Raw genomic sequence first — 144,179 nt, 5'->3', positions numbered from 1 at the left:
CAAAATCATGTTAAGTGTATACCCACATACATACAAATTTATGAGTAATAAAAATTGTTTAATATAGTAAATTTATCTCAGCTACCTTCTGCAACTGTTGAGGTTTTATGTATCTGTGGGAAATTCTTCTCTGGGTAAGAATTTTTCCATTCATATTGACAGGAAGGAGTTGACTAGTATTTATATTGTCTTTTTTTCCTACTTAGGTACTTCTGCCACTTACATCCTCTTCTCACTATTTCCATGTCCAGTGAAGCAGTCAGACACACAATCCACAAACCTTCCTAGCATTTAGATGTAATCACCATTCCTTTTGGAGGACATGGGGCAAAAGATGGTTAGAAGCCATTTCCTGGGGCCCAAAGAGTTGTTAGTTGTGAGAACTGGTGTTTAGTGTTACAGGTCTTATCAGCAGTGAGTGTTAAATTCTGTGAGGCAGAATCCATGTTTTCTTTAATAAATGATATGTATGATATGTGGGAGTCTTAAAAGCCAAAGGACCCAAGCCAAGAATCTCTCTTGCTTAATTCTAATGGCAGTACTGAGGAAAATAATTGATTTTATTTTTTCTGATAGATAGATGAATAAATTGATCTTTTCATTTGCCATTCTATTTCTTTAATAGTTCAATATTAACTGTACCAAAGAGAACATCTTCATACTTTTCAAAACTTATTTTGGAGAAATAGTTTAAAAAGTCATTTCAAAGAGTGTGAAGTTAGGCAGCAATAGGTTGATTATCAAATGTGGTTTTTCCCTCCTCATTTCCAATATCAATTCTTGAAAATTTTGGCAGACATAAAATATTTTAGATATATTTTACTAAGTTCAATTGAATTACTATATTCAATTCGGTTGAATAAATGTTCAATAAAAATTTAGTCAGAAATACTATTCTGGGATGTGATTGTTCTTTTCTGCTTGGTAGTGGTTGTGCAACTGCAAATCAACTTTGACATGAATGGTAATAAAGAAATTCTGTAAAAGCAAAATATTTTTAGTTTTAATTGGAAGCTCTTATTCAAATTGATTGAATAACCTGGCAAGTTGTGTGTATGGAAATTAGACTATATGGAAATATGACTGGCCAAACTATAAAGGGAAGTTTTACTGATTACTTGAATAAAAGATGGTCATTAAAAATTCTTCAAGAAACAGAAGGAAAATATATAGACAAGGGATAATAAGGTAACACTGTAGAAATAAAGATCACATTTAAGAAAATTGTGAGAAAAGAGACCAGGGTCAAGGCTAGTATTGCTGTCAAACTATGAGTATCAAATGATGAGACCACCATTCAATGACCAATACAAAAACACGAAGATGAATTTATTGCGTATCAAGTAAGGGTTGCTATGGGAGGTTGGCACAGTCTTCTCAAGCAGAGCAAGGAATTGATCTTACATATGGTTTTGAGGGAAGCATGGTATTCAGGAATTGGTAAACTTTAGAAGTATGGACACTCCGAAGAGAATGTTGTTAATTGACTGCTTTCAGATTCAGGTTTACTAGAGTATGCCTGCTGCTGATTTGTTAGATGGAGTTAAGATTTAAGATGTGTTCTGATGGTTATTTGTCATCCTAGAAAAAAACTGATTGTTATATACCCGTGTTAACAAATAACTATCAGAAACAGTCTTAAACCTAGTTTATTATTATTTTTTCTTAAGAAATAACTTATCAGTGGCTGGGGAAACTTCTGGGCTAAATAATCTTTTCAGGATAAAGATTTTTGCTTAGAGATGCATTCCAAATATTTTATAATAACAAACAACCAACGTTTTAAGTTTTTGATTAGAGTTGAGTAAATGCAGTAAAAATTCACAGATCTAAGGACTTGTAACATTGAGATGAGACTATGGAAGAAATTAATAAATACACTCTTTGTTGAAATGAGAGGAAAAATTGTGTTGTTTTTTTTTTAATCTGCCCTCAAATGCATTTTTATCACAAAGAAGTGAGTTCATGGAGATATCATTGATTTCCCTTTCAGAACTAAAACTTTCAAGGCTGTTCTAAGAAATAAAAAACAGTTTTAAGAAGTGTAAATTGGGGACATTATTAATGCAAAAACCACAGGATGATGACCTTTATTGCTCTTACAGTATCTTAAGTTCCTTTTTAAAGAAATCTTCTGATGAGATCATTTTGAGTTGAGATTTAGTATACATATAATGATGTATTCAAAACTAGAAGTTTCTCTAGCTATCTGAAAGTAGAACGTTTCTATGAAAACTTCTGTAAGCCAAAATGATTTAAAGCAAAGAAGCAATTACCTTAGGAGACATCTTGCTAACGGATGCAAGATAAAGCACAGATGCTCACAGATACAGTTTGAAGCTACGGTGGCTTGAGGCTGAGATGCTGAGTTCCCAGAGAAGGAGCTGGCGGTGCCACTCTTGCTGCTGGGTGCACACTGCCTCTATCAGGCTCCCTGCAAAACAAATGCTGAATGTTATTTTCACATTTTGCCTTTTTTCTGAAAAATGAAAATCCTACTCAAATTTCTTTTGGTTAGTAAAAACAGGTACTAATGTAGGTCTTTCATAAAAGCAAAGTGGTATAAAGTGAACTTTCAAAAAGCAGGGGATACCTGTATTTATGGAAAGAATATAATGTGTTCCTTCTTAGCCTGCCTTCTGTTTATTCTGTTTGCAGAAATGATTTGTTCTGTTTTATTCTATCTTTATCTTGTGTCTTTTTATTAATGTGTGCCATTCTAAAGTAATTTATGTTAGTATTAATATTTAACCATTTACTAATTTATTTATAAAACCTGGTGAAGTAGGTCAGTATCGTTTTTGCAAGAATTTACCTTAGAATTTACTTAAGGATTCACTTAATCATTTGTTTTGATTTGAGAAATTTGAATACATAATTCAGATAACTTCCCTAAGATGCAAATAAGACAATAAAATGCTTTGACATTTTATTCCTAAGTCCCCAAAAGGTTTTCAAATATAATATACTCTAAAATTTCCTAGTTTACATTTCTTATGTAAAATGAGCTATGAAATTATATCAGAAATTGATCTCTTACAATAAAAAAATTTATTAATATTGTATTTTTTAGTCATTTAACTCAAATTTCTCTTTTTCAGTCATCAAGTCTGTATGATCCACACTTTGCACATTAAAAGTTTGGCCATTGCCCCTGGTTGCTGAAAGGTATCTTCTAAGCCCTTGGAATACCCTGCCTGATAAGAGTGTCTTTATTGAGTTGGGGTCTTGGGCCATGACAGATACTCTGTGTTTACAATGTAATTATTGGGGAGGCTTTGGACCATGCAGTGGTAGATTGACCTCTGGAGGGGCTGAAGACTTAGGACAAACCTATGGGCAGTCATTGATGCCTATATGACAGCCCCCAATAAAATCCCTGGACACCAATGCTCAGGTGAGTTTCTCCAGCTGACAATACTCCATATGTGTTACCACACATCATTGCTGGGAGAAGTAAGCACTGTCCACATGACTCCACTGGGAAAGACAATGGGAAGCTCATGCCTGAAACTCTCTGAGACACTGCCTTATACACCTCTTCTCTTTACTGATTTTGATCTGAATTCTTTCACTGTAACAAACAATAACTATGTGTATAATGGCCTTTCTCAATTCTGTGAGTTTTTCTAGCAAATCAGTGAACCAATGAGGACTCCTAAACTACATGGTCTGTTCCCAGCCTGTGATATTTTTCTTAAGTGAGTTTTCTCCTAAAAGGAGTAACGGTTTAAAAAAAAAGTCCTAAAGCTATCATTATTCATAAAAAACAGTCAGTCAACCAACCAATCAACCAACCAACCAATCACTTCTTTCAAAGATTTTCAGGTTAAAGAGAAACTTATTATTGGAAATTTTATTCCTATTTCTCTGAAATTATAGATCACTGAAACTAGATCTTACATTTCATATGAAATTTACAAGTAACACAAAAATATTTAATACCTTTATTCCATTTCAGAATAGAATTGGAGAAAAATCATCCTAAATATTGATTCCTTGGAAATTTTGGAGCTGGAATTTATGTTTTCTTATAAATATTTTTGCCTTCTATTACATTTTATTTCTCAGGCATGTAAAGTAACTGAAATGTAATAGTTCCAGTTTTACATATATTGAAAGTAATTTTCTTTGTAAAAGATGTCTCTAAAATATCTAATACTTGCAGATTTTTATTTGCTTTTTTAAAAATAGATCTTTATTGGAGTAAAATTGCTTCACAATACTGTTAGTTTCTGTTGTACAACAAAGTGAATCAGCCATATGCATACATATGTCCCCATATCACCTCCCTCTTTAGCCTCCCTCCCATCCTCCCTATCCCACCCCTCTAGGTCATTGCAAAACACTGAGCTGATCTTCCTGTGCTATGCTGCTGCTTCCCACCAGCCAATTATTTTACATTCAGTAGTGTATATATGTCAATGCTACTCTCACTTCGCCCAAGCTTCCCCCTCCCACCCCATGTCCTCAAGTCCATTCTCTATGTCTACATCTTTATTTCTGCCCTGCAACTAGGTTCATAAGTACCATTTTATTTTTTTTTAGATTCCATATATATGTGTTAGCATACAGTATTTGTTTTTCTCTTTCTGACTTCACTCTGTATGACAGATTCTAGGTCCATCCACTTCACTACAAATAACTCAATTTTGTTTCTTTTTATGGCTGAGTAATATTCCATTGTATATATGTGCCACATCTTTATCCATTCATCTGTCGATGGACATTTAGGTTGGTTCCATGTCCTGGCTATTGTAAATAGTGCTCCAATTTTACATTGCAGTACCTGTCTCTTTTTGAATTATACTTTTCTCAGGGTATATGCCCAGTAGTGGGATTGCTGGGTCATATGGTAGTTCTCTTTTTAGTTTTTAAAGTAAGCTCCATACTGTTTTCCACAGTGGTTGTATCAATTTACATTCCCACCAACAGTGCAGGAAGGTACCCTTTTCATCACACCCTTTCCAGCATTTATTGTTTCTAGAATTTTTGATAATGGCCATTCTGATTGGCATGGGGTGATACCTCATTGTAGCTTTGATTTCAATTTCTCTAATAATTAGTGAGGTTGAGCAGCTTTTCATGTGCCTCTTGGCCACCTGTATGTCTTCCTTGGTGAAATGTCTATTTAGGTCTTCCACCCATTTTTTAACTGGATTGTTTGTTTTTTTTTGATATTGAGCTCCATGAGCTGTTTGTATACTTTGGATATTAATATCTTTGTTGTTTCATTTGCAAATATTTTCTCCCATTCCGAGGGTTGTCTTTTTGTCTTGTTTATGGCTTCCTTTGCTATGCAAAAGCTTTTAAGTTTACTTAAAGCCCCATTTGTTTATTTTTATTTCCGTTACTCTAGGAGGTGGGTCAAAAAAGATCTTGCTGTGGTTCATGTCAAAGAGTGTTTTTCCTATGTTTTCCTCTAATAGTTTTATAGTGTCTGGTCTTACATTTAGATCTTTGATCCATTTGGAATTTATTTTTGTATTTGGTGTTAGGTAGTGTTTTAATTTCATTCTTTTACATGTAGCTGTCCAGTTTTCCCAGCACCACTTATTGAAGAGGCTGTCTTTTCTCCATTGTAGGTTCTTGCCTCCTTTGTTGTAAATTAGGTGCCCATATGTGTGTGGGTTTATCTCTGGGCATTCTCTCATGTACCACTGATCGATATTTCTGTTTTTGTGTCAGTACCATACTGTCTTGATTACTGTAGCTTTGTGGTATAGTTTGAGGTCAGGGAGCCTGATTCCTCCAACTCCATTTTTCTTTCTCAAGATTGCTTTGGCTATTCGGGGTCTTTTGTGGTTCCATACAAATTGTAAAATTTTTTGTTCTAATTCTGTGAAGAATGTCATTGGTAGTTTCATAGGGATTACACTGAATCTGTAGATTGCTTTGGGTAGTATAGACATTTTCACAGTATTCTTCCAATCCAAGAACATATATATTGGATTCTTCCAATCTTCTTCTTGGATTGATCCTTTGATCATTATGTAGTGTCCCTCCTTATCTCTTGTAACAGTCTTTATTTGAAAGTCTGTTTTATCTGATACGAGTATTGCTACTCCAGCTTTCTTTTGATTTCCATTTGCATGGAATATCTTTTTCCACCCCTTCACTTTCAGTTCGTATGTGTCCCTAGGTCTGAAATGGGTCTCTTGTAGACAGCATATATATGGGTCTTGTTTTTGTATCCATTCAGCCAGTCTGTGTTTGGTTGAGGCATTTAATCCATTTACATTCAAGGTTGTTATCAATATATATGTTCCTATTATCATTTTCTTAATTGTTCTGGGTTTGTTTTTGTAGGTCTTTTTCTTTTCTTGTGTTTCCTGCCTAGAGAAGTTTCTTTAGCTTGTGTTGTAAAGCTGGTTTGGTGGTGCCAAATTCTTTCAGCTTTTTCTTATCTGGGAAGCTTTTGATTTCTACATTGACTCTGAATGAGCTCCTTGCTGGTAGAGTAATCTTGGTTGTAGGTTTTTCTCTTTCAATACTTTAAGTATATACTCCCACTCCCTTCTGGCCTGCAGAGTTCCTGCTGAAAATTCAGCTGATACCCTATGGGGATTCCTTTGTATGCTATTTTTTGTTTTGCCCTTGCTGCTTTTAATATTTTTTCTTTGAGTTTAATTTTTGTTAGTTTGATTAATACGTGTCTTGGTGTGTTTCTCCTAGAGTTTATCCTGTATGGGACTCTGTGCGCTTCCTGGACTTGATGACTATTATTTCCTTTCCCATGTTAGGGAAGTTTTCCACTATAATCTCTTCAAATATCTTCTCAGACACCTTCTTTTTCTGTTCTTCTTCTGGGACCCCTATAATTTGAATGTTGGTGCATTTAGTGTTGTCCCAAGGGTCTCTGAGATTGTCTTCAATTCTTTTCATTCTTTTTTCTTTATTCTGCTCCTCGGCAGTTATTTCCACCATTTTGTCCTCCAGCTCACTTATTCGTTCTTCTGCCTCAGTTATTCTGTTATTGATTCCTTCTAGTGTATTTTTCATTTCAGTTATTGCATTGTTCATCTCTGTTTGTTTGTTCTTTAGTTCTTCTAGATGTTTGCTAAACATTTCTTGTATTTTCTCAGTCCATGCCTCCATTCTATTTCTGAGATTCTGGATCATCTTTACTATCATTACTCTGAATGCTTTTTCAGGTAAATGGCCTATTTCCTCTCCATTTATTTGGTCTTGTAGGTTTTTACCTTGCTCCTTCATCTGTGATATATTTTTTTGCCATCTCATTTTTTTTTCTTTCTTTCTTTTTTTGATGAATGGGGTTGTGTACCTGTCTTACTGGTTGTTTGGCCTGAGGCGTCCAACATTGGAGTTGTAGGCTGTTGGGTAGAGCTGGGTCTTGGTGCTGAGATGAGGACCTCCATGAGACCTCACTCCAATGAATATTCCCTGGGGTCTGAGTGGTTCAGTGGTTCAGACTCGGAGCTCCCACCACAGGAGCTTTGGCCCAACCCCTGGCTTGTGAACCAACATCCCATAAGCCACGTGGAGTGGCAAAAAAAAAGAAAAAAAAAGAGAACAATAACAAAGTAAAAAAATAAAATTAGACTAGGAAACTAACAGACATGTAAGAAAGATATAAAAATAAAAATACAGATGAATCAACAACCAGAAGGTACATCAGTACCACAATAGTAAAAAAGAGGAGGAGGGAAAAGAAAAAACAAAGAAGGAATGAAAGAAAAAAAAAGGGTGAAAAGGCCTTAGCTGTGGTAGACAGGGCCTAAGCAAGGGCGAGGTTTGAGCAGTGGGCAGGGCCTATGCTCAGGACTCCAAGGGATGGAAAAGGCCCTGGGGGCTGTGGGGGGTGGGGCTGAGGCTCAAGGAACAGAAGGGGCTCAGGCATGCCCTCCACGCCTGGTCTCAGAGGGCAGGGGACCTCACCTGGGAGCCCAGCAGGCTTCCTAGGCTCGAGTGGGTGGGGCAAATGCCCTCCTCTCCTCACCGGTCCCGGAGGCCCCTCCTGGCCCCTCTCCTGATCTTCCCGGCCTCCCTTCTATGCGACCAGCTGCGGGGGAGAGGGGGGCCTTGGAGGGCACCTGTCTGGGAACTCAGCAGCCTCCCCAGCCTGAGTGGGCCAGCAATCGCCCTCCACTTCTCTCCCACTCTTCCCATCCTGTCTGGCCTCCACTTCCCCCCCCCCCCCCGCATCAGTGCCCCTATGTACTACCGGTTCACTTGGGGGTTCCTCCCATCTCCCTGGGCATCAGGGTCCCCCACCAGCAGCCAGCAGGTGCTCTAGTTGTGGGGAGATGCTAACTCGACATCTTCTCACACTGCCATCTTGACTCCACACCCTCTATTTGCTTTTTAAAAGTACTTTTCTACTATGTTTCTCTAGAAGTTAAGGGTAATATTTTTGTGGAATAAGTATAGAAAGAAACTTACTTTTTCTGATTATTTTGTTAGACTTTAAATCTGACAGAGTTTTTTTCTTAGTCCTTTGACAGATACAGAGCACATGCTGGTATTAAGTTACTCATAGGTGACTGTAAATCCTTCCTGATACAAATTTTAAAACAAAAGGAAAAAAATGTTAATGTCATTAAATTCATGGGTTGTGAATTTAAGACATATAAACCTATAAAGAATAACCCATGTGGGGCTTCCTTGGTGGCACAGTGGTTGAGAGTCCACCTGCCGATGCAGGGGACACGGGTTTGTTCCCCAGTCTGGGAAGATCCCACATGCCGCGGAGCGGCTAGGCCCATGAGCCATGGCCGCTGAGCCTGTGCGTCCGGAGCCTGTGCTCCACAACAGGAGAGGCCACAACAGTGACAGGCCCATGTACCGCAAAAACAGAAAACAAAAAAAAAACAATAACCCATGTGAAAGAAAGATAAGAACTATGTCTCATATTTCTGTTCTGTGAACATTGACATCACTGAGAATGGTTGTAGTTTTTGATGTCACCTACCTTCCTACAAATATGGCTTTCCCTGTGTTTACCAAATTTAGTGGATTAAATAATATCACAAATATCATAATATATTTTGATTGCATTAAATATTTATTTTCTCAAAGAGATAATCTAAGTGTATTTTTGTTTTTGTTTCTTTTTGCTAAATTTCTAACACCTCGAATATTTTACAAAAGAGTGAGCTAGACGGTTTCTGGCTAAGAGTACTTTTGCTGTATTTCTATGATGTAAACAATGAAATAAGGCATGTTTCATATTTTACTTTTTGCAAAATAATTTTAAGTTCAAAACAAAATTTCAGAACTCTAAGTCTTTTCACAAAGTGCAGGAAAATTTAATCTAGTCAATTTAAATTTATCAAATAACATTAGAAAACTCTCTTTGGAGGAGGAGATGAAGAACTGTAAAGAAAACTTTTGATTTGATAAAATACCACGGTAAGGTTTTTATATAGGTCAATACCATCATATTATTATATACTTTCTGTGTTTTTTTCTTTTTTATAAGTAAAGAGAGAGAGAGGGAGAGAGAGAGAGAGAGAGAGAAAGGGGACTTAGAAAGGTAAATAGGTCTTTTTCTCTGAGAAGTAAATAGAGAAAAGTGAATCTGAAATTAAAAGTGAAGGTCCCTGCAATTCTGTGTATCAAAACTACATATCTATCCTATATTAATTTCCTAGGGCTGCCATAATGAAGTATCACAAACAGCTGGCTTAAAACAATAGATATTTATTCCAGTTCTCCAGGCTAGAAGTTCAAAACCACGTTTTCAGTTATTGATTCCTTCTCATGGCTCTGAGGGAGAATCTGTTCCAAGCCTCTCTCCCAGTTTCGGGTGGTTGCTGGCAATCTTGGCATGTCTTCGCTGTAGATGCATTATTCCACTCTGTGGCTCCATCTTCATATAGTGTTCTCCCTCTGTCTGTCTCTGTACCCAAATTTCCCTCTTCTTATTAGAACATAAATCATTGGGTTAGGACCTATCCTAATCCAGTATGATCTCATTTTAACTTGATTATACTATCTGCAAAGCCCCTGTTGCCAAATAAGGTCACATTTACAGGTTTCTGATGGACATGGATTTTTGGAGGTCACTATTCACTCCAGAACCTCTCCCAAAGTCTTGTGATTTCAATAATGAGTTTAGTATGAATTATCTGTGAATAAATCAGTCCTGAAGGAAAGCCACAGTTAAAGCAGCAGTGAGTCACTGGACATTAATGACAGATTTTAGACAGTTACTCAGGTTTATCCTTTTCTTCGTTTTCTCTTTAATTGCCTTAGAAACAGCAAAAAAGTCTAATTCAATGGAAAATATGTTGCTTCTTAACACAGTTCACTACATATTTATAAAGCCCAACTTTTAAATCAGGTGCAAACCTGTTCAGTTTGGAAGAACTTATTTCAATATCAGATATGGCCTAGAAAAGGACTAAAAAAATTGTTTTCAGTGGCAAACTTACAAATCTCAGTTTCTGAAGTTATTACAAATGGTGTGCTAAAACTACATTTGGCATTTACCCCAAATTGTAGAGTGTTACCGTATCTACTTCCAGGGACAATCTATAGTTTGAATAAACTTGAATAGGTGTTTACAACTATTTGAATAATGCTACAATTGTGCATTGATTACTTATTTTCACTGTACTTTTGAGAGTACTTAAAATGCATTTTTCACTGAGCTACTAGAAGATATAGTTATCACTCTAAGGATGAACCTCAGTATTGGTTGGTGGAGAGATATAAATTAAATATAAACTGCCAGTGAAAAAACTGCCAGGGAAAAAAGACCTTTGAAGAGTTGCCTTGGCCTTACCAAAACTGCCTTAGTAGTATTATGTAATATTCCTGGTCCAGTCTGATTCTAAGAAGGAATATTGCTAAGACACATTAGCATAAAAGTATTTTGAAAGTGTAAAACAATTAGAGAAATAATATGAGACATACATCAAAAAAAGAAAGTAAAAAGTAGACCTGAACTGTGCTTTAGACACAAGCCCCTAATGGACTGAGTATTTAAAAACACTTAGAAAAGTAACAATTTTTAAGGTAACAAAATTTTTATATATATCTTTTAATAGTATGGCTTCTTTTCTGTATTGTATTATACATTCATAAACAAACACCATGGCCTATCTCCCTTTCTTGAATTATGCTTGTTCATGAGTCTTAAGTCTTTTAGAAGGGACAGGTTTGATCATTCTGTATATCAACAGATAATTCCCTACATCATAACTATCACCAAGAAAAATTAAATGCAGTATCTTAGAGAGAGATGGAGTTTGCCAGTCCAAATGTCCAAAGAAATGAGTTATACTAAATCTCAACGTGCTCAAAAGCAAACTTTAACTAAATTGAATAGGTTAAGATATGAATGTGGATGTGTTGATTAATATTAATAAAATAGTTATCTTACTTCACCACTTAAATTTTTGTTTGAGGTAAATACTTAACGCTAAGCATACAACCAAATTGAAAGTGTGACCTATTAAAATTCCCAAATAAGAGAAATAGAATTTTAAAAATGGTTATTTATCAAACTTTTACATAATGAATACTAAGGAAGAAGCTGTACTCCAGAGAATTACTTCTCTCATGTTCTCTGTATAGTTTTAAGATTTTTTTCAAATCTTACTTCTCACCACTGTTTCAAAAGATATTAGTTTCATGATGGGGTAACCAGTCCTGAATCCTGAACCCCTGGGTTGTTTCTTGATTTCCCCAGGATGGCTGCCCCAACTTCTGAACTTACCCATCCCAGGAGGTAACAGTGGGAAAGGCAGGTGATCCTAGATATATCACTATTTGCTGTATGAACTTGAGAACTACCTTTGCCCTCTCTGGGCCTAAATCTCCCCAGTGACATTAAGAGGGCAATAAAGGGGCCATACAGTCTGCCTGTTCCAAGCCGTGCTCACTCATGTTCTTCAGAATCCCAAGACACTAGCAACATGTGGCTATTGGAGGAGGTCACTGAGAGGACGTGACCTTCAGTTGACCCATGAGCTGGAACTGGGCAGTTAGAAGATCCTCACCCCCTCCCTGTCCTTGGAATATATGCTTTACCCATAGTGGGAACTATTCCAAGGATGTAGCCTTGATAGAATAAGGTGTCGTTGAGACCAGCTGCATGGTATATATGACTGAACCCAGTTGAGGCTTCTCTATAAACTTTAAGATTCTGATGGGCAAGTGCAGAGATCTACTTGTCTTGTGGCTGCCCAAGACAGGCCTTGTAAGTACTATAGGTTCTCTTACTTATTAAACCTGCCACCTACCAATCTTGAGTGTCCTGCCTCTTTTTTTGGTCTCTCCTTGCTCCCTGTCTACAAGGGGACCAGGTTGCCAACCAACAGTGGCATAGGTGAATGAGCCAACATGTATCTGGTGACCCAGGATCACATTAAAGTGTAGATTTATTTTAAAAATTACACTTGCAGGGCTTCCCTGGTGGCACAGTGGTTGAGAGTCTGCCTGCCGATGCAGGGGACACGGGTTCGTGCCCCGGTCCGCGAAGATCCCACGTGCCATGGAGCGGCTAGGCCCGTGAGCCATGGCCACTGAGCCTGCGCGTCCGGAGCCTGTGCTCCGCAATGGGAGAGGCCACAACAGTGAGAGGCCCGCATACCGCAAAAAAAAAAAAAAAAAATTACACTTTCAGTACAAATTATAAGCAATATTTATAACAGAATATGCTTAAAAATCCTTCTCTCATATTGACTAGCAATTTAGCTTCTAAATGTCTGAAAATCAAGTATTTCTGAGCCCATGATCAATGTTTGGCCAGACAAATTAGATATACTGTTCCTTGCCACTGATTTTCACTATAAGCCTATCATAAAGGTTTATTTTTTTGATGTGCTCTGAGGCTCTGGTTCTACAGGTATGATGCGTTCATATTATTCTATAATGACTGAAACTTAAAATAGGACTCTTAACTTAGATTTGTGGTGTTACAATTCCACATTTGGAATTTTGTAGTTAAAACAAATGATTCAGGTTCACCATAGTTGAAAATGTGTATGATTCTGATATTTGATTCAGGTATTTCCAACTTCTATGAAGAGGGACAATGCCTACTTTCTTATCATATATTGAGTTATTCTCAATACCCACTAGCTTGAAGCCTGGCTTCAGCTATTTATGGATGTCACAGCCTCCAGGAGGAAAAACAAATCTTTTAAGAGAGAGAGAGAAAATATTTTTTCCAGAAAGACCTCCAAAGATGATGGTAAGGGGGATCTTCTGATATTGTATCCCTAAATATGTATGCTCCTTCTATTATGATACTCTTGGAGCTGTGGCACAGTTGTCGTTATATATATCTGGCACATAAATCGTAGTCATAAATTGTGCACATATGCCATATATGTATATGTGTATGCATATATGACATGTGTATGTGTGACATATGTGTATATATGTCACACATATGTGATAACTGAGTCACAGCTCCATGAGTCATATATATACATAATATATACATACAGAACTTTTATTAAGATATAATTTACATAAAATAAATTGCACATATTTAAAGTGTACAAAGTAATAAGTTTTGTCATAGATATTATACCCATGAAACTCACAATCAAGGTGATGAATTCATCCCTAACTTCTAAATGTTTCCTTCTGGCCCTTGGTAATTTCTCCCTTATCCTCCTCTTCACTCCCTTCCTAGGCAACAACAGATATGCTTTCTATCACTATAATTCACTTCCATTTCCTAGAAATTAATAGAATGTTTTGTCTGGCTTTTTTACTCAGTGTAATTATTTTAAGATGCATCATCCACGTTTTAGTGTGTATGAATAGTTCATTCATTATATCGCTGAGTAGGATTCTCTTGTATGACTATACTACAATTTGTTATCCTTTGCTTATTCAAATGTTGACAGACATTTGGATTGTTTCCAGTTTTTGGCTATCAAAAGTAAAGCTTCCGTGAACATTCCTGTAAAAGTCTTTGAATGGCCATATGATGTTTTCATTTCTCTTCTAGGATAAATACTTGGAAGTGGAGTGGCTGAATCATAAGTTAGGTGTATTTTTTTACCTTTTAAAGAAACTGCCATATTGTTTCAAAGTGGGTGTACCATTTTATATTCCTAACATCAGTGTATGAAAGTTCCTGTTGTTCCACATCCTCATAAACAATTAATATACCAGTCTTCCTAATAGATTTATAGTGATATTTCAATGTAGTTTAATTTTACATTTATTTAATTGATGTAAGTCTAGTCAGTTTACCTATATCTTCATTGAGTTTTGTTAATTTTTGTTTTTCAAGGAATTTGTCTGTTTCATCTAAGATGTCAAATTTATTGACATAAAGTTATTCATAATATTTCCTTTATCTCTTTAATCTTTGTGGATTCTGCAGTAATGACAAGTCTCCCATTTCTGGTATTGCTATTCGTGTCCTCTCTTTTTTTCCTAACAAGTCTGGTGAGCGTTTTATCCATTTTATTAAACTTCTCAAAGACCCAGAGTTTGGGATCATTTATTTCGCTATTGTTTTTCTGTTTACTATTTCATTGATTTTTGCTTTAGTCTTTATTATTTCTATTCTTCTGCTTATTTTAAGTTTTATTTGCTCTTCATTTTCTAGTTTCCTAAAGTGGTTGTTGAGGGCATTGATATGTGACCTTTCTTTTCTTCTTATATATCATTAAACTCCCCCTCCCCCAAGTATTGCTTTCATGGCATTTCACATATGTTGTTTTCATTTTCATTCAGTTCAATATACTTTCTAATTCAGCTTTTGATTTTTTATCTACTTATGGTTTATTTATAAGTGTATTATTTAGTTTTCAAATATTTGGGAATTTTCCAGAGATATTTGTGTTATCAACTTAAATTTAATTCCAGTTAATTTAAATTTAATGTAGGATAACATTCTTTGAACCTCTTTAAATTTTTAAGACTAATTTATGGCTCAGAATATGGCCTATCTTGTTAAATGTTCCATATACACTTGAAAAAAATGTATATTCTGTTATAGTTGAATGTCATATTCTATAGACATCATTAGGTTAAGTTTATTGTGAATATTGTTCAAGTCTCCTATAATATTGATTTTCTACTTGTCATTTCAATCATTGAGAAATGGTTACTCACATCTCTGAACACAGTTATGGTTTTATCTATTTTTCCTTGAAATTTTATCAGTGTTTGCTTCATGTATTTTGAAGCATTATTATTAGGCACATAAGTATTTAGAAATATTATCTACTATTGATAAATTGACTCCATGACATCCTTAACTCTGGTAATATTTGTTTCTCTGAATTTGCTCTGATATATAAAGCTAATCCAGCTTTTTTAAATTTGTTTTTTGTAAGGATCATATAGTTGGGTGTTATTTTTTTTTTTCCAATCTGACCATCTCTGCCTGTTATTGGCATGCTTAGACCCCTGATTGTTTACATTTAATAATTATTGAAATTGTTACATTTATGTCTATCATATTGGTATTTCTCTTTCATTCCTCTGACCTGAAGTTTTGTTTCATTTTTCTGACAGTTTTATATTAATTATATATATATATATAATTTATTTATATATATAAATATTATTTATATATATAAAAATAATTTCATTTCATCTGCTTTGTTGAATTGTCAGCTATATATCTTTGCCCTGTTTTAGAGTTTGCTTTTAGGACTTATAGTATACATAATTAACTCATAGCCTCAAATCTCAAGTGATACAGCTATTCACATATGGTCTCTCCCAGGCTTTATGCTCTGGTTGTCATATATTTACTTATCGTGTGTTGCAATCCACATGATACAGTGTCATTATTTTTGTTTAAACAATTATAGTTTAAAAAGATTCTAATGATAAGAAAAAAATCTTATATATTGACTCATTTAGGTACCATTTCTGTTTTTCTTTTTTTTTTTTGTATTTTTGTGTATATAAGCATCTCCATCTTTTACCATTTTCCCATTGCCTGAAGAACTTCCTTAAATATTTCTTGTAGGGAAGGTCTGCTTTCAGATTTTGTGTATCTGGAAAGTATTTATTGAGCTTTTGTCTTAGAAAGACATTTTTATTGAAGAACTCTAGGTTGGCAATATTTTTTTCTTTCAGTACTTTAAAGATGTTACCCTAAAGCCTTCTTGCTTGCATTACTTCTGGTGAGAAATCTGCTGTCAACTTTACTTTTTCTTCTCTCTATGTAGCATGTCTTTTTTTCTCTGTCTGCCTTTGTTTTTCTCTGTCATACTGGTTTTCAGCAATTTGATTATGATATGCCTTGCTTTAGTTTTTTTCCTACTTATTTTCCTTAGGAGTTTATTGAACTTCTTGGATGTGAATTTTTAGTTTAAGCAATTTGGAAAAATATTGTTCATTTCTCCCTTAAAATGTTTTTCATATCCCAGCCCCCTCCCCAATTTTTTGGAGACTTCAATTACACTCATAGTAGGCTTCTTTAAGTTGTCCTACATATCACTGATGCTCTCTGTTCATTTTCTTTGATTCTATTTTTTCCTCTCTAATTCTTTTTAGAAAGTTTCTATTGCTATATAATCAAATTCATTAATTTTTTTCCTTCTACAAAGTCTAATCAGCCATTAATCCCACCCAGTGTATTTTTCACCTCAAACATTATAGTTTCGAATGCTAGATTATATATATTCTAGATTATACACCTGTATATTCTATATTCTATACTTTAGATTTTATATTAATATTCTATGTTCTATCTTCCTTATCTCTATTTTTTGCGACAGATATATAGTTATTATAACTATTTTAATTTTCTTGTATGTTAATTCTAACATCTTTAATTTCTGGGTCAGTTTTGATTGGCTAGATTTCTTTTTTCTCATTATGGATCACATTTTCCTCATACCTGGTAATTTCTGATTGGTTGCTAGACATTATAAATGTTCCCTTTTGAGTGCTAGATATTTTTGTATTTATATGAATATTCTTGAATTATGTGGGAACCCCTCCCCCCAATGGATTTTAAACTGTATTGTCCAATATGGTAGTCACAAGTCACAGATGTGTACTGAGTACTTGAAATTTGAGTAGTCTGAATTTGAAGTGGTGAGTAAAGTATACAATGTATTTCAAAAGTTTATTTTAAAAAATGATGCAAAATATTTTGTTAATAATTTTTCACTGCATGTTGAAGTGATAATATTTTGGATAAATTAGGTTAATTAAAAACATGGATTAAAATTAATTTTACCTGTTTCTTTTTTACTTTTTTAAAATATGGCTACTAGAAAACTTAGAAGTGCATATATGACTCATTTATGGCTCACATCCTATTTCTATTCATGAGCACTTGTTTTTAGAACTTGAGTTGACGGATGTTTTCTGTAAAGCATCAGACAGTAAATATATTAGGTCTGTGGGCCAGAGTCTCTCTCACACTTTTTTTCTTTTACTTTTTAAACAATATTTTAAATACAGTTGATCCTTGGACAACACAGGGGTTAATCTGAATAAAATTTATAGTTGACCCCCTGTATCCACGATTTCTCAGCATCTGCAGATTCAACCAACCACAGATCATGTAGTACTGTAGTATTTACTGTTGAAAAATATCCATATAAGTGGACACACACAATTCAAATCTGCATTGTTCAAGGGTCACATGTACATAAAAACCATTTTAGCTGTGGGCCAGAAACAATAGGCCCCATGGTATAGATGGTTCATGGGTTATAGGTTTCTAGCCTATGGCTTAGAATATTATATCTCTTCTTTCAAAGTCAGGAAAATTGGAAAATCTAATGAGACAAAAACTAACGAGGTTTCATGTTAATCAAAACTATATCATTCAGACTTTTTTTCTGATAAAACTTGAAAGGGGTATTTGCAGCCCATTTACTGAAAGTGATTTTAAATTATAATATGTAACAATTATTATCAGCTGTGCTTCTAAGGACTTCACACACACTAGCTCAAACACCATAACGTGAGGAAGTAATATGATTTTTCAGTTGAGAAAATTGAGGCAGAGAAAATCGTCACTTTCCGAATTCACATAATTAGTGAATGGTGGTCATGGAATTTGAAAACAGGTAATTCCTCTCCAGAGTTCATGCTTCCATCTAATACCATATTCTTTCTGTGGTGGCTTTGTAATGTGGCAAAGTGGCTAAACCAAATTATATTTCTCAGCATTCCCTTTTGTATGTTTCCATTTAAGTGGGTTACAAGGGAGATTCTTGGGAAATTTGGAGGACAAAAGAGAAGCAACAGTCATTTTGTAGCTCACACCCATTGCTGCTGATTTACAGATTCTCTTTGATGGCCATAATCAGCAGCTGGGCTTGCAACTGCTCTACCGTTCCCTGCAACCTCCTTCAACTTCTCTGACAGATATCTGGCTTTGTGAGAAAGGTTCTTAGTTTCTGTAGAATGCCCATGCTACCACTTTTAGGTGAAACAAGAACTCACGTGTGTTTCTGAACTTCCTCAGGGAGTTCCACCTCATGTGTGTAGATTCAGTCTATTCTTAAACTTCCTTGCTTTACATCCACCTTTCTGACTGTCAGCTCTATGGACCAGAATCAATATTCCTCTAAATCAAAGAAAAAGTTATTTTTCCAAACTTATCGTGTTATAAGCCAGTAATATTGCATAGAATGACTGTGATACGATTTATTTAATTATTCTCTAATTGATGGCTTTTCAAGATGTTTATTTATTCTTTTTTTTTTTTGGTCACCACAGAAATGTTTCTAGAAACAGCTTTGGAAATATATTCTTTTTTTTTAATTTTTTTTTTTTTTTAATTTTGGCTGTGTTGGGTCTTCGTTGCCATGCATGGGCTTTCTCTACTTGTGGCGAGTGGGGGCTACTCCTCGTTGTGGTGCACAGTCTTCTCATTGCGGTGGCTTCTCTTGTTGTGGAGCACGGCCTCTAGGCACGTGGGCTTCAGTTGTTGTGGCATGAGGGCTCGGTAGTTGTAGCGAACGGGTTTCTGCGGCATGTGGGATTTTCCTGGACCAGGGATCAAACCCGTGTCCCCTGCATTGGCAGGAGGATTCTTAACTACTGCACCACCAGGGAAGTCCCTGTAAATATATTCTTAAGCATTAATTTATATTTCTGAGTTGTTGATCTAAAGGATAATGTGTATTCTCTAAAAAGTTGTATCAATTCGGAAATCCACAAGTATAAGAAAACAACTTTTGTCCCACTCATTTGTCAGCATTAAATGCAATTGCACTTTTATTTTTCTAAACTGATAACTGAAATATGATGCACATTTGTTTCTTTAATTTGCATTCCCTGAATAATACTGGGTTGAGCATCTTGCCCTATGTTTATTTTTAGTTGTTTGGGTTCCTGTTTCTTGAGTAGCCCTTTCTCTTTATAGATAAATCATAATACCAGTTTAATTTTTTTTTAATATGAGTTTTAAAGACAGTGTTCCTTAATACCTAAGTATTTTGTTAATATTTTTCTATTTTTTCCATCAATGAATGAATGAATGGGAAAAAAACCTGGTCCATCTACATACAATGGAATACTATTCTTTAGATAATAAAATACTCAGAAGTGGAATTGCCAGATCATGTGGTAATTCTATTTCTAATTTTTTGAGGAACTTCCATACTATTTTCCATAATGGCTACACCATTAACATTCCCACTATTAGTATACAGTGGTTCCAATTTCTCCATATTCTTACCAACACCTGTTATTTTATTTATTTATTTATTTATTTTTTAATAATGGCCACTATTGAGAAACCTTGTTTTAAGGCAATCTAGGTGAGAAACTTGGAAAGTCTCCATGTCTGTATTTTTAGGTCTTTTCTCTAAGGTTTGTCTGATTTCCCAGAGAAAAACTTTCTAATTCTCTGTGTGAAAACTAACAGTTTGGCCATCATCTCTCTGAGTGTCAAATTGTAGAAGGGATATGGGGTCCTCAGCATTTAGCATTCAGAATGCATATGTTCACTAATCCCCCTATTTTCAGTATAGAGCCAGATCCTCAACTGTATCTAGCATATTCTGCCACAAAGACTCTTCATTATATCCTCTTTAATGAATATATTTCTAGAAAACAAGTAGTAGCAGTAAAGGAATTGGTGGGGGAGGGCTTTATCCACGACTATAAGATGGCAATCTAAATGCAACTCAGACAACTTTCACCCAATCCTCCTGACATTCCTGCTTCCTTGCCACCCTTATAGAGGTATCTGGTGCTATAGATTCATGAAACGTTTGAGCATTCCGTGGTGTTAACAGGATAACTTCTCAGCTTTGCTTGCTGAATTAAGGCCTAGTTTTCTTGATATTCTGTATCCATCACCTGTTCTTTCCTTTGTCTTCTGTCGTATACTGTATACTTTGCTGTTCTCCCATGCTTATCAGGTTATGTCTTTAAAATCCCTTTACTATAGATTTATTGGATTTTCAGGAGGAAATGACATTATATTGCCATTTAGTGCAAAAATTCAAAGTTCAGTTTAAATGCCAGAGTTTTATCTGAGGAAATCTAGAGAACATTTGTCCCCTCCAATTTACTCTGAAAAATGCCTGCCGCATGTTTCACAGAGTTGACTTTTATCTACATTTATGTATATATAAAGAGTGCTGTCTTTTCATTTGATCTAAGCCCTGGGCCATCCCTGGTTGCTGTCTCTGCATTTTGCCCGTGCTGTGGCCTTAGATAGCATTGTGTTCTACCACCTTGCAGGGAGAATATCTTCTGACTCAGCTTCACAGAGCAGAAGAATCCCTCTTTGAGCTAACATATGGTTGATATCACTCTTCCTCTGTAAGTCTTTAAAATATTCTTCCTGGTCACAGTAGCTTAGGGTGCTCCTAATCAATCATTTCATATTCAATGCACCATGAGCTGTAAAAGCTTAGGACAAATGAATCTAAATGCTCAGACTTCAGACATCAGTTTGAGGGAAATTGTGAGATGAAAGTTATATCAATATCTTTCAACTATGGAATACAACTGACAACTGAATCTCTCTTTTGAGAGAGAATCTCTCTAAGAACATCTGTTTTGTATGTGTGTGTATGTGCGTGTATTTAAATTTTTGCCTAAGTTGAAAACTTTTCTTTCTACTTATATGAACTTTTGGATAACAATACAAATTTGTTGTTTTTTAAAAAAATCTGCTTATGTTGGTCTCATGAGATACCTTGTCTGATACACACACACACACACACACACACACATACACACACACACGCGCATGCACAGAGCTTGTATCATATCATACATATTTATGTAAAATCTGTCTACGCTATTGGAAAAGTGTAAGGGAAATTATAGGTAATTATTAAGATCTATCTTTATCAATAATAAATTGGGAATGTCGTAGTTTCTGTTATTTAGATTTGTCTTCTGACTCAACTCCAGTTGAGTCCTATAAAGTGCAGAGGAATTGTAACTAAAGCTTTCCAAAAATTTTGATGCGTAAGCATGAGTTTTGAGATCCTCTTAGCAGAGTGGAAAACACAAGTCAGAGAGGAGTTCTCCCAAGACTGAGCACATCATCTCCCTGCACACAAAATCTTCTGTGTCTCTGGTGGTATCTGGTGAGCAGCAGCTATCCTTGCAGGATTGTGGCACAACTTGCAAGAGTAATGGAAGCACCTAGCAGGAAACAGCTGTATTGTGTATTAATTGTGAGACTTTTTGGTCACCTGCAGAATAACTGAGCTGGGGGAGGGAATGTGGCATGACCCATTTTCAAGTTGCTGAAATTCTAATAGTATTAGGCAGGGGTAAGAACTAGAGAAATATGAATTATTATTAGAAATGTGCTGTCATTTTTATGAATAGGTTGAGGAAGTCCAGTTATGCTAAAGGAGGATGTTGTTATTAGTTATGAGTATTTTTTCCTTGGTTGTTTAATAATTCTTTCAATAGGGAAACATTTACATGAAAAGTTATTGTTCTATAGGGCTTACAAATACTTTTTTCTTCTATTAGGAGGAGATCTGCTCTTTTACTTAAAATTCACCATTGCTTACGAATATTTATTAGAAGATTCTTTCTAGAATTATAGCAAGAGGAATAAAATATTGGGGTATGTAATCAAATTGAAAGTTGTTTTCCCAGCAAAAAAAAGTTTAAGCATGAAATGTTAAAAGATAGTAACATAAGAAAAATACCAACTGCTTAAGAGGAAACCTAAGGAAATATGTGCAAAAATTTTACAGAGAAAACATTGTTGGTAGAAATTAAAGTCCAACTCCTTATAGCAGAGAATATGAAAGATGTAAAATCAATGCTCTAAGCTTCTCTGTTGGCCAGAAAAAGAGCCAAATAATCCCAAAGTAAGTAGAAGAAAAAAATTAGCAACTAATCCTTCAAGAATTTTCACTGAGCAGCTGCTTTGTGCTGCTATAGTATTTAAATGTTGAGCATATATTTGGATGCGCACAGTATTCATTTCCTTCCCTCTCCTTCCCAAGCAAATATAGAAGTCATGACACACTGGGGAAATCCTACTCCAAGTTTCTAAGTACTATATCAAAATCCAGGTACGTTAAGTTAGAGCAGAAACAGATAATAAAGACAAGAGAGAAGGTATTGTAGCATGACTTATCTTCTGCCCTGTATCTATCCTTTTTAACCTGTGTCAACTGCCATGGCATTCTTGATATACTTTCTCCAGAATGTAACTCAAAAACATTATCACACTTCTTGTGTGTGTACTAACACAGCTGCTTATGCTAGATCCATATTTGCTTGTGATCTTCTTTTTGAAATGGCCAATCTTTTAACTTTTATAAAATATAGTGTAATTTAGAAATGAACAATTTGTAATGATTTATCTACCTAGAGTTCCCTGTTATCAGAAATTATAAACTCTACATCTGACTACTAATTTGTCTGGGAAACTTTGTAGATATTGTCTAATGCTGTATGACAATGCAAATAAGAGGACTTTGTAACCTATGCATTAAAGTTTGATTTTTAATAACCAGACACATTATCTGCTGTCCAACTCAGTTTTTCAGCCTAATAAACATATCCCTTCCCAGCAGTCTCCAAGCTAATCAGCAGTGAGTGCCAGGACAGAGGTGATTAAGCAAGTGTTTTCTGTCTATAAAGGACTATGAATATTTTATTCATTTTTCATTAAAATATTAACAGTTCATTTCTATATGCTTTGTCTCTAAATTTCCAAAGAAGTACATACATTACTTTTGGGATAAGGAAAAAATTATCTAAAAAAGAAACAAAATGATGAAAAATTAGACTGACAAGTTCAAACTCAATTGCTTTGGATACTTAGGATTCCAGAAATTTTATTTATTTCAGGAATACTTTATCAACAATAAAGACAGTGTTATTCAAAAGGTTCTGGTTAATTGCTCAAGCTTGAAAAAGAAAGAACATTAGAGGAAGCAGGAAAAATGTTGTTCAATCATTATATCACTATAAAATTGCACTTAATTTTACTTGGTAAAGCAATACATATTCTTTTTTTTTTTTTTTTTTTTTTTTTTTGTCTGTGGGTTTCTAACTTTTTTGAGATTTTCCATTTCGGGGCACAGGCTCCAGACGCGCAGGCTCAGCGGCCGAGGCTCACGGGCCCAGCCGCTCCGCGGCATGTGGGATCTTCCCGGATCGGGGCACGAACCCGTGTCCCCTGCATCGGCAGGCGGACTCTCAACCACTGCGCCACCAGGGAAGCCCAAGAAATACATATTCTTGTTAGTTCATTTAAATGACTAACCATGCCATACTGTTATGTTATTAGCATCAACGTCTGTGGCCATTGTAAGCCCACCAGACAAATGAAGCACTAGATCTTCCTTCTCTCTCCATCCTAGAATAGGCAAACAGAACTACATGTTTTCATAATAGTTATAGCTTTAACATGTGAAGAATGTCCTATAAAGGCAACAGAATATTAGCATTTAACACCAAGTTTTAGATGCTTTTAGTTTTTTGAGAGATTAATTTGAAGGGGTAGATGCTCTTTGAAGAAAACTATTCTGGAAAGGGAATTGCATATTTTTATTATAGATAGGTGTACTGATTAAAAAAATTTAGGGAGGAACCCCATTTTGTGTGGGTGTAGGACACAGAGCATTCTAAGTACATTGCAAACCTCATGGTTGGTGACAGTGATGAACAAATATTCATTTTAAAAAGTGTGGAATGCTTATATAGAATATATTGTTTTTCAGCCTACTACATAGCTAAATGATCTATCATAGATACAACATTGGTAGAATCATAAGGTTATAATCAATATCTATTAAACCTTCTAACAAAGGTATGCTAAAGCCAGGTTTATGTAGCAGACACCAGAGTACACAACAGTGCATCTTACATTTTTACCCCCTCTTCAGTTCAGGCCAGCATATTCTGAAGGCCTTATTGTTTTAAATTTTTTGACACATCCTAGACGACAATGGTACCGTCTCTGGTGAACTCAAATCCTCTCTTGTGAGAGTCAATCCGATTATCTCCAATCAAAACATGAGGAAGTCATTCATTCCTCAAAGACAGAGACAGGAAGTCTCAGATACTTTGGATTGCTTAGTTTTTGTAAATCTGAGCTACTACAACTATAGATTTTTAGGAGCATATAATTTTGCCCATAAGCAAAGTTGACATAACAACCTGATTGAAAGTATCTAACTGTGAAACTAAATCAAACTATCTACTTGTCCCAACTATTTACACTAAATGAAGCTTTTTCTGTCAAGTTTTTGGCCAGTTATCTATGACCAGTCTGAGTCTATCTCCTTTAAGATCATTCATTAGAACAGTTACCTGTTTCTACCCCTATCTGACACTTCCAACCTCTAATCGCATCCCCCTAGTTATCTGCCTCAGTTATGTCACCAATTTAATTTTCAATTTGCTGCTCTCTCTGGATGTCTCTGCTAAGAGAATCCATTAGGGAATGCAGTTTGGCACTTGTTTATGGTTTGTCCCAATCAACCTGATGTGGCTGGCAGAGAGGCATTTCATCTGTGGTGGCAATGTAGATCATTTGGAAAGCTGTTAAGAATCTTAAACAGACATTTTCTTTTTGGACAGCAAAGCCATACTTCATGGGCAGGGGAGCCTAATCAAACTTCCAATACTTGTTAGGTAAGGTCCTGGGAATGTATTTCTGATTTCCAGGTATTAGGTTGATATTTCTGTGCTCATTTAGTTCCATTTCTTCTTTTCTCATGGAACATTACAGGGTTTTTGTTCTGGTAATTTTCAAGTGAAAAAATTAGAGACACTGCACAAATTTTCCTTGAAAAGAACCAGATAATATATAGAGATAAATGATGTCTGTGACAATTTTATCTCCATGCAAATACAGAAAAACGAGTTTAATTCAACTTCTCAGTTGTGAGTTCTTAGCTAATGGAGACAATGGCAATTTGCAGAGCAATGAATTATTTTGGACTAAAAAGAGCAGATTTGATGAAATTCCATTTTAAGGATTTATCTACAGTGGACTAAATGTAGAGTGAAAGGTTTGATAATCACTGACTTTCAAGATTGGGTCAATAACGATACGCTTTGAGCTCTACTTTATAGATGCGTGAATTCTGCCTTCAACAAAGTAAACAGTCTTCTAGTTTTGTCCTGAGTACCTTCAGCAGAGGGAGAATTGTGAAATATATGCTTTCCATAGAATATTATTCCTGATCTATGTAAAACAATTTCTTTTAAGTGTAATTTTATCATTAGGCACTTTCCTCACAGCTAAAGCCATGGTTCTCAAACTTTACCTTTCAGCGGATCACCTGCAAGGCTTGTTAAACTATATGGACCAGCAGTCCTCAGGTGCGGCTGATAATCTGAATTTCCAACAAGTGCCCAAGTTATGCTGATCTTGCTTGCTCTGGACTACACTTTGAGAACTACTGCTCTAAAAATAACTTCCATATCTGTACTCTTCTAGCATCTCTTATCTGATTAAATCTGCCCCATAAGCAGGCAATTCTATGATATATCTCTTATATTCTAAATATCCACTTTTTTGCATTAATTACACTCTCTACAACTCTCTAGTCCTGTGTTATCCCAATCTCCAACTTTTGAGAATGCTTTATTTCTCAGTTATGTGGCAAATTCATAAAATAACATTTATTCATTTAACAAGTGTTGTGTGTTTGGGCTCCTAGCATGTACCAAACATTGTTTTAGGCACTGAGGGTATGTGCGGGGAAAGATAGACAAAGTATCTACATTCCTGGATTATATAAATTAGTGATGGTGGAGAGATAGGACACAAACAAGTGAATAAACAAGATACTTTTAAATACAGAGTGTAATAAAACAGGGTGATGGAAAGCAGGGAGATGGGGTGATGGGTATGGAAATGTGGTATTTTAGAAGGTGATACTTTAATACTTGAATTATGAGAACACAATTTCTTGTTTGGAGTTAAAAAAAAAACACACACACAACTAAGTTCTGGTTGGTCTCCTCTATTGGAAACATCTCTATTTTAAATTCTCTAAATTTCTCAATCTTTTAATCTTTACACTTTCCTCTTTATCCCTTCCAAATACCCCCCTGTTGTACTTTGTTAAGAATAGGAGACCAGTTCAGATAAATAATCTTATTGCAAATCCTATGTACATTTTTCACCTCTATCTGCTACATGGTAAAGATGACCTATATCTTCCTGCATTGATTTCTGCTTTCCTGCCATTATAGTGGGAGAATAAGCTACCTCCTTTCCACAGCTCAGACAGCCACTAGCGCTGCTGACCTTCTTTCCTGCCTTTTTCAATACTACACCTCATCATGTTTCTCTCCTAATCTTTTCCTTTTCATTCTCTCCTTGTTAGAAACATACTTAATCTCTTGTATCTTCTTTATCTATCTATCATTTCTATCCATCCTGCCCTTGAACTTGCTACATTTAGTTATCATTTTACCACATTTTTTGCCTTTTCCCTAAAACTTTTGGAAAATGAGGGAATGGAAAGTGAAAATTTTGGGGTCAGAAAAACCAGTGTTTAGAATTCTACTTCTGGGACATATTAGCTGTAGGAATTAAGGCAAGTTTCTAGATTAAACTTCCTAAAACACAGAAATGATTATATTTCTATTCTTTTAAAATATTAACTATCACTCCATTTATTATAATAAACGTCCAGTGCACTTAGTTTCAACCTTCACTCTTCATAACCTATTTTTCCAATTTTATTTTCCTTTTTCCCAATCTCAAAAAATGTGATGGGGCTTCCCTGGTGGTGCAGTGGTTAAGAGTCCACCTGCCGATGCAGGGGACACGGGCTCGTGCCCCGGTCCGGGAAGATCCCACATGCCACAGAGCAGCTGGGCCCGTGAGCCATGGCCACTGAGCCTGCTAGTCCGGCGCCTGTGCTCCGCAATGGGAGAGGCCACAACAGTGAGAGGCCCGCGTACCGCACACACACAAAAACACAAAACAAAACAAAACAAAAAACTGTGATGGATCAATCAACTATTCGCTCTATTATATCTTCTTATATTTTTCCATCTTAGTTTAGAATACTCAATAATTCTTTACCCCAAGAATATCTTTCCCATAACATTCTAGTAGAACAAATTCTACCACAGTTTTTTTTGCAAGCACATCAACTTCTCCCCAAATTCCACTTCAGTCCTTCATCTGAAATAATGTATCCATCCATGGCTTGAATACTGGTAGTACTTATTTTGTAACTCCTTTTTTTTTTTTTTTTTTTTTTTTTTGGTTTTTTTTTTTGTTGTTGTACGCGGGCCTCTCACTGTTGTGGCCTCTCCCGTTGCGGAGCACAGGCTCCGGACGCGCAGGTCCAGCGGCCATGGCCCACGGACCCAGCCGCTCCGCGGCATGTGGGATCCTCCCGGACCGGGGCACGAACCCGTGTCCCCTGCATCGGCAGGCGGACTCTCAACCACTGCGCCACCAGGGAAGCCCTGTAACTCCTTTTTGATTACCACTTTCTACCTTACACATTTTTGTGTAGTCACTGTAGCTGCCCAACATGAGTGTAGATTTCTAGAGGAAAGAAATAGTATCTAATGCATTATAATCTTCCAAATACCTAGTACAATGCCTATCATCTTCAAAGTGTAGGCTCTGGACTAGCAGCAACAGCATCACCTGGGTACTTGTTAGACAGGTACTGAGTCAGAAACTCTGGGGGTGGGGCCTAGCAAGTTGCATTTTAACAAGCCCTCCAGGTGATTCTGATGCTAGCAAAATCTGGGACCCAGTCTTATATGCATTCAGCAAATATTTGTTGAATGGATGAATGGATAAACAAAAGATGAATAAATTTAGCTGATTTTTAAATAAAGCATATGGGGACTTCCTTGGCGGCTCAGTGGTTAAGAATCCACCTGCCAATGCAGGAGACATGGGTTCAATCCCTGGTCCCGGAAGATCCCACATGCTGCGGAGCAACTAAGCTTGTGTGCCACAGCTACTGAGCCTGCACTCTAGAGCCCGCGAGCCGCAACTACTGAGCCTCACACTACCCCCACTGAAGCCCATGTGCCTAGAGCCCATGCTCCGCAACAAGAGAAGCCACTGCAGTGAGAAGACTTCGCACCACAACAACGTGTAGCCCCTACTCACTGCAACTAGAGAAAGCCCGCGCACAGCAATGAAGATCCAATGCAGCCAAAAATAAATTAATTAATTTAAAAAAATAAATAAATAAAGTATATGCCTGTTATTTCTGCTGGAAAATGCATACTGTTGAGATTTGGACATTAAATTATGAAACACCTTTGAGTTTAGATTAGAACAAATCTGATGTGCTGTACTTCCTAGCAATGTTCCCTAACATGTTTCTTTCCTCAAGCACTTTCCCTTAGTTTATACATTACTTATACACCTGAAAGTATGACTGCTGAGAACTTCTGTAAATGTTTACAAGTAAGTCACTGATTTTAATTCACTGGCAAGATAAATGATATCCATAAGGGTCTCTTGAATTTTTTTTCAATAAAATAGAGCATTGTGTAGTGCTTTGCGAATTGAAGGTGCATATGATTCATGTGAGGAACTTGTTAAAATGAAAGTTTGATCCAGTAGATCTAATGTGGTATCCAAGATTTACAAGCTCCCTAGTCCTGCTGCTTGGTTCAGGGACCATCTTATGTGGAGAAGGATAATAGTGTAATGTGTTTTCCAATCTAACATGCCAACTAAAATAATTGTGTAGATGGGGAAGGGGTTTGAGGTTTTGGGCAGATGATTTATCTCCTGGAAGTTTCACTTTCTTCATCTGTGAACTATAAATAATGTGTAAACCTTTATTATGATGCCTGACACACAGTAAGTACTCATAAAAGGCAACTATCATTATTCAAATAAAAATTAACAACAAAATGTTAAAGGAGTATCAAAATATTATGGCTCCATCTGGTAGTGGTGTCTACAGATTGGTATGCAATTGGTTAACCCTATTCCTGATGTGCTCACTCTGGAATGTGAGGGCAATAAAATTGATTTCTTCTGTCAACAGTTTTATAGCTTCTACAATTTCAGTTTGAGTATCCACCATTGACCCACAGCAGCTGAAATCACAGGTGCAACTTCCTGAAAATTGAGCCCTTCTTCTGGCATTCTGCTGATTATCAGTTATTCCTGACAGAAACAAAGAAAACTGCAACCCACTGAAAGAAAACATTTTGATTTCTTTATTGTATATGTAAGGGCATCTTTTCATACTGGAATCTATCTATCTGAGATTTAAACAGATCTGTTGTTAGATTTCTCATTAATATCAGGCATTAGCTGAAGAATTTGGTGTACTTATCTTCCATACTAGTTAGCATACTATTGAAAAATGATTATTTTAATTATGTAGCTTAAGACAGACTTTCTTTTCAGTTTATAAAATCAAAAGCAATGAATCCAATAGACTATTTTATTGTTCAGTGCAGGAGAGTTACCACTCATAAAGATGAATTTCTGAGTGACTGTCAAATTAGATCATATCCTAAGGAGTTCTGGGAACTTCTTTTGGGAATTATGGACACTTAAATATTACAGCTAATACTCAGTTTAAGCTACAATGATTCATCAGAAAAGATATGCTTCAGAATCAAGAAAAATAGATTTATCCCCAAAGACTACTTTGAAAGACATGGTATTAAATATTTAAGGAAAGATGCATTGTCTAATGTCATTATATTCCTTTATGAAAATTGAGAAAGAACAGAAAAGCAAATATAGTTTTCTGGATTTGGGGTGGGAGGGGGGTTTAGAAACATTTTTAAAATGATTTTTCAACTTGATATTCATAGTCCAAGACCTACTGATTATTGTGGAATGCTTTCGCTGTGTGTTGAATTTTCCAGAGTTGTATTGTGAGATTTAAATTTTTTAAATTAAAATATATTAGTAATTAAACTCTGGTCTTAGGTTTAATTAAAACATGTTCTCATAAGCGTTTGGTTGAAGTTCAGCAACAATCCATAAATACTCAGTAACTACCATATCTAGATTAACAAGAGCTAATTTATCACACTGATGGCAGATTATTTATCACCTTCATATGTTAGGTCAGCAGATAATGGTTTTCTGATAGTAGGACAATTGGTGACATTTTAAAAAATAGGGCACTTTTCAACCTTTTGTATAACATATTGAAATGAAAAAAAGGAAAATCAAATAAGATAAAGTTTTTTTTTTTAACTTTTAACAGTTCCACTTGACTTTAGGAACATGAGGATCAAAATGGGAATTCAAAGTTTTTCTTTCGTCATTGCCTCTCCTTTACTCCGTGTCACTCATGTTGAGAATATTTTTATTCCTTAGTTTTCCTATCTTTCCAACATGCTTTGAAATTAATTCTTTAAGCTTTTCAGGAAGGGAATACATTTTAAAAGGCAATTAAGTTTTAAATGCCAATTATGATTTCTCTAAGATAAACTTTTTTTTTTTTTTTTTGCGATACGCGGGCCTCTCACTGTTGTGGCCTCTCCCGTTGCGGAGCACAGGCTCCGGACGCGCAGGCTCAGCGGCCATGGCTCACGGGCCCAGCCACTCCGTGGCATGTGGGATCTTCCCAGACCGGGGCACGAACCCATGTCCCCTGCATCGGCAGGTGGACTCTCAACCACTGCGCCACCAGGGAAGCCCTAAGATAAGCTTTATTTTCAGTTCATCCATTGATTTCTCCTTGTAAAAAAAGTTTTACCCCATATCATTTACTTACTTTCAAAATTCTCTCCCTCTCTCCCCCAATCTACCTCCCTATCCTCAACTGGACTTCTCTGACATATACTTCCTATTTAGCTGAAGTGTGACCAGTCTAATGGAAAGAGTATTTGGCCTTGTTGCGAAACAACTTTTAATGGCATCATACGGAGTACACTGTCAATTTCTGGGGCACTGCTTGAAAAACTGGCACTTCTTTTAGCTCTCTGTCACCCATGAGTGAGCCCATCAGCATTTAATGGGGCAAATTTAGCTTAGCCCAGTTAGGAGCTGCACCTGAAGCTACAATCAGGAAATTCCAAGCCCACACTCTTGACAGGGAGTGTGAATATTGCTGTCAGAGACAGAGGTGGATTCAGAAGCTTATACAATTTTGAAGGCCTTCTTTAAGGAAAAAGAATATAATTTATTTTTCCAAAAATATTACAGAAAGCATTTGACTATGGAAACACACTCCCAGGGCTTCTTGTAAGGGAGCCAAGGATCTTTTTGCAGGATGTGGGTAGAACATATAAAAACTCCTGATTCTCAGAGAGAAAGTCCAAATATTTTCTGATGGTCATGGTTAGCTAGCCTGGTTCCATAAACACATTTTATAGTTAGGCATTTACTTATTCACCCATTAGTTCAATGTTCTGTCAATGAGTAGGCAAATGCCTCTCCTAAGATTAGGTTGAATTATTATGGAAATTTTTCACAACCAGTTGCAATTGTGCCCTTTGAAAATGCTCAGCAAAAGCCAGTACAAAGGCATGTGACCAGTGGATTTTGCTTTTCCTCTTTTTCTTATTTCTTAAGACCATATTTACCAGTTAGTTCTCAAAATACACTTTCAGTGGTATTAACGCAAGATAGGAGGTTTAAAGTGGGGGCAAAGGAATATCTACATCCCAACTCTTATGCCAGTCATTTTGGATTAGAGGACCACCCTATTCTGGTACAACATGTTAACTCATGACATCTGCAGTGACTGTATTTCCAAATAAGGTCACATTCTGAGGTACTGAGGGTTAGGACTTCAACATATGAATTAGGGAAGGGGGGCATAATTCAACCTATAAAAGTAAGGCTACATAAAATTCTTTTTGTAAGCTTTACTTATTCAATCTCTTTCATTTAAGCACACTGACTAATTTTGTGGATCTAATGAAAAGATGATATAGATGGTTTATTCATAGACTGGATGGTTTAAACAACAGAAGTTTATTGTCTCACAGTTCTGGAGGTTGGAGGTCTAGGATCAAGGTGCTGGCAGGATTGCTTTCCTCTGAGGCCTCTCTCCTTGGCTTACAGATATGCCCTCTAGCTGCTTTGGCCTCACATGGTTGTCCCTCTGTGAGCACAAATGCCTGGTATCTCCTTCACTTACAAGGACAACAGTCATATTGGATCAGAGTCCACTCATATGACCTCATTTAACCTAATTACCTCTTTAAAGGCCCTTAACAACAAATAAGATTACATTCTGAGGTACGGAGGGTTAGGATTCTGGGGGGGCCACAATTCAGACCATAACAGATGGTCTATTATGTTTTTTTCTTATTAAAACCTGCTCCCTGCCAGTGAAAATTTAATTTGGTTGTTATTGTTTCAGTTACTATTCCTCAATGTCAATTGTGTTAATTATACTAGGCATAAAAGTCTTATTGAGCACCTTTAGTATACAAAGTTTGCTCATTAATATAAGACATACAAAGGTGAGATATGTGATAATCCTTGACCTCAAGGAATTTTCTAATGAAGTTAGGAGAAAAAAATAGAAAAGAAAACTGAATGAGACTGTTGAGTGAATAAGTTTTTATTCCAATGGGGTAGGAATGACATTGTGCTTACTGATAGTGGTTGAGATGGACGTTAGGGTTGGAAACATAGAAAACCTTATGGAAAAGGTAGCTTTTAGATGCACCTTGAAGGGTATGTGGGGTTTAAATAGGCAAAGATCATGTCTCAATGAAGCCAAATATAGAAATACCCATAACATGGCAAACAAAGCTAAAATTCTGCCTGTGATACCAACAGATCATGAAATAATTGCAAATATTTCAATAAAAATCTACGCAGTTGCTTATTTTTATATTAGCATGTGAAAGTTTGGGATCTACTGAATCAACTAATATGCCACTATAAATAACAGCAAACGTTTCTTGAAAAAATTACTGTTTCTGACACTGTTCTGAGCACTTTATATTTTAACATATTTAGTCTTTACAATAAACGTATGAAGTGGTAGTTATTATCCCCATTTTATGTATGCACACACATGTATAGATGCACAATTTCTTCTGGATCACAGTGAACACCTTCCTGCATATACAGTGGTGTGTGTAACTTAACAGGTTGGATAAATAATTCTTAACTGATTTATGAAGAAAATAAATGGTTGTTTGTGGACTGGAATCCAAGATATTTACACAGCTATTTTGTTATAAATTTAAGTATGTTTCCATTAACTTTTCTTTTCTTTCTATATTTATTTTTTATCAATTATATCATTTAGGAAGCATTATAACATGATGTTATTAGTTTACTAATTATGGTGGTAGTTAAAGTCTACTCAGGGGAAAATTCTAATCTATTGAATAAGTTTGTTCTATAGTGTGTTCTAGTTGCAACAGAATATTCTCTGTTCCTTAACCTGAACACTTTCTTGCCTTCAAAATGTTTTCTTAGGTTTTCGCATGGATATGGAATACTCTTTCTCAAATCTGACCATTGCCTTTACCATCACCACAAACGTAATTATCCCATAGCTGCCATGAATGTGCCAGGCACTGTCTTAAAGACCAGTGGGCTAGGCAGTGAGCCAAGCATTCCACAGATATTATTTTATTTAATCCTCAGAATAAGTCTATGATGTAGGTATTATCATCTCCATTTTACAAAACTAAAACTTTAAACATCAAGCATACCACTTCCATCAACCAAAAGCTCCACTGAGTGCCCACTTCCCCATGAAGCTTTCTAAATTCTTCCTTTTTTATGCTTTCATAATCTTTTGATCACAAAATTTTTAAAACCAGATTCACATTTCACTTTTTATTCATGGTATACCTTGACATATGTAATTCCCCAATAACATTTGGGAATAATCAAGAAGAATATTGGATCAAAAAATTTATGCCCTACTTTTTATTAAAATGTCTGTATTTTAACTATTTTGCCCAGATTATCTTGGTAACAAAGTAGTACCAGAGAAGGGTAAATAAAAGGAACTGGAGTGGAGAAGAGGTTGCTATATGGTTGTAGATAAATGATAAGGAATCTTTAGGTTAGAATAAGACTAATGAAAGTTATATTAAAAACAAAGCAAAACAAAACAAAAACCTCTAAGAAGAATAAGCCTAATCTCTAAAGAATAGAATGAATGTGACTTTCAAAGGCAAGTTGACCAACTAAAATGGGAATGCTAATTTGTGGAATGGGTTAATTAGTTTCTATTTTCCTAAAAAAATGAAATAAGGAGAAATAATAAATAGAATTTAAAAGAATATCAATCAAGAGAAATTGGGATATGCACGATCCAAAATGTTGATTTCAGAAAGGAAAACTAGCCAGTCTTCTGTTTCCAACAGTGTTCATAATAATAGCAAGAATATTTTCAATTATGCCTCAGTTATGATGAGAGGTAAAGGTACAAATAATGAATAATGAAAGATCCTTGCTTTCAAGAAAATCATACTCTTGAGGTGGATATATGAGAGCACATCAGTATGACACTTTCTATGTTTTTATAGAAAAATGACATTTATTAGTTATTTTTCCAAAAAATATTGAAAAAATTATAACACAGGTTATCCTGTAATTAGTGTTATTTTAATTGCTTATTTTTGACATCTTCTGAATGCATTCTTGCTATTCTTCAGAGTATTGATTTTCACTGCTATAGCATTATATTCTTAAATATTTTATCATCTTTTAACTGTAACCCTTAATTTAAATGTTTAAACATAATAGTTTAAATTTTACTTTATTCTTTTTAATGATCACTTTAAAAATTTTTCATCTTTGTCCAAAAACAGTTAATAGTTTAGTGCTCTAACTTTTGCTCAGCAACGTAATTCTCAATTCCACGCTCATTTGTTTGCTGAAATTCTAGTTGTGGCAAAATTTCGTTAGAAGGTTTCTGTATTTGTCATCAGGAAGACTTCTGCTAGCATTTTACCTGTCTTTTCTTTCTTTTTCTCTTTATGGTATTGAATATGTTTAGCCTCTTTCCTCCTCATTCTTTGCAGCATAGCATTAGGCTTATTTTCTGTTTTATTTTGTAATATTCAAATATGTTTGTGGTTATCACAGGATTCGATATTTAATAAATAAATGTTTTGTAAGTACACTTTAACTTTTGGAAATGTTAGAGTTTGTTTCATTATAGTCATGTACCAGCATATTTAGTTTAAAATATGTGATATTCATGCTCTGAGATGCAGATGAAATACAAATTTGAGAAGGTTAAATGATCATTCAGAATTAAATGAAATATAAATGTTGTAAGCATGTTCTGGATAGAATTATTTTTATGTTCTATACTTAATATTCAATGTTTACTCACTGTGCTTATTTTCTAGGCCATTGATTAATTTAGCTTTTGTCACATGTCACCTTCTATTATTATTTGGTTAGTATAAATGTGTACCAATTCCCCCAGTAGGTGTCAATCTTCTTGAGAATAAGGCGTGTTTATACGTCTTTTTATTCTCCACAGGGCATAGTAGTCAGCCTTGCAAATAGTAGGTGCTAAAAGTTATCAATTATCTGATTACATTTTTGTGAAGACCATGTTCATTGTATTGATAGACATTGCTAAACAATTAGTTGTTCTCTAGCTATACACAGACAAGTAATGCCTTCTATGTTCTTTTCTCAAATGACTGGCTTCCCTAGGTTTTTGCTTTGATGGGAGTGAATTAGAAGGCACCAAAAAGCAGTCAGTCTGACTCTGAGGTCAACCTGTAGCCACCCTGATAAGGCAGAGAGCAAAATATAACCTCTCCAGTCTCTTTCCCTCAGAGCCTGACAACTACTCACTTCACAGTAGTGACATGATGGGAAAATTAAAAGTATTTTTTACTTGTGGACATTGAACGACAAACATCATGACCTATTTGTATGAAGAAGATGCCACATCTGCATCAATAGTTTCACAACTGATAACTTGTGTGCTATATCCTAAATTCATCTGGTTTTCCTGTAATAAAGAGGAGTAGGCCTTTCTAAATATGTCCTGTAAAAACTCAGTAAGATTCTAGCATCCAAAACGATACCTGATTCTCCCTATACCCCGCCAAGTCCTCAATGCATGACATATCTCCATCAATAAGGCAGTCTTTTGTGGACTATACAATGCCTTTAGGTAGAAGTCCTCCTTTTAATTGTGATTATTCATGGAAAGGATAGCATGGTAAACTCCTAACGTCAAACATACTGAAATGGAGGGAAAGAAAACAAAAACACATAGAGCAAATTCAAACTCCTTTTACAGAATTTTGCTTAAGGGCCAGAGCCATTCAAAATAAAATAAATTTTCTATTCACAAACAGCTGAGAGTTCTTTTTCACTTCAGGCTTTTATCCATGCTGTTTGAATTGCTTGGATGCTTTTCCAGCCTTTCCAACCTCATTTATGAAGTTAATATCCACATATCCACCAGCTCTCAGCTAGAATAGTATTTGAATTGAATAGGCATTGAATTCTATTTATTCTTGTGAAACCAGGTCAATCCACCTCTATATTCACATTGCCAATCACAGTTCCAGGTTTTGGACTAACTGTCTTGAACTTATAGTCTCTCATTGCTCCCAAGAGAGATCAGGGGCATTACTTTATACACTTACTCTCTTCAAACGATTACTTCCTTTCCTGTTCTAATTTCTTGAGAATCCAGCTTTGAAAGAATTCAATCAATTGTTACTTCTCACAAGTTTCTAGCTTTTCCCTGTATGATGACAGCATAGAGTGTATAGGGGCTCTCTCAGAGGATATTATAATGAATATTATAATGATGCCCAGGCAAAGTCTGATTCACTAGAGTAAAAACTTGCTAACTCCCACATCATAGGTAAACATCAAAGTAGAGTGGATTTCCTAGTGTTGAGCAGGTACATAAAGACATCTCTTTGCTTATGGCACAGTTTCCGAGAAGATGCAGATGACTTGAGTGTGTATCCCTGTCTTTGCTGCAGCTTTGCTGTTTGAAGAAAGAAGTGTATGGACTTTCAAGTAGCTGCAGGATTGCAGTATTTCCTCTGAGATGCTTTCACCTTCCTTACCATAGCACAGAGGAAGGTATGCAGTCAGATTTTCTGTGCATTTACCGATAAGAATATGGATTCTTGAATGTATATCATTTTAGACATTTCAACCTACTTCAGGCTTTAGATCCAAAGACATATCATGAGAACACAGAGATGACAAAAAAGGAATGAATATCAACCACAATCAGCATATACAGTCTGTTGTGACCCTGTAATTATTTAAGGGAGGATTTATAATGACCTGAATAAATTATCTCATATTTATGTTACTTAAACCACGATCTTCTCTTTGGTTTATTTTTTTTATGAAGCCTCTTATGCCTAGATTCATGCAGAATATGAAACAAAAGTTATAGCAGAACCTATAGTGTCAGTACAAGAAGCAAATATAATATTAAATCCCCAAAGAGGAAAATACCGCTCATTCAAGAAATCCAAAATATAAATTTGAGGGCAGGTTGCTGGCACTCTACTGTCACTGTTGTCAGCTCACTAAAGTCCATGCAACCACTGCTATTAAAAATAATTATCTGTTCATGAAGGTGCAACATCCAAACAGATTATAGACAGTTCCATGTGATGTATGGACAGATTTTAGAATTACTTATTATCTTGACCCTTTTGAGCCCCCAGGAGTGCTGAGCTACTTGCACTGTGATAGATATTATGTCTGGATATTTAAGACAGGAGTGTTCGAAATCCTTCAATATCAGATGTCTTTCACACCCTTTTTGGTAATTATCTAAAGGTATTAACAATCTTCTGAAAATGCTACATACAGCTAAACTCAAACATAAAGCAACATCTTTGGGGTAGGAAAGATAAATTATTTGATTAATGTTCTGTTTTCCACGGGTATAACAATATCTAAATATAACACAAATGGCCTGTTGTATTTTCAAATGTGTGTGTGTGTGTGTGTGTAGTTTGTATTTTCCTGAGTTTACTTGTAGTTTTATGATGTCTGTACCTCTTCGACCATGACAGATAGGATGTCAATAAAAATTTAATTACATCATGTAAGGTGGTGCCTGTTGGCTCAAACCATCAAATGTTCAGTTTGCTTCACAATACTAGAAAAACAAAAGACACAGGGTAGTAGCAGCTCAAAAATCACATCATATACATGTTTTGTCATTTTCTTGGGGACTACAGACTGGCAAATGACTAACTACTTCCTAATACCATGTTCAATCTAAAACTTTAATTTTACAGCAGAAATCCACACTTGAGACTCAATACCTCAGTTCTCCAATCTCCATCACATTTCACTGACAGTCAAAAAACAAATCAATCAATCAATAAATCAACACAAATGATAACTTTTGGTGTCAAGGAGCAGATAAGACAGGCCTAGGGATATGGTGGGCACAGTCTAAGGAAACAACAGACATGTGCTCAATTTCTTTCAATAGAAAGTCCAAACTATCTTTACCTACTTTATCTTTATCTTTACCTACTTTATCTTTATCTTTACCTACTGCTAGGAATTGAGAGGATCCCTTTTTTACATGGGTCTTATCACTAGGAGGCAAGATCCTCCGTTAATGAAAACTGGTTTCTCTGCCATTTCAGACAACTATAGCCAATTTCATAAGAAGTGTATCTTATATCTGGGACAATCAGTCTCTAAGTACAGAGAAAGGTTAGATCTTAGATTAATTTCAAGTACATAATTCAGATTTTTTCTAGTTAGGATAAAAAACAGAAGTGACTTTTTCATTAAGCTATCTGAAGTTTAGTTTTAAAACTCTCTCTTTGCTAATACTGCCTTATTTACTGTTTGGTGCTAAATAACCTTTTAAAAGGAATTGAAAGTGATAGTAATATTTCTCTTCTAGTTAAACTATATTCTAGCATCTACCACATGTGCATTGTGCCTAAGAAAGAAAGAGTACAACGGAGATATCAGACTTGATTTATTTCTTCATGGAGCTTATTGTTATCAAATAATCTCATGTCCACACATAGACATACTACACTGTGCTAAATGCTGTGGAGGAAAAGTAGATGGTGCTATCAGAACATATAATAAAGGGAGCCTGTCTAATCTGGGCCAGGCTGTCTAGAGTAACTGATATTTTAGCTCTATGAAGAGTGATATTTAAATTGGACTCTAGAGAATGTGGCAAAAGGAGGGAAGAATTTTCATGTGGCAGGTACAGTATGTGCACAGATCTTGAGCAGAAGTGAAGAACAAAGAAGGGTATGGATCATCGAGATGGTCTGGGAAGCCAGCGGGAGGCCAGATTCTGGAGGACCTATGAGGCCATGTTAAGTATATATTTGAGAATTTGTCTTTAGAGCAATGGATGCCAATGAACAGGAGAGTTAAATGACAGATATGCACCCTTACAAAGAAAATATTTTACTTGGAAAAAAGAATTGACAAAAATCTATGCCTGTTCTTCTTTATTTTCTCTTTTTTTTTTATTGTTTTCTTAAAAAAATTATGTATAGTTAATTTACAATGATTCAGGTACACAGCAAAGTGATTCAGTTTATATATATATATATATGTATATATATACATACTCTTTTTCAGATTCTTTTCCATTATAGCGTATTACAAGATATTGACTATAGTTCCCTGTGCCAGTAGGTCCTTGTTGTTTATCTATTTTATATATAGTAGTGTGTATCCGTTAATCCCAAATACCTAATTTATCCCTCCTCCCCTTTCCCACTTGGTAACCGTAAGTTTGTTTCCTATGTCTGTGTGACTCTTTCTAATTCAGTCTTCTACATGCTTGATTTTATGCAAAAGCTGTTAAAAACCTGATCACTGATGCCTACAATCCCAGAGAGGTCAGGGTCCTATTGGGCTGTGGAGAGTGGGAAAACCTAACTCTGAAAGCCCGTGGGCCGTTTGTTCTAAAACCAAACAAGTTGGAAAGATTGTGGTTATTTTTACCCCTAATATGGCACTATTCTGATATTAAAATCAAAGGCTGGTTGTGAATAGCTTAAAACTCCATAAACAAAGTTAAAAGGCAAACAACAGACCAGGAGAAAATATTTGCAAGGTTCAGTTGTAAAGTCGACTATTTTTCCCAGCTCAAGGGAGGTTTATTCTTATATGCTTACTCTTCATATTTTCTCCTCCCAACAATCTGATTTCAAGCCTGTGCAATCCAGAAGTCTTGAACTATATTTCTAGTACTGCAGGATGTTTTCAGAAACAAAGATGCAGTCATTGAGGGTGATCTTACTTTAATGATCTACACACACATACAAGCACTCACTGATGATAGAAAGGTCCCAGTAGGAATCTAATGCTCTCAGTGGGTTGCGTAGATGAGAAGAAGCAAATAATTGTATGACATTCTCTAAAGTTCAGTTTATCAACCTGGTGGTGGCAGAAGCAGTGGAGTGGCTTACAGTGTTACAATACTCAGGGTTATAACAAATAAAAGATGGAGAGGGTTTGTTTGGCTCCTGGGGTTGATGGATGATCATCGATGGATAGCAAATGAGCAATTTTGGCCAAATTGGCAAACGGGAAACCAGGGAATCTCAAGAAAGATGTCTAGACTTGGAAATTGAAGGAATCTGGCCTAGAGTCAGGAGATGATGGGTGACATGAGAAGGAAACCTGGCTACTTTGATGGACCAGGGTAAGAAGACCAATAGATCCTCTTTTATCTATATACCTGCCCTGGCTTGGGTACCTGAGAGCATTATGATTTTTCTGGTGGTTGTGTTTATCTTTCTCTCCTCAAATATGGTTCTCCCTCAAAGATCCTCTACATCTACATTTTCCCTTCCATTTCTCTCTCTTTCCCTCTCTGTCTCTTTAATCTCTCATACTTTGTTTTTAATTTAATCTCCCACTTCTCTTCCCCATTATTCCTTTCCTTATTTTTTTTGCTGTATGCGGGCCTCTCACTGTTGTGGCCTCTCCCGTTGCGGAGCACAGGCTCCGGACGCGCAGGTTTAGCGGCCATGGCTCACGGGCCCAGCCGCTCCGCGGCATGTAGGAGCTTCCCGGACCGGGACACGAACTCTTGTCCCCTGCATCGGCAGGTGGACTCTCAACCACTGCGCCACCAGGGAAGCCCTATTCCTTTCCTTTTCTTTCTTTTTCTTAACTGACCATGATATGGAACAGACATGAGTGATTTAAAATATTTGCTATATTTATTTTTAGAAGTTTTATCATTTCTATACACAATAATTTATCTAAAACTACAAATCACCTAATTGAAATCAATTATAAATTGCTGTATTTGGGTAAGATTTATTTTTATTATTAGTCAGGTTCCTTGATAGGAAAAAATGAAACAGAGTGATATTCTGCTGAAATCTAAACAACAGGAGAGGATCTGTGATATCATATCACAGTAATAAAAACTCAGACTAACACTGTCTCCTATTTAGAGTGGATATCTTTAATCATTATCCAGTTAGTAGGTGAATGATAATATTGATTGATGAATCTTTAAAAGAAACAACTTGACCAAGAATTGTTGGGAATTAATAGTAGTGTATACTTAAAGAAGTGCTGGGTTTAAGGTTTTGCATGGATTACCCTCATGAAATCCTCACAACAATCTTACAAGAGAAGAACTGTCACGTTACAACTTTACAAGCTGTAAAACTGAAATTTAAAAAGGTCAAATGAATTGCCTTCTAAACAGGCAGTTGGAGGGCTGGGATCCAAACCCAGGTAGACTTACTCTAGAACTAAAACCAAACTTCTTTGCTAATCTGGCTCAACTGTCTCTTATTATTCCTATATCTGTAATGTAGCATCACCTCTGCAAAATAGTGTTAGTAATTCACAGATTAAAAAATTCTCAACTTATAAATTAAATTGCACTGTCTTTGGGTAACTACAATATTTATTACTAAAGAATCTTTCCCTATTTCACTTTATTGGCAATAAATAGCATCTCTGTACATTGATATGAAAATTGTAAAATGTAAAATTCTAGCCCAAAACATATTTTTTTAAAACTTAAAGATATAACTTGAGAATAACTAAAATTGCCAAAAGCAAAGCAATGTTAAATTTGATTTTGCATCATCACATTTCCTTTGAATTTTCTAAAATATACAAAGTGGTGGTAAATCTTTCTTTTTACATATTTGTAGTAAGCATAGCACATATTTGCAGTAAGCAGAATCTGCTCTTGGTAATGTATTTGCTCATTTATTTTTTATTGTCCTGCTTTTAGCATAAAGTGTACTGTTAGCTTACACGATTGGTAAGTTGTCGGGAATGAGCCAGTTCTCATTCAGAACTTGCCAAATCATCAAACTGGCAGTGGGGTTTTCAGGTTTCTAAAAGCTTCAATACATTGAGAATTGACTCCTGTCCAAAGCCCCTGAAGAGGCTGAATTAGAATAACCAATATGCCTGAAAAGAAACAAAGGCTCTCTTGTGGAGCAATCTTATGAGCCTGCAGGCTGAGAAAAGGTAGGGGGTCTTTGATATCTTACTCCTAGTCAGCAGGTACACTGGCCTGGGATGGCTCATGCTGCTAGAACAGAGTGAACACTCACTCATCGCCATTTGGTTTTGGGTTCTTTCTCATCTCTAGATAGCATTTTTTTTCCCCTGTGGGTTTTCCCATATCTACCATAATGTGGAAGAAGTATCAAGAGGTAAAGGGAAATCATTAAATTCTAGGTAAGAATATTTTGATCCTGATTCCCTTCAGGAATTTACTAACGTCAATGAGCTAGTCCTATGGTTCCTCTGATTCTGTTACCACATTTATAAAATAGATATTTAAAAATATCTGAGAAATATAATATAAAATAAACATGTAATAGTTCAGGATAGCAATTGACAAATTCATCCTTCAAAAACGGAATGGTTCCTGGATGAGGACCCAATTGAAATGCGAAGTAATCTATACGAGTAAAGCATATCAGAAAGGGGTGCATATGGCTATAGAATAAGAGAAAAGGAAAAGATCATAGAGGAATATTTTGCAAAATTGTGCATTTTTACAGGTGGGTGGAAGAAGTAATTTAAAGTAGATGAATCATTCCCTGTTTTCCTCCCCAAATATATGATTTTAAAGAAGCAATTTGAGCTTAAAAGAGTGTGTATGTAGCTTTGTCCCACATTCTATAGGAGGAGTTACTCTGACAGGCAACAGCAGAAATTTTGGGGTCTACCTGATTGTAAACTTGCCCATCTAGAAAGAACAGTGCTAACAGGCCTGTATAAATGCTTGGTCTTTTACCTCATTTTAAATTACTGATTTAAATTTGGATTTATCCATTGATCTCCAGTTATTTGGGTTAGCCCCAGTCAGCAGCTTGAAGCCAAATGATATATCAGTAAAGTGTTAGAGAGAAGATAATGCCAGGCACATATTAGCAGATGATTTATAAATGTTCATTGAATGAATAAATGAGTTAATCTAGTTATTAGATTAAATGAAGGCTATAGAATATGGCTTGCTAAAAAAACATCTTTCTAGCAGTGGCTTTTCTTAAGACAAGGTATGTTAAAGTAAGGAATTAATGTCTTATAGGTCAGAATTGTTAATATAGTATATTCTTCATTCTATGTGAATGACCTACAAACATATCCAGTACTGAAGAAATTTTTCTGATCAAACAATTTAAAATGGCATTCCTTCTAAAATGAACTTCTAGCCCTTTTCCCCTTCTTTCTTTTTAAAAAATAAACAATTGTTTACTTGCCTATTTTTCTTCCATAGTTCTCATAGAAGAAGGAAACAAAACATGTTAGCACTGAACTTTGATGTGCTATTAAATAACTCTTCACATCTAAACGTGCCCCAAGGTTTTGCTCTCATATTATTATATTTATGCTTTCAATTTTGATGAAAACATGATTTCAGAGCACAAAGCATTTTCTTAATGAACTCAGAATGTCAATACATTAAAATAACAGAAGTAACTTCTGCCTAAATATTATGGTATTTTAGCAATGGAGAAAAAATCACAATCTAACCAACTAAAGTATTAAAATCATATGTTGTTTATTATGCTTCTAGGTTTATCTAAGACTCCTTGGAATTTGCACTGTTGCAGTTCATTTATGGCATGATGCAAAAGGAGATAAAAAAGACTATTTCATTATTTATTGTGTTCTAACAAAAATAAATGGGTAAATGATTACATCCTGTGTCTTATGTGGCAGGCCAGGGTTTTTATTTTGCTTTCCTGACCTGGGCACTAACCAGGATAGAAAAAAAAATATTTAGCATAATAATTTACAATAATCATGCAAGGAAGAATCATCTTATACAGAGTGAAACATTCTGTAGATATTAAACTTGGAGCCAGGCTCGTGAATGTGGCCACTGTCACTTTCCCTTATCTTTTGGGCTACCAGCAAACTGCACACCATGGAATGGTGGTAGTGGGCTGGAGATAGAGGAACCCATGGGAAAGGGGTGAAGGAAGGGAATGTTCACCAGCTGGACTGAGCTCCCTGATGATGCTGGAAAGTGGGGAATCTGTTATGAGGAATAATTATGTTGCTTAAAAATGGTTTTATTTGATCAGTCTGGTGCAGACATGGAATAACACCACAGAGAGGCTATGAAAGTGAAAGAGATTTGTTATACTCACAGGTCCCAGAAGAGGGAGGTGTAGCATGTCACATAGGGTTCCATATAGGAGGAACTCCCAGTGAGCAGAGAGAGAATGAGGACCCCTGGGCAAGTGCCTTTATTGGGGGTCAGGGTGGAGTACACAAGCAAAAGGAGTGAGGGGATTTCATTAGTAAGTTTGAATGTCACTAGGTCACAGTTAGGGGAGGGCAAGAAGGGGAACTTGTGGCAGGGACCAGCCTTGTCATACTGGTGTACCTGGTCAGCTGGATGGGTACTCACAACCTGTTTGTGGAGATGTTGAGCCATCAGGAAAATATGAAGTTTTAAAAATGTATGATACAGGTTTATATGACTAGATTCTCTAGATTTTATTCTAAGATTTTAGAGAAAAGGCCTCTGTGCCTGTGAGAAATGGATGATAATTTCTCACCCAAAGTAGCTCTATACAGGGTGAAATAGGCTATTTGAGTTTGGAGAACAGAATGTTCTGTATATAGCTCTGATCACTAACTGTGACTGATATACAAACTCTAGGATTTATATTCATTATGGAAAGAGCCTCCTCCATTTCTGATATTGAAGATATTGTAAAATTAAACTTTTTGAATAAAATAAGAATTTATTGATAGGTAATTTCCTGTATAGGGAAATGAAACTTTGGACCTGGGGAGGATAATTGAGATCTAGCATAACATTACCTCTCTTCCTTTTGCAAATGAGGAATTGAAGTTCAAAGAAAGGGCTATGACCTGTTCAGTTTCATAGTAGGTAGTTACCATGCCAGGATTAGAATGAAATTTTTCTGGGTGGCTTTTTTATACCACCTATCCATTGTGTCTCAATTTTTTGTTCTTGTTTTTAGTTTGAGCAAAATAACAGTGAATTATTCTTCTATCTAAAATATTCTTCACATATTTACTCTTAACATGTATACAAATCTCTGATTAAGTTAGACACTAAAGACGGAGCCTTCATTTTTTTCCCCAAGAAATAATAAAACCTGAAGAGGTACTCCCTACAGACCCTGCCTACATAAAGGACCACAGCTACCGAAAGTGTCGTTCGTGCCTTAGAGTCCTGAATTGGACATTATCTTATGGAATCTCAAACTTGGTAGCAATTTTTAAAAAGTCTGATTTCTTATTTGTTTTTTTTTTTGGTCTTTACCCCCAAAGAAGGAACTGACTTAGGGATATGTTCAGGATGATAAAAGGAGATTGGGCACTATGTGTTTATATCACTTTAATCCTCAGATATTCTTAAGTTTTAAAACTTTATTTACGTAAAAATAATAAAAGATAGGTCTATTTTTTCCCTCATAAGGAATATGCCAAAGAGGAGTTAAGTTACCCTAACTAAATAGCAGTTCTGGAACTCAAATTCAGATATGTGGGCTCCAGAGATTGCACTTTTAGGTTCTACAATAGGTGCTGCATAAATGCCAATCCTACAGAAAGGTCAAAGCTATGTTTTTAGTGGTATTTTTCAGTTCTCTGGATTTTATTCTAATTTTGGATTCCTCCACTGCAGACAACGCCCTTTTCTAGTTAACATGGCTGCTGCACCCCAAATCTCTCTCTTTGCCTACTCTGAAGGACTATTTTAATAACCCTTTTCTTCTAGAAATAATTCCTGGGACCTAGTATTTGTCTTGTGTAGCCCTGGTAGCTTGGCGTCTGCTAAGCATATACACTATTTCCATTATTAACTTTCTATTTGGATTCCAAATAATACACTCTTAAATCCTCCATTGTTTTTCTCTACATCCTGTGATCTTCTGCTACAGTACCTCATCCTTCTGTCTTAGATTGTTGTCACCAAACATCTACTTGCACAATTTTTGACCTTAGACTTTTTTCACATCCCTTGGACGCTGGCTTATACTTATCTGGTTCTATTTCCACTGTTAGTCCAAACCAACCCTGAGGTCTCATATATACATCCTCTGCCCTGTAGTATCCACTATTTAGTCCATAACTTGTCTAACTAGTGAATTTGGAAATATAACAGCATCCTCTCTTATTAGTTTTGATTTCAGAAAATACTAGAAAGTATACTTAGGAAGCTGAAAGCATTGTCAAAAATGGATCTATTATATATTTTTAGAGGGATGAAATGTAAGTACTGTATAGTCAGATAAAATGTTGAAAAAAAATCCAACCTCATATTAGAAGAATTAAGAGAGCCCGAAACCTGCAGCTCCAAGTCAAAGTTTCCTTTTCTAATAAACAAACCAGTTGCAATCTAAAGAGATGAGGAGACACAATTCTTCAAATTTTCTACTGGTAGCTATTGTTTGTTGCACTTAATCCATCAAGAACAAGTCTCTGAGGGTAACATGACCAGAACTGAGCTCAGGGGTTCTTAAGCAGAGTTGTACTTTTGGTTCACCCAAGGAGCTTTTAAAAATACTGATGGCTGAGCCTCACTTCCAAAGATCCTGATTTAATTGATCTGAGATGGGACACAGAAACTGGTATTTTCTTCAAAAGCTTCCCAGGTGATTGTATTATGCAACTAAGGATGAGAACATGTTAAGAACCCTTGGTAAAATAATTGAAAAAGTCCAGTGTGTTTTGTTCCCCCCCACCCTTCCATATGCTACTCTCTAAGCATGTGGCAATCTGCCTACTGGGGTCTCAGATTGCCAAGGGCCCCTGACTCAATCATTCCTATGTCTGGCCACTTTTCTGTCTGATGCTCTCTCATGTCATAGACTTGCCTACCTGCTCTTGTAAATAGCAGGGACTGCTTTCTGAACCAAGTTTTCTAAGATGTGAATAGATAATTGTAATTTAACATAATTAGTAGTATTAGAATATTTTTCTCTTCACCACAAATGAGAAGCCTCTTTACTGAAATTGAGTAGATCTGGGGATGAAAATGATTATCTAGTGCTCCTCTATTCTTATGTCATGGCTGGCTTCTTCTCTGTTCAAAACTCTGTCTCTGAAAGCTGGGAGTGGATTGGCTTGTTTTTCCAGAGGGCTCAACTGCTTCTACTGATATTAATAACTGTGAAAAAGCAGCCATATTTCCTGTGCAGTTGGAGCTTCTGTGGTTGCATTTATTAGGAAGGACTATAAAAACAACAGCAACAAAGAAACAATTTAACTATGATTTGAAAACTACTGAATGGAAATATAATTATTCTCCTTATAAATGTTTTCCCTTTTGTCAAAGAAAGAAAATATTTACAATGTGTAGGGTATTGGATGAATTTTCAGAGTATGTGCCACCAGATAAAAGGCTTATTTTTTGGAGACCCTAAAAGATTGATATTTTAGCTATTATTTTATTCTGATCACGCTTGGGTACTTAACAAAACTAATTCAATAGAGGATCTCTATTGAAGAGATCTCTGTTAATTAGAATTCAATAGAGGATCTCTGTTAAGAATCAGTGTTATTGAAACATCTAGGCAAAAATAAAACCTGAGGAGAGGGTATTTGCTGTTTGTTTTAAAGCAAATAGAATTACTTTTGGCAAAGCCTTGGTGGTCTAAGGATGAAACTGCTATGAGTGGGTGTGTGTGTGTCTATGGTTGTGGGGAAAGATATTAATTTTTTAAAGTATCAATTATTTCAACATTGATCTCATAGGAGATAATTATAATATTGATATTGCAGGAGATAATGTTAATAAAATAGGCATTTAACTAGGAAAATTAAAGCCTGGAAAAACATAACTACTAAGAATACATGATAAAAGAAATAAATATTCTACAGTTGAATGGAAAATACAAAGACCTGGGAATGCAAAGGCTTGGCATAAGCTGTCTGTATGATCTTTAGCAAAATGACTTCTCTGTACTCTATTTCTTTAAATGTGGCATTGGAAGAAATCATGTGTTAAAAATTTAAAAGTCTCTCAGGAAATTAAAAAACATATAAAAAATACTTTGAAGAATTATAAGAAACTTTATAGCTTTTTTGTTAAACAGAAACTCAAAACTAAAACTACAACATATGTAGAAAACTTTTATTTAGTTTAAGCCATAATCAGAGATCACAGCTTTTATCTCTTTTTATAATTAAACAAAAAATAAAAAAAAAAACCAAATGATTTAAACTCAAGATTAGGAAAAAACTTAGCAAATATAGTAGATGTAAGATGTAAATAATTAATCTAGAAGCAGAACTAACGAAACAGAATTGTAAATACCACACAGCTACAAAATAACTGCCCCTCTCCCTGGTGGAATTTATGAATATAAGAATGGGTTCTTTTAGGAGTATCATACAGGAAAATCTCTGAAAACTTTGATCAAAGAGTAGAGGAAAAACCCTAATATTAGGAGAAAGAAAAGAGATATGACCCTAGATATGTAATAGAGTAAAACAATAAAAAGTTAACAAATGGAATTAATAAGAAATATTGTAGAAATATAAAAAGTGGAAATGACAAGGACAATAACACATATAAAAATTTATACGACTTGGCCAAAACAATACTAAGAGGGTAACCAGTAACTTTAATACTTGTGGTAAGTTGCATCCTGAAATAAAGAAGGGAAACACAGACAAATAACTTCAAAGATAAAGGAGGGAATATGCTCACAGAGAGCATGTTAAATTAAGCAAGAATGAATCATGTACAGCTTTTCACACACACACCAAAATAAAAATGTAAGTGGAATGGGAGTTTTTCTAGGAACTGAGTGAAGAATATTGGGACATTGATCGAACGGAATCAAAGAAAAACTGAAGTTGGGCTCTTTGTGGCTCATTTCATCTGGGGCAATGGGGCCTCTTCCCCATGTTAAGAACATTACTATCAGAAAGAGTATGTAAATGAAATTAAAATGAAATTAGAGGCTGAATTACACTTAGTTGAATTAACTCCACTTTTAGGGAAAAATTATGGAGGATTTTGGGAGGGGTTGATAATACTGACCAAGGAAAATAACTTCAACCACGTAGGAAAGGATTGGCTTGCATCTATCTCTAACAGCTCCTGGGACCTACAGTTCTGTTTCTCTGACAAGTTCTCTGATTGGGTGGGTTTTGGAAATAAATTCTGTAGCTGCATAGGTTTGATGTTTCACCCACTCTTCTTATCAGAAGTGCTGCTTTGAAGAAAATCTCAGAAATCATGATCATAGAACTAGGAAATAATAAAATTTCACTCTTCTGGTATCCTTCTTACAGAAGGCTTGAGCTCAGAGAAATCTAGTCTGTGTGTGGTATGGATTGCTCTGTGTGCTTTTCCATCCTTGATGGTTACACTAATTACTGAAATCCCTTAAGGAATGTAGTATTGCTACTGGTTTAACATTTGTTAGCTAGAAGCAGTTCTAGTGGCCTACACTTGACCTTTTCTACCATAATAGCCCTTTCTTCATTGGTCAGGAAGCCCATTCTGAAACAGAGGAAATAACCACATGATGGTTTTGATGACACACTGGGTTTACTGAAGCAAAATTCCATTGATCACTTAATCTCTTTAAGTCCTTATTTTGACTGTCAGACTACAGTAGTGTTTTGAATCTCTAGGAATTAGTGTTAATTAAGAACCAGTGTCCTGCAAACTAAAAATGTTGATTATTCCTTCTTTTCAACGTGCAGTTATCCTAGTGACCATAAGACAGTCAAAAAGGAAAATTTACAGTACAAATTTCTGACATTGTAGCAGGATATTTTCAAGAGGACCCTGCCTCCCTTTCATTTAAAGGGCCCTGGGTCTGTAAACTAGTCAAGTCTGTGAGAATTGATGAAGGGGCTTTGACTTTCTAGTGTGGTGATATAAGTCAGATTCTGTTTAAAGGACCTGGAACTTTTCTACTTATATAAATTAAATAAGGCTTTATTAGATCATTGATCAGTTTTAGAGACATTCTACTCAATTGGTCAAAACTAAAGATCCATGGCAGTTTAAATATTCTGATGTGGGCTTCACTTCTGTTGTTTATTACAGCAATCATGTTCATTTTTCTCAGGCAATTAAGTGCTACTAATTCATTCCTGCCACTATGGAATCTCATCATCCCTTTTGAATTCAGGGAGCCTATTATGGTAAGAGCAGTTCCCTTTGTCATTCCTGGTATACAGAGAATAATAGCCACCACAGAGCTTTTCAAGGATACTAAGGTCCCCTTTGTGAATGTATTTCTCATAGCTGTATGTAGTAAACAGAGTTCCTCTGGACTTTTCCGGGGCATATAGTTAATGAATGGATTAACAGGCCTTCCATGAAAAATACATTCTAACATTCTGATCTCTATAAGCCTTTGAATAACTTCCATTTTAGCAGAGTTTCTCAACTTCAACACTATGGGCATTTTGAATCAATAATTTCTTCTTGGGGAAATTTTTACCTGCAAGAAGATTTGTAAGTTCTTCATTCCCACAGAAGCTGTGTCTATGGAAAACCACTAATTTTTAAATTTACATTTAAAAAACAATCTCCAATATCTTCAAATTATATTTTAGATCTATACTTTTTCACATGGAAGGATATGGGATTCCTTGTGGGACTTACCTCCTGCTATAAACAACCAAGGGACGTGCAAAAATCATCTGAAATAACTGTCTTCAGACATTGGCTAACTGGCAGCACATATTCAACAATAAAATTATTAAGAAGTTCAAGACAGTGACAGGAACACTAAACCAAGTGTTGGGCCCTTCTTCATTCAGGCCCCTATGAGACTACACAGGTCGTACAACCATGAAGTTGGTCCAAGGTTAAAATGGCTCTAGAATAAAGGCTAATCTAGATTTATCTTTAAAAAACTTAGAAACCAGCCTCAAAAGAATCAAGTTAACATATAAGTGACTTAGAACAAAGTCTAACACTCATTAGAGGAAGAATACATATCCAACAGTTATAACATAAAATTCACAATACCTAACTTTAAAAAAACAAAATTTCTAGATATGGAAAGAAGAAAGAAAATGTGACCTATAATATCAGGAGGAATATCAGTTAACAGAACATACATAAAAATGACAGAGAGAATGGAATTAGCAAGCAAGGACACCAAAACAACTATTATACATATAATAAATATGTTCCAGGATTTAGAGAAGAGAAATGGAGGATATGAAAAAAAACAGTAGAAATATAAAAGAAAAAATAACAGATAAATTTGATACAACCAATGTTGAGTCTTTGAAAAGGTTAATAAAATTGATAAGCTCCAAGTAAGACTAATTAAGAAAAAAAATAATTTTTAAATTTAAAAATAAATTAAAAACAGATAAAACAGACAAATATATTAAAAGATAAAACGGAAACTATTAACAGCTTTATATTTATCAAAGAAATTGAATTAGGTACTAAACACTTTTTCATAGAGAAAACTCCAGGTACAGATGCATACACTAGCAAATTTCTTAAGCATTTAAGGAAGATATAATAATACAAAATCTCACTAAAAATAAGGAATAAGTGTTTCTCAACTCATGAGGCCAGCATTACCCTGATACCAAAAGCTGACAAAAACATTACAAGGGAAGAAAGTAATATACACAAGTTGTCATAAACACAGATTCAAAATATCTAAATAAAATATTGGCAAATAATCCAGGAATATATAAAAAAGAATAATACACCGTGACCAAGTGGAGTTTATCCCAGGGTATAAGGATGGTTTATATTCCAAAATCATTCAATGCAATTCATCACATCAACAAAATAAAGTAGAATAACCATATGAGTACCTCATTAAATGCAGAAAAAGCATTTGACACAATTTGACAACAATTATTCATAAAAATACTCAGTTAACCAGGAAGGAAACTTCCTACAACCAAAAGAAGTTCACTTCCAGGTAATCACATACTTAATGATGAAGACTGAATGAGGTCCACATAAGATCAGGAGTAAGTAAAGTCTGTCTGCCTTCACCACATGAGAAATGAAAACGGAGAAGTTACAACAGACACCACAGAAATACAAAGAAACATAAGAGACTACTGGGAACAACTATATGCCAATAAAATGAACAACCTAGAAGAAATGGACAAATTCTTAGAAAGGTACAATCTCCCAAGACTGAACCAGGAAGAAAATATGAACAGACCAATTACTAGTAATGAAGTTGAATCAGTAATTTAAAAACTCCCAACATAAAAAGGTCCAGGATCAGATGGCTTCACAGGTGAATTCTACCAAACATTTAAAGAACAGTTAACACCTATCCTTCTGAAACTATTCCAAAAAAAATTGCAGAGGAATGAACACTTCTGAACTCATTTTATGAGGCCAGCATCACCCGATACCAAAATAAGACAAAGATATCAGACACAAAAAAGAAAATTACAGGCCATTATCACTGATGAACATAGATGCAAAAATCCTCAACAAAATACTAGCAAACCAAATCCAAATATACATTAAAAGAATAATACACCATGGTCAAGTGGGATTTATCCCAAGGTTGCAAGGATTCTTCAATATCCACAAATTAATCAATGTCATACACGACATTAATATGTAAATTGAAGAATGAAAACCATATGATCATCTCAACAGATGCAGAAAAAGCTTTTCATAAAATTCACTATCCATTTAGGATAAAACTCTCCAGAAAGCAGACATAGAGGGAACATACCTCAAAATAATAAAGGCTATATATGACAAACCCACAGCTGACATCATACTCAATGGTGAAAAGCTGAAAGCATTTTCTCTAAGATCAGGAACAAGGCAAGGATGCCCACTCTCATAACTGTTATTCAACATAGTTTTGGAAGTCCTAGCCATGGCAATCAAAGAAGAAAAAGAAATAAAAGGCATCCAAACTGGAAAAGAAGTAAAAGTGTCACTGTTTTCAGATGACACGGTATTACACATAGAAAATCCTAAAGGTGCTACCAGAAAACTGCTAGAGCTCATCAATGAATTCAGTAAAATTGCAGGATACAAAATTAATATACAGAAATCTGTTGTATTTGTATATGCTAACAATGAAAGATCAGAAAGAGAAATTAAGGAAACAATCCTATTTACAATCACATCAAAAAGAATAAAATATCTAGGAATAAACCTACTTTACGTGGCAAAAGACCTGTGCTCTGAAAACTACAAAAATAAATGAAAGATGAAAGAAACTAAAGACAACACACAAGACTGAAAGACATACTATTGTCCTGGATTGGAAAAATCAATATTGTTAAAATGACCATACTATCCAGAGCAATCTACAGATTCAATGTAATCCCTAGAAAACTACCAATGGCATTTTCCATAGAACTAGAACAAACAATTTTCATATGTGCATGGAAACACAAAAGACCTTGAATAGCTAAAACAATCTTGAGAAAGAAGAACAGAGCTGGAGGAATCATGCTCCCTGACTTCAGACTATAGTACAAAGCTACAGGAATTGAAACAGTATGGTACTGGCAAAAAAACCAGACACATAGATAAATAGAACAGGACAGGGAGCCAGGAAACACACCTACACACTTATGGTAAATTAAACTATGACAAAGGAGGCAAAAATATACAATGGAGAAAAGACAGTCTCTTCAATAAGTTGTGCTGGGAAAACTGGATAGTTACATATAAAAGAATGAAATTAGAACACTCTCTAATACCATACACAAAAATAAACTCAAAATGGATTAAGGACCTAAATGTAAAACTGAATACTATAAAACTCCTAGAGATAAACATAGGCAGAACACTCTTTGACATAAGTCACAGCAAGAGTTTTTTGGATCTGTGTCCTAAAGTAAAGGAAATAAAAGCAAAAATAAACAAATGGGACCTAATTATACTTAAAAGCTTTTGCACAGCAAATGAAATCATAAACAAAATGAAAAGGCAACCTACAGACTGGGAGAAAATACTTGCAGACGATGCTACCAACAAGGGATTAATTTCCAAAATATACAAACAGCTCATACAGCTTAATATTAAAAAATAAATACAATCAAAAAATAGTCAGGGGCTTCCCTAGTGGCACAGTGGTTGAGAGTCTGCCTACCAATGCAGGGGACATGGGTTCGTGCCCTGGTCCGGGAAGATCCCACATGCCGTGGAGCGGCTGGGCCCGTGAGCCATGGCCACTGAGCCTGCGTGTCCGGAGCCTGTGCTCCGCAACGGGAGAGGCCACAACAGTGAGAGGCCCACGCACCACAAAAAACAAAACAAAACAAAACAAAAAAATAGTCAGAAGACCTAAACAGACATTTCTCCAAGGAAGATATAGAGATGGTCAACAGGCACATGAAAAGATGCTCAATACTGTTAATTTCTAGAGGAATGAAATTCAAAACTACCATGAGGTATCACCTCACACCATTCAGAGTGACCATCAATAAAAAGTCTACAAATAATAAATGCTTGAGAGGGTGTGGAGAAAAAGGAACCCTCCTACACTGATGGTGGGAATGTAAATTGGTGCAGCCACTATGGAGAACAGTATGGAGGTTCCTTAAAATCTAAAAATACAGTTACCATATGATCCTGCAATCCACTCCTGGACATATATCTGGAGAAAACTCTAATTCAAAAAGATACATACCCCAATATTCATAGCAACACTATTGACAATACTGAGACATGGAAGCAACCCAAATGTCCATCAACATATGAACAGATAAAGACGATGTGGTATATATATAAAATGGAATATTACTCAGCCATAAAAAAGAAATAATGCCATTTATAGCAACATGGATGGACCTAGAGATTATCATATTAAATGAAATAAGTCAGGAAGACAAATATCATATGATATAACTTATTTGTGGAATCTTAAAAAAATGATACAAATGAACTTATATACAAAACAGAAATAGACTCACAGACATAGAAGTCCAACTTATGATTACCAAAGGGGATAGTGGAGCAGGGTTGTAGAGGGAGATAAATTAGGAGTTTGGGATTAACATATAAACACTACTATATATAAAATAGGTAAACAACAAGGACCTACTGTATTATGCAGGGAACTCTACTCAGTATCTTGTGATGACCTATAATGGAAAATAATCTGAAAAAGGATATATATATGTTTTTTGCTGTACACTTGAAATTAACACAACATTGTAAATTAACTATACTTCAATTAAAAAAATCAGTTAAAAAAAAAGGCAGTCTCTTCAATAAGTGTTATTGGGAAAACTGGACAGACAATATTAAAAAATGAAATTAGAACATTCTCTAACACTATATACAAAAATAAACTCAAAATGGATTAAAGACCTAAATGTAAGACTGAATACTATAAAACTCCTAGAGGAAAACATAGGGAGAATACTCTTTGACATAAATCCCACCAATATTTTTTTGGATCTGTCTCCTAAAGTAAAGGAAATAAAAACAAAAATAAACAAATGGAATCTAATTAAATTTAAAAGCTTTTGCACAGCAAAGGAAACCACTGACTAAACAAAAAGACAATGTACTGAATGGAAGAAAATATTTGCAAATGATATGACTGCATGATATCTAATGTATATAAACAGCTTATACAACTCAACATCAAAAAAACCAAACAACCCAATTTAAAAATGGGCAGAAGAATTGAGTAGACACTTTTCCAAAGCGGAAATGTAGATGGCCAACAGGCACTTGAAAAGATGCTCTATATCACTAATCATCAGTAAAATGCAAATCAAAACCACAGTGATATATCACCTCACACCTGTCAGAATGGCTATCCTTAAAAAAAACACAAACACAAATAACAAATGTTGGCAAGGAGGTGGAGAGAAGGGAACCTTTGTATACTGTTGGTGGGAACATAAATTGGTATAGCCACTATGGAAAATGTTATGGAGGTTTCTCAAAAAATTAAAAATAGAACTACCATATGATCCAGCAATTCAACTCCTGGGTATATATCTGGAAAAAATGAACACACTAATTCAAAAGGCTCGATGCACCCCAATGTTCACAGTAGCAGTATTTACAATAGCCAAGACACAGAAGCAATCCAAGGGCCCATCAACAGACAGATGGATAAAGAAGATATGGTACAATGGATTACTACTCAGACATAAAAAAGAAGGAAATTCTGCCATTTGCAGCAATGTGGTTGGACCTAGAGAAAATTATGCTTAGTGAAATAATTCAGACAGAGAAAGACAAAACTGTGTGATATCACTTATATGTGGAATCTAAAAAATAATACAAATAAATGTATATAGCAAAACAGAAACACAATCACAGGTATAGAAAACAAACTAGTGGGAGCTAGAAGGAAGAGGGATGTGGGGAGGGGCAAATTAGGGGTATGGGATTAAGAGATAAAACTGCTATCTATAAAGTAGATAAGCAATAAGGATATACTGTATAGCACAGGGAATTATAGCTATTATCTTGTAATAACTTTTAATGGAGTGTAATCTGTAAAAATACTGAATCACTACGCTGTACACCCGAAACTCATATGATATTGTAAATCAACTGTACTTAAATTAAAAAAAAGAAAAAAGTTTCTTTAACTCAAAAATGATAGTGTAATAAAAAAAATCTAAATGAAAATAGGCAAATATTTGAATCGATGGTCTGAAAGGAAGATTGGCCAAAAAACACAAGAAAAATTGCACATGATTAGTTATTTAAAAATGTAAATTAAAATCACAATGGCAGTACCACTCTACACCTATCAGAATGGCTAAACGTAAAAAGGCTAACCACATTAAAGTTGAAGAAAATGTAGAAAAACCAGTATCTTTTGCATTAAAAAATAAAATGACATAATAATTTTAGAGAAAGATTGGGCATGTTCATAATATATATACCCACTTTTTGACCTAACAATTTTATTTTTAGGAATCTATCCAAAAGAAATAAAAACATATATTTATAAAAAGACTTGCTTAAGAATGTTCATAGCTGTTCTACACACAACTCAAAACTGGAAACAACCAAAATAGGCACCAACAAAGGGAAGAATAAGTAACAATTTTGTGTATTTATAAAATGGAATACTACTTGGCAATAACAAGAGCTACTGACACACACATCACATAGATGACTCCCACAGAAAAAAATATTATAGAAAAAGCTATACACAAAAGAATATATACTAATTCCATTTATATGAAATACCAGAATAGACAATAATAATCTGAATTGAAACATGCTTCTGACGGCTAGATTGACTGGGAAGGAAGGGATATTTCTGGAAAGATAGAAATATGATAGAGATGTGTTCTTTATGGGGGCATCCATTTTTCAAAATTGTACATTAAGTTTTGTACATCTCAATGTATGTAAATGCCACCCCCACCAAAATCACTGTAACCATCATCATCATAAGCAGCATCATCATCATTTCCATGATAGGAAGTAGGGAGTGGGAAGAGTTATAAATGAAACAGGAATGATACAGCAAAGATAATTTTTGTATTTGTGGAAAAGATACATAGGAATTTGTTATGCTATTTAATGTACTCTATGTTTAAAAATTATCTATAATAAAATGTGTAACCAAATAATATAAAATCCTTAAAAGAGGGCCAAAGAAACTTGGAATCAATGTCAATTGTGAAAGAAAATATGCCTGAAGAAAAAATAAAAAATTGCCAGTGCAAAACACTGATCTAAAAAATAATTTTGATTATCTTCTTGTTTTCTCCTTTTGTCTTTAAAAGAGTCAAAGAATAATTCTTTCATATAATTAAGGACAAATCCCTGAGGCATATATTGTTTCTTAGTATAGGTATTTATTGCAAAATAAAGTTTCTTTCCCAACTACTGAGTCAAAAATCTATCATTCATTGTCTGAAATATAAAGGAAGCTCAGTAGAATTTCCCAGAAACAAATATTCATGTTTCACAGAAAATATTAGTGTTTTTGTGAAAGGCAAATTGTTAATAATTCTCTCTTAAAACATTAATAATATTGAGTAATGAGGCAAACAGACCTATCTAGTTCTATTTTACAAAGAAATTTAATGATCAATGGATCTTATATTTACCAATTTTCTACAAATTGCTATTAAATGAACAGTTGTTTTTAATTTATAAGGCAGCTGAGTATTACCTAGTGTTTCAACTTAATTAGAATAGTGAACTGGTAATTTCTTCAAAAAAGATTAACAAATTATTACACATTATTTTGCAGCCCTCACACAAGTTAAAATCAAGCTATGAAAGGCAGAAGTCTAGGGATTCAAATTTATATAAAGTTTACGATTTAATGAAATATCTTGGCAATACTCGGCACAAATTGTCTTGAACATTATTATGACTTACCTCGATAATATTAATTGCTAAAGTAAGATGCAGAACTATGTACATTTTATGATATCAGACAGGGAAATAATCATTTCAATATAAAAAATAAATAAAATAAAATTAAAGTTAAATCAATCTCACATCTTTTAGAAAACTTTATCCCCAAATGATGACAACAAAACATGCTACACTGTCTACATGTTGACGTGGATATTTCATTTGTGTTTGTCTGTTTTAGACTGTTGTGCTTATACATACACTTTTGTAATTTTAAAATATTGAATTAGATTTGCCAGGAGGGCAAGACAATATGGTGGAATAGGAAGATCCTGGACTTGCCTCCTCCCACAAACACACCAAAATGGCCCCTACAAACCATCTCTGAGAACAACCTGAAGACTAGAAGAACAGATTTTCTACAGCTAAAGATAAAAAGAAAAAGTCACATTGAGATGGGTAGAAAGGGCAGAGATGTGATCTGGCCAGGACCCACAACCCCAGCACTGTGACCAGTAGGTGGAAAGGATACCACAGCCTCAGAAGTCCTCCTTATGGAGCCAGGGCTTTGAAGTCCACATTGGGCTCCTTGGCCCAGGGTACCCACACTGGGAGAAGAGCCCCATAACATCTTTGAAAACAAGCAGGGCTTATGCCTGGGAGAGTGCTGTAGGAAACTGAGAATCCGAACTTCAAGGACACACACGAAGATGCCCTTGATCTAAGTCCCAGCACAGAGGCAGCAGTTTGAAAAGTTCTAGGGTCATATATGAGGGTGATTCATTAACTAATTTTTGAGCATGTGCCCAAGGAACAGGGATCTGTTGTAACTTTTTCTGGGTACAAAGGATCTGGTTGGTGCCATTTTTTTTTTTTTCTTTTGGGTCACTTTCTACCTACCTGACTCAGTGCTGGCAGGTGCCTTTTCTGACTCTCCCTATCTAATTTACTAGCACTGCTCACCTCACTCCAGATGGACCTGTGAATCTGACCCTGCTGGTGCTCATTAAAAACAACCTCTCCAACTCTGCCAGTCCTGCTGTACACTCTTGGCTGTCATCAAAGCCCCTTTAAAGAGGCCCCTTGCCCTGCCTGTCCCAGCAGACATCTTCAGTTGATACTAGAGCCCTGCCAAACTGGCCCCCTTTGCCAGTCCTGGTAGGCACCTCGGCTAGTACTGGAGTTCCTCCAAAGTAGGCTCCTCACCCCGCCAGTCCCAGCAGGTGCCCTCAGCTTGCCCCACCAAGTGGCCACCTGTCCTGTCAGATTCAGTGGATGCCTTTGTTGGCACTGGCATCTCCCCAGAGCTGCTCCCACTCAAGAGGTTGGCCCCATATACCAGAGTGCCCACAACAGTTGTGACCAGGCATTATAGCTAGCCACACTAGAGGCCAGCCCTGCACACCAGTGTGCCTATAGCAATTGTGGCACAGCCGCAACAGAAAGGCACAAGTAACTCACACAAAGGACAGTCCTGGAGCACCTGGCTCTGGTGACCAGGGGGTACCACACTACTGGGTCCTCTAGGACACCTTCTTACACAAAGTCACTCCTTCAAGAGTGGGAGACATAGCTGATCTACCCAATACATAGAAACAAACACAGAGAGTTAAGCAAAATGAGGACACACATAAATAAGTAAATAAGTAAATAAATAATAAATAAATTCCAAACAAAAGAACAAGATAAAACCTCAGAAAAAGAACTAAGTGAAATAGAGATAAGTCATCTTCCAGATAAAGAATTCAAAGTAATCGTCACTTGACTCAGAAGAATGGAGGAACACAATGAAAATTTCCAAAAAGAGATAGAAAATATAAAAGAACCGTCATAGCTGCATCATCTAATCTGCTGTATCTCTAGTGTATTTTTATTTTATTTATCATATAATCTTTCAGAACATGCTCAAATGAAGCAACTATCAACTCAAAATAGACTGCTATATACATACATTGTTATATAAACACCTCAGGGTAACCACAAATCAAAAACTGATAATAGATACACAAAAAATAACGAGAAAAGAATACAAAAATAACACTAAAGAAAGTTATCAGATCACAAGGGATGGGACCAAGAGAAGAAGAAAGGAAGAGAAGAACAGCAAAAATAACCAGAAAACAACAAAATGGCAATAAGTACATAAGTATCAATAATTACTTTAAACATAAATGTTCTAAATACTCCAATCAAAAGGCATAGGGTAGAGGGCTTCCCTGATGGTGCAGTGGTTGAGAGTCCTCCTGCCGATGCAGGGGACACGGGTTCATGCCCCGGTCTGGGAGGATCCCACATGCCACGGAGCGGCTGGGCCCGTGAGCCATGGCTGCTGAGCCTGTGCGTCCAGAGCCTGTGCTCCGCAATGCAAGAGGCCACAACAGTGAGAGGCCCGTGTACCACAAGAAAAAAAAAAAAAGACATAGGGTAGATTAATGGTTAAAAAAGTAAGACCCATCTATATGCTGCCTACAAGAGACTCATTTCAGATCCGAAGACACACACAGATTGAAAGTAAGGGGATGGAAAAAGATATTCCATACAAATGGAAACAATAATAAAGCTGAGGTAGCAATACTTCTGCCAGAGAACTTAAACTTTAAAACAAAGTCTGTAATAAGAGACGAAGAAGGGTACTATGTAATAATTATGGGATCAATCAAACAAGAAGACATAACACTTGTAAATATCTATGCACCCAACACAGAAGCACTTAATACATAAAGCAAATATTAACAGACATTAAGGGAGAAATTGACAATAATACAATTAGAGTAGGGAATTTTAACACCACATTCACATCAATGGGTAGATCTTCCAGACAGAAAATCAAGAAGGAAAGAGTGGTCTTAAGGGACACATTAGACCAGATAGCCCTGAGTGATATGTACAGAACATTCCATAAAAAACAGCAGAATGTACTTTATTTTTAAGTGCACATGGAACATTCTCTAGGACAGATCACATGTTAGGTCATAAAACAAGTCTCAACAAATTTTGGATCTGTATTCTCAGGAAAGGGCAACAAAAGCAAAAATAAGCAAATGGGACTACATCAAACTAAAAAACTTCTGCACAGCAAAGGAAAGCATCAACAAAATGAAAATGTAACCTACTATATGGGAGAAAACATTTACAAATGATATATCTGATAAGGAGTTAATATCTACATTATATAAAGAAATCATACAACTCAGTATCAAAAACCCAAAATAGGGCTTCCCTGGTGGTGCAGTGGTTAAGAATCCGCCTGCCAATTCAGGGGACACGGGTTCAAGCCCTGGTCTGGGAAGATCCCACATGCCGCGGAGCAACTAAGCCCGTGCGCCACAACTACTGAGCCTGTGCTCTAGAGTCTGTGAGCCACAACTACTGAGCCCACGTGCCACAACTACTGAAGCCCACATGCCTAGAGCCCATCCTCCACAGCAAAAGAAGCCACCACAATGACAGTCCTGCACACCGCAAGGAAGAGTAGCCTCCGCTCGCCGCAACTAGAAAAAAGAAAGCCCGCATGCAGCAACAAAGACCCAACGCAGCCAAAAATAACTAACTAAATAAAAATATAAAAATAAAAAATAAAACCCAAAATATATTACAAATAGGCATAGGACTTGAATAGACATTTCTCCAAAGAAGACATACAAATGAACAACAGGCACATGAAAAAGATACTAGCATTACTAATCATCAGGGAAATGCAAATCAAAACCACAATGAAATATTACCTCACACTTCTTAGAATGGCTATCATCAAAAAGACAACAAATAACAAGTGTTGGCAGAAATGTGGAGGAAAGGAAACCCTCATGCACTGTTGGAGGAAATGTAAATTGGTATAGCCACTATGGAAAACAATATGGTGGCTCCTCAAAAAATTAAAAATAGAATTACTATTTGATTCAATAATTCCTCTTCTGGGTAGTTACCTGAGGAAAATAAAATACTAATTTGAAAAGATTTACGCTCCCCTATGTTCATTGCCTCATTGTTTACAATAGCCAAGATATGGATGCAACAAAATATCCATAGATGGATGAATGGATAAGAAAGATATGGTGTTTGTGTCTGCGTGTGTGTGTATGGAATATTACTCAGCCATAAAAAAGTAAAAAAGAATGAAATCTTGTCATTTGAGACAACATGGATGGACCTATATGGTATTATGCTAAGTGAAATAAGTCAGATAGAGAAAGACAAATACTGTATGATCTCACTTATATGTAAACTCTAAAAAAATGAATAAACAAAACAAAATAGAAATAGGCTATGGATTCAGAGAGTAAACTGGTGGATGCCAGAGGAAAATTGAGTAGAGCATTAGGTTAAATAGGTTTAAGGGGGTTAAGAAGTACAAACTTCCAGCTATAAAATAAACGTCATGGGGATGTATTAAGAGTAGAAGGAATATAGTCAATAATACTGTAATAATTTTGTATGGTGACAGATGGTTACTAGACTTATGGTGATCATTTCATAATGTATTTAAGTGTCAAATCATTACACTGCACACCTGAAACTAACATAATATTGTATGTCAACTATATGTCAATAAAAGAAAGAGAGAAAGAAAGAAAGAAAAAAGGACAGAAGGGCTTCCCTGGTGGCGCAGTGGTTGGGAGTCTGCCTGCCGATGCAGGGGACGCGGGTTCGTGTCCCGGTCTGGGAGGATCCCACATGCCACAGAGCGGCTGGGCCCGTGAGCCATGGCTGCTGGACCTGCGCATCTGGAGCCTGTGTTCTGCAACGGGAGAGGCCACAGCAGTGAGTGGCCCACGTACCTCAAAAAAGAAAAAGACAGAAAGAAAAAGAAAAAAGAAAGAATGAAGGAAAGAGAGAAAGAAAGAAAGAAAGGTACAAATATCAATTTGTCATACATTTTAGAAAATAAGTTTTAGAGAATGTAAATTTTCCACAGTAAATACACTGTGGTGTATTTCTCCCTACAAATATTGGTGCATTTAAACTTTCTCTAATTTTTCTTAGAATAACTAATGCTATTAAAGCCCTTCTTCATGAAGAAAGCATCCCTCTCTCTTTCTCTCTTACTATCAATCTATTTATCCAGATATATGAAACTTTTAATCTGACAGAAACACTGAAAATTAGTACTAAGAACATGAATTCTATTGTTGCTGTTGCATGTAGGCATATATTTAGTATGTTTTGCATTCATTCACACGTTCTTTCAAGGAGTATTTCTTGAGCATTACGTACCATGAACTATGCTGAATTATCATATACTTGTGTTCCATAGGTTTATATACAAGTGTGCACATGAAAAGATACACATATGTTATTATTAAGGCTATGTGAATTATTTATCTGAGATTTTACTGCATGTACCAGTTTTGAAACTGGAATTTTTCTCATTGATAAATAATATACATTGGAAAATTCTCCTTGTTCTGCATTCCCTTATGACAGTTTGGTAGAAATCATTGCTTGATAATACCTTGATTGACATTTTTCCATTTAAATTCAAATGGCATTCAAATTCAAATGATTTGGGGACAGTTTTTATAGATAATTTCTTTTTAGGAGATACTGTATACCTGCTATGCCTGTAAGGGTAACTAGTTTATCTGGGTATTTTGTGTGTGTGTATGAGTTCCCAGGAGATAGACAATGAATGTACAGGCAAACCTCCTTGCACTGTGCTTCACTTTATTGTGATTTACAGATATTATGTTTTTTACAAATGGAATGTTTGTGGCACTCCTGTGTTAAGCAAGTCCATTGGTGCCATTTTTCTGACATTTGCTCACTTCATATCTCTGTATCACATTTTTGTTAATTCTCACAATATTTCAAACTCTTTAATTATCATTACCATGATTATTATTATATTATATTATTTCATTATTTGTTATGGTGATCTATAATCAGTAATCTTTCATGTTACTATTACAAAAAGAGGTACTTTCCTGGTGGTGCAGTGATTAAGAATCCACCTGCCAATGCAGGGCACATGGGTTCAAGCCCTGGTCTGGGAAGAACCCACATGCCACGGAGCAACCAAGCCCGTGAGCCACAGCTACTGAGCCTGCGTGCCACAACTAGTGAAGCCCGTGTGGTTAGAGCAACAAGAGAAGCCACCACAATGAGAAGCCCGCGCACCGCAACAAAGAGTAGCCCCCGCTCGCGACAACTAGAGACAGCCCGTGCACAGCCATAAAGACCCAACACAGCCAAGAAAATAAATAAATAAATAAGTAAATACTGCAAAAAGATTATGACTTGTTGAAGGCTCAGATGATGGTTAGCATTTTTCAGTAATAAGTTTTTTTTTTTAAAGTAAGGTATGCACATTACTTTGATAGACATAATGCTATTACACACAATCAACTACAGTATAGTATAAACATAACTTTTATATGCACTGGGAAACCAAAAAATTTGTATGACTTTTATCGCAATATTTGCTTTACTTCAGTGGTGTGGAACTGAACCCATGATATCTTTGAGGTATGCCTGTAAATACAGTTTAAAAGAAGGCCAGGTTTAAGTATAAAGGTCTAACATAGTTCTCTACATAGTATAAAATAATTTTCAATCTTGCAAATCTGTCCACCAATTAAATTCCAAACTGAAGGTATTTCATAGCATCGAAGCATTAAAGAAAACCCAGATATCATGAGTCAACTTGAAAGAATTTAGTGTTTTGAGTTATATTTTGAATATTTTCTAAAAATTGTACCACATGTAGTAAAAATATATTTTAGATATGATTTAAATTGCACATGGCTCTTAGCCTTAGTAGGTCTTCTAGTTTTAATAGTTACTGAATAATTTATGTTTATTACATTCTTTGAGTATACCACGAGGTAGTCTACTGGTATATAAGTACAGTGTTATTATAAGTTTAAATATCATAAGAGCAACATAGGTACTTTATGACTACTCTAAAATGATTTAAAATATAATAAGTGAGTGTTAAAGAGAAAATGGCTAGACTATTAGCTATAATTCCTTCAGCAAGATTATAAACTGCAATGACAATAAAAATAGTTTCTTATCACATTCCATCTCTAGGGAAAGATTTTGATGTGTTCCCTTATACACCAGTCTGCATCAGAGAAAAATGCTTTTATTTATAAGTCAAGGAAAACGTTTTCTTTAGTGAATGTACTAAAATTAGAAACATTTAATTTGAAGTATATAAATATAGAGTAGATAATTTATTTTCTTAGCAACTTGATCTTGCAGAAATTTTTTTCAGGTCTTTCTAAAGTTCAAACCTCTATTTCAATTTTAGAACATAGAATCAATCAGAGAGACTAAACAATGAAAAATGCAAAAGCTGTACAAATTTCTGACACTTTTATTTTTCTTTCAGTGAAGCAACTTTAGATCAGTTTCACATTAAGTGAACACTCCAAACATCCTTTGTCTAAATTACTGAAAGACTGTTATAGAAACAGATTTAAAAGTATTCTCCTCGGGCTTCCCTGGTGGCGCAGTGGTTGAGAGTCTGCCTGCTGATGCAGGGGACACGGGTTCGTGCCCCGGTCTGGGAAGATCCCACATGCCGCAGAGCGGCTGGGCCCATGAGCCATGGCCACTGAGCCTGCATGTCCGGAGCCTGTGCTCCGCAACGGGAGAGGCCACAACAGTGAGAGGCCTGTGTACCTCACACAGACACAGACACACACACACACACACACACACACACACACACACACACACACACACACACACAGAGTATCCTCCCTAAAAGTGGGCTTGCAGCATTAGTAAGTTGAAAAATAATGCGAAGAAGCTGTAATGACATTTGCTGGAATGGATATCTGGTTGTGTTGGTAAATTCAGCATATGAAATACAGCATTCAGCTTTCCCTCTTGTCAACTTTCCTTGCTGAATTATGTTCCTATTTCTTATTTTATTAATCTTCATTATGCTTTTCATATTTTACTTAAATCATGGACTCATTTTCTAGAGAAATGATTCTATTCTTGGCCCTACTTTCAATTAAATGCTTTTAATTCAAACCAATGTAATTCAATTTAATAAATACATGCCATGAGGCAGACACTGCACTGTGTTTGGAAAACAATGGTGAATATTTTAGACCCATATCTTACTTTTGGAACATACAATTTTGCAGGGAAGACAAATTTTAAAATGGTAAATAAATATTTATTACGAAAAGTGCAATAAGAGTATGTTGCAAAAGAAATGGATTAACCAAATGGATTAGGGATGGTATCCCTAAAACATTATTATTCAAACTGGATTGGAATTCGCTAAATTGAGAATGAAAGTAAAATCTGTTCTAACTGAAGAGAACAGTATTTTTGAAGACCCTCAGATTAGATGAGGTCCTCAATATTAAAAGAAGTGGATAGAGCAAATAGAGGATTAGTGGTGTGATTTTCTATGATTAGGTGGGGTTACAGAAGGATAAGTTAAGTTTAAGACAAGCCTGCTCCTAATATTTATAACACTTGAGAAGAGTGCAAATGGAGGCGAACTTACTATATGATTAATAATTAAATATTTTAAGTAAAGCTAGTAGTATCACATCATATATGTTCTACCAACTTACTCTGTTACATACAACTATATTACAAATACCCCAAAAATGTAAAATTATGATTTTTTATTACTGAAAGTTTATAAAATATCCAAGAGAATTTAGTTATTACACATATCTTGGTGTTCTGTGGATAAACAGCAATGTCTGAACACACAGTAAGAGAAAGATATGCAATTCCTAATCAATTACTTTTTATTATTTATAATTATTTTCTTGCCTTTATTTCAGCAAATCCACTAATTATATTGTAATAATCATGGTTTTCACACAATTCATGTTCTTTTGACATGAATACCAATTGACACTAATGCTAAATAAGATCTTTTTTGAATCATAATAATTCCTAGGTAGTTTCTTAAAATTAATTTATTAGCAAAACTGCTCTTTTGAATACTTAGGAAATTGAACTGTCAAAAAATTCTTAAAATAATACTGAGACTTCAAATAAACTGAGCTCAAACATTGTAAGAGAATTTTACACAGTAAATTATTATTATCGCAGAAAAATATTGCGAACTATTTTAATTTCTTTACATAAAAAAATTATCACTTATAACACAGTTTTAACCATCTCTTGAAGTAATATGTAGTTCCATATGGAAATATAAAAAACATGCTTCACACATATTATGACTAGGCATATTTTTATAGAATTAATGTATTTTTAAAGAACAATACGAATTGTTTAACACTGTCTATTTGCTTCATCTCACATGTGCAACCCTTGTGAATACCATGCTAAACCTTGAGTACTTCTAGAATTATAAACTGAAAGATGAAGGAAAACAAATAACAGATAGTTGACACTACTGGCAAACAGTATTTTGTTAAGAAGTATTTTGCAATCTTGCTGAGAGGAAGAGTTTGACAAATTAGTTTACATGCTTTTTCTCTGCCACTGTTTAAAACTGGACTCACCCTTTGAAGTGGTTTCTGCTCAGATGGTGGCAGCAGCAAAATCCTCAAGCTGTCATTGCATTTGGCCACAGTCACATTTTGTTTTAAGGACAGAGGGTGAGTTATGTGAGGAACAATTTCCCTGGGGCCTAAACAGCGTTAGTTAATAAGTTAGTATGAAAATAAACGTTTAAGTGTATGGGGCATTCCGTGGAGTGCCAAATTCTGAGTTACAGAGGCACTCGTGTTCTTCAGCAAGTTTACATCTAGCATGATTTTGGTATGTGGGACCCCTAAAGTTCAGGGGCCCAGAGAAGTGGCCCCTCTTACTAGTTCTAAGAGTTGTACTTGTTTAACACATGTGATTTTGATTAACTGGAAACATTCAGTTGGAATATCCAGGAAGCAGCTAGATAAACATATTGATCTGGAGCTAGAAAGAACTAGAAATTTCAACATGCAAATGGTTATTGGACAAAACCATCTTTCCAGACAGCCAGCTGTTTGAAGTTTTCGTTACCAAGTTCACTGACCAGAGATTCTCACAGGGTGGGAGAAGTATAAATTGAATGGCCCACCACAGCTTAATGTCAAGGTTTTATTTTGTTGCTGAATGAAGTATTTATCTCTGTCATTATGAAGATGGCAATCTAGTAGGAGAGGTAGGTATTAGGAGTTTAAAAGGGGGCAAAGAAAATAAAGGGATAACTTAGTTTGGGATATTTAAGGAAGCTCTTCCTGAAAGAGTAATGTGGAAACTGATGCTTAAAAAATGAACAGAACTTATCTAGGTGAAAAGGAGAGCAGAAGACATTTTCTGAAAATGCCATGAAACTTAAGTTATTCAAGGAATAGGAAAAGACATGGATAGAATATAAGAGTTAGAGGAGTAAGTAGGTTTTAATTTAAGTATCTTGTGAGTTCCTGTAGGGATTTTTGGACAGTTGGAAGTCACCAAAGTATACTGGGTGGGAGTAAATGATCAGATTTGAATTTTAAAAATTTATACTCTGGCTCCTGTATTGAAAGGGGTAACAGTGAAGAACTCCCCCAAACAATTAGAATGTTACTGAAGTAGAGAGATTATTGAGTTTGGTGTTGATAGTAAAAACAGAAACAAGAGAGTATAGTGAACAAATTATTTATAAAGTAGAACTTATAATACAATGACTGGTTAAGAGGAAGATGTTAATATAGTGCCTGGTTTCTGGCTCAAGCTGTTTTGTGGATGAGGTTATCATTTACTAGGTAAGAGACACTAGAGGAGAAGGATAACTGGTGTAGATGTGTTTGTGTAACCTGAGGTGCCTCTGACATCTAAGTGGAGATGCCAGCAGGCAGTTACACATGCGTGCTGGAGATCGGGAGAGAGGTCTTGACTAAAGATATAAATGTACTGATCAAGAAAAAATCTGGTTAAGTGGAAGATGGTCAAGATGATGCCTGGTCAATTCTTAACTCAGTCTCTTATTATATTCATTGCTTGTTTTACTACTTAGTCATAAAAGTGCTGGAATATCTTTATATTTTGCCTGGTTCTCATACATTTAACTGATCCATATACTTCTGATTTATTTAATATATTTTTTGTTAATGGTACTATAAAACATCCTTTAAATAGAGTATCACGTGCTGATGCCGCTTAAAAACATACTTAACAGTTTAACCTAATAATTTCTCTTTGTTTTTACATTTTCCTCCTGATTAGCACTAGCTATTTTATATTAGAAAGGTAGGGACTTCCCTGGTGGCGCAGTGGTTGAGAATCCGCCTACCAATGCAGGCACACGGGTTCAAGCCCTGGTCCGGGAAGATCCCACATGCCGCGGAGCAGCTAAGCCCGTGCGCCACAACTACTGAGCCTGCGCTCTAGAGCCCACGAGCCACAACTACTGAGCCCGTGTGCCACAACTACTGAAGCCTGCACGCCTAGAGCACGAGCTCTGCAACAAGAGAAGCCACTGCAATGAGAAGCCTGCGCACCGCAACGAAGAGTAGCCCCCGCTCGCTGCAACTAGAGAAAGCTTGTGCGCAGCCATGAAGAGCCAACATCAATGACCCAATGAAGCCAAAAATAAACAAACAAATAAATAAATAAATAAATTTATTAAAAGAGCAAAAAAGAAAGATAACCACAATATTTAAAAGACCAGTAAGGGTTAAAATTGGTTGATTTTAATTTTATAGATAATTATCGTTATTTAAAATTTCATTTATTTGAAAAAATAGGCTAAACTGATACTCAGCTTAGAAGGAAGAAATAATAAGATATGCATTCATGAAACAATTAGATGACAGATTTAGCACTCAAAATCTAATGATTTGTTAAATGTATTTTTCTAATATGTTTAAGTCTTAGATAATTATTTTTGCTATTTCTCTGTTTCACAAAAGGTAGTCATTTTGTATCTAATAAAGGGGAAAATCACATTGTTGTAAGACTCACTGCTGTTATTATCTATTTTAAAATTACAGCCAAACCAGCTGAGAGATATTAAAAATAAATTACCAGCATGCAATTACCATAGGTAGATATTGTGCTGTCCCCATAAAATAATGTGTGAACGGCAGATGAAATGCATGGTTGATGAGGTCCTATTTTTAACCCAGAGCATGGTTCCTGATAAAATCATAAACTATAATTAAGACAACAGAAATACGTACATTGAGAGATAGGCTTGTCTAATATTCATCTCATGAGGATAGATATTATTTGGTTTATCATGCCTTTACTAAATAAACTATTTCAGTTTTAAATAACTCTCATATCTTCTCATCAAGGCAATGGAGTATATTGTCCCGGATTCCACTTGTGAAAGCAGCTACAGAATTGTGTGCAGAAGGTACTTGTTGAGGCTTTAGGCTATACAGCCCAATTTCTATGACATCTCTACCACCGTAGTCCTCACCTTGCTAGCCATGTACATCATACTCCTTTTTTAGACATCAGTTCTGCACTCTGTAGGAGTAGACTTGAAAGTTTTTCAGCTTTTTAAAAAAGCTCAAATTCTTATTGTATAATATCACATTTTAGAAAATGTTCCCAGTTTTCAGCAAGCATTTAAAGATTTCCAGTTTACACATCTTCCATTGTTATTAATTCAACAAACATGAATATAGCAAATGCCCAACTGCATTTCCTATTCCTAGGGATTCATTGACAAGAAAGGCAGACCAATATGTAAATAATATGAGCACTTACACATAACAGGTGTAAAAAGGCAGGTGGGCAAAATGATAGGGGAGCAGAGAAAGGAGGATATAGGAGATAATCTTCACAAAGAGGTGGGTGGTGACTGATTTGAAGAGTAACAGTTGCTGGGGGTGTTATCGGGGAGAGATGTTTTTAGGTAGAGGAAATACAATGATAGAGAGGTGCAAAAAGGTGTTATGTGTGAGCCTTGCAAGTAGTTCAACAGGCCTGGCTGGCCAAGTCTGGGCAACTGACACAAGATGAAGTTGGAGAGGTCACATGGGATAGATCATAAAAGCATTCTTGTATGAAGAATGCAGAAAAGTCAACATTGCATATGTTCTTTGAGCATCAGATTGAGTTAATGTTTTGCAGGAAAATGTTTAAATGAGCTTTGAAGAGGCTTTGCCACATACATTTAAAATCAAAAGAAGAGAGTCTTATTTTTCCATGTTAATTAATCAAACACTGTGTGTGTGTGTGTGTGTGTGTGTGTATGTGTGTCTTTGTGTGAGTGTGTATGTATGTGGGTAATTGCTGAGGACAGAAAACCCAGTGATATTTCTATCTACAACTTTATCTGATACTGAGTTTTCAATATATTGTCATAAATTTAAAATTTAAGTCATGATTACATGTATCAGGCATTGTTCTAAGTCTTTTATAAGTGATAACTCATATAATCCTTCTAACAATTCTATGAAGTAAGAGCTATTATGATCTCCATTTTACTACTTATAAAACTGAGCCTCAGAGAAGTTAGTAACTTACCTATGTGTGACCACACCACTCATAGGCATACAGAAGAATCATCATGAGTGTACATTTAAATGGCAATTCCACAAGCACAGATTCTTACTCATGAGATCTGGGATAGGGGCCCAGGAAATTTCATATTTAAGAAACAAAATGATTGTGATGGAATTAGTTGAAGGATTCCACTTGAAATGGAATTTTGTGTGAGAGTTTTGATAATTAAAAAAATAAGAATGGAAAACCTTTTGAGACTATGAAGTAAAGGCAAAACGTGGAAAATGTGACAGAAAAAAGTAAATGCCATATATGATACTGGTTTGTCTAATCATAACTAGAAGGGGCTCTACAAAGAGAAAAGAGAGTGTAGGGAATTTGCAAGGTAATAACTCAGGACATTTTCCCATAATAAAAATGGTTTTTAATTAATAACATCCATTACGTATTTTATGGGGGTGACTGAAAAAAGACATAACACTGAATTTTTCAATTTCATTATGCTCACTGATACCAGGTCAGTTTCGGTTTCTCTCTTCACAATTTCTATTTTCTCTTTTAGGTTGTGATTTCAATAAATAAACCAGGCAGTTCTCAGTACCTGAGATCCTAAAAACTTGCAAGCAGAAAAAAACTGTCTTCAAAGCAACAAGAATTTGGCATTTCGTTGCCAATTCTACAGCCTAGGACACAGCAGCATGCCTTCCAAATTCTTAAGGGACATATTTTCAACTTGGAATTCTATACTCAAAACTATCAAGCAATTGTGAGGGCAGAAAAAAAGCATACAAAAACTTAAAAAGTAACTTCCCGAAAACCACACTGAGAATGTTACTCAAAGCTCTGCTTTAGTCAGATGACGGTGTAAACCAAGAAAGTAGAGGGTATGAGTTCTAAGAAACACTGGGTCCAATATGGTAGTGACAGGGATGAGAGTTGCAAAGCTCATCTTGAGTGCAATCAGTTCAGATTGGAGTAGGAGGAAGGAAAGTTCCAGAAGGAGATGAGAGACATATCCAAGGAAAGTGGGACTTGATAGTATAAATGAAATGATGAAGAACTAAAAAAAAAAAAAAATTGAGGCTGTGATAAATGCAAATTATGGATGAGAAAAAGACAAGAAATAAGTAACTACAGGAAAAATGTAAGCTGATTTGCCAATTGGTAAACAATATTAAATTACTATATGATATCAAATCATATAATGCAAACACTGTTTACTGATGTTCAACTTTAAAAGTCAACCGATAGTTGATAACAGATACAGATCAGAATTAAATGGCTACACATTTTACAATGTGAAGTAAAACTTTTGGAGTTGGAAGGAAGGGGAACTGAAGTGGAAAGACAGATTTCTCCATCTTACAGAGAAAGGCTTCAGAACATACTGATTTGATGGAAAATATATAAAAGTAAAATATATAATTTTAAATAAAAATGCTAAATTGAGCAGTGTGAAATAAATACCTATCTATAAGAGTACAAAAATTAAGAAAACAATAAGAATTGATAAAGCATATAATTTAGAGTTATGGGCATAATCATCAGATTTAAATCAGAAACAGTTAAAACAATTAAAATGATTCCCTTCAGACTGCAGAACTGCAGATTGAGAATGGTGAGACCTTCTTATTATACACTCTTCCCATTTGCTATTTTATACATGTTGGTACTGTATCAAAAGTTAAAAATCTATATTAACTAGCATAACTGGTAAAAATCATATATAGGCTACAGAAATAAAAACAAAATCCTTTAAAAAATATTTCTAACTCTTAAAGAGTTGTGGTAAAAACATAAAATTTACCATCTTCACTATTTCTAAGTGTACAGCTCAGTAGCATTAAGTATATTCACATTGTTGTGCAACCAACTTGTAGAACTTTTTCATTTTGCAAAACTGAAATTCTGTACCCATTGAACAACTCTCCATTTTCCCCTCCCCCCAGTTTCTGTCAACCACCATTCTACTTTCTGTTTCTAAGAGACTGACTACTCCAAATACCTCATATGAGTGGAATCACACGGTCTTTGCCTTTTTTGACTGGCTTAGTTCACTTAACATAATGTCCTCAAGGTTAATCATTGTTGAAGCATCTATATTATTCAGTCCTCAAAAGGAAGGAAAAATCCTTCTGAGGGCTGAGTAATATTCCATTGTACAGGATATCAGATTTTATTTATTCATTTATCCATTGATGGATATGGGTTGCTTCCACCTTTTTGGCTATTCTGAATAATGCTGCTATGAACATGGCTGTACAGATAGATACCTCTTTCTCTTTTTAAAAAAATTTTAAATAAAGTTCTTAATGCCAATTTAAAGTAAAAGTAGAAGGGTTCCTGGGCATTTTGAAAATGCTTATAACTTTTTTCTGTTTTCTTACTATCAAGTCTTATTAGACAATATAGTTTCATAAAACAGTTTTTGTCTATTTTGTCAAAGCTGAATTCTTACTCAGATCAGACTAATTTTTAACTTCAGATCTCAGTATTCTTCTTGCTTTAAGTTTGCAATAAAAAATACTGTGAACCACGTGAAGTATTTTTTAGTCCACTTGCCTACGTGAGACTTTTGATGCAACAGGAATGGTGATGCTATATAAGACCTTTCCTCTCCTTTTTCTCAGTGCCACTGAGAACGAAGTAACCTCAAAGGCAACCTTGGCAATGGTTATGCTCCTATGAGTATATTGTCTGCAACAGAGAAGGGTACTGAAACACACATAGGAAAGAAATCTGAGTATCCCAGACATCTTATGTATGTAGTCTTTGGAAAGATATGGTGCGGGCAGGTATTGGTCAACTCAGGATTTTGATTTACAATTCCCCCCTCTCTGCTAGGCTGAGGTTCCAACCAAATGGAACAGGCTAAATGTCAGTTCTTAGTATTAAGTTTACTAGATATATTTTATATTTTGTTCAAAGGTCTACATTTTTCTCTTAATTATAAAAATTTGTTTTAAACATAACAGAATAACTTAAGTTCACTCCAACTGTTACACACACTGTACACACACGCACACACAATGTCAAAATCTGGTAAGGCCTACGCTACATATTTAATTTTAGTGAATGTACCTGATATCTACTCTGTTCTTCATTAAAATGATGAGTATTAGTGCCCTTGTGCACAGATATTTATTTGGTTTTGACCACCTTGAAAATGACCTCAAAATTGTGTGGTAGATTGAAACCCTACCTGGAAAAATAGGGAATTTTTATCTGCTTTGTGCAATTTCCACTTCGACTCAGAAGGGCAAATCTCACCTAGGAGTGAGGATTTTTATTGTTTGCATGTAAGGCTGCCAATATATTCCACTTTTTTCTGATGACAGTGCAACTTGATTCTGACTACTGAACGGCTAAATCTTCCTCTGCCATTTTCATTTTCCCTGCAATTTAGGGATTGTGAATAATAATCAGAGCAAAGTTTCAGTGGCCCTTGAAAGAGCCCAAATGTACTACTCAGTCATTTTTTTTCTGAATTCTGGAGGTAGAGTTTCTCTATTGTAGAAAAACATACCTTAGTTACTTCTGATTTTGAACACTTTCAGAGGAAAAATAAAAACATAAAGCAAAGCATTTTTTAGGCTGTTTTGTACTTACTATCTGAAGGTCTTCATGAAATAAGAAATTTTCACCTGAAAACTATTTCCTGATTATAATGTATGTGTTTAGGCATATATAGTCTCAATATATCACTTATGAAAGCCCAAATAAACTACATATCTATGTCTATTCATATTGCAACTTGAATGGAAGAATATTTCTTTGGATAGAAAAGCTTGGCAAAGTCCATGACCTTCAAATACATTTTTTTTTTCTGAATTCTTTTCTCAACTTATCTCTTAAATAGCTATTTGCTGTGGTGATTGTTTTATAATCAGTTAAGCATTGCCCGTTTACCTCCATCCAATCAATTGTTCCAGGAATACCAAGAGAAGTAAATTCCTCTTAATTTATATACAAACTACCTACTATTTACTAATGTCTGATATTAGTATACAATTAATATTTTCTTTACAAAGAAGCAAACCAAATTAAAGTAAACTTCTAAAAAATGTTGCTTACCTCTTTCTTTCAAAATGGCTCTGAGGATGAAGACTTTACATCTGATCTCATACTTCTATAAATATTGTACCATTTGGTCACCAGCAAAGGCCGTTAACAATTCCCAGAGGACAAAAGTAGAATCTGGGAAATGAAATAAAGTCTAACCTTTTTTTTTTCTTTGTGCTTAGTCTAGTTTCACTTGCTCTTAGGGAGCCATATGCAGAGACCTATGCCTGCCCTTCAGACCAGAGCTCCTCTTGCAAAACAAAAGGCTACTCCGACATCTCAGCTCAGACCGCAGGCAGAAGCTCACAACACAGCAATTCAAGATGGCGGCGGGGGGCCGTGTGCAGAGGTGCTGAACCAGGCCCTGTGATCCGGAGCATGAGCAGCACAGCTGTGCCGGCCCCGGGAGAACCCCACGCCCCGCCCACTGACAGGATCCTTATAAAGCAGCCCCGCCCACGACCTGTCCAGAGAGCGTGTGCTGCGTGCGCTGCGTGCGCTGCGTGCGCTCTAGAGCGTGGGCTCGCACCTCTCCATTCTCTGATTAGAGACTCAAGCTTTCCTTTGCTTCTGAACCCAACACGGTCCTTCTTCTATAGTTATGAGTGACACCAGGCAGAATGACCGTTGCTGGGGATCGACTTGGGAGGGTTGGCAACAATGTATCATATAAAAGGAATTGATATCTTGTTCTTTTAAATGTACCACTTTATTATAACATCTATACAAGGAGAGATACATAACTAATAATTGGTAAGAGTTTGCACTGTAGGTTACTGTGGGAATAATTTTGTAATCTAAATTTAGAAATTTGGTCTCTTTAGAACATTTTAGCTTATATAAACCAACCTTAGTTTTTAAAACTCAGCAAATGGATATATGTATATCAATACATTTCATAAAAATATACATGTAAATATAATTAGATATATATCATTATTTTTAAGCCAAAGGTAAATTTTTCTTTCATTTAAAATTATATCAAGTGTTAATTCTTTTGAGTTTTTGCAAGATTATACAGAGAAAATTCAATTATAACATTAAACATAAAAACCTGCTGGTTTTAGAATATATGAACACATCTTTCTCGTTATTCTAATTTCATTATTTCTTACATGAGCACATAAGAAAAAAGAACAGGCTTTATTTCTTTTAAATCATAAAATATTAAATTTCAAATTATCTAGGATCTTCCCAAACTTAGTTTCCTCTGGTTTCTTGTTTAAACTCAAAGTTGAAAAATGAAATATTTTCATAAAGAATGTTTTCAGTCTACTCAGTATGCTTTTGAAATACTCTCCAGGTCTGCAGACTGCTAGTTATAACTCAGCAGTTGTTTGCATTTGTCTTTAACAAGTAGCAGCAAGTTGGCAATAAAATGCACCAAGTGATTCTATAGTGTAGATCTTGACGTCAAAAGGTAACTTTCTCTTTTTTTGGTTCCATCCACATTCTGGGGGTAGGGGGGATAAAAACATTTTAATTTTTCTTTTTTCAGCCTTTAAACTCTCCCTCAAATCTTTTTTTTTTTTTGTGACATCATATGTTCTTTTAAATGGGCTCCATAGGTATGCGTTGAAGAAACAGTCCAATTTATGGCGTAAATTCCACAGAAGAATACTTTGATTTTCAATTATTTCTTACAGAGATTCCTTATTTGAGAATTAGAGGTTTACTTAACACATCCTTTGTATTCTGGTTTTGAAGAGCGCTTCCCCCAGCAAGCAAATGATTACAGAAGCAAGTAATTTTCTGTGTTTCTAGAAAAGTTTAAGAGAAGTCACTAAATCATTTTTGAGTAATCAGGAAATGTACTTTTACATCCACAAATTTGGTTTTTCTCCTCTAAAATTAATATCAGTGGGGAAAAAACTTTCTTGGTAAAAATTAAAATAAATAAATTATACTCCAAAACAATACTAATATTAATAAAAGAACAAACATTTCTCAAATCTTGAAACTTCTTCAATGTCTTAGGGATTAAAAAAATTTATCTGTAGAAAAGCAGGTCCTATTATATGATTTCTATGGTTAAATACCTTCAATGCCTTCTTTTGGTCTTATAAGTGTTCTTTGGGTGGAGTGGAGAATGACGCTTATTTTGATCTTTCTTTTTCAGTTTTATGAAATGTAATATTTATAAAATCCTATTATATGGTGGATACAGTTTTCTTTTTATTAGCTTCCAAAATTTCTCAGATAAGTTATGGATACTTTGCGGTAAAAAGAGAAGGCGAAAGAGAGAGAGAGAGAGAAACAGAAAAAGGAAAAAGAGAAGTAGAGAGGGAGAGTGCTATAACTGACTTGCTTTTATAACTTAATATGTCTTAGTGAATTTTTTCTTGTCAATACATGTGGATCTACCCCCATTTGTGTCAAAATTCCATAGCATGCTTTAACCATTGATCTATTAATGGACAATGAACTATTCTTCTTTTCCCCCATAATTTAATTTAATTTTATTTTATTTTGCGGTACGCGGGCCTCTCACTCTCCCACTGCAGAGCACAGGCTCCGGACGCGCAAGCTCAGCGGCCATGGCTCACGGGCCCAGCCGCCCTGCGGCATGTGGGATCTTCCCGGACCGGGGCACGAACCCGTGTCCCCTGCATCGGCAGGCGGACCCTCAACCACTGCACCACCAGGGAAGCCCTTCCCCCGTAATTTTAAATAATACTGCAATAAATATTCTCCTGTTGAATAAATGCACATTTCTTGGTCTCCCACTCAAATTTTTTCATGCTTACCAGCACATCTTTACCAGCTTAATTTTCCCTGTTCACTTATACACACCAAATGTTCTAGTTAAACTGATTTAATCACAATCATTGTTCACATTCTACTATCTCAGTTCACTGCTTGCACCAAATATTCGATTGATCTGGGATTGCCTCCTTATGTGCCTTTCTTCATTTACTAAATCTTGTGCATTTGTCAGGTTCTATCTACCAGCAGTGATTGCTTCCTCTTTTATAAAACATGGTTACCATGCATGGTAACTGCAGTTATGTAAGATAACTGCAGTTATGTAAGATATCTTGTATTATTTTATATGCATACATGTATTATTTTTCCTCCTAGCTATAGACACTTTAAAGACATCTGATTATCCCCTGAGTTTCTAGCATAATTGCATAGTTTCCTACTCATGGGAGACACTCTAAATAATAAAAACTTGAGAGAGTATCGATTCCTTGATTTCCTTCTTAGAAGCAATATTAAAAGTCTTAAAAAGTGAAACAACCCACAAGTATCAACAAATCAGAATTGACTATAGTGCTGGGGAAATTGCTGCAGCTCTCCGGCAGTTATCAGATGTTTCTCTTTTTGTTGCTTGATTATGGAGAGATCAGATGTTCCAAGGAAGGACCTTGGCAGTTGTGGTCATTGGGAAGATACTTGAGGACTCATGATACTGATTACATAATTAGCAAACCAGAATGAAACTATTTTAACATTTTAACAATAGACCGTAACGATGATGGAGGAGGTCACCTAGAGGACTTGACCGCAGGTTAACCCCAGCGCGGGAATCAGGCAATCAGAGGCTCCTCCCCCCTCCCCTCGTCTCGGAATGCTCTTTCTGCCCGCCATTTCCACAGCCGGAGCCACTTTGAGACAGCAGCCTTGAGAGAGTAGTGTGTTATTGGGACTATCTGGACTGTGCTACATGTGACTGAACCCCAGCCATTAAAGCTTTTTTATAAACTCCTTACGTTCTGGCCGGAAGATGCGGAGATCTACTGTTTTGCGGCACCCAAGACAAACCTCGTAGGCAAGTTTGCTTGTTAAAACTGTCACCTACCAATCTGGAGTGACCGGCCTCTACCTTAGGTCCCTCCTTGCCCTCTGTGTAGGGGAGCCAGTTTCGGATTTCACCCCTGGAACTCTCGAGGTTTTGAACCAGCAACAGGTGAGTAATGTGGCAATGTTAACCGTGTTAACCAAAATTTCAGAAATAGGCGTTTATTTGAGGTTTATTAGGGCTGCAGCCCGGGAGACACAGATTCAAGAAGCACTTGAATTGTCTTCTGATGGACTACAAAATGAAGGGGCTTATAAAGGCAAAAAAGCGGCAAGGCCACGGTTAGTTGAGTAGTTTGTGAAGAATTATAATTGAAGCTGGCAAGAAGTGAGGGTGCTTGTTAAGCACGGATTGTCTGGGGTCCAAAATGGTTGCATAGTTACAAGTTACAAGACTTTGAGACCATAAGGCTGCAGCTGGCAGGTGTTGTTCTGAATACAACTGGTGGTGTCCTTGGGTCTGGTACAGTTCAAAGAAAGTTCAAGTTCTCAGTGGTCCAGGGATGCGTCTGAGACCGAATCCTCAATGGCTGCCTGACTCCATTTTTGTGTGCCTGAACTGTGAATACTCCATTATGATTTCAAGTTGTCACCAGCTCTATTTTTGTTATATAAAAATTCACCATTATCAATAAGAACTGATGGAGGCAGACATAATAGACGTATTTGGTTTATTGAAAGATGAATAGGAGTTTACCATTAAACAAGGAGAAAGAATAGCAGATAGTGCTGTGTATTATTCCAAGTTGAAAACCCATGAGTAAAATAGTCTGGGATTCTCGAGAAATAGTGTAAACTTCTGTTTAGCTAGAGACAGTGGGAAGCAGGGAGTGTTGGAAGTTACTGGAAGAGATTATAGATAGATGTGTATGTCATAGAGAATAATTTGGGCTTCTACCTATGAAAGTGGAACTCTAGGAGTTTTCGAAGTCAGGGAATGAAATGAGTCTATTTGTGTTTTGAAAAGGGGTCAGTAATGGCTATGCTCAGGAAGTCATGGGACCTTATGGGAGACAGGAATCTCAGGTTATCCTTTGCAATTGATTAAGAGGTGATCGGCATCTGAACCAAAGCAACGAGCAAAATAAGAGAGACAGGTGGAGAGAATGTAATGGATTCCAGAGGTATTTAGAAGATAAAATCTACAGGATCCTATAAACAAATTGATGTGGAGCAGGTGAAAGAATGAGAAAGGAGTGGCAGATCCCCAGTTTTTAATAGATTATGATGTCATTAACAGAGATAAGAAATATGGGAGGAGCAAATCTGAACCCAGTAGCATTTAGACTTCGAAAAAGGAGGGAAAGAAAATTGATGTGATCTAACTATAAAGTGACATAATATAATGAAAGTTGGAAAAATCATTGTTAGTAGACAGTTGACCCTTGAACAACACAGGTTTGAATTGCACAGGTCCACTTATATGCAGATTTTTTTCAATAGTAAGTATTACAGTACTGCATCATTTGGGGTTGGTTGTATCTGTGGATGTGGAACTGTGGATACAGAGGGCCAACGATAAGTTACATGTGGATTTTTCCACTGTGCAGAGGGTGGGCACCCCTAATCCCAGAATTGTTCAGTGGTCAACTGTAATGTAGGTGTGTGTTCCTATGTAAATTTTTATAGCCTGGGAATCTCAATTGCTTATAGACTTTCTGTGTAAAATAACATTCAGATTGTAACTGCTATGAGGGAGGTATTTTATTTTGGGTGTGGTCTCAACCCTAATTAGGGTTGAAAAATAAAACAATTGCTGCTACTTGAGTATGCTTCAAATGATACAGGTGCAAACTATTTTTATTCAAGAGATAACATCTGTAAGGTGAATAAAGTATTACTAGGTGTGACTGGCAAGTTAAAGAGAAATTCATGTGTAAAACTTAAAGTGTAGTGGGCTGAATTGTGGCCTTCTCAAAACCATATTCATGTCCTAATCCCTGGAACCTGTGAATGGAAAAGAGATCTTTTTACTTGTAATTAAGGATTTTGAGATGAGGATGTAAGGAGACCCTGTGTTATGCAGGTGTGCCCTAAGTCCAATGACAAGGGTCCTTACAAGAGACACACTCAGAGGAGAAGGAGCCCGTGTGATCACAGACACAGAGACAAAGATTGAAGTGATGTGGCCACAAGTCAAGGAATATGAACAGCCACTAGAAGCTGAAAGGGGCAAGGAAAGGCTTCCCCCCATATCCTCGAGGGAGGGCAGCCCTGCCAACACCTTTATTTCAGACTTTTGGCCTCCACAACTGTGAGAGAATAAAGTTATGTTTTTTAAAATGACCAAGATTGTAGTAATTTGTTACAGCAGCCATAGGAAACCAATATGCTAAGCTTTTTTGGGTAAACGTCTAAATATCGATGGCCAAGATAACAGTTGAAAAATTATCCCGTGGGCTGTAGAAAAACCAGAGTTATTTGAACAAATAAGGGTCATTTACATATTATCTAAAGAATTACTATGACGAATGTATAATTGTCTTATGATCTCACTTTACTTAAGCTGGCTGTGAGTGAAAGACAATTTCTATTGGGGATACTACTGGGAATTTTCCTTTTATGTCCTAACCATGTGGTTCCTGTAATGCTGAGGGATGAGACTGAAGGGTCATGAGGGAATTTCAGGAACAGGAGTTCTCTAAAAACAAACAAAAGATTATGCTGAAATATTTATGAAAGGTTGGCATGAAAAAGCACAGGAACAGTCAGATTATGAAAATAGGTCTAACATTCAAGGAAATAAAAATGCATTTTACATGTGGTTTCATTGTTGTAAAACTATCTTTGCCAAACAATAACATAGAGCCTAATGAGTTATACATGTTACCATTGGACCTGATCTTTCCAGTTCCAAGTTCGGTACGATTTGTTTATTTTTTGGATGCTGTTCAGAGAGTATATCATAATACTTTCTTTTGAAACATTTTTTAAACTTACTGTATTAATTTCCTAGGGCCGCCGTAACAAATTACCACAAACTGGATGGCTTAAAACAACAGAAATGTATTCTTTCACATTCTGGGAGCTACAAGTCTGAAATTATGGTGTTGGCAGAGTTGTTTTTTTCTGGAAGTTCTGATGGAGAAATCATCCCATGTCTCTCTTAGCTTCTGGTGGTTGCCAGAAATCCTTCTTGTTACTTGGCATGTAGATGCATCACTGCAGTCTCTGCCTCCATTGTCACATGATGTTCTTCCTGTTGTCTCTATGTTCAAATATTCCTCCTTTTATCAAGACATCAGTTCTTAGATTAGCGTTTACCCTAATCCAGTATGACGTCATATTAACTTGATTACATCTGCAAAGACTATATTTACAAATGTATTGGTCAGGGTTCTCCAGAGAAACAGAGCCAATAGGATATATGTGTATGTGTGTATATATATATATAAAGATATATTTTAAAGAATTGGCTCATGTGATTATGTCTGGCAAGTCCAAAAGCTATGGGATGGGCCAGCAGGCTGGAGACCCAGAGAAGAGCTGATGATGCTGTGGTTCAAGTTAGAGGATTGTCTGCTGGCAGAATTTATTCTTGTTTGGGGAGAGTTCAGTCTTTTCTTTTTTTTTTTTTAATCCAAGCTGTCAACTGATTGGATGAGGCCCACCCTAAATCTGGAGGGCAATCTACTTTACTCAGAGTCTACTAATTTAAATGATATACTCATCCAAAAACACTCTCTCAGAAACATCCAGAATAATGTTTAACCACACATCTAGACATGTGATCCAGTGAAGTTGACATATAAAATTAACTGTCAAAACAAATGAGGTCATATTCGTAGGTACCAAATGTTGTGACTTGACTATATCTTTTTGGGGGCCAAAATTCAATCCACAACGCTTATGTACACATATATATGTAATTTCAATACTTTTTAAAATATTTTCTTGTTGCAAAATACTGCTCCTTTATAGTTGGAAATACAGGGATAAAACTAAACTATTTGTGACAGTGCTGGGTTTACAAAAGACAAAATGTTCTGATTATTTTAGGCTGATATGCAATCAAATTTCAGTTCTTAGTATGGGAAGAAAATATTCTCTTGCTGTGTCAGTGTCATCGTTATAACTCTGTTTGGCTTATAATTCAGCCATTTTCTCCATACTGATACCTACACTGCTTTTATTCACGATCAGGGTTTTATTTTTTGTATTTTCATTCATTGAACAAATGATTATTTGTTACTGGGGAAAAGGAAGGCAGATATGGGCCTTGTTCTCATGGAGCTTGTGTTCTCCTAAAGTTAGACAATGAACAGGAAATGAGCAAATTGATAGTATAGTTGGGGATAGCAATTAAGAACCAGGGAAGAATAAAAAGTGTGGGCTGCTAGAGAATGAACTGAAGTGGGAGTGCATAGAGCAATATTAGATTGTGATACCTGGGAAAGATTCTTGACTGATATTTCAGTTGAAAAATGAATGACAGGAAGGAGCCCCTGATCTGAATGTTTGGGGACAGAGCCTTTGGATAGAAAGACCAACAACTGCAAAAGTCCTGAAGGTAGAATAAGCTTAGTGAGCACATGAGATAGAAGAATAGCAAGTATGGCTGCAACTTACGAGTGAGGGGGAGAAGTCTGAAATGAAGGCAAATCTGAAGGCCCTTAGGACAGGGGTAAAAGTTGAGGTTTTTTCCTCTATTTTCTTAGGGAAGTTTAAAGCAGGGGAAGAAACATTACTTGTACTATGTCTTAAAAATATATGCTTTAAAAATCCTAGCCTTTTGTTAGAGATAAGATTGAGTGGAAATAATGGATACAGGAAGATTAGTTCAAAGGTTTTTTGTTAATTCAGGAATGTGCTGATGGTTTGAAATATGGTGGTTACAATAGCAATGTTTGGTCATATTAAGGTAATGAAATCCCGGGGGAAAGAACTTCTCAGATCCAGGTAGGTGAAAGTAAGTCTCTTTCCCACAATGAACTCTCTATACACTTAATGACATGTCAATTGTGAATCTTTCACCAGTACCAATTACAGACTTGTTTAACCTATTGAAAAGATAAAACTATACCCGATGCTGGGGGTGATCATTTGCGTGTCACTGTCTGATGATTAACTGTCATTTACCAATATCTTAGGTTTGACTAAAAGTATACTTGGATCTGTTTTTCTACTGGAAAAAATGTAACAGAATGTGTAATTTCTCCTTATTCTAAGGGCAGACTTAGAATAATGATTTTATCTTCCCAAGTGTCAATTTGAGCAAGAATCATCCAATCCAAGATATGGTCTAGTAGGTTGAACAGAGTGCTTGAAATGTAAAGGTATTAATTAGTTCAGAAAACATTGACCTTTCCTAAGTGTCCTTCCTGCTACTATGGGATTTTTGTGTGTGTGTGTGTTTTTGTTTTTGTTTTTGTTTTAATCTGTTTTCTCTGAGAGGAACTGACAGAATTATGGGTTTCTCAGTAGAATATAAAATTGGATGTGGGGCATTTTTCATTAATTTTTTTGAGTAAGTAAATATTTCTTCCATCCCTCCCACCAACCAAACCCTAGGAGAGGGCCATGAATGCAGTGGAAACATTTACAGTGATGTTTACTTGAGACTATTAACTTGAATAGTTTTTAGTTTACTTGTTAATAGAGACCTTTAATAAGCATTCTTTATGCATTGATATAATAGGATTAATTATCTAAGTAAAAAAAATTGTTAGGACTGAAAAATTATCACATGTGATTCAATTATCATTGCAACATAACAAATTACAACTTAACAGCTTAAAACAACATTGTTATGCTCACAGATTCAGTGGTCAGGAATTTGAAAAGAGCATTGTAGGAAAGACTTGTATTTGCTTCACAATAGCTGGGGCTAGGGAGACCCAAAGTCTGGGGATGAATCTACGACCAAGGATGGAATCATCTGAAGACGTGCTCACTCACATGTTTAGCACCTGAGTTGGGTGATTGCACACCTAGGACTATTCTCTAGACTGGAAGTCTAGGCAGTATTTGGTTAAATTAAAAATTCACATATCCCAGGCCACAGGAATCCCTTCAAACTATATCTCAAATAATTTTCTTAAAGAATGCATGTATAGGGATGTCTACTGCATCATTGCTTATGATAGCCTGGAGCTCATGACTTCCAAGCAAGGCAAGAGCTGATACGAGCTAGCCTTGGAAAGTTGCACAGCATCACTTCTTCCCAACTGTATTTGTCAACACCATTATAAATCTTTCCAGATTCAAGGGGAAGGCAAGTCGACACAGTTGATAGGGGATTTACAATGTTGTATTGTAAAAGGGCATAAGGACATATGGGAAGGGAAATAACATGGTTGCTATCAGAGGAAAAGGCAATCTGATACAACATGTAGAATATTTAGCACAGTGTTTAACATGTAAGAAGCACTTAATAAAAATTGTTAGTATTACAAAATAATAGTAGTTATAAAATGTACTAAAAAGCTATAGTCCAACTTGAGGTTTTTAATTATTTGTCAATTGTTATAATAAAACCTTTCTAAGTTAAAAAACTCAGATTCCAGAAAAATTCATTTAATAGATTTATATTTTCAACTGGTGAAAAAATTTAATCCATTTATTGAAATGCAATAATTAGACCTAATTATTACTTAAATATAATTTTGGATATTTTCTGTATTTCTTAAAGAAATAGTTATTGCTTTTTAAATAATTTAAAAAATCTATAAACTCCACAATTTTTAGAGCAGTTTCACTTTTTGACAAGGGAAGTTTCAAAAGCAACACATGGAACAGTTTGACTACTTGAAAAGCTTGTCATAATAAACTTCACATGAAATTTATGGATATAACATGAAAAATGAAGGGGGGGCTCTCAAAGTAATCAACAGTTATTTGTTCCTTTAATAATGATCAGGTCTTGTTCACATGAGAGCATTAAAAATAAAATGGCACAATCTTTATAAAAATAAGAAGTGAAATGTATGAACTGATTGAAATAACTAAGATTAATGACATAAAACTTTATATTACTAGATTACATAAATAAAAGCTTAAATACTGTGAATTAATGAGTTGACTTTTGACTGCGGGAACTTTTAAATGTAGGTTGACTCTGTAAAGCAATTTGGCAATATTTGATTTAAATAGGTTGAAAATGTACATATCCCATGCCACAGGAAATGCACTTCAAGGTATATCTTGAGTAATTCTTGCAAAGAAGACATGTGTAGGGATGCTTACAGCATATTTGTTTGTAATAGGAAAAAAATGGAAACAGTTCAATGTCTGTTACTGAGGGAGTATATTAAAAAATCAGTCTATTCATTTGATGAGATGTGATCTAGATTTTAAAATAAATACATTTGATATATGTATGTTATCTTGAATATTCAAGATAGAGATTGAATATAAAAGGCTTTTTTTTTTTTACATCTTTATTGGAGTATAATTGCTTTACGATGGTGTGTTAGCTTCTGCTTTATAACAAAGTGAATCAGTTATACATATACATATGTTCCCATATCTCTTCCCTCTTGCGTCTCCCTCCCTCCCACCCTCCCTATCCCACCCTTCCAGGCGATCACAAAGCACCGAGCTGATATCCCTGTGCTATGCGGCTGCTTCCCACTAGCTATCTACCTTACGTTTGGTAGCGTATATATGTCCATGCCTCTCTCTCGCTTTGTCACAGCTCACCCTTCCCGCTACCCATATCCTCAAGTCCATTCTCTAGTAGGTCTGTGTCTTTATTCCTGTCTTACCCCTAGGTTCTTCATGACATTCTTGTTTTCTTAAATTTCATATATATGTGTTAGCATACTGTATTTGTCTTTCTCTTTCTGACCTACTTCACTCTGTATGACAGACTCTAGGTCTATCCACCTCATTACAAGTAGCTCAATTTCGTTTCTTTTTATGGCTGAGTAATATTTCATTGTATATATGTGCCACATCTTCTTTATCCATTCATCCGATGATGGACGCTTAGGTTGTTTCCATCTCCGGGCTATTGTAAATAGAGCTGCAGTGAACATTTTGGTACATGACTCTTTTTGAATTATGGTTTTCTCAGGGTATATGCCCAGTAGTGGGATTGCTGGGTCATATGGTAGTTCTATTTGTAGTTTTTTAAGGACCCTACATACTGTTCTCCATAGTGGCTGTACCAATTCACATTCCCACCAGCAGTGCAAGAGTGTTCCCTTTTCTCCACACCCTCTCCAGCATTTATTGTTTCTAGATTTTTTGATGATAGCCATTCTGACTGGCGTGAGATGATATCTCATTGTAGTTTTGATTTGCATTTCTCTAATGATTAATGATGTTGAGCATTCTTTCATGTGTTTGTTGGCAGGCTGTATATCTTCTTTGGAGGAATGTCTATTTAGGTCTTCTGCCCATTTTTGGATTGGGTTGTTTGTCTTTCTGTTATTGAGCTGCATGAGCTGCTTGTAAATTTTGGAGATTAATCCTTTGTCAGTTGCTTCATTTGAAAATATTTTCTCCCATTCTGAGGGTTGTCTTTTGGTCTTGTTTATGGTTTCCTTTGCTGTGCGAAAGCTTTGAAGTTTCATTAGGTCCCATTTGTTTATTTTTGTTTTTATTTCCATTTCTCTAGGAGGTGGGTCAAAAAGGATCTTGCTGTGATTTATGTCATAGAGTGTTCTGCCTATGTTTTCCTCTAAGAGTTTGATAGTTTCTGGCCTTACATTTAGGTCTTTAATCCATTTTGAGCTTATTATTGTGTATGGTATTAGGGAGTTATCTAATCTCATACTTTTACATGTACCTGTCCAGTTTTCCCAGCACCACTTATTGAAGAGGCTGTCCTTTCTCCACTGTACATTCCTGCCTCCTTTATCAAAGATAAGGTGACCATACGTGCATGGGTTTATCTCTGGGCTTTCTATCCTGTTCCAAAGGCTATTTGCAGAAAAGTATTTACAATAAATTTAATTTATATAAATATTGCATTATGCACAACATACACTGTTTGTTACTGTGGAAGCAAACATGTAAACTAATGTACAGACCTATTGGCATGCAAATCTAAATCTTGTTAATGTTCACTGTAGGAGAAATATCAGGAATAGACTGTAGAGGGAAATTTGAGGTTACAACTGTGTCTATAGTTGTAAAAATATTTTGATTAAAGTATGACAAAAGGTAATCTTTATTTTGCCAGGCTAGCACATCACTATTTGTTATATTATCTGTTATATTTTTCCATATTAAAAGTTAACATAAAAATGGTATTGGTTCAGAGGGAAAATTGTGGTACAATCACTGATATCTTAAAAATCTGGCATCATTATGATTATAACTACAGCTGGAGAACTTTCTTTTGATATGATCAATTTCAGTCCTTTGTTTAAGGATACTGATGATTTTTAAATGATTATTTTATGATTATTTTAAAAAGAAATTGGAAAGGGGGTAAACTAGCACCATTTTGTTTTCTTAATTTGCTATCTAAAGAAGAATTTCTGTAACTGTATGTCAAAGCTGTATACTTCACAATTCTAAAAGGCATACAATAAACTTTGCCCTGGAGTGACATGGTAAACACAGATAAGAAAAACGTATCAGGAAAATCAAGAAAGGTTATGTGGAATACTAAGCAGTAGCTATCTTATGGGACATTGTGATTCTTTAGTTATTAGAAGTGTAAAATATTATGTTAACCTCTCTGGGTTCTGTTTGAAAGTTACATACATATGTAAGTTTTCCAGTAAAGCTATTTCTGCTTTGCAAGTTTGGCTAGGTATAGCACGTTTGGATCATCTCATCCTACTGTGTGTGTGTGTCTCAGCCTGAGTCCTCTGAAACAGTGTTTCTCAAAGGGTAACCCACAGACTGTTAACCAGTTGACAAACTGTTTATTACTAGTCCACAGTGTGACAAGGCACTTATATCAGAATGTAAATCAATCACATCACTGAGCACATTGTTTATTTCAGTTCATTTTAAAAAATATAGTAAGAGTTAAAGAAGGAAGCAGTACATTTACTTCCATTCTGATACTGAAATAGCAGGGGAAAAAAGCAGATGTTGAGGCAAGGATAAAATTCTCATACTTTATTTGGGAAAAGGACATCCAGGGCAGTGAGGATAAGGGTAAAAGGGAAGTGAGGCAAAGAAAAAAGCAATGTAATGTGAGACATCATACCATTTGACACTGTTTTACAAGGAGCCCCAAAGAGGCATGGTTGGTCCATGGCACTTCCCTAGAAGAGTTACAAGGAAATACTGCCCCTTGAAGTACCCTACTGGGGCAAGAATGGAAGAATTTACCTTCCCCAGGTTGTTTCCATCTTACATTAACCAAAATTTACCCCATGGAGAACTAAGTCCCCTTTCCTTCCATTTTGTTTCATCCTTTCTCTTGGTGGCCTTGCAGGAAGCGCCAAAAGATTTGTGTCCAAACCAGCTTGTGTATATGTGTACTTGTTTGAATGTATGTATACGCATGTATTTGCACGCGTACATGTATGCATTTGAATACATGTATGTAATGTATGTATTTGAACTTATGTAAATAAACCTTTTATCTGCTAAAAATCCGAATTCAGAGAGTAGTCTACCTTGTTCTCTGACCTCTAAATTGTCATTACGAAGTTATTCATGGTTGTAGTTGACATTTCTATACCTGTTGTACCATAGTGGGAACATAGATTTTATACATATTTATTGAAATGAACTTTGAATGTGGAAGAATATTAGGAGAAATGGCCTCTAAAACCATTACTAATCTCAGAATTTCTTCAGTGTTAATAAATGACAAAGTTTGGGTCAAGTTTATTATGTCATATCCCCAAATTTTTGAGTATAGTAGGGGACACTGTTGGTGCCCCACCCAGATCCACAATATCAGACGGGAACACCCATCCACCAGCTGTTAGGAGTGATGGCTGCTAATGAGTCATAGCTGCTGCCTTCTCTGGAGAATTGCTGCTGGCAGAACGCGAGCTTCCTTTCCCAGGAGGTTATGTGCCCTTTCATACAACCTGGGACTGACATGGAGATATAGAAGGCAGGTCCCTTGCCTCAAGGTAGAGCCAATTCTGTGTCATAATTCGTGCTCCAGAGGCTGCATGGGATCAGGCTGAAGCTGGACTCCAGCTGAAACTCATCCTTGCTTAACTCCTTTCCCAGCTGTGTCTGCTTCCTTTGTTCCCTTTCTCTTAAGGGCACTGACACCATAAATCACATGTGCCCAAATCTCTGTCTCAGGTTCTGCTTCTAGGGAAGTCAGCCTAAGACAGGTAGTTGGAAGAACTGATTGAGAGAACTTTTGAAAGAGGAATCACCAGACATGTTTTATTGACTGGATACTGATGAGTGGATTGATTTATAAATGGCCCTAACATAACAAGAGTGTGTTTATGAGGTTTCTATGGAGAAAGACATTAGAGAAGAGAGTAGATGACAATTTTAGATATCCTGCCTTTGAGATAATGAGGAATCAAGTGGAAAAGACTGAACAGAATATTTAGCATTTAGATTTCCAGAACTGAGATTTAGATCAGTAAATAGGACTGAGACTCATCAGCAAGGAAGTGACTTTTGAAGAGATAAAAACATACAATCCTAAAAGGAAAAATCTTAAAGAAAGAACAGAGGGCAAATGAACGTGCCTTTACAAATAGAAAAGGGCAAATGTTTTTTTTTAAGGAATTCTTCAGATTGTGAGCTTTATTTGAACTTTTGAATTGAAAGTCCATGCACTTATATAAAGCCTACTTTTTCTACTTGTAAAATAAATTTGAGTTAGCTTTTAAATCCGTGTAACACCATTGAACTAAGCTCTTATTGATCATAGAGCATTGAAAATATTTTAAATGTAAGTTTTCAGTTTAAAATTCTTTATAAGTTGTTCAATTTCTGCTTTTGTTTCTCAGATACAATATTATTGCCTTTGAGATTTAACTAAGATTGTATGAAAAACTAAGTAGGTAAGAGTTGAGTCTCTCTGTCCTCAACCACTTTATTCAGTAGTGCTCACAGCACATCCCATCTCCACAAACATCAGAGAATTACCTCAAAATGCCTACACTGTGCAAAATGTTCTGATCTCTCCTCAAGGTCTGCTTGAATGTTAAGATATATATTTTTTTCTAAAATAAAAACTTAATACTCTGTCTTTTATGTCTCTTCTTGTTGGAAAAACTGCTTAATATGTGTCATTTCTTTAACTTCTTAAAAGGTTCTACTCAAATTTCACATTTCTATATCTCATGCACAGATAATAGTGGTTTTTAAATATAGCATGTTAAAATGAACAAGTACAGCTTGTTATAAGGATAAATGTGAAATTAGGGTGTAATCATTGGATTCCTCTAAGGGAATGTCTGTCAAATCTGATAAATTATTAAATTCAATGAATAATTTGACAAAAACTTGCTAGGCACTGTACTATCAAGTGGCATGCCACAGTGAATAAAAGGATCATGGTAATAAAGCACTATGGTCTTTACATGAATTTCTTATTAGATTTTAAAATAAATATGAGAGTCAGTGAGTTCCTAATACTATAATTAAGAATCAAACAAGGGAAAATCTAAATTTGGGAAAGTTCAAATCCAGAACCCTCATATTTTCCTTATATTTTGTTGATTCTTGTTTGTTAAATAGTTGTACAAGGAAAGCTTCCTAACAGTATAAAGTCATTAGGTGCACAAATGAACTCCCCTCTCCTTGTAGTAAAGGAATAGAAGGAAATCAGTTACAGGTTGTTGTTCTGATATATCTATGTGTTGAAGATGTGAGGAATAGAAAGGTGTAGACTATAGTCTGTACTATAGGAAGATTATAGAATCAGCTTTCAAGTCCTGCTAGAGAGAGACACAAATGAGTGATTAGTTCTTTTGAATTTATTCCAGCTTAATCTCCTAAATGATTATTCCAGTATACTTGTTACTTGAAGGTTAAATTTTGCATGTCAGTATTTCCAGAGTTCAAGATACTGTTTCTCTGTGTGTTAAATGTCTATGCATGTTATAGCACACAGTTTTCAATATATGACCTTGGGGTAGGATGCTCTGATTCCAAATTCCATTGGTCTTTAATAAAAATGGTGATGCAATAAAATGTTCTGTTTCCAAACAAATTTTTTTTCCGGAACAAATATTTCTGTACACTGGTAGGTTAAAATGGATTTACTAAGTTTAACAGTGGTTCATATGTCTGAGTGTTACAGTTTTGTCAGTTTTCACATGTAAGACAGAAAAAAGGAATGTAAAATTTGTGGAGAATGTTAGTATTTTTATTAACTTGTGCTTTTAATAATATACTTGTCTAAGTATGAATTATCAGGTCATGCAAGAAGACAATACTCACAGCAAAAAGACCTTGCTTTAACCAGAGTTAAGTCAGGGGTGACAGATATAGTCAGGAAAATCCTGACCCAGTGAGTCAGAGAGATGTATAGGAGAAATGGGAACTTGGACGTTGGTGACAATGAAGTATCCTTCCATCAATTCTAATTCCCAGCCCACTTGGTTATAAAAGTTTATCTTGTTTGGCTATAAGAGAAGCAAATACAAATCAAAGGCCGGAGCTGGTTCAAGGATCTATCTTTTGACCAGCTCATTCCTTTGCAGATTCCTTTGGTTTAACCAGAAACCCAACTGAGAGCTTTTTCTCTGAGCTATATGGTTAGGACCAGCTATATTCTTGATATTTGAAAGAATTGCATACTTCAAGAGAAACTGTTCATCCTGTACATTTATAACTTTTGATACAAATGGAAACTCATTACTGACCATAGAATCAACATAAATTGTTTGCTTGCCTAGAAAATGTGGTTTACTAAAGGACTGAAGAAATGACTTTGCTAACTACAGATGGCTGAAAGCTGTTTTTATTGCCTTGGGTGGGATGACCTATAGTTAGGACTTCCCTGATTAGATGGTGAAGTGGAATCTGAGCAGAAAGGATTTAAATGACTCATTGAAGAATTTGTAAGACAGAAGTTAATTAAGGTCATAACATGTATGGTGTAATTTTTTTTGGTTTAGATGAAATATATAACATTCTTAAACTCACAGATTTCTTTTAAAACAATAATTATTAACATTTTTGCAATTATTAACATTTTTGCAATGTTAATAATTATTAACATTTTTGCAATTTTGAATTTTAGTGTAATAAAATGTGAACCCAAATTTCATACATCATGCCTTTTATATCCCCTAGGATGTCATGTAATGAATCAGTGGTTTAGTATAACATATGAGAATATGAAAGTTTTTCTACTACATGAGGGCAATATATGCACCCATAAAAGAGTTTTATTATGTTCACTTTCTTTAAATTAGCATAATAGACAGTACTACCAAGCACATGACTGATAAGATACTGCAGTTATTCTAGCTTCAGTTTCAAAAGTGCCAAGAGCATACAAAATATCTAGGTAAGTTGGATGAATATCTTTTACCTTAGATTCTATTTCAACATTTAATTAGAAAATATTATCTAAAAGACAACTATCAGTTTTGTCTGATACTTTCTAAAGTGAATATTTAAGTCATGTATAAAAATGGGATAGTGAGGGAAAATGATAGGTGAACTCACAGGTAGGCAAGAAGGAACTCTTGAAATTTCTAAACTCAAAAAGAAATAAAAATCAGTTTTTATAAGGCCATGATGACATAGGCAGAAATGGAGTCTTAAAACATATTATTTTCCACTGAAACTAAATATAAGGAAGCTATCAAGGGAAAGGCTATTTGACCATCTTGCCTTTTCCTGCTTTCCAACAATTTCATGTTTCTTTATATTTCTCCAATGCCAGCTTGATGGAAAGCTCATGTATTTCACTTAGGAAATCTTAGTAAGGACCAGGAGAGTATCCAGCAATCACTTATTCTCCTATCATTTAGCATAAGCAGTTCTTTGCAGGAAACTGCCCTCAGCAGGAAACCCCTTTGTCTGGTCACTTTATCAGAGAGCTATATTTTAACTAACCTTAAACCAGACACCCCCATGCTGTACTCATCTCCTGCCCTAGCACACCTTTCAAATCTTTTGATCACACATAATACCTTGCTTAACCTTTTGGTTCTTTCCATAGATCAAAGAAATGAAGAGTAAGTAATTCACAGATGACCAGATCTCTTCCCTAGCTTCCCCTTTAGTAATCTCGTGAACAAACTGTATGAACAAGTTAGCATGTAAAGAAAGATCACAAGAAGTTGAAAGCCTGCACACAGTGGGGGGTGGTGATGACTCTGACCCCCTCTATCTCAATGATTAACTGAGATTACTTACCTTTTTCCCTTAAACATTTTCATGGCTGAGCAGAATCTTGGGAGTTGGTATTTTGGGGATACTGAGTCCACCATCTCCCCAGGTTGCCGGCATTCTGATTAAAAGCAACTTTCCTTTCTCCCAACAACTGCCTCTCAGGCATCGATTTTTGAGCCGTGAGCAGTGAGCAGCCAGACCCGAGTTCGGTAACATTAGGAGAAAAGTTCTCATAAATATTCAAAAGTATCTTTTCCATTGTAATTTATACTAACACCTAACAGAGAAACAACTGATTAAAAAATATTTTAAAACAGTAGCAAATTGAGTGGCTAATGCCTTTGTCCTTTCCTTTTCTTTGGAAAGCTCTCTGATCCTCTGTAGTTGCAACGGGAGCTCACAGTTGTTTTTGTAGTAATTCTAGTTAATCTCTTATCTATAAGCCCCGATGAACCTGTGCAGTTCTGGTTTTGTATTTATAATTTATTAGTCCATTCCTGTATGGGACTAAAATAATAATAGCTTGAGAATATTTTCCTCTTGATGAGGTAAAGTTTCCAAAAGGTATTGGTTGCTTAGTTTAGTATAAATATTTATTTCCCCCATCCAAATAAACAGCTATATAGATCCCAAAGTTTATAATAAATCATATAAATGAATAACTAGTATAGTATCAATGGGAAAAGTAATTTTTCCCAGATATATTTTTGACCAATGGATATATGCCAAGCACTGTTACAGGTACTGGAGATAAACTAGCTAACAAAACAGACCAAAAAAATGACCATGTACACAGGAAGCTTACAATCAAAGTTACATATAGTGTGGGGTACACATATGTTACAGTGGACCTGTCCAACCCTCCCTCCCCCTAAAACATGCATATTGGATTAGGGATTTTTCTTCCTTGATCTCAAGGCATCTTGGAATCTACTCATTGCACTTACCAAATTGGAATAAATTTGTTGATGTCTTCTACACTAGACTTTGTGGATAAGAATCATTTCTTACTCATCTCTATGTCTCCACTGCTTAGTCCAGCACGTAGAATAGAGGGTTCCACGATTTTTTAATTGAATGAACAATCCCACTTGTTTAACAGCTCGTAGTTATTGTTCAATTATATGACCTTCTAAAAATAACTAAAATTCTATTCCCTCCTCAAGGAACTTTCCCATCTCCAGTCATTGCTGCCATGTGAAGCAGTCTAATATTCATTCCTTTAACTCAGGGAGAATTCCTTTTATACAATTTATATGAGATTTTCTCTTTGTGGCTTCTTAGAGAATATCAATCATCTTGATGTATGTCATTACTCACAACTACATTTTTTATGAGCTATTAGTGATAACTAACCTTTAGCTAAGCTAGATATTTCTTTGAATACCATAACAATTCAAATCTACCCTCTTATTTTGTAATATTGAAAACATGGAAAATTAACTTAGTTAATAATTAAGACTATAAGCTAAGTGAAATATAAAAATCAATGGACAATTTAGACTCCATGCTTAATGAGTTGAGTGAAGTAAAATTGAAATGGCTTTTGTAATATTTACCTATTATTTTAAAATAGGAAGATCAACGTGTAGTAAGTTATAGTATTCTTTTGCAAGGGCTTGCATTTTCATGTAACAAGAACTTCAAATGCTCTTATAATTTTACATTAAGCAGGAAAGATAAAAATAAATTAGTAAAATGTCATAAAACATTAAGGTAAAGAACGTTAAGCTAAGGAAACAGAAACAGTCTTCCAGACAGTAAGCCTGAGGAAAAGAGAACTCATTTGAACTTATTTTGAAGAGACTCTGCCAACCTCAGATCCAAACACATAAAGAATTATATTCTGTACATGACTCAGGGATCAACAGATGAAAGCATAAAACTAATTTTAGGTATCATTGGCTGGACCAGCACTAAACCAATACTTAAAGTGTATTTTTTGCTACTGATTTTTCTATTGGCACCTACCACTTCCCAAGGATTTATGTTCTTTAATTTATCTTAATGCCTTTGTTTCCTACTTTTAACTCATTGCCTCATTTAAAGGCATTAGCAAATAAAAGCACACCAGAAGCAGACTTCCTGAAGAGTGAGAGTGTGAGAAACACATTCCATGAAAATAATGGGTATGACTGCTCCCAAGAACAGAAGATTTGAAAGCTGCATGCAAATAAACAGGACGTTTTCACAGAAAAGGCAAGTTAGTGTGCTCTAAAGTGGTCCCTGAGGATGAGCTAGAATCAGAGTAAACCGTGGAGGAGAAACCTGCAGGTGGACTACAGGTGCCTTCATAGTTGGTGAGATTTTACAAAATATCTGATCATTTCTTGGAATTTTATTTTTGAATATTTGAATCAAAATTACCATGCTGAAGAGACTACTGTGTCCTCAGTTTTGCCTCTTAGAGTTACTGTCTGGGTCTCTGCAATTGGGCAAGATACTTAACCTTTAAAAAGCCACATTTTCCCCATATATAAAATGTGATTTGAAGAATAAAGGAGAATTTATGGATACTTCATGGCACAGTGCGTGGTATATAGTGACTACTCCATACATATTTTATTTATAATTATAGTTACAAAGTTTCAAAGGAAAAATTCTTTTATACAACTAAACTTGACTAAGGCACCTCATTATACAGTGCCTGTTAAGCTAAGTCTTCACAGTTTACTGGACCTAGAGACTAGAACTTACAAAGATTTCCATTAAAACCTTTGTTCTTTAGATCCTAGTTTGCAAGGATCAAAGTATCTTTCTATACAACTTAAATTTTCTAACATCTGATTGTGTCTAGATCCAGAAATCTACATGCAAAAATTTTTACTATATTTTGGATCTTCTATTAAAATCAAATACTAATTTTAATATTTAAATTATTACATATATGGAATTTTAAAAGTTAACATATGCTATTTTTTCATTAATTATATTACATATATATCAACATCAGCAAGGAAAAAATTGTGAAGTAAATTAAAATTAACTATAATTATGTGGATATGCACATAAGAATGGTGAAAATATAAAAGGGGATGCTACAAAAGTATAATATGGTACAATAAAGTTGTATGTGCACAAGGAAGCCAAAATCAAAGAATTAAATAATCCCAATATTATTAGTTGCTTTTTAGGGAGAATTTATGACTGACGGTCATAAATAATGGTTTATTATTGAAGGAAGACTTCCACAGAAACCCGAAGCACTGTGCACATGCTCCCAGGTGGACTTTTGTCTCCTCTGGGATGGGTCTCTATCTGCCGTAGGCAAATAGGTTAAAGGAAGATACACAATGTCCCAAGAAAATCGTATATTTGAAAAAGGCTCTTTTCGCATGCACGTAATTTGTTCTCTAATTTTATCATAACTGATTTAAGTATTCATAACATGGGAAAGTCTCAAAATATTGGGGACAACTAAAAAAATATTGGAGACGTGTTCTGAACCATTTCTGTTAAATGTTGTATTAATCCTTCAATTCTATCTATCTACCATCTATCTATCACTGCAGGATATTTATTTATTTGTTTAATTATGGTAAGAACACTTAACATGAAATCTACCTTCTTAACATTTTTAAGTGCACAATATAGTATTGTCAAGTCTAGGCACTATGTGGACAGCAGATCTCTGGAGTTTATTCATCTTGCATAACTGCTACTTTATACCCATTGAAGAGCAGCTTCTCCTTTCTTCCCTGCTACTACCCCAGTGCCTGGAAATCACCATTCTACTCTCTTCCTATGAGTCTGAATATTTTAAATACCTTATGTAAGTGGAATCATGCAGTCTCTGAATGTCTATGACTGACTTATTTCACTTAGCATAATGTCCCTCAGGTTCATTCATGTTTCACATTGCAGACTCTTCTTCTTTTTTAAGGCTGAATAATATTTGATTGTAAGTATATATCACATTTTCTTTATTAATTCATCTACTGATGGACATCTAGGTAGTTTCTGTACCTTGCCTATTATGCATAATGCTGCAATGAACGTGGAAGCATATACATCTCTTTGAGATACTGATTACAGTTCTTTGGGTTATATACCCAGAGGTAGGATTGCTATATCATGTGGTAATTCTATATTTAATTTTTTGAGGAACCACCATATTATTTTGCACTGCAGCTGCACTATTTTACATTCCCAACAACAGTGTAAAGGGTTCTAATTTCTCCACATCTTCACCAATATGTGTCTTTAAAAACAAAAAATCTATGTAACATGTGTGAGGTGATGCCTCATTGTGGTTTTGATTTGTATTTCCCTGAGAGACTATTGAAGTTGAGCATCTTTTCTTAAATCTGTTGGCCATTTGTATATCTTCTTTGGAGAAATGTCTGTTCAGCCCTTTCCACATTTTTTAACCTGGTTATTTGTGTTTTTGCTATTGAGTTGTGGGAACTCATTATATTTTGGATTACTTATCAGAATTACTTATCAGATATATTGTTTGCCAAATGTTTTCTCCTATTCTGTAGGTTGTCTTTTCACTCTGTTGACTGTTACCTTTGCTGTGCGAAGCTCTTTAGTTTGGTGTAGACCCATGTTTTGCTTTTGCTGCTTGTGCTTTTGTTGTTATATCCAAGAAATCACTGGCAAACCCAATGTCATAAAAGTTTTCCTCTAGAAGTTTTATAGTTCCAGGTTTTATATCTAAATCTTGAGTCCATTTTGAGTTGACTTTTTTGTATGGAGTAAGATAAAAGCCTAATTTCATGATTTGGCTTGTGGATATCCAGTTTTCTCACTGTTTTTTGAAGAGACTCTCTTTTCCCCAGTGTGTATTCTTAGTAGTCTTGTCACAGATCAGTTGACCATACATGTGTAGATTTATATCCCAGTCTCTCAATTCTATTCCATTGGACTGTATGTCTGTTTTTATGCCAGTACCATTCTATTTTAATTTATAGCTCTGTAATATAGTTTGAAATCAGGAAGTGTGTTACCTCTAGCTTACTTCTTCTTTCTCAAGATTATTTTGGCTATTTAGGGTCTTTTGTGGTTCCATATGAAATTTAGGATTGTTTTTTTCCATTTCTGTAAATAATGGCATTGGGATTGTGGTAGATTGCATTGAATCTGTAGATTGCTTTGGTAGTATGAACATTTTAATAATATTAAGTCTTCCAACCCATGTACAGAAGATGTATTTCTAGTTATTTGTGTCTTCTCTAATTCCCTTCATCAATGACCCATAGTTTTCACTGTATAATTCTTTCGCCTCCTTGGGTAAGTTTATTCCTAAGTATTTTCTTATTTTTTGATGCTATTGTAAATGGAATTGTTTTCTTTATTTCCTTTTTGAACAGTTTGTTGTTAGTGTAAGTAGACCTGATTTAGAATGTTATAAATGAAAAGAATGTAATAAAAATTGAATTTGTACTTAATCAAAGCTTTCATGGCATGAACGGAACTTAGAAAATTCCTCAAGCATTGATAGAATTTTTATAATTAGGTCCCCTAAATCTGTCTAGGAAATGTTAATATTATTTCCTGAATTTTTCAGATATTTAACTTTGTTATTATTAAAACATAAAATTTACATATCAAACATTAAATTAGAATTTTCTGGTTAAATAAACGCCATTCTTAACTTGTTTATAGAATGCAATAATTGGCACTTGCGTCTGTGACGGTTCCAAAATTGCAGTGGACTGATTACAATAAACATTTATTTATTACTTATGGTGCATGAAGGCTATGGGCCAAGTGCAGCTCTACTCCATGTGTTTTCTTATTCCTGAGCCCAGGCTAAAGAATCATACTCTATGCTGGGCATGCTCATCTGTGGCAGAAGATAAAATTCAAGAGGATGAGCCAAACTATTGTATTTAAACTACCTGATTGGGCATAAAATGAAGTTTTGTGCTTACACTGGCCAAATCAAGTTACCTGGTTAAACCCAAATACCAGGTAAATGGAAGGAAAGAGTAAATAAAATTTACTGTCTTATAGACACACATGTAAACATGTAGAAACACACATACAAACAAATTAAAACTCCAGGATCTTGAAGTCTACTTCAGATCTAGATATGGCTTCACAAGTCCTGAGATAAGTGGTCTGGGTCCACATGCCCAATAAATGCACCCAACAAACAATGGTGTATCAAGACATAACAACTGCAATAAACCTTTCTATTTCAGAAAGAGAAGAATGAGAGCTCCACTGGATAAATAATGTGAGGACTTTATACGCTGATGATGGCAGATGCTCTTTGATTAAGCCAGATTCTTCTCTCCAAGAATAACTCCCTAGTTCATTTTTGTCTGTACATCTTGGATCCACTCTAAAAAGGACTCCTTTTGCATTTTCTTTCTTGGCCACAGCTGATATGGACTTTGGGAAACAGACTTTCCTTGGGGGGAATAAGCAAATTTCTCAGCCTGCTTCCTGCCTTAGAAGGCTAGTGCCCAAAGATCATTTTGCCAGTCTAGCAATGTTTTTCTCACTCAAGCTGATGACATTGGAAATCTCTTAAAAAAATTAAAAAAAACCCTACTTGATCCGATCAAGTTCTGTGTGCCAATAGCCATAATTCTTTCTTGAGCATTGCTTCACTCTAAAGATATAATTAGATGTACTTTGAACTTATCCAACTTCTAAGTTTTGATTTCTGTGGGACTAGGCCCTTCATCTTTTTTCCGTGAGGTACTTTATCCAACTGAAAGCTTCACTGGGGCTACCTTAAAGCAATCAGCAATCAAAAAAAGTCTTTTTCCTGAGCCTGAGTTTTACTTAGGATGAGTCTGAATCAGCTTTAATAGCCCAAAACATTTCTCTTTTTTACATTTTTCTCTGACAGAAACAATCCCACTTTCAAACTTTACTAGCCTCAGAATATCTGGGCTTGTTATTTTTTCTTTCATGTCTATTTGTAAATGGGTGATTCTTTTCTGTGTTTGTCAGTTGTGAAAATAGCAATCCATGCTAGTAATATTCTATTTCAAACTTCTTTGCCCAAAGTCAAAATTTCATCAAGTGCATTTTCTGCCTTCCAAATTAGTATAAGAAAGAATCACACTGCTCTGCATGGTAATGGTTGCCATTTTCCCCCTAGATTCCAAATACAGACTGCAGCCCATCACCAGTTTTGTGTGTGTGTGTGTGTGTGTGTGTGTGTGTGTGTGTGTGTGTGTGTGTGTATTTAATAGTAAAATTCCAGTGTTAGGTACCAATTCTATGACTTTTGCTCTGGTAACAAACAGCTCCTAAATCTCAATGGCTTATAAGAATGAACACTTATTTCTTGCTCTCCCTATATGAGGACTGATGTCAGCTCCACACGTCTTCTCATTCAAAAGCCCGTGCTAAAGCAGCAGTCCCCTATTTTGGTTAAGCTCTTCTCATAGAAGAGGACAGAAGCTAAAGAGACGGAACTGAACCATGAAGTTCTATGCAAAGCCTTTGTTTGGAAGGATGTGACATATATTACTTGTTCACATTTCATTGGTCAAGGCAGTTTATGTGGCCAAGTTTGACAGTGGGTAGGGAAAGTTTATCCAAATGCAAGAGGAGATGTGAATATTTGGAAACAGTAGTGCAATCTTACTCCATAATGTTAACCTTCCTGTGTCCTGAGAAATGTTTTTGTAGATCTTCAGACAGGAATGCTGTAGAGAGATTAATACATTGAGTGGGAAGTGGGACCCTCAGCTCTGTAAAATACAGGTTGGAATATTTTAGATATCTGTGTACTAAGTATTTTAGATAGATTAAGCATGACAAAGACCTAGGTACTATTTCTTAACCACCTTTTTAAGACTGAGAGTAGAAAAACAAATTTCTCTATAAGCAATTTTGTTGGCTTCCAGAGGCTGGGTAGATTAAGTTTTGTCTCATAAGGGAGAATGACTAGAGAATTACTCTTCCTCTTTTTTTTTTTTCTTTAGGAGTTGAGTGGTGTTTTAAAAAAAGGGGAGGGAAACACAATTATAGTCTTTACAGAACAACAAAAAATGCGGGGTGGGGGAGGGAGAATAAAATATTCTAATAACAACTCTAAAGGACCTGTGAAATAAACCAAAATATTTACTGCTGCTGTATCAATGGTCATATGCATGTTATAAGATGTGATATTGGTTTTGTAACACAAAATACTGTTCTTCTGAATGACTGGAAGATAATTCTCCGAGACCATGCAAATATGTACGGGAAAGAGAATATACTTGTACTTGCTTCCTAGAGATTAGATACTGGGGACACTGAACCATCTCTGCAACTCTTATTGTTCCTTTCAACTCCTAGTTAGTACTGCTTCCATTACATTCAAAGAATGACATTTTCCCGGCTTGATTTTAGGGATTGTTAATGTTTAATGCTTTGTATGGAAGCATTATCTCCACTCTGAAGTTTAATTAAGAAGATAGATAAATAAAATTCATACCTATAATAAATTCAGTGATGTTAAAAGCTTTTCCCCAGGAAAATGAATAAATATGCTGCCTGCTTAATAAGATTTTGATTGAAAAACATTCCGATCACCAATTATCTCTTGAATTAGATGAACTGACTTTTGTGTTAGTCATTAAAATGGAACTTGATGCTCACTACATTCTTACTGTTTATATTTTCTACACTCTCTTCTTCCTGTCTGTTTTAATAATCATTTTTGGAGTGATTGCTTATTCTAATAAGCAAAAAACAAAAAACAAAAACAAAAAAACTTTAGCAACAAATGGCAGATCTTTCACGAACTGCTTGGGAATCAGCTATTTCTTTTCTAATTTGTGCTCTTTTCTTCTTGGAATAGGCGAATGGATTTTATCTGTTCTTTCCTGTGAGAAAGAGTTTTAGATTTATAATGCTTTGGAGGTACACTTTAGTTTTCTATTTTTAAGCATTTTCTTTTGAAAAAGTGATATGATGAGAACAGAAATGGTATAAAATTAGCCTTTTCTTAAGGCAAACGTTAGACTACATAACACCATGATTCTCCTTGGTTCCTGGTTCAAAGTTGATTACTTTTCTGGCTCTTGGCAGTATGGATAAATGTTGCCCTGTAATTATGTTGTCATTTGTTTTGATCATAAGAAAAACCGACCTCAACACTATAAGTCAAGGGCTGATGTCAACAGCTCAGTAATAATTGAACAATCTTTTAATTTTCTTAAAAATTGGTAATATATGAGTGAGGTCTGAACCTAGCTAGAATAAGTTAGAAACATCATTGTTAAAAGACATTATTTCCAATCCGTGTATGATTTCTTGTTGAAGGTATTTATGTCGTAAGAGAAAATTAAAGGAAATGCCAAATATGATGCAAGTTCACTTCTCAGCCAGTATGGATGGAAGATGTATTGAATGAAGATAAAATGAATTAAAATCAAATGCAGACATGACTTTAGAACTCAAATTAGATCACAGAAAATACAATTATTCCTTAATGAGCCATATTCTGTCAAACCATGGTTGTTCCCTAATAGAAAATATGAAGCTTATTAACCAACTGCAGTGATTCTTTCAGGCTTATGAGAAGGCTTATTTTAAACTCATGACTCGGGTTCAATTCAGAAGACAACAGCATTAAGAATCAGGGACACCTTTTATACAATATAAAAATACCTTTTCAATTTCACTTCTTACAATGCTAGTGGGAACTCTAAATGTAATTTTATCTCCATGACTGACCAACTCCATAATTTATGTGGAACCAAGCTGGAGTTCTATATTTAACTTGCACTGACTTTATAAAAAAATGCTTTGAAAACACTGTCTTCAGAATGTCACAGTAATAGTCTTCTGACATCATATGCACAACTTATAATTATCCCACGCTTGTTATATCTCCACATATATAACGTTGCACAGAGATTTATGCAGAGGGAGGAAAACGTTTGGTGTTATTTGACCTTCTGTGAAAGCACTGCTTTTTACCAGCATTGGTTAAGATAACTGAAAGGCAGAAGCCCAGATGAAATGTCCTTTAGATGAGGGTAGAAAGAGAAGACCTATGCAGAAAATTGGCTATAGAGCTTTGACATAATCAGATATGATCTAGTTAAGACAACACACTCAGGGACTTCCCTGGTGGTCCAGTGGTAAAGAATCTGCCTTCCAATGCAGGAGACGTGGGTCCGATCCCTGGTCTGGGAACTAAGATCCCACGTGCCACAGGGCAACTGAGCCCGCGCCACAACTAGAGAAGAGAAAAACCAGCACGCCACAACTAGAGGGGAGCCCAGAGCCCAAAAAAAATAGACAACACACTCAGTTCCTTGAGTGTCCCTTGTCAGAGATGAAATACACTGACACCATTAACATGGGTCTAATTTGGGATTTTGTTGATTAAGTCCTGTGACTACTGATACAGTTATAAAAGAGCTCTAATTTATGGAGTACATTCAATTAATTCTTACACCCTCCTCATGAGATGTTTGAAGAAGAGAAGGCAAAGAGGTCAGGTGTTCGAGATCCCGCAGCCGCTAAGTGAATGAGCCAGGATTCAAGCCCAATATCGGGAGGCCGAGAATCAGCCTTTTCCCTCTACGCTTCAGTACCTGTTCTTCTTTGGTTCACTCAATTCAGAATCCTGATTTCTTACTCATGATATTCAAAATCACTACAAGATTTTTAGTACTCTGAATCTGCCCCTGCTCTTTTATTTACCTTGCAGCCTCAGACACTCCAATCTTCTACCTTCCTCCCTCCCACCTACCCTCCAATCCTAGGAAGAAGTCCCAGGTCTCCACCAGGAAAGCTTCATTATTTTGAATGAGCTCTGGAGTCAGATTAGTCACAAAGAATCACCTCCCTCTTACTAGCTGTGGGGTCTTGGGCACATTGGTAAGCTACTCCATGACTCAGCTTTTAATCTGTAAATTGTCAATAATAGTTATCCTATGCTAAGGATGATGATGATAATTAAGAGAGTTAATATATGTAATATATTAATATATATTAATTACATATATATGTATATAATCATATTTATAAAATATATAAAATTTAATATATATAAATTACATATATTAATATATGTAATATATGCTCATAATAGAGCTTAGTGCACAGTAAGTGCTCATAGTGTTAATAAACTATTATCGCCACCAATAGCCAAATGTTCGCTTCTATGTTCCTCTGCTGGAAAGCACCTGCTAAACAGATGATAAACATTAGTCGCTCCTATTGTTATTCTGCTCACGTAGAAGTAAATGATTCCTTCTTCTGAACTCCAACAGAGTTTATTTTCCTTGTAATTTGTCTTATACTTCGTGCCTTTTTTGTTGTTGTCCTATAATATTTAAATATTTATTACTGTCTAAATTTCAACATGTTTGTCATATAATTCTTAATTAGACTACAAATTTCGTGGTACGTCTTAATATTTCTTTTAAGATTTTTTTTTGATGTGGACCATTTTTAAAGTCTTTATCGAATTTGTTACAATATTGCTTCTGTTTTATATTTTGGTTTTTTTGGCCGCAAGGCATGTGGGATCTTAACTCCCCAACCAGGGACCGAATCCTCACCCCCTGCATTAGAAGGCGAAGTCTTAACCACTGGACCAACAGGGAAGTACCACATATTAATATTTTTAAAAGAATTATGTATCATTATAGCCCCCAAAGCCTAGCATAATGCATTGCTCATTTCATGTACTCAGCATCTGTTTTCTTAAGCCTGAATTATAGTTACAATTTAAAGTTTTTAATAATGATTAATATCTTCTTAGAAGATTAAAGTAAAAGTTGAAGAGAATCACTAATTAATTAATTAACTCATTCTTCCAGCAAATGATACTCAGTTCCCTCTAGGTGCTAGAATCTAGGGTAAAAACAATGAATAGCTGAGAAAATTTTTCTCATGAAATTTAGAATAAGCCGCCTTTATTGTGCTTACGAATCACGTGGGGATCTTGTTAAAATGCAGACTCTGATTTAATACTTCTGGGGTAGAGCCTGAATGTCTGTATTTCTAACAAGCACCCAGGTAGTGCAGATGCTCCTGGTCCTAGGAACATATAATGAGTAGCAAGCACTTAAACTCTCCCTAGTTAAACACCTTCCTCAACACTCAATACTGGACCACTTCCGTCTCATTCAGTCTCTCCTGAGACAGGGAGATCTTGATTTGAAACACCCTTACATCCTCCCTAACCCAGGATAAGTGAACACATCACCGTGAAGCGTGGCCAAGTGAGGTGTGTGGGAAAGAGGCTGGCTTGTAGGATGACAATTCTCTGTTATAAACTAAGTGTTAACAAGTATGCTCACCCAAAGGATTTCACTGAGGAGAGCTTAGACAGTACCGCCATGTTGCCGCTCAACCCAAAGAGTCTTCTCCATTGATGAATTTTAATTCTAGTCCCAGAATGTACTGCATTATGATTATGTGATGAAAACCTGTTCCATAGTAGCACCAGTTTCTGATGTGTCAGGGCTTGGGTGACTGATTAAATATATACAGATAATGATGCTCTACTGTCCTAGCTCAGCTTTTGATTCCTCTCACCTTTAAAAAAGTACAAGAATGTGAGTTATCGATAGAATTACATGAAGTGTTTTTCCAATTATGTTAAATTTTATACAGTTCTACTTATCTCTAATTTATATTGTCCATAGCAGCCCAGTAATTTTTTTTTTTTTTTTTTGCGGTACGCGGGCCTGTCACTGTTGTGGCCTCTCCCGTTGCGGAGCACAGGCTCCGGACGCACAGGCTCAGCAGCCATGGCTCACAGGCCCAGCCACTCCGCGGCATGTGGGATCTTCCTGGACTGGGGCGCGAACCTGTGTCCCCTGCATCGGCAGGCAGACTCTCAACCACTGCGCCACCAGGGAAGCTCAATTTTTTAAAATAATTTACATCAGGCATACATGGAATCATATTTAACATATACAGTGTTCACATCTAACCTCTTATTAGGAAGAGCCAACTCTATGCTCTGAAAGTTCACATGAAGTAACAATTCCACACTGTCTTCTTAAGCCATTTCCAATTTTTCCCATTTCCCACTTATGTTATTAGCTTTGGAATATTCCTTACATTCTATTTTTTCAATCATTTCTCATATGGGAGCTTCTCAGTAAGACTTTCTAATAATTCCTTATTATCTTGGTCGATTTCTGTTATTGCCCGTGCCCTACCATGCCCTTGAGAAGTGACAGTTCTAGAACAGATTCCTCTTCTTCATCTCATCTTTTTTTTGCCAGTTTTATAGTATCCTACAAATCAAGATTAAATGAAAAATTATACTGCTGTCATAGTCTCGAGTTGCTTTTGGAAGCAAGCTCCTGGTAACTCATGCTCAGTTAGTAGCACCATGACCATGAAATATACATGGTTCCATTATTAAAATGCAGAATAAGAAACTTACAATGCCATGTAAGGACACAAAACACAGAGTAGTCATGATGTTCTGACTGGGTTTCTGAACTACAGTAGTGAGTCTCCTCACGGGCACTTGTGACTTACTAATTCAGGGGACAAAGAAGAATATTATTGGAGTTTCCTCTTGTATTATAGATCCATGAGTAAAACTCTAGTTTATATGAGTAAACTAGAAAATTCATTGGTTACCTCTTCATCCTTTCTTTTCAGAGTTTCCTACAAAGTTCAGTTGCTTTTTACTTTATCTTCCATTGATTAATTTTTCTTATGGCCCTTGAAAACTTCTCTTCCATAAGTTATTCCACAGATCTCTCCACATACCTATATATACCTAGATTTATGTGTATACACATATATGTATAGTTACATATTTAAATATATATAATACAGTGTGTTCATTGTATATGTAATGTGTTCATTATTGGACATGTTGAGTTTGGAATGCCTGTGAAGCATATAGGCATAGAGACAGCAGGAATTTAACACTTGGTTTGGACTTTATGAGATTGCCGTGTTTAGAGACAATGTATTTGGGTGTCAGTAAGTATATGGTAGGTAAGTAAATCTATGGTGTCTACTATGGTGAATTTTGAATTGGAATTTGTATATGTTTTTCTGTCTATTGTACATACGACAAATTTGTCCAATAGGCAGTCACATTAGCCCCCTCCATTCTCCTGGGAGTATGATGACTGCCTATCACTTTCATATGCCTACTATCCCCCAAACTTCATTAAGAGAACTTTGTGTATTCTACAAAACACTTGTTTTAGTCAGACTAAACCAAATCAACCATTGAAATTTTTGTGTCTAGCCATTTTTGTGTGTAATGTATACAAATTTTTTACACCTGTGTGCAAAAGGAAACTTGAGCTATTGCTTCTTTACTGTGTTCTCCTTTTCCAGTAACCTTGAGATCAAGGTGACAATAATGATTATTGAACCAAAAATAAAGTGATATCATATGATATTTGTCATTATATGCAGATGACATGATACTATATATACAAAACCCTAAAGACTTAATACAAAAACTATTAGAACTGATAAACATACTCAGCAAGGTAGCAGGGCACAAGATTAACATACAGAAATCTGTAGCATTTCTTAAAACTAACAATGAAGTATCAGAAACAGAAAGCGAAAAAAACAATTCCATTTAAAATTGTGGCAAAAAAAATAAATACCTAGGAATAAACCTGATCTAGGAGGTGAAAGGCTTATATGCTGAGAACTATAAAACATTGATAAAAGAAATTGAAGATGATCCAGAGACATGGAAAGATATCCCATGCTCTTGGATTGGAAGAATTAATATTGTTAAAATGATGCTACCCAAAGCAATCTACAGATTTAATACAATCCCTATCAGATTACCTATGACATTTTTCACAGAACTAGAACAAATAATCCTAAAATTTATATGGAACCACAAAAGACCCAGAATTGCCAAAGCAATCCTGAGAAAAAAGAACAAAGCTGGAGGCATAACCATCCTAGACTTCAGACAATCCTACAAACTACATGGTATTTAAATGTTGCCTAGTTTTTTATCAGACTTGGCAAAGATTGTGCATATTATTCATCTTTTTTAAAGATCCATGTTTTATTTAATTTTTAAATTTTTTATTGAGGTATAGTTGATTTACAATATGGTGTTAGTTTCAGGTGTACAGCAAAGTGATTCAATTATATATATGTACTTACGTATATACACATATATGTTATATATACATACATAGATATATACTATATATTCTTTTTAAGATTCTTTTCCATTGTAGGTTATTACAAGATATTGAATATATTTCCCTGTACCATACAGTAAATCCTTGTTGTTTATCTATTTTATATATAATAGTGTGTATCTATTAATTCTGTACTCCTAATTTATCCCTCCTTCTCCGTTTCCCCTTTGGTAACCATAATTTGTCATCTAGGTATGTGAGTCTGTTTCTGTTTTGCATATAGATTGATTTGTATTGTTTTTTAGATTCTACATATGAATGATATCGTATAGCATTTTTCTTCCTCCAGCTTATTTCACTAAGCGTAATATTCTCTAAGTCTATCCACGTTGTTGCAAATGGCAATATTTCATTCTTTTTTATAGCTGAGTAATATTCTGTTGCATATATATATACACCACTTCTTAAGCCAGTCATCTATTGATGAACACTTAAGTTATTTCTGTCTTGGCTATTGTAAATAGTGCTGCTATGAGCATTGGGATGCATGTATCTTTTCAAATAAGAGTTTTTGTTTTTTCCGGATATATGCCCAGGAGTGGGATTGCTGGTAACAATCATATGGTAACTCTATTTTCAGTTTTTGAAAGAACCTCCATACTGTTTTCCATAGTGGCTGCACCAATTTACATCCCTACCAACAAACAGTGTGGGAGGGTTCTCTTTTCTCCACATCCTCTCTAGTATTTATTGTTTTTGATGATGGCTATTCTATTTTTTAAATTTTTTATTTCTTTTGTATTATTTTTGGCTGCATTGGGTCTTCATTTTTGTGCATGGGCTTTCTCTAGTTGTGGCGAGCAGGGGCTACTCTTCGTTGCAGTGCACAGGCTTCTCATTGCAGTGGCTTCTCTTGTTGTGGAGCATGGGCTCTAGGCAGGCAGGCTTCAGTAGTTGCAGCATGCAGTCTCAGTAGTTGTGACACGTGGGCCTTAGAGTACATGGGCTTCAGTAGTTGCGGTGCGTGGGCTCAGTAGTTGTGGCACACAGACTTAGTTGCTCTGTGGCATGTGGGATCTTCCCGGACCAGGGATCGAACCCGTGTCCCCTGAATTGGCAGGCAGATTCTTAATCACTGCACCACCAGGGAAGTCCCTGATGATCGCCATTCTGACAGGTGTGAGGTGATAACTCATTTTAGTTTTGATTCGCATTTCTCTAATAATTAGTGAAGTTGAGCATCTTTTCTTGTACCTGTGGGCCATGTGTATGTCTTCTTTGGGGAATGTCTATTTAGGTCTTCTGCCCATTTTTTGATTGGGTTGTTTGTTTTTTTGACATTGAGTTGTATGAGCTGTTTGTATACTTTAGAAATTAATCCCTGGCGGGTCCATAGGTTGCCTTTTCATTTTGTTTAAGTTTCCTTTGCTGTGTAAAACTTATAAATTTAATTAGGTCTCATTTGTTTATTTTTGCTTTTATTTATTTTTTTGCCTTGAGATACTACTGATAAAGATCCAGATTTTAAAATTTAATTTTTAAATTGTTATCTTCTGTTTAAAAAATGCTTTTTTACTTAAAACAAATTTTTTTTTGCGTTTTCCTCTGGATACTAAAAACTTTCTTTTTTCCCCAGTCTTTCTAATAAATGCACTAATTACAAAATCTGTATCTTTATATATATGAACTCTAGACTAAGGACTCTAAGTGTTGCTTTGGAAGTATTCTTTTAGGGTTTTATTTATAGTGTGCTCATTATCATTAATTTCTAGATAATTGTTGCATTTTTTTTTTCTAGGCTGCAGTATCAAAGTACCATAAACTGGGTGGCTTAAACAACAGAAACTTATTGTCTCACAGTTCCAGAGGCTAGAATTCCAAAATCAAGGTGTTAGCAGGATTGATTCCTTTTGATTGATCCTCTGAGTGAAGGATCAGTTTTAGGCCTCTCTCACTGGCTTGTAAATGGCCATCTCCCTGTATCTCTTCACATAATCTTCCCTCTATGGATGTGTGTCTCCAAATTTCCCCTTTTTGTAAGAAATCTTGTTAGATTGGACTAGGTGCCTACTCTATTCCAGTATTACTTCATCTTTGCTTAACTGTTTACATCTACCATGATCCTATTTCAAAATAGGGTCACCTTCTGAAATACTGGGGGTTAGGACTAAAACATATGAATTTTGGGGGAACACAATTCAACCTGTAACAGTTCTTAACCCTAAATTGTTTAGAAGAATATTCTTTAATTTCCAATGAGAAATACTTTCTGTCCTTTGTTTTGTTGCCATTGTTTTTGGAATCAACAAATCACACTGTTTCTCTGTTCAGCAAGTGTAGTATGAAAAGTGTAGTATGAATATTTATCCTTTTTGGAATTCATTGAAATTATTTATTATTTGAAAATTGAATTGAGATATATATATATATATACTTTTAAATCACCATTATTTGATCCAGAAACGTTCATGATTATTAAATCTTTTTGATGAATTATTGTCAGGAAGTGAATATTTTCATTTTTCTAAAGAAAACTAGAACCTAGGTTAAAGGAGATGCCTTGGAAATTAAAAGGTGATTGAATAGCCCGAAGATCTCCTGAGAGATTTGAGACTTACCTCTAATGTGTTTACCTTTCAAAGAGAGATGAAACCTGGGGCAATCATTTATGTTCAGAAGAATTGTAAACCATTAGGGGGGAGAAGGATAGCATGTTTATAAACCCCTAGATTTATATTTCAGGTTTCCTCCTCTGTAAAACAAGAACACTGTTTTTGTGTATGTGCTTAAGTAGCATTACTCCAGAAAGAGAAATAACTGGGGCATGAGGAACGAATGTTGTTATTGCTGTAGGTAAATAATAAAAATCTGCCTTGATATAGGAAATTCATGTTTTCATTCAGATTGATATAAATAAATATCCATTTAAAAATGTACCAATTGTATGTTTTATAAATGCTATTGTGAAAAAACAAAATTCAATCAAGTACATTTAAAGATCTAATTGGCTTTATTCAATGATTCATAAATTGAGCATTATCCCATCTAGCAAATAGAAAGGAGCTCCAAGAAGCTGTACAAATGGAAGACTTTTTTTTTTTTTTTTTGCGATACGCGGGCCTCTCACTGTTGTGGTCTCTCCCGTCGCGGAGCACAGACTCCGGGCACGCAGGCTCAGCGGCCATGGCTCATGGGCCCAGCCGCTCCGCGGCATGTGAGATCTTCCTGGACCGGGGCACGAACCTGTGTCCCCTGCATCGGCAGGCGGACTCTCAACCACTGAGCCACCAGGGAAGCCCAAATGGAAAACTTTTATAGGCAGAAATGGGTGAGGGACAAGGAAAGAGCAGATTGTTTCAGGCAAGGTCACCTTCCTTTAGGGGACAAAAGAGATCTATCGGTGGATTACCTCACTGGTGCTGACCAGAAAATTCTAGACTGACTGGTTCCTGGGGGAGGTTGAAACGGCAATTAGGTTACGTATTAAGTCTTGGTCTGGTGGTATGGGTTTAGCCCAAGTGACTCTGTTTGGGGCCTTTTTTTTTTTTTTTTTTAATACCATTTTGTAGGGAGATTTCTTAGAATGAATAAGAGATCAAACAGGTTTTTAATATTCAAAAATTGAAATTCCATTTTCTTGGGGAAAAAACCCTAGATGTTCTGAATATCCCTTTTCATAGTTTTATTCTCCTGTGTTGCCCTATTAAGCAGTTACCTGCTGATATATTTTATTAAATTTAGTTTTTTTTCCCTTTTCATACTACCCTCTGCTACCAACTCTACATATATTTTGTCATAACTCTGTTAAAAGGCAAGTATATAAATAGTTTTGGCTTTTGAATATTGAATGTCACTGCTTTAGATTCTGGTTTGACAAGGGAATCTACATCTGTTTTCTTTAATGCTATTTTTCTCTATTTTAGATGAAGAGCAATATTTTAGATGAAGAGCAAATCCTTAATAAATGCTTTTAGATATTTTAGATGAAGAGCAAATCCTTAATAAATGCTTTTCTATGGCAGGTCAGGATAACACAACCATTTCAGTATCCAAACTACTAACACAGTTTTGCCATCACTTTTAAGAGAAAGGGGAGCAAAATAAAAATCAATTACATGACTGCAACAACATGGGATAAACTCGGAGAGAATAATGAACTCCTTCCACTGAAGGGTACTTTCTTAAAAAATAAAAGTTACCTACAGAATTGGTTTGAAGACATTTAGAATGCTGCCATTTTGATTAGCAAATAGTTCCATCTGAGGCTTCTGATTCTATATTGTCTAGAATAGCAAGTGCTACTATTATACAACATTACACATAGTGAAGTCAGTCACTGAGTTACACTCCAAGTCTCAGATCCTGCAGTGCAGTTTCCAAGAGCTGCTAATAGGAGACTTTCCAAACAAGTAGGAAGTCTTTTGCTGAGAATGGCAAATGTTGGAGGTTAAAAGATTGACCATGACCTATGCTTGTAGTTTTATATTGAAATTCAATTATATCACCTAGAATAAATGAGAAATCATGAGGAATTAGTGAAATAGAAAGCCTCATATATTTCCCTAAGTATTTACTTGCTTGAAGTATTAAGCACTGAAATCATGGAGACACATTTTATTACAAACTTGGTTATTATATATAACTAGAAATTTGACCTTAACATGCTAAAGTTAGAAATTTTAAGTTGGGTCAGTAGACTGAGGTGGAAAAGAATATAGTTCTTTGAAATGAGACATAGTCTAGTCTCAGGGATTTCTTTAGTTGAAAAAATTTTATTTATTTATTTATTTTTGGCTGCATTGGGTCTTTGTTGCTGCATGCGGTCTATCTCTAGTTGCGTCTAGTGGGGGCTGCTCTTTGTTGTGGTGCATGGGCTCCTCATTGAGGTGGCTTCTCTTATTGTGGAGCATGGCCTCTAGGTGCGCGAGCTTCAGTAGTTGTGGCACGCGGGCTCAGTAGTTGTGGTACATGGTCTTAGTTGCTCTGCAGCATGTGGGATCTTCCTAGACCAGGGATTGAACCCGTAGCCCCTGCTTTGTCAGGTGGATTCTTAACCACTGTGCCCCACCAGGGAAGTCCCTAGTCTCAGTTTTCTGAAGTGAGATACAATCCAATCTCTGCCCCTTACTTATTCTGTGTCCTTGGACAAATCACTCAACCTTCCTAAACCTCAGTTCCTTCATCTTTAAAATGAGAATAATATCTGTATTTTCCTCAGGACATTTGTTAAGTTTAAATAAAGTAATACATGTAGTTTATGTAGCCCAGTAGCTGGCACCTACTAAGCATTCAATTAATTAGCATTATTATTACTAACCCTAAACTAGAAAATGAGTTATCCTAAAGATGTAACAGTCCTCTACAAGTTAGTCCATAAATATTTGTTATGGGCTAGGCATTGTTACAAGTGCTTGGGAGAAAGTGATAAGTAAGACAGACAGGATCCCTGTCTTCAATGAGTTTACATATTAGTGGATGTAAGGAAGCTGGATATAGAAAAACAGACAGTAAACATGTAAACTAATATAGAACAAAGTGAAACAATTTATATTATGAAAAAAACATGGGTAAAAAATAGAAAGGTACTGGAGTGGTGAGGACTGTCTTAAGAAGTAGCATTTCAATAGAGGACAGCAAGGAGAAGGGACAGTAGTGCAAAGTAGTATGCTAATGAGCTTGTCATCACTTTAAGACCCATAAATGCCAGTTATTTGTAGCAGAGTAATATGGAAGGTGAAGGTGTCATGAAAGGTACATAGTGAGCGGTAGGTGGGGATGTATCATAGAAAATTTTGGAGACCATCATCGTTAAGGAATTTGGAACTTGTTGATTTTGTATAGGAAGTCATTGAAAGATTTTAAGCAAGAAAGTGACATGACCTGGATTACATTTTAGAAGTGTCCTCTGATTTTTCAGTTAGAGGCAACAGGATGAATTGAATGGGAGGTAGGAACAAAAGAGAGAAACGCTAATGACCTTAGGGTTCATCTGTCTAAGCAGACAAAGAGATGGACTCATGTTTTCCTTCTTGACCAAATAGAATAGACTATTTAGACTATAAATAATGACATAGTAATGTGCAGACAGAGAAAAACAAACAAACAAAACTTCAAAACAAAAGAAGAAGGAACCAACCAAGTTATTATGAATTTAACATTTTAATGCAGAAACACCACATTCTCAGAAACCATTGACATGTTTGGTTTGGTACTTTCTCTCTTACTATTTTGAGTGACTTTCTCAGGCAAATTCATCTCCATTTATTGGCATTCTAGACAGCCTTCCCACCTCTTTGAAAAACAAAGAGGATGAAGGATATTTTTGGTTTATCTACACTGCTCAGGAAATGTTTGCCTTAGTTATTTGTGTAACATATGTGAAAAACTTTAAAGTATAGTGAAAAATGAGGAATGTGAAGTATATAGAAATATAACTTTATAGTGTTGAATTTTAGATTATTATAAAATCTGTCAGCCTACCATTCAATAATGTTTTATCACATTTTTTATGACCTTTCTCATAATTAAAAAAAAATTAAAAATAACCTCCTTCCCCACAAAACAAAATGAAAAACAAACTAAGATAGGTTTCCTAAATTTAAATAGAAAGCCAGTAAACAAAAAGGCAGAAACTACAAAATGCTGTATTTCCTTTGGCTGGAGTCAGAGGGATTTGAAGTATGAGAGGGAATCATCTCACCATTGTTGGAGGGGTGGCCACATGAAAAACAAGAGAAGAACTTCAGGCAAACTCTAGGAGCAAAAACTGCCCCCCTATGCACCCCCATCTCCAGCAGACAGCCAGCCAGGAAACAGGGCCCCAGTGACATAAACACAAAGAACTGAATCTAGGGAACAACCTGAAGGAACTTGGACGTGGATATATCTCCAGAGCCTCCAGCAAGGAAGGCAACCTTGCTGACATCTTGATTTTGGCTTTGTGGGACTTTAAACAGAGGACACAGTTAAATTACATTGTACTTGGATTTCTGATGAACAGAACTGTGAGATAATAAATAGATGTTGATTTAAACTGCTAAATTTGTGTAGATTTGTTATGGTAACAATAGAAAATTAATACAACTTGTTAAAAAAGACAACAGGCCCAAAATGGAGTCACTCGTGCTAAGCCCCAGGTCAGCAAACCAAGACTTAATACCTAACCTGACTGCAATTTCAACCACTCTCAGGAATGTAATCTTAAACCAGTCCATCTGGAATTTCCTGGTCAGCACCAGTGATGTAATCCACCTGATAGACCCCTTCTGTCTCCCAAAGAAAGATGAGATAATCTGCTCATTCCTTGTCCCTGCCCCCTTCTGCCTACAAAATCTCCCATTTTGTATGGCTCCTCAGAGCTCCTGTATATTTGCTAGATGGGATGCTGCCCGATTAATGAATTATTATTATTATATTTTTTTGGTAGGAGTTTATTAATTTATTTATTTTTGGCGTGTTGGGTCTTCGTTTCTGTGCGAGGGCGTTCTCTAGTGTGGCAAGAAGGGGCCACTCTTCATCGCGGTGCGCAGGCCTCTCACTATTGTGGCCTCTTGTTGCGGAGCACAGGCTCCAGATGCGCAGGCTCAGTAGCTGTGGCTCATGGGCCTAGTTGCTCCGTGTCATGTGGGATCCTCCCGGACCAGGACTCGAACCCGTGTCCCCTGCATTAGCAGGCAGATTCTCAACCGCTGTGCCACCAGGGAAGCCCTAATGAATTATTTAATAAAGACATTAGATCTTTAAATTTACTCGCTTGAATTTTGTTTTTTAACAAACTGATGAACAGGGAAGGTAAAGAGTAGGACACAAAAGAGGAAAGACAACCCTTAATATTTGTTTATATAAAATTACTGTCCATAATGTATACTACTGATTGTGTGAAATGATTTGCCTTCCCTTTGTTTTTAAAAAGAGAATTTTGAAGTGAAGAAAATATTATTTTCAGGTAAGAATTATGCTTTATTTCAGGATAGGGTAATTTCACTTGGAAAGTTTTTTTAAAAAATCTTTTTTTAGCTATATTATTTCATTAAGTAAAGCTTAAAACTAGTAAAACTAAAAGATTCTTAGATTCCAAAGGAACATTGCACATTGTTTTTTTATCTTTGAAGATTATGTGATTTTTATCTGAGCAAATAGAAGAGATTTCTGGAATATTTCATCTACATTATTTTGTATGACCCTGGGCAAGTCACTTAACCTCCCTGTGACATATCTTCCTAGTGTGAATATTGATGGAATCTACCTCATAAAGTTGTCGTAAGGGTTAAATGAGTAGGGAATCAGGGGTTAGAATTATAGACTAACAGGAACAAAGTTTTGTATTGTTTTATCTAAAGGTATTTCTGTATGAAAGGTGGGCTATTAGATATATATGCAGAGCTATAGATGCGTATCCCTAAAACCTACTTGCATGAGAAAAACTCACTTGTTTGATTATTTGTAGCTACTATTTCAGATAAATGACCTGTCTTTTATATCCTCTCCTGCTCTATCGTTAGCCCATTGCATCTTAGACATCCTTATTTTCTCTATTTCCCATTGTTATGGTAAATTATTAACCTTCACAAAGCTGCTCTGTTACAAGACAGCCAATAGAAGTCCATAAATAAAAATATTGTATCCCCTGGTTTTATTGTATTACAGGAGAAATGCCTACATTGAAATAAACTACCCTGTAAACTGGGGTGCAAGAGCTATATCGTATTCAGCTTGAAAAGATGTTGACAGCAGTTCCTGGGGCATATAACAAGTACTTAACAGATGTTCAATAAATATAAAATATTTCACCTCCTTGACGTTAAAATTCATTGTTATCAAGAGAATTTAACTTTCTTGTTAGATTTTTTCTGTTTCCTCTTCCTGGCTTCAACTGTCTAAATCTAGGTACAATTTATTGGCTCTTGATCATGCTTCTCTGAATTCTGAGTACTTCTCCTATTAAATAACTCTATTATAAAATACTCAAGCTGTTTTCCAGCTGTATGCTTTTCTTGTGGCCTTGAAATAGCTTTCCTAACCTTGAGCATTCTCTGCTTTGCAATTTTTTTGCTAGGCTGAGAGAGCTCTTCCTCTTTCCTAAGATAGTTCATGATCTGCTTGAATTTCTAGCCTCTGCTCTAATATCATCAGATCTGTCATTAGTCTTATAATGATCTTTTCCCCATTAGAGAAGACAGAATTTCACTAATTCCTTCCTTTCATCTAAGAGTGAATTTATCAGAGGGGGAAATAGGAAGAGAAATAAAGAGATGTGATGTTATCAACATCACTCTCTATTTGAAGAGATACTACCTGAGTTATCTTCTCAATATGACTCATAGATGGACAGCTGTGTCAAGAAGTTCTTTATAACACTAAGAAATGTTTATCAAAGTACTTAATGCACTTCCTTCTGACAAACAGGGGAAATTGAAACAGTTGACCCTAGTACCTCCAGATAATTACCATCCACATCTCTGTGATTCAGCAACTTTGAATTGCTAACAGAGTGCTAAATTACCAGTGTTATGCAACTGCCCTCCCTACTGATTTCAGAGCAAGGTAATGTGTAACCTCAGTTATTGCAAGTAATCTTCTGCATGTATAAAGTGAGTTAGAGTGCTGCATATGCATAGAACAGCAAGTTTAAATTACAGTTATAGTTCATTAAAGTGAGCTCTATTCCTCACTTAAATCAATCGGGCTGCGCAAACAGATGCCATTTATGATGTATATGTTTTCTTTTTACTTTTTTCTGTGCATCTTTCTTGGGGAGTTAAGTAAAGGTATTCTTTAAACTTAGTATTGAGTTTCTCGGCAGTAGAAGCTGGGCCATTACTCACCAAAATAATGTCACCAGATTTTTTACATCAAATGCCTCGTTACTTTTGATAACTTTGTCCTTATAATAACAATCCTGACCTCATTATTTACCTGTGTTCCATATTTCTTTTCTAAGACCAAGGAAAAGTAAATAACAGTGGCCCAGTGAGAGAGAGATGACTAAGTGAACTGGTAGAATTACCCCTGGCCTGGCCAGAGTTTGAGCTGAGTCATCCAGCTGGAGACTACTGATATTTTCCAGGCTCTCTTGCATCCCAGTGTGCTTTATTGGGTTAAGCCAATGGAAAGTGAGCAAAAACCAATGTGACCATTTTCAGTTCTTGGTCTTAAGATATCGGGCATGTGCTCTTCCACCTCTTTCTGCAGGCCAGAATAAAGATGTGGCAGTCTCCCATTACTCCGCACTTCAAGTACGGTCACACCTTGCTTGGCAGAGTAATAAGATGAAGGAAACTGAGTTTCTACAGGACAGAAAATAGCCCTCCCCAGCAGCATGAACTCTTAACCTTGAGACTAGTTATAATAAATAAATAAATTTCTTTTAATTGAGCCATTGTTGCTTGGGGGTATCTTTGTTATAGCAACTTACGATTTACCTTCACCTATACAGGCTGTTTTTCAGTTGCTACCTTGAATAATAACTTCAGTTTGGTTCTGTAAAAACTGTACTTGATTTAGAGGTAGGATGTAATTGTTGGTTAACACAACACTGGACTGAGTGAGACCCAGGAGAATATGGCTCAAGTTCAGGTCTGCAACCAGTGTAAACTTGAGCAAATTATTTAGCTTATCTTATTCATGACAATTATCACTATCAAATAATATCCTGAGCATTTACTTGTTTGTTTATTGTCATTTTCCCTCCCAAAATATAAGCTGCACAAATACAATTAATTTAAATACTTTTTAAAACAAATCACTTACCTCTGGCACATAGAACAGGCTTTGAATAGTACATATGCAATAAATATTTGTTGAATTAGTTAGTTGAAATTTTCTGGGCCTCTCTATAAAATATAAAAATTGGATAAAATAATCTCTCAGGACCTTTCTAATTCTAACATTTTATGACAATTAGTTTTAATAAAAATATGGAAATTCTACTCATTATGGCTTTATTATTATCAAAATAAATTATGAATTTACATTAACATTCAGCAAATAGCTAATATGAAATAGGCACTTAACAAAGCCCTGGGAATAAAAAGGCCTGGGGGTAACACTGTTGGGCTTAAGGGGATGGGTGGAATTAGGGAAAGGTGGTGATAGATTATGAAATAATTACCCCTCACTTGGAATTAAGATGCAATGTAGTATGATAAAATATGACAAGTTATTAGAGACATGTAAAAAGTGCCATGAGAACTCAAGGTAGAAGTGGAACTTTTTTCCCTCAGGAAATAGAATGAGAAAGATTATAGATATTTAAGCTACCCTATGCCTTGGAAGAATTCCCTAGACAAAGACATTGAGAAAGTCATTTTGGGCAGAGAGAATAATATGAATGAAGTATACTCCAAAAATAACAAGTTAATTTGTTTGGCTAGGGTGCATGTTGAAAAGAGTAGAAATATATGTATAGAGATGAGGAACATATTTTGATGACAAAGAAATCTGACTTTATTTTGTACCAGCCTGTTTCTCCCTCACCCCCAGGGAAATGGCATGATAAATATTTTAGAAAAATGACTGTGGCAGCAGTGGTTCTGTAAGTGGGAAAAGGAAAGCAGAAGGAGTGACAGAGAGACTTGGGGGTGTGAAAAAGGGTGATGTAGAGAACTAGTTAGGCAGTGGTGGTCAATGAAAAGCAAATTATCACATACATAAAAATGGTCATAAGTTGATCATAGTTTTGAAAATAGTCTACAGAACTTTTGTCACATTCTACAAGGTTAAGCCATGGAGTGTTTAACTTCCAAATATTAGACACTCAGATTCAGTCTACATTGATATTGCTGCATGACCTTAAGCAAGTACCCTTGGTACGATCAGATATACATATGAGAGAGTTTATATTAAGTAAGTCACTTATTCCTTTCTAAAATATGTAATTTTTAATATTGGATTGGTTCTCTTCTGCCTTGAGATTCCATAATATTATGTAATCCCCAAATTTAATAAAACTGTTTTCCCAACAGTTGTATTGAACTGTATATTTGAAATTTGGCATATAGGATTGGAAAATGTGCTCTATTTAGTAACGTATTGATACATACTAGCATAATCTCAACTAAAATCTTTAAAAAGTAATTTAAATAAATTAACCACTGGAACATGGAAGCAACCTAAGTGTCCATTGACAGATGAATGGATAATGGGTAAAGAAGATGAGGCACATATATACAATGGAATATTACTCAGCCATAAAAAGAAACAAAATTGAGTTATTGTAGTGAGGTGGATGGACCTAGAGTCTGTCATACAGAGTGAAGTAAGTCAGAAAGAGAAAAGCAAATACCATATGCTAACACATATATATGGAATCTAAAAAAAAAAGATTATGAAGAACCTAGGCCAGGATGGGAATAAAGACAGAGACATAGAGAATGGACTTGAGGACACAGGGAAGGGCAAGGATAATCTGGGATGAAGTGAGAGAGTGGCATGGACTTATATATACTACCAAATGTAAAATAGATAGCTAGTGGGAAGCAGCCAGATAGCACAGGGAGATCAGCTCAGTGCTTTGTGACCACCAAGGGGGGTGGGATAGAGAGGGTGGGAGGGAGACGCAAGAGGGAGGAGATATGGGAACATATGTATATGCATAACTCATTCACTTTGTTATAAAGCAGAAACTAACACACTATTGTAACACAATTGCACTCCAATAAAGATGTTAAAAAATAATAAATAAATAAATGTATTAACCACTGGAGTAAGTAGGAATGAGAATAGGTGACATATTATTTTATTAAAATATTTTCCTTTTGTGTTTTTTTCCTCTTTCCCTTAATCTACCTAGGTTTTAATCATAAAGGGAAATTTGTCCCAGAAACTTTTATTTTTCATCCAATGTGTCTAGACATGTCAAGAAACCTCAGAGAAAAATTGATTATTTGAGGAAGGCAGGATGAGAACAGGCTGTTTTAATTTCTTCTGATCCTTTTCTCTAGACACCTAGATTGGCAGAGAAAGATTGCAGAATTCTTCTGAAGAGATGACTGCAGTGAAATATCTTCCCATAGAGGGAAGAATAATAATATGAAGCAACTGCTATTGGTACATGGAAAACCAGAAACTGTTAGCAAAGTCATGATTTTTCCAAAGCAAGAGAGGAATAGAGATTAGGACTAATTCATCCTTTAGAAATCTGTATTGTTTTAAATTTCTCTCTCCGGGTCTGGAGAGTTGGAGAAAGTAGGAAGGGATTCCAATCTTCTGTATACTTAAAGGTGCTGAAATCTATCTAAGGAATTGGTATAGAAAAATTCAATATTTCTCCATTGTCTGTTTTATAAAATGTATCACAGTAAACAATATTTTTCCACCTTATGAACATTGGTTCTCTGAAGCTTAGGAGGAGAAATCCATTGCTTTTGAAATCAGACGATTTTTTTAAAAACTAAGGACAAGTTGTCTTAGCAACACTCTGCTGCTAATGGAAGGGTTGGTATTAAAATGATGACTTCCTCAAAAAATCACTTGGTCAGTAACAATTTTTAAGGGTCTTAACGGAAAAAGTCAAGAGCAGATATTTTAATGTTATAAAGAAAAATTAAACTTCTATATTTTGAGCATTTTGAGCACTCAGAAAGAGATACTAGGGTAATAGATGATTTTTTTTTTATCCTAATAATTTTGTTTTTGTTTTTGTTTCTTGCGGTACGCGGGCCTCTCACTGTTGTGGCCTCTCCCGTTGCAGAGCACAGGCTCCGGACGCGCAGGCTCAGCGGCCATGGCTCACTTGGCCTAGCCGCTCCCCGGCATGTGGGATCTTCCCGGACCGGGGCACGAACCCGCGTCCCCTGCATCGGCAGGCGGACTCTCAACCACTGCGCCACCAGGGAAGCCCGTATCCTAATAATTTTAAAACACAAGAATCACAGAAGTGTGATAATGTTTACGTACTTTGTCACTAGCCTAACCCTACGTAAATCTCTTCTATGGTTTCCCTGTCAAGTGTTTTTCCGCCTGTGCATAAATAACTGGTGATTAGTGATGTGGCCACATTGAATTCTCAAATGCAGAGTCGTAGAAGCTTTTGTTTATTTTAGTCCACAGTATGCCTTCTGCTAATTACATGTAGGTCTTTTTTTGGCATTTTGATCACATAGTGTAGTTCTCTTTCCACTTTTCTTTCAACTTTTCTGCATGTTGTGTGGTTGGTTACTCCCCGCTGGATTCGTTTTGTTTGGTTACTGTTATCTAACACAATGATGTGTGTTTACTAACATGGTGAAGTCTTTTTTAGAACTTAACGTAATACTGTAAGTTTGATTTGGTAAGTAATGTATTGAGCAGAATGATTACCTCCTCAGTTCTAGACATTTCTATGAATACAGACTAAAACCAAATTCACCTTTATAGAGGTTATATATGGACATTTACGTATCTTTCAATCAAAAACTAACAAGTTTTTCTCATTAATATTTATAAACCGGCTCCCTTCCCTTCCTCCACCTAATCCTCTTCTGATACTTATATAGTTGTTTGGGAGACCTCACAGTAGGGCCTTATTCCAGTATTATATTTTACCCTTGTCACAGTATGTCTTCTCATCTTTCTAAAATTATGTAAACTGGAATGTAACACTTCAAAGTTCAAGATCCCTTTTCATCACATCACTAGTTGTAGTCATTTTTAAATTTAAGGTAGAAGATACTAAAATGTCACTTGAAAATAATTCTGTCTGGGATATAAATCGAAAGAAATGGCAAAGGATTTAGAGACACTTGTAAAGAAAATCGGTAATAATGCTTCTTGGAGCTTTGCTAAGTTGTAAAGATCATCCACTGTGCTAATAATAGTGGGAAATACAGTGTGTGGGTAGTTAATGTTAGATCACTCAAATACCCTTTAGAAAGCTTCAAATATAAGAAAAGCCTGAAAGAAATGGATGAAAGGGAAAAACTATGTAATTGTTGTTAGCCTAATGGGAGATGCTTGTTTGAATCTTTACCCTAGGAAACTAACTAAATTACTGTGTAGAAGCAATTATGTTTTGTGCTTTCATCTTTGCACATGTTCCCTCCTGAAATAACTGCATCCATTACATAGATGGGATTGCGATGGTATCCCAGTTTCCATCCCGATTTCATACAGAGCCTCTTTTCTGACGTAGGCACATTAGGGAAACGCTCAAAAGGTGTTTGACTCACAGGAGAACTAAAAATTCATACGCTCTAGTTACACAATTAGTTAATGAGTCTATGAGTAAACAGCCTTGCTTAAATATAAAAAAGTGTGCTTTGAAATGTCTTATCTGTGTCATGCATCTCATGAAAAGTCAAAAAAATTGCAAAATTTAGAGCTGAAAGAAACATTATTTTGCCTTTGCATCATATGGTTGTGATTGGGGATCACCAAGGGAATTCATGTGTGTTGGAATCACCTGATGTTTTAAAACATACCAGTTCCCAGGCTCTTCCCCAGACCAATTAAATCACACTTTCCAGGGCAGTGGATGTCATTTTTGAAGAGGGAGCTTTTAAAAATCCGGATGCCAGGGACACATTTCAAACCAATTAAACAAATTAAATCAGAATCTCTGAAGGATGGGGTCTAGATATCACAATTTTTAAAGTCTGTCAGATGATTCCAATGTCCAGACAAATCTGAGAACCAGGTGTAGGTCCCAGATATTTGACTGTTTATAAAGCTCTCCAGAGCATACTAAAATTCAGGTCATTTTGTGAATCATTGATTTAAAGAATAACTACCCCAAACAATTGTACAACGTCAGGCACCTAGATAGCCTTAAGAAGGACTAGGAAGTCTCATTTCTGGGTCCAATGTTCTTCCTCCTCCACTGACTTACCTAATACAATTTCTAAATTCTACCAATATTCTTTTTTTTTTTCCTTCTCTTTGTTTTTGGCTGTGCTGCGTGGCATGTGGGATCTTAGTTCCCCCACCAGGGCTGAACCTGCACCCCCTGCAGTGGAAGTGTAGATTCTTAACCACTGGACCGCCAGGGAAGTCCCTCTACCAATATTCTAAAATATCTGGTGCCAATCTATTTTTTTTTTTTTTTTTGGCGGTACGCGGGCCTCTCACTGTTGTGGCCTCTCCTGTTGAGGAGCACAGGCTCTGGACGTGCAGGCTCAGAGGCCACGGCTCACGCGCCCAGCCGCTCCGCAGCATGTGGGATCTTCCCGGACTGGGGCACGAACCCGTGTCCCCTGCATCGGCAGGCGGACTCTCAACCACTGCACCACCAGGGAAGCCCTGGTGCCAATATTTTTAGACCATTAAAGTAGAAGACCTGAGAGTACTTACTAAGCCTTTGACAATATTTTAAAAAAATCTGAGGAAGGCATGTGAGGGTGATTCAAATACTTGCTGAATGAGTGGAATTGTGAGTGTGCCTATAGGAAGGGGAGGTCTCTGGGGCCTTGCTGTCAGCAGTGCACTGTGGAGAGTCATCTGCTGCTTCAGTCATGTATCTCACATTCCTATCACATCAGTGTGGCTTGTCCCAAATTACACAATATATGAAAAGACAGATTCACCATTTACTTCCAAAGGTATTCTTTTGTAATGTGGTAGTATATTTGTTTTGTAGGGCTGCCATAACAAGGTACCACAAACTGGTGGCTTAAACAACAGAAATTTATTTTTCCATAGCCCTAGGGAGGCTGGAAATCTGAGGTCAACGTGTTGTCAAGGTGCTGAGGTCTCTCTCTTTGGCTTGTAGTTGGACACCTTCTCCCTGTATCTTCACATGGTCTTTCCTCTGTACATGTACATGTCTGTGTCCTGATTTCTTACAAGGACACAAATCAGATTGCGCTAAGGCTCACCCTAACAACCTCATTTTAACTACCTGTTTAAAAACCCTATCTCCAAACACAGTCCCATTCTGTGGTACAGGAGGTTAGTATTTCCAAGTATGAATTTGGGGAGGAAGACAGTTCAACCCATAATAGGTGGAAAGAGCATTATTCAAGCACGCTTGAATGTCTGCTATTTGAAACACAGAGAGGACACTGCAATTAGCTACATCTGAAATGTACATTTTGATCACAGAATGATAAAAAAAAAGCGACAACTTCAAGGTTAGGGGCCTTATTAACATAAGATGACTGTGTCATCTTTCTGTATGAAAAGTGGTACTCACACAAATATGTATCAAAATATAAGTCTAGATAATTGTCAATTCACATGTACCCTGACACTTGAAGGTTTTCTTTGGATTTTTTTTTTTTTATAAATTTATTTTATTTATTTATTTTTGGCTGTGTTGGGTCTTTGCTGCTGTGCGCGGGCTTTCTCTAGTTGTGGCAAGCAGGGGCTACTCTTTGTTGTGGTGCACGGGCTTCTCATTGCAGTGGCTTCTCTTGTTGCGGAGCATGGGCTGTAGGCACACGGGCTTCAGTAGTTGTGGCACGTGGGCTCAGTAGTTATGGCTCGTGTGCTCTAGAACGCAGGCTCAGTAGTTGTGGCGCATGGGCCTAGTTGCTCCGCGGCATGTGGGATCCTCCCGGACCAGGGCCCGAACCTGTGTCCCCTGCATCGGCAGGCGGACTCTCAACCACTGCGCCACTGGGGAAGCCCTCTTTGGATGTTTTTGACTATAGTAGCCTCTTCATTCTATGTGAATGCTCAACAGTTCTAACTCAATAGCCCAAACAAAACAAAGCAAAAAATTTTGACTGAGAAGTATTTTATGATTCTTTTTTATTAACATGATTCATGTATGTTTGTTGCAGACACATGCATGAGCTTTCTCAGTATTCTGACATTAGAAACTATAGAAAAACATGGATGTTTCAAGGAGGTTGATGGCCAGCACCGAGATAAGTGAAAAATCTCAGTGTGATTTTTATAAACTAGAGCTGGTGAGGGCCTCACACTATTTCAAAACCATGGCATATGGTATAGTGCTTTGTGTTTTTCATAACTTTTGAACTACAACACATAGCAGTATTATATATTAGAAAATAATTTTCAAATCTTTTAAAATATTCTTTGATAAAATTTTAAGGTATCTTTTTCTATTTTTTAAAAATTGAGGTCCAATTTATTTGCAACAAAAAGTACTGGCTGTAAGAGTACAATTGTAACAAATGTTTACACCGAAGTAACCATGGCTCTACAAAGATACAGAATATTCATCCTAGAGAGCTTTTCATGTCCTTTTCAAGTGAATTGCATTGAATCATCTTTTCTCCCATTTCCAATAAAATTTTCCTCATTCTTTCCAGCCTTTACTAACACTCTCTTCAAGACCTTTCTGCCTTCTGTCTGCTGCCCAGTGTCAAAAACCTTGACACGTCTTAGTTTACTTACATATCAGAATCACACGTGTAGTAATGATTTTAACTTAACCACTATATAGAGTTTTGCCTGTTTTTTTTTTTTTTAAACTACCTATTAATGGAATGATGCAGTATGAATGCTATAGTGACTGGCTTCTTTTGCTCAAAGTATATGAGATTCATCCAATTTTTTCACATGTATCATTTTTTTCTCTTTTATTACAGTGTAGTATTCTACTGTATAACCTCAATTATTCATTCTTATGATGAACATTTAGTGTGTTTCTAGCTTGGGGCTGTTATAGTTTCTATGAAGACTTTGTGACTTGTTTTTTGGTAAAATTGTGCCCTTATTTCTCTTGGAGATATACTTAAGAGTGCAATTGCTGGGTCATAGGTAGGCATATGTTTAATTTAGATAGCTACTAAAAGATAGTTTTCCAAAGTGGCTGAACCTATTTTCATTCCCACCAGCAATGTACAAGAGTTACAGTTGATTCACATCTAATTGCCCATATAGCCACACCAGAAGCCCAGCCATTGGGTTTTAAACTGAAAAATGTGTGGTGCTTGAACAAATTCAAGATTTGATGAGTAAAGCATGAAACGAGTCCTTTTAGGTAGAAGTAACAGAAAATATTCTTCAGGTATTCTGCCATATTTAAATTGTGCTGTTTTCTCTTTTTGCATTTGTAATTATAATCACTGAATTTCTCTTATGAAAATTTTCAGTAATATGATGATACAGTAGTTTGTGACTCTTATCCCAGTACATATGCGAGACCAGACTGTTTTATTAAAATGGTCTTAAGAGTCACATTCATTAACCCCCTCTCTTTATAGACCATATAAATATAAACTAATAATGTATATTTTAAAATAATAGGGATTTAAATGTACATATTGTTTTTCAACAAACTTTTATATACAAATTTAATTTAAACTTAACAGTGCCCCTGAAGATGATATTATTTTCTTCTGGCATAAAAGGAAACAAAACCCCCCCAGATTTTATAGAGATTTCAGTTGCTAAAGTTCATAGCAATTTAATAACATATGTGGAACTTAAACCTAGCTTTTGTGGCTATAGATCCAAGGCTCTCTTATCTCTCTGTAAACAATAAGCGTATATTTAAAGCATGAATTCAGTTATTTTCAAAGTAGAAATGGTAATTGCAGGATTTAAATAAATCATACTTTTGACTGTACATCAAATATTTATATATAGCAGAATATAGCTTTACTCTTAAAATAAGATCCTTGTATAAATTTAATATTATATTCTAAAACTCATTGTTTGAAACGCAATGAATTTGTTTATAGTAACCCTAGCATCTTATTATGAGAATAATTTTTTAAAAAATGGATATTTTTAAACTGAAGGGATATTTCACATATCTTTTTATTCCACTTTGGTTGTCAGTAACCTATATTGAAGACATCAGGATAACTCCTCACTCTAGTGCTCTATGGTTTTAGGCATGCTCTTTAGTACCTTTGAAAGAATAATGAAGCATTTAGAGGAAATTTCTTCCTGTTATTATACTAAATTGCTTTGTCTTGCTAGAATGCTCACTTGGTCTGTAGAAAGAATTCTACACTAGAAAATTTACTGTTTTTCTTTTTTAAGCTTAGATACACCAAACCAGTGTTATTTGAATTTTTTTGTTTCATAATCATCTATGAAAATATATAAGCCTAACATCATTGAGGCAAGAAAAATGATTTATTTAACTTATTTGATGTATTTTAAGTTTCACAAGGCATCCTGTCAAAGTAGACTGTCAGTCAGAAACTTTAGATTCCAGGCTTATATCTGAAGCTGAAAAATCATCCCAAATCTCATTTTTTCAACTGCAAAATAAGAGATTTACACTAAATGAAGCTCAAAGACCCTTAAGCTCTAAAAATATATGTACTCATTTTATGTATAGTTTTCTTTGGTTTTTTAAATCATCGTGACTCTGCCTACTATTGCAGCTCTTGTTTTGAAACAAAGGTTTTATTTTTTTTCCTTTTCTAAATGAGAGGAAAATACCTCTTGCCAGATTATATAATGCTCATTTGATTAAAAGCTGATGCTGGGGCTATATATTATGATATTAATATGAGAGTCTTTGTTTCAGATTCTTCTGGGCAGAGACATTATGTTGCTTTTGGATAGAATGCTATTCTTGCAGAAAGCTTGCTAGAACCCTCCCCTTTTGAAGAACCGGCCTTTATAGCTCTCCAGTCTTTTCGATTCTTCTAATTACATTCAGTGAGATTTTCATTTCATATCTCAATTGACTTGTATATTTGAATAGTATACCTTGTTAAGATAATTTCACAAAAATAGGCTTTATTGAGAGTTTATTCATTTAGTATCTTTTAGAATTCATTAAAATTTTTCATCATAGTTGAACCTCATAAGCAATCGCTGGTATGTAGTGAGGATTCAAAATTGTTTTTTTAGTTGAATTGACCTCAGGTGAATTACCAATAAGGTGTTCCAAGTAAATGGAACCTAACCACTTTATCAAAATTTAAAAATTTTCATTATTATACAAATAATACAATTCCTTCTGATAGATAATTGCTTTGTTTCTGAATTCTTTAAGATTGTACTGAGAAGGGTTGACTGCCTCACTCGCCATACCCAAGAAGAGTATCACCATTTTGATTACAAAGTATTGCCCTGTGCTTAGTAAGGCTTTCTAAATGATATATTCTATCATAAAATGTAGAGATGAGTCTACATTTTATAATGCCCCAGCCTTTATTCTGTGTCCATTTTTCACATTTGATCCTTTGAATCTTAGATAGCTAGGAGAGCTAAGAAGTAGCTAAACTCAGTAGGATAATGTGTTAAGAAAGTGGTCTTTTGACCATGTAAACCTGTACTTTCTATTCACAAAATCTCTAAAACTAATTTTATTTGCTTCAGTGGTCTTCTTTGTTTGTTGGTTCCTGACTGTGTTCCGTGTAGTTTATGTCATATATTTTCTTCAGATTAGTGGCATATTGCTACATTTTTAATAGTTATTTAATGTTCATTGAGAAAGGAAGGGATAAAGAAGGTGTGGTACATATATACAATAGAATATTAGCCATAAAAAAAGAACAAAATAATGCCATTTGCATCAATAATGATGGACCTAGAGATTATCATACTAAGTGAAGTATGTCAGAGAAAGACAAATATGATATCGCTATGCAGAATCTAACTTAAAAATGTTATAAATGAACTTATTTACAAAACAGATACAGACTCACAGATTTTGAGAACAAACTTATGAAAACAAACAAACAAACTTACCAAAGGAGAAACTTGGGGGGGAGGGATAAATTAGGAGCTTGGGATTAACATACACACACTACTATATATAAAATAGGTAACCAACAAGTACCTCCTGTGTAGCGCAGGGAACGCTACTCAATATTCTGTAATAACGTATATGGGAAAAGAATCTGAAGAAGAATGAATATATATATAACTGAATTACTATGCTGTATACTTGAAACTAACACAACATTGTAAATCAACTATACCTCTATAAACTTTTAAAAAATAGTTATTTAAGACAAGTAACATAAAAAAAGGCTAGGTTATGTGTTACTGTGTGTATGGTAAAGTATTAGTACTGTTTTTGTCCCACAGAAGTTTAGGTTGTGAAATATTTTAAATATTCAGAGAAGTGGAGAGTACAACATTATCAACGATTTTATCTACCACCCAGCTCTATCAGATCAATTTTTCATTCTGTCTGTGTAGTTTTTTTTTTAAAGAAATAACACTTTACAGATATAATGGAAGTTGTTTCCCATTTCTAGTCAAATTATTTTTAAAAGATGTGTTACTCTTGGGGTTGATTTCTACCCTTTGCCTTGTTTTATTTTGTTTAAACTAGAATTTTTTTTGTTCATTCCTCTATTTAAGCAAGAAATATTTAAGTACCCAATAGGTACCCTGCAGCACTGTGAAAGATATGAGGAAGAATAATGCTTCCTGTCCTTAAGGATTAAACTTGAGAGCTAGGGATGGGGTGAGGTCAGAAAAGAAAAATCACAAATCACTATCATACAATGATGATAACAAGTGGCATAAATAGAGTCAAATGAGCTATGGGTTTGAGACAAGAGATAGAATATCTGACTAGAAAGATCAGCTGATGCTTTGAGAAAGAGATGCCATTTAAATTGAAACAAAGTTTGAATTTTGTTTTCTTGAGATAGTTTTATGGTTTTCACCTATCGCTTGGTGAATGATGAATTCAATCAAATGGTGGTTCCTGTGTTTTTCAGCTGGAGTTTATCTCATTGAAAGTATTATAAAGTAGGGTCATTTGTTATCAGTAAATGGTAGCCTTCAAGTGGCCTTTTAACGACCTAATCAGGGATGTTACTGCCATGGTTGGAGCTGACATTTCTGAAAGGAAAGACTCGGAAGAACTTTTTTTTGGGGTAAATTAGGCAATGTCATATAGTGGGGACTGCAGGATTTTCAGGTTACTAGTCTTCTCATCTTGCCTATATGACTAACTAGCTATCAGGAAATGGCTCTTTTCTTCCTTTTGCCTCATTCATCTCATCTGAGAAAGTTGGACACAATTTAAGTTCTCCCCTGTCTTAAATTCCATAGCTATTATGTTCTGACCAGCTGGTGCCATCTACTATGTTTCTTTGGCACACATTGTTCTTAATGCTTATTCTATAGATATAATTCAAATAATATAATCTTTGTACTGCACTGGAGTAAAACTGAAAGAATTGCCTAATTTTTACTTGAAAACATTGAATTGGGCTTTGAATTTTCAGAATGGATGTTTAGGTGTACGACTACAGTTTAGAAATAGGTTCATTTCTAAAGTAACAAGTTGTTATATTTCAGATTCAAAATTTATAAATATAAACAGTTTTATTGTCTGGCAGGATGCCTATCTTGGGGATAGGGCATCCTCCCACCCTCCCCACCTCGTATTATTATATAAATAGGTGGTAAATAAACAAGGTACAGAATTTTAAAGTATATATACTGAATAGTACAGCCTCTCTCTTTTCCCTGTTCCTTGCCACTCAAATTGAAGCACATACAACCATTATTTTCTATAAGTTCTAAAGATATTTTAAGCGTTTGTACAAAAATAGATTGATGCATATTAGATGGATATAGATATCTTTTTTCACCAGTGATTGAATAGTACACATGCTGCTCTACACCTTGACTTATTTAATGATGTATCTTGGATTATTTTTCATACTTATCCCTATAGAGTTTCTTTAATATTTTCAATGATGGCATAGTGTTCCCTTGTATGAGAATACTTTAAGTATTTTTACCCAGTTATTTAACCAGTTGGACATTAAGGTGGTTTCCAATATTTTATATAACAAATCATGTTGCAATGAAAATACTTCTACATTAGTTTACTTTACACACACCAGTTCCAATTACCCACCCACCATTAATATGTAACTATACCTCTTTTCACACATCCTCTCCAGCACAGTGTCACAAACTTTTTGTTTTTGCTAACTTAATAAGCAAAAATAAAGTCTTAACAGTGGTCTTAATTTGCATGTGTATTAATCTGAATTAGGTTAAATTTGTTTTCCTACATTTGAGTCATTCATATTTCCTTTCCTTAAGCTGTATGCAAGTATAGAGTCTAATAACCAACTCCAAATATCATTCAATTTAAAACTGTCCTTCCTATAGGTAGGATCTGCTCCAGTCTAGAAAGCTTCCTACTTTATTTTTTACTCCTTTTTCTCATACCCTAAATTGCATCTGGTTATTCCAGGACTGGAATGGAAAAAGGCAGGCAAGACAAAGACCAGGATAATCTTACCTCCATTGTGCCACTTGAATCTTTCATTGGTGACTCTAGGTGTGACAGTGCCAATAGCTGACTCTTTCACTTGTAGGGTATTTTTGTGGGTTTCCCTGGAGATTTGCCTGCTGGGACTCTTTGGGTGCAGCCCCCTTGATGAGTGCCATGCTTTCTTTGCTTTGCTGCTTTTTACTCCAACCCAGTCTCTGAGATTCCTCCAATCAACCCTCTTTTGGGGGCCCTTTGCCTCTCCAAGCAGTTATCTTGGGTAGTCTACTATTTTTTTTGTGGTACGCGGGCCTCTCACTGTTGTGGCCTCTCCCGTTGCGGAGCACAGGCTCCGGACGCGCAGACTCAGCGGCCATGGCTCACGGGCCCAGCCGCTCTGCAGCACATGGGATCTTCCCGGACCGGGGCACGAACCCGTGTCCCCTGCATCAGCAGGTGGACTCTCAACCATTGCGCCACCAGGGAAGCCCAGGGTAGTCTACTTTTTAAGATGACCCAAAGCTGGCTCTCTTGATGAGTTCATGCCTAGTCTCATGGCATCACATTTCTTTGATGCTGATGAACATGTAGGCAATTCCCAAAGCAGCCCTCTCTTTGTGTCCAGACCTTAGTCAGTTTCTTTCCTTTAGATTTATCCTGGCAACCATTTTACTTCAGTTATTGGCTGGTTCGTCTCACTTGACCTGGAGTGAAGAGAAACCAAAATTCCACTCCAACAACTTTACCCAAAGGAAATTCTCTATCAGATTCTTTAGCCTCAGACTTCCAGTGATATACTTCTTTCACTTAATGTAACGTAGAGATGAGTAATGGGCTGGCAGAATTGGCTTCATAATCTCTGTAATGTCCTAGATTTTAGGATATTTGGGGTTTTGTATATGTGCTTTCAGTCTTTTGGGATCAGCACAATCGTGCAGAAAGCAGTAAGAGTCACGTTCAGTATCATGTTACACATGTATGATACAACGAAACCAAAAATCCCAGCAACACATGGTCCTCTCTTTTTTCTGACTTCCCCAAAGTACAATAATTCATTCTAAGAAGGGAAATAACAATAAAAACTTACATAATTCATATTCTATAACAGGAACCAACCTAAGCATTTTAAATACAAATAACCTCATTTAATTCTCCCAGATACTATATCAAGTAGGTAGTATTATCTTCATTTTGTAGATGGGGAAACTGAGGCTGAAAGATATTAAGTAATTTGTTCAAACTTACACGTCTAGTTATTATCGAGCCCAGATTTTGAAATAAGTCTGTTTCCAGAGTCTGTGATCTTAATTATTACATTATGTTGGTTCCCATTACAGTATATTGACTCTTTATTTGTTTTCCAGGAAACAAAATGAAATATAAAGACAAATTACCTTCATTTCTGGTTGCCTTTGCATCTTTTGTTGGCAATTGAACTGTTCTCGATGTGTAGACTCAAATTTGCTAATAAGTCAGTTCTTTTCAAATTATACTAGAAATTGAAAGAAGCCTAAAAGGAAATTTTATTTAAAACTTGAGAATTCCACTTAAAGATTATTTAGAAGAAAATAGCAGCTCAATTTATGAAACAAAGTGGGATTTGCAATTCTTGATTAAAAAATGTATCACAGACCAACAGAAAGTGCATATTATAAACACTGATATATAAATATTTGAAGCCAATGAAAATGACTGTAGAGAAGAGAAACAAACATGAGGGAAAATGTATTATATGAGTATTCATAATTTGAGACCCCAAAGTTATACATCCGTTTAGTAGACTGAAACTCATCATCACTGATCACTTGTATTTCTCCTCACATAACAATGATGTTCACTCCTGCTTTTAATATAAACTTCTGGATCACTGACCATTTCAAAATTATGGGTTCATGCAGGCATAATCATAAAATGCAAATGCAATGCAAAATGACTGCAATGTGAAATTGAAAATCTTGAATAAAGAATTTCATGAGGTCAAGTACAATGACGTTTTGGAGTTCTTTGAATTGCATTCACATGTCATGAATAAATGAGTGGGAGAAATTCTCTTTATCGGTTATTTTTTTCCCAAAGAAATTAAGCTTTACCTTGTGTTTGGGTCTGATTTGCTGGAGGTAACATTAATCTCTACAGCTAAAGGAAAAAGCTTGCTGCAGTTCTCTTAAAAATATTAAACAATATTGGTAGGTTAAGAATATTGAAAAGTTGGCAAATTTCTGCTCCTTATAACTTAAAATACAATTTTCTGTAATATGTTTTACAATCCATGTGATTAAGCTATCAAAAGTTTGTCGTTAAAAACAAAATTTATAAGACTTGGTAGGGGACTTCCCTGGCAGTCCAAAGGTTAAGACTTTGCCTTCCAGTGCAGGGAGATGCAAGTTCGATCCCTGGTCAGGGAGCTAAGATCCCACATGCCTTAGGGCCAAAACACCAAAACATAAAACAGAAACAATATTGTAACAAATTCAATAAAGACTTTAAAAATGGCCTACATCAAAAAAAAATCTTAAAAAAAGAAAGACTTGGTAGGCAAACATTTATATTTTTGATTCTTTTCATTAACCATGAGTCAACACAGGGAGAAGATATGTAAAGCTTGATAACTAGCAGTGGAGGAGTATATGTTTCTCTAAACTTTACTAAGACCTTTAACTCAACTGGCTAAACTCCAACAGCACCACTGGCTTCTCATCCCTTTATCGACACAAGAATGTAAATATTTCAAAAACATTTATTCTTTCACAAGGTGATTCCATATAGCATTTAAATTCTCCATTTAGTCCTGTCCACCAGGCTTCTTAATAAATACGTTGAAATTTACATTTTATAACACAGCTCAATCATGTTAAAGTCTACAATGATTCCATGAATTGAAGAAAAGAATATTGGCAAGAATTATGACATGATAGGTCCTTTAAAAGAGACTTATTTGAATTTCAGATGATTCAAAGAGGAGAAAATAGATGAAGCAATTGAAATTGTTTGTGAAAAAGTTTTCTCTTTAAGCTTGTGTTATGTAAGTCAAATGTAAATTGAAAGCTGTTGAATCACAGTATCACACAATTTTCGATAATTATGCTAAAAAGTCAACACTTGATTTATCCTTTGTTCTTTCTAAGGATTAGCACAGTTGAAATTCTAACCTATTTTAATTAAACGCTATAAACTTACTTGGATGAAATACTAAAGTACACTACATGTATATATGTATATAAATGCAAAATCATAACTGAGTTATTTATTTAAAAGAGAGAAGGATTGTAGGGCTTCCCTGGTGGCGCATTGGTTGAGAGTCCACCTGCTGATGCAGGAGACACGGGTTCGTGCCCCGGTCCGGGAAGATCCCACATGCCGCGGAGCGGCTGGGCCCGTGAGCCATGGCCGCTGAGCCTGCGCATCCGGAGCCTGTGCGTCCGGAGCCTGTGTCCCGCAACGGGAGAGGCCACAACAGTGAGAGGCCCGCGTACCGCAAAAAAAAAAAAAAAAAAATTAAAAAAAAAAAAAAAAATTAAAAGAGAGAAGGATTGTAAAAAAAATACGTAGGTGATTGGGTAGGTAAGTTTTGTTACAGCTATTAAGAAATACCATTCTTAGTAAAAAATTGAGACATAGTTATTGAGAAAGAATTTTACCATTGCATATTGTTGAGTGCAAATAAGCTTTTTTCTGGTGTTATGATCCTGGTAATACAACATGTTAGAGTATTCATACTTGTGTACCTTTTGAAGACAACTGAAAATTCTGGCTAAAAATTTGAAAAATAGATTCATAAAAGCATCAGGCACTGACAAGATAGTGAGAAATTACCAGGCTAAAACTCAGTGGAAACATGAGTATGAACAATTAGAGAGAGTGCAAAAGCCATTTAACAAACGGGGTATATACAAACTTGCTGTGGAAACCTGGGTGGGACTAAAGGAAAAATATCCAAAGGGCAAAATTTGCCCCAAATGGAAATCTAATAGTTAATCGTCTGCCGATGAACTGGAATCACAAAGAGCGGCACAGCTATGGTAATGGTGAACCAAAAATACATTGAACCACCTGTTAGGCCAAGGAGCCTATGAATAAAGTTGCTTTGTTACTGAGTAGAGCATGAGAGCAAAACAAAACAAAACAAACTGACAAAACCCAAAATTACTGCGGTCTCTTTTTTACCAAGCAAATGATCTATCTTGATGATTGTTCCATGGGCATTTGAAGACCTGGTATGGTATTCTGTATGTCAGGTTAGCCCGACTGGTTGACAGTGTTGCTCAATAATTCTATATCCTTACTAATTTACTGTCTGATTTTTCTAAAAATTACTGACTTTCTTATAGACAACAAATATTTGGATCATCTTTTTTTTTAACCTAACTCAACAATATTTTAAATCGAGTGTATAGATGATATACATTTAATCTAATAATCAGTGTGTTTCAGTTCCAGCTACAATCTTCCTGTTTGTACTGTACTTTTTGAAAAGACTAATAAAATCGATAATTATGTAATAAGACAAATCCAGACAGAAAAGTCAACAATAAACAATATCATTAATGATAAAGGGCTATAACTAAAGATAATACAGACTTTTAAAATGATAATAAAATAAATTATAAACAACTTTAAACCAGCACTTGATCTGCAACCATTTTTGTACAGCCAAGAATGGCTTTTACATTATTAAACAGTTGTGAAGACAAAGACAAAAATGACAAAAAAAAAAAAAAGATTATTCAGTAGAGACCATTTGTGTCCCACAAAGCCTGACATATTTACTATCTTGCCTTTTTCAAAAAAAGTTAACTAACCCCTGTAAATTAATTCTTAAAAAGACATAATGGATAAAATTGTAGGAAAACATCACTTATCAAACTAAGAGGAAAGAGAATACCTGTATGTTCTAAAACCATTAACAAAATTGAGTTAGAGGCAAAAAAAATCTTTCCCAAAAGAAAACTAGCCCAGATGGCCTCACCAATGAGTTCTATCAAACATATTATTGAAAGACTCTTCCAGAAGATAGAAACAACATAATACTCTCCATGTCATTTCATGAATCTAGCATAAGTTTGATACCCAAAATGATAAGCACAATACCAATCTCATGGACCAATCTCACTTGTGAATGTAGAAATAAAAGTCAGAAACAAAATAATAAAAGACTAAATTTACCAATATATTAAGAAATACATCCTAACCAAGTTAGATCTATCCCAGGAAAGCAAGGAAGATTATCACCACAAACTATAAATTTAACCACAATAACATGTTAAAGGAGAAAAATCACATGATTTCAGTAAACGCACTAAAAGCATTATATTAAATTCTCCAACATGCATGATAAAAAATTATAAAGAGAAAGAATATTATTATAAAGAGAAAGTGTAAGCAAAACTTACACTTAAAAGTCAATGACCTTTCATTTAAAATCAGGAATGAGACAATCTGTTCTAATGATACTTGTATTCAGTACTTTGAGAGTCTAGCCAGCACAGTAAGACCAAAATAAATAAAATAAAAGAATTGCAAACAATGGCACAAATGGTCATTATCAACTGTTTATGAGATTATCTGCTCAAAATCTAATAGGATTGAATTTCATATATTCAGGGACTTCTGCTTCAAGTAATCACAGGATAATTTATTTGGACCAACCCCACAACTTAGAAAAAGACTCTGGATGAAATTAAAAAGAAAATCTTCCTAAAAGCATTGATAAAGTGACCATATGGTGGGGGGAGGGAATTATCAGGCCAAAATCTGAATAGAAAGGGAAACTCAGAGTGAACAGATAGTTCAAAACAAATCCCAATAAAACTAATATGGGAAACTGAGCTATGAGTTTAATGGCTGCTCTTTCAGAGCAAGGCTTTTAAAATAATAGTCTGCACTCTTATTTTTACTTCCTAAACTTCCTATTACTCCCAGGTGATTGCAGTCTGATTCCCACTCAAACAATGTCACAGAAATTACTCTGGAGCAATCCAGTCTGTATGTCTAATTGTCTGTTAGAATATGCCCATGTATGCCCGTATCTTTTTTTCCTTTTCATTTTTTCTTTTCTTCTTCTCTTCTTTTCCTTTCTTCCCTTTCCTCCTTTTCTTTTCCTCTTTTTTCTGTCCTTTATTCTCTGTGTAAAAACAACCAATAATAACTTTGTATTCAAATGTAGAAAGAGAAAAATCATCATGGAATATATCTTCTTTCTTGAAACAATAATTTGAAGGGTCTATGTAGACAAATCAGGACAAAGTATCTTTAGATAATCTCATCTTGAATTTAACTTTTTTTTCTGAAATAATAAAGTTGTCTATATATATTTAGTATTGATACACTCTTTTTGTCATCTCATTTATTTTTATTTTTTTATACAGCAGGTTTTTATTAGTTATCTATTTTATACATATTAGTGTATATACGTCAATCCCAGTCACCCAATTCATCACACCACCACCCCCACAACCCCGATCGCTTTCCCCCCTTGGTGTCCATACATTTGTTCTCTACATCTGTGTCTCTATTTCTGCCTTGCAAACCGGTTCATCTGTACCATTTTTCTAGATTCCACATATACGCGTTAATATACGGTATTTGTTTTTCTCTTTCTGACTTGCTTCACTCTGTATGACAGTCTCTAGGTCCATCCATGTCTCTACAAATGACCCAGTTTCATTCCTTTTTATGGCTGAATAATATTCCATTGTATATATGTACCACAACTTCTTTATCCATTCGTCTGTCGATGGGCAATTAGGTTGCTTCCATGACCTGGCTATTGTAAATAGTGCTGCAGTGTACATTGGGGTGCATGTGTCTTTTTGAATTATGGTTTTCTCTGGGTATATGACCAGTAGTGAGATTGCTGGGTCATATGGTAATTCTATTTTTAGATTTTTAAGGGACCTCCATACTGTTCATCATAGTGGCTTTATCAATTTACATTTCCACCAACAGGGCAAGAGGGTTGCCTTTTCTCCACACCCTCTCCAGCATTTGTTGTTTGTAGATTTTCTGATGATGCCCATTCTAACTGGTGTGAGGTGATACCTCATGGCAGTTTTGATTTGCATTTCTCTAATAATTAGTGATGTTGAGCAGCTTTTCATGTGCCTCTTGGTCATCTGTATGTCTTCTTTGGAGAAATGTCTATTTAGGTCTTCTGCCCATTTTTTTTTTGAATTTTATTTATTTTTTTATACAGCAGGTTCTTATTAGTTATCCATTTTATACATATTAGTGTATGTATGTCAATCCCAATCTCCCAATTCATCACACCACCACCACCCTCTGCCACTTTCCCCCCTTGAATTTAACTTTGAGCCTAATGATATTTCTATTGAGTTAATAAAGTAACATTTTAATGTCAGAATTACACAAATATTAATACTTTTTCATCAGGAAAATATTTTCTAAAATAGGCTATATTTAGCAAATTTAATTGCTTGCTTCATTTCCTATATGGTAAATTTAAACTACTCTCCATTTTTTCCATTTTAATTTTATTGCAATTATTTTTATTAAATAAGTTATTTTTGTGTAGTTGTTTCAAGGAATACTTGACATCTATCAACTCTGTCTTGATCAAGTTTTATTGCTCAGGTTTGTTATTTGAAACTTTCTTTTTGCTCATTATTTCCACCCAATCCAAAATTCTTGGATCAGTCTGGCAAATGTAATATACTCCAAAAGATGAGATTTTTCTTCAATTTTTAGGCAGTTGCAAATTTGCCATGTGCAACTTTAGATGTTGTCAACTTCATATGTCATTGACTATTTCTATAAAATACAAGTTGTAAAAATCTCCATTAACAGACTTATGTAAACAGTACTTTCTTTTCCACAAACCCAATGACTTTCTAACTCCAATACCCATTCCTAGGCCAGGAGAAAACTTCCCCTCAATTCTTTCTGAGATTCTGGCCTCCTCTGTAAAATTGTATGTCCTCTGTATAAAACATGCCATTGCACCAAAGTTTATCTTACTCTCAGTATCCGGTTCACTCTCGTTGATAAAATGCCTGATTCCTGTCCTCATGCCCCTTCAGCACATTTCTTTTGATTTTTCAGTAACAGAAATGATCAGTGGCTTCCTACCTCTGTTTCCATCTGTCTGTATACAATGCAAACATGCCTCTTCGGTATTTATCTACTCCTCTTCATTGAGATGCGGATGGCAAACAGAGCGCAGGCTCCCTCGTTCTCATGGTATAGGGACATCTCGTGGCTCCACTGCTTGAAGTTTTCTTTTTAATCTTTGCGGCAAGAATCCCACTTTCTTTCCTGCTTCGGCAGAACAAAATCTTTACCCTGAGATCACTTTCTTTCCTTTATTATTTTTTTACCTCTAAATTCTTCTTAAGGTTTAGGATGTGTGAAAACAAAAACTTTAGGCTACTTCTGTATTCTATGCTCCTACAAATTTCCCTGAGGCACTAAAATAAGGGTTGGACTGCTTGCTTGAGTGAGACACAAACAACAACAACACCTGCCCCTCAAAATAAGCCCAGAAGAAAATAGAAGGAGGAAAACTATTTCAAAATATTATAAAGCTATGTTAGTATACTCTTTATATGATTGGTTGACACATTTCCAAATGCTATCAATAAAATGTGATTCTTCAGTCAGGTTGCTTTTTAACTATATAATGAATTTTCCCTTGGGATGTTTTAACTGCTGTGAGCTTTAGTTTGTATTCATTTTTCTAGCAGTAGTATTAATTACTGTGAAAGGTTCAAAGTGTGTTTTTCTTTTAGCAAGAAGCTGAGGGCATTCATAGGACAGTTTGTTAGATAAGTTTTAGGCAAGGTGAAAACTGGTGGTTTCTGGCAAGTGTGTATTCATTGTCATGGGAAAAAGTTATATATAACAGGACAGCTGTTGGCTTCTCCCCATTTTTCTCCTTGTTTTGTGTTTTAATTTTAGCTGGGGAGAAAAAAAAACAAATTTACAGATGTGTGAGGACATCTTCTAGGAGGGAGGAGGTGCAAATTTAAAGCCTTTATTCATTTTCCTCTGAAATGCACTGAAACAGCTACAATTATGATGATCTGATGTAGCCCTGACTGATTGAACACAACCAACCCCCATCCACCCAGCTCCACGAGAGGAGAAATTCACCAGGCACAGGAGCTCAATACAAGTGTCTAGGTGACCTAAAAGAGAGCTTGCTCACAGTTTGCATGTACCAGATCTCAGGAGCTTCTCCTGGCTCAATCTGTGTGTGTGTTTTGGAGTGAAAGTTTAGCAGGAAGTGTTACATAGATTCCTATGTGTATAAAAAGTAATCTGTATCATCTGGGGCTCAAGGCCAAGATATCAAGACTTGGCAATGCTTGAGTATAGCCTGAGAGATGTAATTCCTTTTTTCCTACCCTCTGATGAAATCAGTGCTAGACTAGTGTGGAGGCATGTCACAACAGTAGACAATGGAGACTGTGGAACTGCAGTAACATGTGGCAACAAAAACCACAACAGAGCAGCCAATTGGCCTGCTGAAATTACCCAGACTTTTCAGTTTTCTTTCCAAGAGGTGATTGGAACTGGCTGTGATTTCTTGTTTTGGACAGTTGAAGCCTTATAAAGTTCTTGGATTTTTCCCACTAGTAGAACATTCTGCCATAGAAATAAGGAAATAGGGAAATGGGTCTTATGGTATTTGATTTGTTGACCTTAAAA

This window comes from Aethalodelphis obliquidens, unplaced genomic scaffold (assembly GCF_003676395.1).
Source record: "Aethalodelphis obliquidens isolate GAN/ISIS:26980383/991018 unplaced genomic scaffold, ASM367639v1 scaffold1, whole genome shotgun sequence".
In the NCBI taxonomy this organism is placed as follows: Eukaryota; Metazoa; Chordata; class Mammalia; order Artiodactyla; family Delphinidae; genus Aethalodelphis; species Aethalodelphis obliquidens.
This window is presented reverse-complemented; position numbering follows the sequence as displayed.